Source organism: Tyto alba, unplaced genomic scaffold (genome assembly GCF_018691265.1).
Source record: "Tyto alba isolate M040663 unplaced genomic scaffold, T.alba_DEE_v4.0 Super-Scaffold_21, whole genome shotgun sequence".
Lineage (NCBI taxonomy): Eukaryota > Metazoa > Chordata > Aves > Strigiformes > Tytonidae > Tyto > Tyto alba.
Window position 1 is genome coordinate 11,971,034 of NW_024881295.1, and position 144,179 is coordinate 12,115,212.

General features: G+C 39.3%; 5 protein-coding genes across 12 annotated transcripts in view; 2 read left to right on the forward strand and 3 right to left on the reverse strand.

Moving 5' to 3' along the window:
• Positions 1-3,483: 3,483 nt before the first annotated feature.
• On the reverse strand, positions 3,484-16,820 carry GOLT1B (golgi transport 1B). 2 transcript variants are annotated; one of them, XM_042795181.1, is made up of 6 exons: positions 16,687-16,820; positions 12,990-13,081; positions 10,962-11,140; positions 7,440-7,521; positions 6,434-6,467; positions 3,484-6,076 (listed from the first exon to the last, which is right to left on the reverse strand). In XM_042795181.1, the coding sequence occupies exons 1-5, from the start codon at positions 16,709-16,711 to the stop codon at positions 6,459-6,461; spliced, it is 387 nt and encodes a 128-aa protein (XP_042651115.1). In that variant the 5' UTR covers positions 16,712-16,820; the 3' UTR covers positions 3,484-6,076; positions 6,434-6,458. The 2 variants fall into 2 exon arrangements, with proteins under 2 accessions (XP_042651115.1, XP_042651114.1); XM_042795180.1 differs by lacking the exon at positions 6,434-6,467.
• Positions 16,821-16,936: 116 nt separating this feature from the next.
• On the forward strand, positions 16,937-38,022 carry RECQL (RecQ like helicase). Of its 6 annotated transcripts, none has more exons than XM_032986166.2 (16): positions 17,051-17,630; positions 18,222-18,362; positions 19,108-19,180; positions 20,534-20,731; positions 22,641-22,820; positions 23,605-23,711; positions 24,675-24,873; positions 26,022-26,188; positions 26,730-26,811; positions 27,947-28,095; positions 28,181-28,298; positions 29,902-30,040; positions 30,871-30,962; positions 33,133-33,352; positions 34,212-34,341; positions 34,544-38,022. In XM_032986166.2, exons 3-16 carry the CDS (start codon positions 19,165-19,167, stop codon positions 34,730-34,732), a joined length of 1,986 nt encoding a protein of 661 aa, XP_032842057.2. In that variant the 5' UTR covers positions 17,051-17,630; positions 18,222-18,362; positions 19,108-19,164; the 3' UTR covers positions 34,733-38,022. The 6 variants fall into 6 exon arrangements, with proteins under 6 accessions (XP_042651109.1, XP_042651111.1, XP_032842057.2 ...); XM_042795176.1 differs by having other exon boundaries at positions 17,051-17,155; positions 17,424-18,362; XM_042795175.1 differs by lacking the exon at positions 18,222-18,362 and having other exon boundaries at positions 16,937-17,057.
• Positions 38,023-39,331: 1,309 nt separating this feature from the next.
• PYROXD1 (pyridine nucleotide-disulphide oxidoreductase domain 1) lies at positions 39,332-58,133 on the reverse strand. Of its 2 annotated transcripts, XM_042795179.1 has the most exons (13): positions 57,822-57,894; positions 55,733-55,827; positions 53,565-53,645; positions 51,258-51,377; positions 49,652-49,780; positions 47,721-47,794; positions 46,617-46,777; positions 45,537-45,637; positions 44,118-44,247; positions 43,130-43,242; positions 40,827-40,949; positions 40,411-40,548; positions 39,332-39,903 (listed from the first exon to the last, which is right to left on the reverse strand). In XM_042795179.1, exons 3-13 carry the CDS (start codon positions 53,637-53,639, stop codon positions 39,655-39,657), a joined length of 1,413 nt encoding a protein of 470 aa, XP_042651113.1. In that variant the 5' UTR covers positions 53,640-53,645; positions 55,733-55,827; positions 57,822-57,894; the 3' UTR covers positions 39,332-39,654. The 2 variants fall into 2 exon arrangements, with proteins under 2 accessions (XP_042651113.1, XP_042651112.1); XM_042795178.1 differs by lacking the exon at positions 55,733-55,827 and having other exon boundaries at positions 57,822-58,133.
• A 39,262-nt stretch (positions 58,134-97,395) lies between these two features.
• The window catches only part of SLCO1A2 (solute carrier organic anion transporter family member 1A2), a 49,675-nt gene continuing 2,891 nt past the window's right edge, over positions 97,396-144,179 (forward strand). Inside the window, exons 1-13 of the mRNA XM_009963881.3 lie at positions 97,396-97,438; positions 110,889-110,937; positions 130,053-130,151; positions 131,268-131,409; positions 133,208-133,340; positions 134,272-134,378; positions 137,659-137,805; positions 138,107-138,205; positions 138,681-138,914; positions 140,059-140,223; positions 141,981-142,176; positions 142,804-142,969; positions 144,027-144,179. The exon at positions 144,027-144,179 is cut by the window's right edge and continues 32 nt beyond it. Of these exons, the coding sequence (XP_009962183.2) occupies positions 130,092-130,151; positions 131,268-131,409; positions 133,208-133,340; positions 134,272-134,378; positions 137,659-137,805; positions 138,107-138,205; positions 138,681-138,914; positions 140,059-140,223; positions 141,981-142,176; positions 142,804-142,969; positions 144,027-144,179 (1,602 nt within the window). The 5' untranslated portion in view covers positions 97,396-97,438; positions 110,889-110,937; positions 130,053-130,091. The remainder of the gene's footprint in view (positions 97,439-110,888; positions 110,938-130,052; positions 130,152-131,267; positions 131,410-133,207; positions 133,341-134,271; positions 134,379-137,658; positions 137,806-138,106; positions 138,206-138,680; positions 138,915-140,058; positions 140,224-141,980; positions 142,177-142,803; positions 142,970-144,026) is intronic.
• On the reverse strand, positions 108,511-112,108 carry LOC104358303 (islet amyloid polypeptide). Its single transcript, XM_009963880.2, has 4 exons — positions 111,996-112,108; positions 111,492-111,588; positions 111,211-111,345; positions 108,511-108,982 (listed from the first exon to the last, which is right to left on the reverse strand). Exons 2-4 carry the CDS (start codon positions 111,569-111,571, stop codon positions 108,790-108,792), a joined length of 408 nt encoding a protein of 135 aa, XP_009962182.1. The 5' UTR covers positions 111,572-111,588; positions 111,996-112,108; the 3' UTR covers positions 108,511-108,789.

Below are 144,179 nucleotides of genomic sequence, written 5' to 3' on the forward strand. Positions count from 1 at the left end.
CCTGGGCTGGCTCCTTCTGAGGCTTTAGCACCCGGGCGGTGTGAACCCCGAGTTCTTGTCAGAATCAACTCACTCCTTTACCTTTCAAGGAAAGCTCCAAGATTCCTCACCAGCCCATTTTCCTCATCAAAGGGAACAACCAAGGTTTCATAACCAAGAAGTCACCTATTTTCTCCCCCACTCAGGCCTGCTTAAAAACTGCCAGAAAAGTAAGGGAGGGGAAAAACTAGTTATTTTGTGCTCTTGTGGTTTTCTCAGTGGGTGGGGAGGGGAAGAGGGTAATCAAGTTGAGGATAATTCTCCATATAAGTTCACAAAATCATAGAATCATTTATTTTGGAAAAGACTTTTAAGATCATTGAGTCCAACTGTTAACCTAACACTGTCAAGTCCACCACTAAACCATGTCCCTAAGCACCACATCTACACATCTTTTAAATATCTCCATGGATGGTGGACTCAACCACTTCCCCTGGGCAGCCTGTTCCAATGCTTGACAACACTTTCAGTGAAGAAATTGTTCCTAATATCCAATCTAAACCTCCCTTGATGCAACTTGAGGCTGTTTCCTCTTCTCATATCACTTGTTACTTGGGAGAAGAGATCGACACTCAGCTCACTACAGCCTTCTTTCAGGCAGTTGCAGACAACAATAAGGTCTTCCCCGAGCCTCCTCCAGGCTAAACAGCCCCAGTTCCCTCAGCCGCTCCTCATAAGACTTGTGCTCTAGAGCCTTCATCAGCTTCATTGTCCTTCTTTGGACACACAAAGTTACAGTTAATAATAAAAGCCACTCAGCCAGGTCATCTTGAAGGCTTGCTGCTGAACTGCTTGGCTTCAATACAAAAACTAAATCAGTATTTAAAGACTGACCTAATGTGATTTTTTTCAGGTGACGTAAAGTATTTTGGGCCAAAAATGCCTTTTATTTCAAAGCAGTAGAATTAAATTGTAGAAATCAGTGTGAAATCTTGATTTCTCTGATGCTACTGGAAGAGCTTTTCAGTGCCTGAAGAAAAGGAGGCAGTGAGGCAGCTGGGCTGCAGCAAGTGGAAAGCCCGCTTTCCCAACCTCCAAATTACAACCTGACCTCTTCAAACCCTGCCAGCCGAAAGAGGGGCTGACGTGCAGCAGCGTTTCGGCACGAACGGCTCTCTATAAAAAAGCTCAACATCCGCTTTGTGTTTTAAAGCCACGTTGTGATTCCCCAGTCTAAATTAAATCCAGCTTTTTAAAAGACTCCAGAAGTACACCGAAGAGCAGCCAGAAATTTTCAAGAGGTTTCTCGGGTCCCACTTCCTGGCGGTCGGACTCCGAACTGTGGGCTTGTTGTGTGGCTGATTTGAGAAGACGATGACAACCCCGTGAGGTGTCACCGCTCGATGCCCGGCCCTGCAGCTATAAGCGCGCTGGCTGCCTCGGGGTGCCCGGCCCCCCCCCCCGGGCCCTTCCCGCCGCCGCCTCAGTGGCCCCGGGGCCTTTCGCTTCCTCGTGGTTCCCCCTGGTGGCCACGGGGAACCGAGGCACCGGGGAAAAAAAAAAAAACAAAAAAAACAGAAGAAAAAGTAAAGGTCACCTCAGTTTTGCCCGTGGTCAGGCACACGGTCACGTCGATGGTGCAGAAGGCCAGTCCTCGGTTACGAACACCTTGGCTCCTGGATCTTAACACGCGGTACACCCCTGTGCCAAACAGTAGGTTAAACGCTGTTGCCTTCAGCAGATGCATTCCTGCATATGGTATGTCAGCTAGGAACCCAATCCTGTTATGAGCTTTTGGCATCACATGCAAGAAGATACTTCAAACCTATATATTTTTATAGGAGATCCATCACATTCCTCGGCAAAGTGGTACTACTGCTTCAATGAAAAACTAGATCTGCTAGAAAGTGTACTGGAACACACATGCTTTTTAGGAAGTATAGCAAGTCATGTGCTACTTCAAGCTGGTAAACTAGACACATTAACTTGGAAAAAAACACATAAATGCATTTCTATAAATAGATCTTGAGCAATAGCCCAAATTGTCAAGTCAGAACACTTAGTTTGAGATAATGAATTCCACACCAAATTACTCCACATCAATCCTGTAATTTTTTCTGTAAATTGTTACATATTTGAGGAAGATGCTTCAGCATACAATAATTGTGCTGAAATTAGGTTTGGCAAGGGATTACAGCAGCTGCAGGATCTCTTTGTTGGACTGAGCACGAGATCCAAGTCTTCTGAAAGATACTTTAATATAAGACCATTACTAAAGAGGCAAAGCTTAGAACAAATGGGCCACAAAGGCCAAATTCTGCCGGTTAAGTTAGTCTGGTATCAGCACATTAGTGCTGTCATAGCTGGTAATAGCAATCGGAAGGGTAGAAGTAACAGCCAAAGCAAGCCAGGACGTGGCAGCCAGAGAGACAGGAATCCAAGGGTTGGCAGTGACAGCTGAAGACACAGCTGGGAGACATACACAGTACACTTGGTTTAGGGACATGGCCTCTACTTTCCAGCCTGATAATGAAGTGAACCAGAAAGGCAACCACCAGATGAATCTGTACCTTGAAATCTGGTGAGTAAACAATTTTAAAGCAATCCAATAAAATTGATCCTTTGACATCTACCAAAGACAAAATACCTTTCTTTACATAGTTTTTGACACAGACTCTACAGTGGTACCATATTGTGAGCAACAACAAAGTATTCATGGTTAATAAATGGCAGCTGTTCACTGACAGTAACTGGTCATGAGCTGCATACAGATTAACATTATACCTCTCACAGTTTAACAAATGTAACTAGATACAGCTGGGATTTTTTTTTTTTTTTTTCCTTTTAAATTAGGAAGTACCCATCCTTTGGAATTCTTTGGATAGAACCAACTTCAGTAAAAGTTAGTTGAGAGGCTAGAACTTTAGCAAAAATAAGTTTTTAGAGCATCAACTAGGACACAGCACCAACACAACACCTCAACAACTAATTAAAACCCTTGCTGTGCTGTTCTACTCCCTATGAAAATCCTCAATAGTGGACTACAAGCTTGCAGAGCACCACAGACTAGTAAACCTGCTTATCAAGCCACTCTAGGATAGAGAGCTCACGCTCACATCCTTGAACAAAACTGAAAGCACAGGGGTTAGAACCTGCTCAGAGTTCTGGGCACATGCCCTCTTTCTCCTGAAGTTTCAGTTACTTCCTCAGAAAGGAAAGGAGGTAGTTTAACAAAGAAACTATTTCCCATGTAACTAATGTCCACAATTTGTTGTGATGTGTTTGAAACTGAACCTGAATAACTAGGGGGATGATTATATAAAAGGTTTATTGTAAGAAGAAAACCCCTTTCCATTTCAGATTAATCAAAGACATTATTTACTATGAAAGTCACAACAGTGTAAGATAGCCAAGCAGTAACAGCATGCACTCTCTAACCTTTGGAAAGGAAAACCTGTCAAAACACTTTCTCAAAAGGTGCACGTAAAGAGACACAAAGGCAAATTATAGAAAAAGGTACCCATTTATTCAAGGTATGACAAGGATATTTACAGTATTCATTTGCTCAGAATAAGATCCAACCTTACAATTTTTAAAGCAGCAATTATAAATTACATTTAAAAGGGGAAATGTTCCAAGCATGTTTCTGTTAAAGATATTTCTACAACAACAGAAACACTTTAAGGCTAAGTCATCTTGACCTTTGCTGCCATCCACATTTATCCTGGCAAAACTGTCTCAAAGACAATGTTACCTTGAGGGATAAACACTACGCTAAATTCAACATACAATTTTGTTCCCTCAGACGCTTTTTCACAACAATTCACATCTGACAAAAACTGACTTTTGAGTTAAACAATGAATTAAATAGAAGTGAGATGAACTGCCTAAAACTTGGCATTTCAGAGGGCTAAAAGATCATCTACAGCAACACATTCATCACCTCTGAAACATATCATCAGCTTTCTCGTTGATAAAGGTACTTCAGCTTACCAAACAATTTGCTTTCCGTCAGAGCTCCGTAGTCAGGCAGTGCAATCCACCTTTCCCATCACATTACTTATCAAAAGACAGGAACAAAAGTCTTCAGATAACTGACTTCTAATGTAAATGATGAACACTCTCTGCTTTAAACAGTACTTGATTCCCACAGTACAGACTAGTGTTCTACCAAAGCAAACAAGATGAGTTTGCTAAACTGCTGTAGTGTTATTCTCTAGCCTTTTTAACACACAACAGATCTATGGACGCAGTTAAAATTGGTTTCTCTCTTGAGGTAGAAGCCACGAGTCCTATTTAGTCCTGTTTGTAAACTATAACACTCATGCCATCAGGCAAATATAGCCACTTTTTGTCATTTATAAAATAAACATACTGATTATTCAGATGCTACTCATTGCAAATATAATGGCATTTTTTCCACTGAATCATTTTGTGCTTGTTTGAGAAGGAAGCAAATTAAATATTGGGAATAGTAGATTGTGGCTATTTATACAGTTGTAATGCAAATAGAACATATCTCATACAAATGAACTTCATAGCAACCTCCAAAAGGGTAGGTATATGAGGATTCTTCTTAAAAGTTATTTTGGAAAATACCAATTTTAACTGCATAATAAAGAGAAAAAAAAATATCAAAGAAAACAGTCATTAGACCTGTAAGACTACATAGCTACTTGAAATACTACCATTGTATTTTGGTAATTTTTTTATGATTACATTTAAAGGGAAGAGAAAGTTAAACACACCAGCAACCCCCCCAAGCCTGCACAAATACAATTTACTTAATTATGACATTTTTTTAGGTGAGGACACTATGTAACTAAACCTATTGAAAGTGCACAATGTTCAACATTCCAATAGAAGCAGAAACATGATCCTTGCATTAGTAGGAGACATTTATTCCAGGTTAGATAAGAATCTATGTAACAACAAAGTTGTTGCTGTGACTGATAGAAGTTTTAAGTTATTTGAAGAGAACCCAAAAAACAAGTTACAAAACATACAGAGATTGGCACTTGTCTTTAGACCCATTAGTTCGATCTTCTCCCCAGAGACTCACATACACAGAACTTTTAAGTTTTCTTTTTATTACTGTAAAAATAAATTTGTAGTTCCAGAGTAAACAAAGAAACCTTACCTTCAAACTATTTAAGAACAAAGGTTCAAATTTTCATAAGATACATTTCACAGGGTTCACGTCAGCACCTTAACCAAATGCGTTTTTTGTGAACTAAGCATATTTCACAAAATTTTCATGTTAGTGATAAGGGGCTACATTCTCATCTGGATGCACATGTAACATGACTCAAGGAGAACAAACTGGAAGGAGCATGAGCCAGTTTCCAGAGTTTTCTGTTGAGCTCCACATGCTCAGAACCAACATTTAAGACTGAAGTTAAAGATTGACCTTTTGCATATTCCAAAACAGAAGGTAAATACCATCAACTTACATTTGGCTTTGAAACATTAAGATAACAATGTTTTATTTCAGCCACATATTTACAAAAATGTTTACAACAGAACCATGTAGGGTTTCCTTTTTTTTTTTTTTTGTCGTAATACACAAAGATGAATAGTCATCTTAACCTTCATGCAAAGACGCATCTCTTGTTACACAAGAAGTTTTCTGTTTCTTTTTTTGCACTCTGATTGCAAGCAGAGGGTTGAACAAGTTTGGGTCACCCTTAAAAGCGTAGGCCTGTTTGCTCTACTGCACCTTCAAAATAAGGAGGTTAAGTACAGGCACTGTTAATTGCCTCTAGCATGTTTTCCAAAACCAACAGAAATAGTCTTGAACAGTTGTCACATGGGTTATTCCATGACTTTCACCTCTTCAATTTACTTCCCAAACTCTGGAGTTACTTTCCTAGCAGCATACTTGCTGAGCTTCTTTTCTAATGTATCTTGTTGACTATACATTTTAAATTAAACTGTTATGTAAAGAATGTAACAAGCTTTTCCTTTGTACACAACTTAATCTTTGTGCTGAGTATTCTTCAAAAGGATTTTATAAATAATACAGTAAGTTTAGAATCAGTCTTCTGCCCTCTTGTCATTATACCATGTTGTTGCTTTCTCCAACTTTATCTACAAGCTGTAGAAAAGGAGACAAAAAGATTTTAAGCTGCATGACAAATGTACAGTGAAATTAAGTTACTCTCAAATGTTACTTGCTACTTGCACAGTTAGTATGTGACTGAAAATGAGAGTCAAATAGTACTCACCAAGGTCTCATGAATTAAGTTTGTGAAAATTAAAAATCTTACGTTGCAATTGTGCTTCTGCATGACATGTTTTTCTCATAGACACTAACAGTGCAACATGAAGATGCAACAGAATGAAAAAGGAAATAGAAGAATGCAGATAACACTGCTAGCTTAATGATTAAAACAAAACAATACAGTATCAGCCACACATGCATTAGTAGACCAAGTAAGATATTTCAACTGACCATTACTGTGGATTCTCTTCTGAGCCTACGTAGGCTTTGAATAAAACATTAACAATTATCTTTCTAAAACAAGATTTAACCCCATTATGATCAAATTAAATATGATTAAGTAAGATCAATTGACAAATGAAATATTCAATTGATCATGAATTATGAGCCAGAACTTGGCCTAACTATATGACTGGAACAGATGATCTTGAACACTAATTTTAAAAAAACAGCCTGTATGCATCTAAGTTACACCCCCTATTAATTTTTTAGTAGTAGATATTAAAACTTTTGCTTTCAAAACTAGGGTTAAAAATGCTTGTGTTAAAATACATACAGAAATTAGCACAGTAAAAGTAGTTGACTGAAACACCCTAGATTACCATCTTTCTGGCAACTGTTAAGTGTCTTCAAATACCTGGCTATTTGGTTAAGAAAATGGAAAACTGCATTTGAAAAACTACAAATCTTAGTAAATAGCAAGACACAGTCTAGTGCAGTGGACCTTAATAAATATATCTGATGAACAAGTATGCATCATGACAGTTTCTGGATTCACCATACAAGCTGCAACTTAACATTGAACTAAACTGTTTGCTTTTACAGGCCGCTTTTCATAAATATATCCAGGTACTACACAAAGAACAACAGCATCCTCCTCATCGTACAGACAGGAGACGAGGCACAGGACAGGGGCACAATTGGCCTGTTTGGTCACCTAGGGCCAACAGCGACACAGGAAGCAGAACCCCAGTGTCCCAATCCAGGGCTCTTCCCAACTCACAACACATACTGGGGGGCTGCTTATGCAAAGGTTTCCTTTTGCTCCTTTTACGTCTAGAGGTCTCACTGGGAATGAAGGCAATCTGTATGGTGCAAGAACTATACAGGAATACACTGAGAGTCACTGCTCTGAAATTATATTTGCTTTATTTCTGATGCATTTCGACTCTTGCTGTAACAATGGAATAAAAAACTGTACAAGCTTTAAATTTTGCATGAAGCGCCAAACACTTACCGAGCTTATACCAGGTAAATTCAAGAGATATCCAAGAACTGGAACTCTTCTAATAAAGCCAACCACCACAGGAAAGAACCCCCTTTAGGTAAGATATCAGGAGATTGTATTAGTTTCTGTAATTAAACTATTCTCACATTGGTATAAAATGAAGAAATAGGAGGGATTGTTTAAACCAAGATTACATCAAATATTTTAGCTTGTTAGCAGCACATCAGTTTTACCAAATATATCAACATACATTCAGCAGAGAAATGAGAAAACCAGGAAATAAACATCATATTTTTAAATGGACTTATTTTCCTTCATAACTGGCAACCCTCAGTCAGTTCTTCAAAAAAATAATTGAAGAAATAATACCCAACTTGGTCAACAGAACTGATTTCTCAAAATTACCATACATATTTTGAGATAATTATTTTTACGTTATAGGAAATACATTCTTACAATACCCAATGTAAAACCAACTGAAGTTAATTCTGAGTAATCCCCTTTGAAACCATATATGGTATTCCTTATATTAACTAAAGAAAATTAAACATGGCAGAGTTGTATATTTACATAAATTTGTGAAATAAGTTAAGTCAGAGATTTGAATCATGAGCTGGGGGATGTTGCCTAGCATAGCTGCTATTGTGCAGCCTCCTGCACTGTCCACTTTGTCTCTGCAGGAGGAAAACAAATTCTCTATGCCTGTACTTCAGCTGTTTGCAGCCAACTGCAGCAATTCAGCTGGTGGTGGCATTCTAAGTTATGTCTTGTTGAGCTATACATTCCAGGTGTCAAATAAGCATTAGCACATAAGTAGACCTCTGCCACAGTGAAACAGTGAAGTTTTGCAGGCAGTCATCCTCTTCACTACACTGGTAAGAACTATTTGCTGGGTAATACAAATACCAGCAAGTTTTTCTTAGAGATTTTCTTTTTTTAAAGACTGGATTATTTCAGTGGTCCAGTAAATTTTGATGCAGGGCACACAAACCACTTGTAACAGAATAACTGGTGTAGCCAAGAATAAGGAAGAGTTGGTATAAGAAGGCTAATAATGTTAGCCATAACTTTGGATGCCTGTAATCTGAACAAGGCTCCAAAAGCAACTTAGAGTACAAGAAGAAATACTGTCCTATAATAGCCTTGTCCAATGAATGCAATCTGAGCATGTGAAAGTATGGCAAAATACTAAACCTCTGATGGGAAACTTGTGACAGCATGTTAAATAATGACAAGAAAGGAAAGACATTTTCGATTTAAACCAGAGTAAAACAGCAACTGTGTGTGTCTCTCACTGCAGTCAGATGACTCAAAAAAAAAAAAACCAGTCTTTGCAATCCTGTCATTTAAGTGTTCTTGGTTACCACTACCTAATTGTTGCTTTGTAGATAATAGGGGCTCTGCAATTACTGCTACAGGGCATACAAAATATGACTGCGTAGAAGTCGTCTAGATAGGCAAGACAACCTACAAGTAAAGATTCTAGAGGGATCTGAACACCCAGTGGAACTGGTTTAGTGATGTAATTAAAAAAAAAAAAAAAAATCAAAAAACTGAAAAAAGTACAATATACTGTTTTACATTTGTAAACACTGTATTCATTAGTTCAGTTGTATTCAACTCCTAGTCTGATTTGAAGTAAAGTTACTGGCATTGCTAAAGCACTCTTGATAAATACAGAGGCTTTCCATATAAAAGTCCTGGTAACCCACATGAGTAAAACCATTAGGACAAACAGAAATGCCCACCCTCACAACATGATGCCCTAGTCCAAAGGAGCGTAAATTGATCTGATGTTCCTTGGTCTTAAAAAATTTACATACTTCAGAGACCAATGATAACCAGGAAAGTTTTCTATTATGTAACCAAACAGTGGGATCCTGAGGAATCATATAAAATGATGCTTGAGGAAAGGCTCAATTTTTAACTACAGAAAGGAGCAAAGTTGCTGAAAACACAATAATGGTTGAAATGAACAAGATTGAAGCAAAACAAAAAGCTTGCTTTGAAGTAGTAACTAACATTGTAACAAGGGATTTAGATGCCAACAAGTATTAATCACTAGAAGAGATGGCCTAGAGATGTTTTAAACTAAAACAGATCAGATAAACATTCACACCTGGAACTATCTATCCCTTGCTGATACTATTCTGCCTAAGGGATAGTCTTGCTGACCTACAGATAATTACTGACCTTCTATAATCCCTTCAACATTATTTTACCCTGATAGCCCCTGGCTTCACACCAATAGATAATCCATAACCATACCTGCTTAGACAGAGCAATTTATGATTCTTTCAAGATCTTTTAAAAGGAGGGGTGTTTGGTTGGAAACACACTCACTTTGTACTGGCTGATTAAACGCAAGAGCTACATGCAACGAGAGACAATGGATTCAATGAAATACCGAGATTTTCAAAACCCTTGCAGCGATAGAGTTCAGAATAACACAGATTAGAACAATAAAAAGCATATATTAAAACTGCAAAATTAATTTTCAGAAGTCTCACTGTCTTCAGTAGGAGCCAAGTTACATTTTTTTCAAAAAATATTTAAACATTTTTATCTAAACTAAATACAATATATAATTTTACTGAGTGGAAAAAAAGATTGCCATGAGAACAGTGGTTTGAGTGTTATTAACAGGAGCTGTACTCTTTAGTCAATAGCTTACCACTTTGAAAATATTTTAGGTGTCTTATTACATTAATAACCATTAATGAAATGGTCTTCATCTGAGAAGAAGTCCAAGAACAATTAAAAGCCTCCCTTCTTACTTGTTAGCATATTTTGTACTTTGGTCTATAGTGAAGCATGGAACTTCAAGCATAGAAATAAAGTTAAAATATACATGTATGCAGGTTGTAACACATCAAATTCTTTTACCATTACAACTGCATTTATGAAGAAGTTAAATGACACATTGTGAAAGCTACAACATTTATCAAGATTGCTGCTCAAAAAAATTTGACAATTTTCTTCTTTCCTTAACTCAGTTGAGATACTAGTAACCAAAGCCAGCAGTTCTGACTATACTAGGGTACAAGTGTAATGAAACATGACAGAAAACATCTTTTCACTGGACTACCATAGTAATGACATTGTAAGGTTACAAACCTGGGACGTTTGTAACCAAGTATTTTGTCCCATGTCAAAGAATAGAACAAACTCCCCACCAAAAAAAAAAAAAAACCCAAACCAAAACAAGTTGTCTTTTTTATTGAGGAAATAAACTTTGCACTGCTAACAATTTGGGCTTCCAGATATTCTTGAAGCTTTACAATTCCTTGGTTAGACATAAACATTACCAAAGTCAGTTTAGTATATGCCTCACAAACTTTAGCACACTTGAGTCTTGGAAAAATACTTACCAACTTTCCACTGCAAATGTAAGTCAACAATTTTATGTAAAAATCTATCAAAAGCAAACATTTAAAGGATGCCACTTTGTCAGATTCAATGTAGCAACACTAAATAAATATTTATACCTAGATATACCAATACAGAAAGGCATTTTGAAACAAGTCTTACCTGAATAATAGGAAGAAGCCATAAATTTCAAGGATCATTCCTATTAAAGGCCAGCCAATGAGAACTATGAGCACACCACCCAGGAAAAAGCCCGTTGCTTTCATTTTGTGTTTTTGAAAGAAGAATCTAAATGTTCTTTCTAAACCGATAACAAAAGACAAGCCAGCCACAAATAAAACCTAGAAAAGACAAAAACCAACCAAAGAAATAAAATAGCTAATTATATTCCTGAGTTTAGGATGTAAACATATATATTTATTCTACAAAATTATATTGTATTTCTTGCACAACTTTTTCAATACCGAAATATAGATTGTGAGAAGCAATTTACTAGTGATTTTCTTTTAAAAAAATCCATCTTAAAGCATTTGTAGCTAGCATTCAAAAACTCTTCTCTCAGCTGCTTAAAAAGCAAGAAGTCTACCTTTGAGGTCTCTGACAAACACAATCATGTCAAAAGACCTGGTGACAACAGTTATATCTGTCCTGTAACACAAGTACAACCATTATCCAAGTGTTGAAGCTTAGTACCACTGACAGCAAAGGTTCCTAAAAACTGAGAAGAGACATGTTACAAAAGCAGTTCTGTGCTGTGCCATGGACATCCTCAATAGCTTGCACTGGTCTACAAACAGTGCAAAGCCAAAAAAGGAAAACAGCTGAAGAACATTATCAGGTTTTTTGTTGGTGGAGGGTGGGTTTTTTTTGTTTGTTTGGTTGGTTGGTTGGTTTTGGTATTTTTTTTTTTACTGTGTACAGTCTTCCTACTGTTTACTAGTTCCAGTATAGACTAAACACTGTCACACTAGTCCCAACTAGTCAGAACTACTTTTAGTGTCCTTTAGCAACAGGACTTGTAATTATTTCAGCTTGTAAGCATACACCTGGGCAACATGTTTGCTGAGAAAGGGATAGTATCTCAGATTTTACTCAAGACTATAGATGAAATTTAAATTGTGTATGTTATTTAATAAAGCACTTTAACACCTCTTCCCCTTTCTGATATGTTTTTAAAAAACTTTATCCAAGGATACAATACCTTTTCTTGCATTATCTTTGGTTACATATCGTGTCATTGTTTCTTCCTACCTATGTTTTCATCATTTTCCCTAAACAGGATCTCCTTACATTAGGAAAAGAAAAAATAAGCATTATTTTAACTCTTCCACTATAGACTTTATTGATGGCTCAGAACAATGCTTCAACTAACACACCCAAATTGAAATATACATTCTTATATTTTCCTCCAGTGAATCTCAGTATTTGACCCTGCTGCTACAGAATGAAACTCATCAGTTTTGACCACAGACTTTTAGGCATCAGCAAGAGGATGTGAACCTCTACCAAGCTATGCTCCTGCTGGGCTGGCAAAGTTGGGAACAGCAGACACACAGAGATCATCACATTCAGAAAACATTTTATATTTCCTTTGGACTGAGAATTTTGCATACCAGAACTAGGATTTATTTTTCTATGCTGCTTTAACTGAAAACTTTAATCTGGTAAAAACTGAAGATATTAAATATCTCTACTATGAAGGGTGATTGTCCCTTTTAAACCCAGACTATCAGCAATTCATACTTCTTTCTTTTGTCATAAAGCACAGCAAAGCTTATTTGCTAGCATGTACAGAGCACTTCACTATTCTGATCCAAATATACACTTAAATTTGACAATTATCTTACAAAATCACAAAAAAGAAAGCATTAGTAGTAACAGCCAATCTAAATATTATATTTGCAGCAGCATAACAACTGTGGAACAAGCTGCTTCTTGTCTGACCAACATACCACAGGCCTGACCTGGAGATATGATTTTTAGATTCATGTGAACTGTTCTAACTTTTATCAGGAAAAATAATTCACTCTTATCACTAAGCATAACTCTTCTTTTATACCAAATTGCCACAGTGATTATTGTGATCCAGTTTCAAATTGATAACATTGTTCTATTTTTAGTTTATTTTTAATATATCATATACTTTGTTCTAAGCAGTGCAGAATCTGAGACTGAACAGAAGGCACTTACATTTCCAATAGCCAAAAGAGCTTTGTCAAAGAAGAGTATCATTCCAAAGAAAAGGAAAAACACTCCAAAGCCTGTTAGTCCCATTCCAATCTCTGAAAAAAAAGAAACAAATTTAGGCATGTAACAAAGCATAGTACCAGGGAAAACTCATGCATAAGGATTGTGAAAAACTTGTAACATCTAATCTACAGATGTTTTAGATTTATATAAAAACTCAGCCTACTTTATGATCACCTGAAAATTTTCCTGAGTGTACAAACAGTCAGTCTTGTAGACACCAATCACTTCAATAACAGAGAGATATTTGGAAGCTACTTATCAAAAAAAGTACATATTTGGAACTATATATTGAAATTGAACACAACAAAAAAAAAAGCATGCATGTAAATAAACATGGAGCAAAGACATCCCTTTTGAGGAGAAGAAGACTTTTGTGTGAACAGATAATGAAACTTTGTTTTCCATTTGCAACTCTTATCCCACTATGTTTACCACAGTAACATAAGTACCCTGGTCCTTTCCATCCTCCTGAGGCCTCACATTCCACCTCCCATAACCCTGCACAGCAGTTCCACTCCCCCCAATTTCGGGATTGAACACAACTCAAATTAATGCTGTAGGTTCCTTCCAAGTTACACACACACTGAGGGCTATTAAACACTGGCTTGGGCCTCCAGACAGTTGCCAGTTTTCACAAAACTAGTAGATACTAAAAATCTGAGTTCTGCCTGTCTGTAAAGGTTGCTGAAGAAATACTGGGAAGGCGAGTGGGATAGAAGATTTGTCTGAGAAACCAGGCTAGAAATGTCTAACTATGATTAAAGCTATCACTTGATAAACAGCCTCTAAGGTATCTTGAAGACCATACCTAGAAATACATCCCACTTTCAAAGTGAAACCTCCAAGGCCTGCCTTTGACTCTCACACAGACTTCATGGGAAAGAAATAATAGGAACAGGAGCAACACTGCTGCACAAAGCTTCACATTTATCCACGCACTTACCCTTACATTATTGCTATTCCTGTGACCAGAGAAGTTAGAAACCTACAGGATACACAAAAAGAGCTAGCAAACCCAGCCCTAATACTATTGACAGGCTGGCAGCCCAGTTTCTATCTGTGTGTGCATATATATATTATTTTTAAGATCCCAGTAGTTTTGTACAGTCTAGCCCCCCCCCAAAACAAAAAACCCCACCCACACTATCACAGCCTTTATCACTACTGTTAGTCAGATCTGCCTAAACGTATTTTAGTTTGACTTCTGACTGCAATGCAGAGCTAATTGGTTGTTTACTGTTGCTTCAAGAGCTCCGGAGTAAAGGAGTATCATTCCATCTATTTCAGAACTTCCACTTAGTTATTGCAAAAAAATTTCAAAACAGCTCAAAGATTTGTTACAGCAACATTCAACTTCCCTAACTTCTGTAATGGCTCATCTGTCAGCAAGGTTGCAAACCACATGGTGTTAAATCTGTAGTATCGCCTGCCCCTTTAAACTTTTGCTATGAGCATTTTAACCACCCAGAATTAAAACTACTAAGTAACCTGCTACAATGGATTTAGTGCAGACCTTTTCAATACTTGTTTAAAATGAAAAATGGAATTGCAAATTGTATTTTCAATTAATCTGCTGACTGAAGGCAGTATAACATCTGCCCTTCTGTCTAGTAGTCTTTACTTTAGAAGAGCAGAAACAATCTGCATTCTGGAAGGAAAACACTTGGAGGCAGGACTCCAAAGGAATTACCAGCTCCAATAAGATAAATATGCAATCATGAGAAGCAAGTATTCATTCCTCCCACAGACACAGCACCAAGCAGGTATCTAGCAAGAAGGCAGAGGCCAACTCCCAACAGCTGTTGCAATTACTACTCTGACACTTCTTCTGTATTCACTTGAAACTTGTCTGTAATTACCTACTCCTACAACAGATTCAGATTCACTTTAGAAGACAGGCACATTCTCTGGTTAGCGGAGGGGAAAAAAAACATAAATACCATTCTCACTGTCCCAAAATGATTGCTCAAAGAAGATGATTAGTCCAGGACTATTATTGCCTATTGCCAATATCTCAACAAAAGGTAGTACTGATTTGATTCATATCAGAATCTGGAAATATATTTGACTAGCATTCTTTGAGAAACAACAACAAAAAAAAGCACTGACATTTGGTACATAATCTTTGCAACAATAAACTAGGAATTTTTATAGAGGGTGTGAACTATTTTTAAATGCTTTCTCCTGCACGAGATGACTCTTCCCATATTACTCAAATACAATATTTCAATGCCTAGAAATGCAGAAACAGATACTAGCCACATGACATTTAAACAGGATTTTTAAAAAATTATTTTGATGTACCATGAGGATGGAGCAATGCTTTCTCAATGTTTCTGTAGAACTCCTGTAAGCTATGCAAGCGTACTGCAGTACTGTCTCAAAACAGCTTAGTAAATATTAAGACACATCGCTTGTTAAAGTTAAGGGAAGGCAATGTACATCCTGTAGCTTTTGTGTACAAAGTAAGAATGGAATCACGCACTACAGACTCTTGGAAGACAAAAATTAATAGAGTTATATGTTATTTTTTATTATTATTATTTTGTTAGCAGTGTTTTTTAGTATTGAAAAATCAGTTTTTCCCCAAAGAAATTAAGGGCAATCTTTCTCAGTTGCTGGTGATTTGTAACTCCATTCAATGAATCATTTCAAAAATGCTCTAGACTACAGGTGCAAATTTAAGTTTCCAAACATCAAAGAACGCAGTGGTCCTCTCCAGGTATTTATCATGCTACTGCATCAGTGACTCTACTGTGAGCTCTGTATTTTTGCCAGACAGCAATGAGTTTAAAAACACTTGATGAAACATCTTCAGAATTCCAGAAAAGCTGGGAAAACCCACTAAAACCCCCTGAACGCCACAGTATTTTATTTACTATTCTTGGATCTGAACGTTAAAAGCAACAAAGTGAGCACTGAAGTTAGCTGACAGTCCCAAATGAGGCAGTAAGAAAAGGAAAACCAGCTAATAGATCTCCTGTTTCTGAAGAGATTTCAATTTAAATGAAAGACCTAACGTTCTGCTTTACCTTGCAGTTTAAACTTTTATGAGCTCCTTTAAATTGATTCCTTTGTACTTCCCCTTCCAGCACCTCTATTCCCAAATATTCCCATCCAGTGAAAAGAAACCCGCAGTCACACACAAGCGCTCCTTTCTCCACTTCGGACGGAGCGCCTGGTCCTCACTCTGAGCCCCCTCAGTGCCACCCGCAGACGCTCCGTGCCGCCGCGGCAAGCGAGGAGCAGCGCAGCCAAGCCCCTCGCGCGATTAAGCGACTCCACGCCGCCAGCGCCCGCGTGGAGGCAGACGAGAAGACTCCGGCTAATCGCTACCGCCGTTTACCGCTCAGCTCCCACTCACCCTCGCCGCCACCCCCCAACCGGCCGCGGGAGGAGGAAGGCTCCCGGCAGGGGCGCTCCGCCGCAGCGCCCCGCGAGTGTCGGACGCGCCGCGGGACCGCGGACAAAGGGCGAGGGCCCAGCACCGGGGGGCCCGGCCCGCACCGCGCCGCGCCGCTCGGCCGCCGCCACCGGGGCCCCTCCCCACCCCCCGCCTCCAGCCCCGCGGCGGGCGACGCGCCCCGCCCCGCCCCCTCCCGCCGCGGCCGGCCAGCGGCGAGGGAGCGGCGCTTACTCTGGGTGTCCGAGAGGGAGATCATGGTGGCGGCGGAGCGGCGGCGGCGGCGGCGGCAGCCACGTCTTCCGGAAACACGCAGCCCCCTTCGCCTGGCCGCCGGGTGGAAGGGGGCCGCCGATTGGAGGGAGCGGCGCCAATCAGCGGCCACGTTGTTCGCGCGGCCGCGCCCCCTCCCCCCGAGTCTTACGGTGCCCGCCTCGCGGCTTTCGTCAAAGCGGAGGGGACGCCCCGGCGGGGCGGTGGCTGATTGGGGGGAGTGCACGTGGTCACACCCCCCCCTCCCCCCCACCTCGCCTCCTTCTTAGCGATTGGCTGAGCGAAGCCGGCAGCGGAAGGGGCGGAGCCGGCAGGAGAGCCGGGAGCTGCAGGTGGGAGCGGCTGTGTCCGTGGCCGTTAACGGCTGGTGCGGTGTCCTCGCGCCGAGGCGGGGGAGGGGGCGCGCAGTGAGGCTCGGCAGCGGCCACGGGTCTGCAGGCCTCCTCCTTCTCTTCCTCCTCCTCTGCCGTCGCCGCCCCGGCCCCGGCCCCGGCCGCCTCCGTCCCGCCCCTCCTCTCCTCCCTTCTCCGCGGCGGCGCCGGGGCGAGGCGGGCAGCTCCTCGCCCTTCGTGCCCGCGGCCGGCGTTGGGTTTGTGGGGGACGGATGGCTGAGGCGGCCGGTGCACAGATAACGCCCTGCTGTCGGCTTGGCTGGTTCCCACCCTCCTTCTCTTGATGATTTTTTTTTTTTTTTTAAGGTGGCTTCTCAGGGTTGGATGGATGGATGGGGAACTTCTTTAACCCGGTTAAGCTACCGCTGAGATGACACACCATGCTTGTGCAATTGTTGTTGGGTTTATTCCTTAATTTTAACGGTTCTTTATTTGATAACGCTCTGCTAACGTCACACACTTCTTAAAGTTGGGACCGAGGAGCTGTTATTTGGAGACTGGGTAGAAGGTGGGGTAAGAAAACTTCCAGTGCTAGGACACTGATTTAAGTCTGTGCGGGGTGGGCAGTGACGCTGGTTACTAAGCTGTCTGCTTTAGGCATCGCCAGGTCAGGGGCCTCTTTTTCCCTGGCAGTGAGCTATTTAGAAAAGGCTGTAATAGGATGAACTAACAGGATTTTGGCTGTTTTCAGGGTGAGGTAAAACTGTCTAATAGACAGAATGCTTCCACTTGCCTTTTGTCCACGGTGGTTTATAAAAGTCTATCGTTATTCAGTTTCTCAAGAGCTGCGTTTCTGAGGAATCAAATGGTAATTGGGATCTTTGTTGGCTGTAATGGTATAGAATCAGTTACAAGGTATGCTGAGCTACTGCTTTTAGAGACAGGAGCTAAATTAAAAACTTGTGGAACTGTAGCAGCATATAGGGAAACTTTCATAGGTAATTTTAATTTTATTCCCACTCCTTGGATAATAAAATGGTTTACATTTCCTGAGCTATCAGCCTAGTGATATTTATGAGGTCTGTGTTTACTGTGGGGAACAGAAGTGTATTGCACTTACAGTGTGTCTGTTCCACACCTACTGCTTTTTTTGGATGTTCCTAGTTGCTCTGTACTTTGGGGAGACTAATATTTCCAGATACTTCTGGGCAAGTGGCAGGTGGTATAAAGACAGAACTGTGTAACTCAAATTGCGTGGGTGACCTGGACGCTCCTGAGTTATTTTATACCATTATCAACTTCTTTGTGAGTCTTGTGAGTCTTTACCTTATTTTTATTTATAACCTCTTCTGGCAAAGTCAGTGTTTTATTCACACATTCTTTTATATATATTTATATATATATATATTTTTTTTTTTCCCCTCTCAGATTTAGCTCCCATGTATACAACAAATCGTTCAGAATGCAACGAGAGTGAGAGAATACCAAGTTTCTTGAGTTTTGTATTATTAGTATATAATATCACAAAGAATGTTGTTCAGAGAATTAACCAATAAATAGAATTCTAAGTTCACATCACTGATGATCTAATCAAATCCAGTCATCCTTCCCTGAACCAAACTACCTTTCTACTTCCTCCTAAGAGATCCTCTAGGTGTTATTGTGGGTGCTTTTCTAAGGGGTACAACATAATCTGCAACTTTTCTGTAAAATAATTTTTGAAAAGATTAAAAAAAAAATAGGTCGAAGCTAAGTGAAAGACTGGTCTATGTTAAACCATGCCTCTCATAGAAAAATTATGAGTTGGTCAAAATTCACTTGGTTTCATTTAGAAGGCTGTCAAGCTGTAGCCTTAGGAATTGGTTGTGAGTTGGTATCTGTCCCTTTTGCAGAAGGGAAAAAGTGCATTGTCATCTAGTTGGGCATCTTTATATAGGCAGATTAAACAAAACAGTACTTAAGCTGTTATATTAAAACCTCCTATATTAATGAAGAATCTCTTTATTCATTAAATAATTTTTCTTTTGTATTAATTTTATTTTATTCTTAGTGACGGTTGCTTGGTCAAATAAGATCTCCTAAGGATAACATTCTCTAATCTCCAAAGATGTCAGCTGTTTCAGGTAATCCAAAATTAGTATTCAGTATGTTCATTTTTCTAACAGGCACACTCACCCAATGTTATTGATTATTACTTAGATGAATTTAATTTATGCAGAAAAGTTTGTGGGGTCTATGTTATACTTCGGATTGGAAGAAAAGGTCCTTTTAGTGGATAAAGTTATGTTTCTTAGATAAAAGCTAAACCAAAAACAGGTTAGTCAAGGAAATTACTTAGTTTTCATTATTTTGAAAATACGATTTGTATTTCAACTCTTTTCTGCTGAGTAACAGTGGACATTTAGGAAGACAAATGTTCCCATTTTATGCCGTTTGTAAGGAGGATTATCTTTTTCCGTATCATACATTTTTGTTCCATAAGCAGATTACTGTATCTGCTATGCTTGGACAAAAATCTGTTACTTTGTGGGGCAGAGGAAAACATTTCCTCTTATGCTTTTCTGACCTGGCTCTAAAATACTGGTACACGCTTGGCATGCTGAAGTACGTATTAATTATTCTCTTAAACTCTGGGAATTGGGTTCCAGAACATAGTCTGTAGTTCACACAGATGAATATTAGGATGTAAAGAGGCAAATTCCCGCCAAAGGTTCACTTATGTAACCCAGGCTTCTGGGGAATAATTGCTTCAGATTTTTTTGGAATTGAAGAATGTCTTATGTTCCCAAAAGCTTTTGTGTTCTGTGTTCAAACCTGGATATTCAGATCATCTGGTTCTGCGTAGGAGGGAGATCTGGGTGCATGGAATGTAGTGTTTTGCTAATGTCCTTCTTTCCATCTTCAGAAGAGCTTTACTTGCTGAAGTTAATGTTGACTCTCACACGTAAATGCTTTCTATTAAAGATGTTCTAATGTTGTGCTCACCTTGGAATTGGCTGGAGTGCTCATTGTCTTCATTGTAACACTTGGAGATTTAATGTCAGGGCAGATAAAATATGCTTTTCACTGCTTAACACGCATCTGTAGAAAAGAAAATAATTTCAAGTGTTTCTGTGGAAAGGCACTGCTTTCGAGAAACTGGGTTGTGATACATTATTTTCTCTATTAATGCAGGCAATGATAGTGTTGCATATTTCTCATACGCCGTATTGGAGATGGCAATTTACAGTATACCTGTGTGTATATGACCTACTAACATAAGAAATATGTTAAGAATTGCGAGGTATTTTCATATGGCATATACAATATTAGGTGCTGTTATCTTACCAGTGGGCCTGTTTGTTTCTCTAGATCCTTTTGGCTTGTGTTTAATTTTTATTGTTCTCAATCAACAGATGAAATAAAGTATCCTTTAAAACTGGGATTAGCAATTTACTGTAGTTTCTATTCTGCCTTCACCCTGCTTTTCCCTTCAGTGCTAGAGGAGGTACTGGTTTCTATTGAAAATGAGCTGCAGGCAGTGGAGATGCAGATTCAAGAGCTTGTGGATAAACAGCAGGAACTCATTCAAAAGAAGATGAGGGTAAAAAGTCTGATAAAGCAGTCCTCGGGAGACTCGGAGGCAGGTGGAAGTAAAGACACCGAAACCTCAGCTGAAGCATGGAACAAAAAAGGTTTGCAGACAAATTCAAATATTCTAACATAGAAGTAAACTAATTCAGTAATGGGAGAATGTGATCATATAGAGTTTTAATTGGATAATGATATTTTCCTATTTAATTTTGTTCAGCTGGTGACCTGCCATCCTAATTACACAGGGTAATGTTTGTACTTTGCTCCCTGGGCACTCCTAAATACTAATTGGAGCTCTTCAGGGCAGAGTTATCACAAGAATGGCCTGTTACAACTACTTCTATTCTTTTCTTGTTGAAAAGTTACAAATTTATTTGATTTGATATAAAAATCCCAGAGTAAATCTGGATAGATTGCAATATTCACGTTTCCTGTTCGTTTATGTTCTAGAAATAATTACACTGTGTATTTTCAGGATTTGATAATAGTAGTCTTGCACTCTCAAAGTTACTTCACACTGTCTTTGTGTTTCTTCTTGCTTGAGTGGGTAGGACATTGGCTATGTCTGCTGTGGATTATGTAGCCCCACCATTTTAACATATTATGCAAATTAGATGGATGCTGACTGCCAAAAGTAACATGGAATACATTAGTACAGTAGAGTTAGTCCAAGTGGCAAGTGCCCCGTGGTGGAGTGAGGGCTGCTGTTCTTTTGGAAATGCTGTCTTTCAAGTTAAACACTAAGAGAAGTCCTGGATAGTTGGTGGGTCTTGATCATGTTATGACTAGCCAAATTAAATTCAGATATTTTTATTATTTTTTTTTCCCCCTCCTCCTTTACTTCACTTGCAATTTGGAGATGCATTGTTAGTTTCTGCCTGTATGTCTTGTCTTTTTTGGCTTTTTGAAAAATGAAATTAATTTTGTAGTCTAATCTATATTTGTCTGTGTTTCAGAAAAGTATTATAAAATATCAGTACTCTTACTATGCATAATCGCAAATTCATGCTATTGAACAAATCAATTTGTTTTTGGGTGACTTTGTGCCTAATTCTCTCTTCCTGTGCTTTGAAAAGTAACATCTTTGCAATCAGATGCTGTATACTTGTTGAATAAGAGCAGTAGCTAAATTTGGTCCCAGTATAAAACTCATTGAAGCTAGTGGGTGGCTTTTTTTGGTTTCAGACAGCTTTGGATCTTGGCTGTGATCTCTGTAAATTAGAAAGCAATGTCACCTTAAGTCCCAAAGTTAATTCTTGCATTGTATGAGGTGTAGCCTGGAGTTCCCACAGTTTTTCTGCGTTCTCATTTTAATAATACGAAAATGGTTAATATACTTCCTGATGCATCTGAAATTTGAGTTTTTACAGTATTATCTCTTTAAATGATGCAGTCTTTAGCTCTTTATTGAATAAAAGAAAAAGCTATTATAAGCATGTTGCGGTGATTATTTTAAGGAAGATTAAACTTCCCCTTCCTCCTCCCCTTCCTTTTTATTTTAATAAAAGCTTATTATCTCTGGAATATATGGAAAAAATAGTAGCCTTGCCTTCATTATAGTATTTGTAAACAATGTATTTGTGTGAGGGAAGCATTTGGGCAACTTAGTAATGAGACTATTATAGGGCTCAGTGACTGGTTGGGATTCTCCTTTTCATTTCATTTTGGACCATTCAGTTAACTTGATCATTAGCACTTTGAAGCTCTTCATCTGCCTGTGAGTTTTTAGCATTAGTTCACATTTATGTGCAATGAGAGCCTTTAGTCTGGAGGTAGACTGTGTTTACATTTCCTAGTGTTTTCAAAGGTCCACTTTGGAAATTAGTTTATAAAGACTCGGGTTGTTTGTAGCTTTTTGTGTGCCCTTATTGAATCTTTGAACACTTTCCCAGCTCTAAAATTGTGTTGCTTCCAGATTTAGTTATTGTATGTGTAAATTGCCCTTCCTTCTTTTTTTCTTTTTTAACTTGGTTATGAAACATGTTTGCTTTTTTTTTTTCCCCTTAACAGATTTTCCATGGTATGAGAAGATAAAAACTGCACTGCAGGGCAAGTTTAAACTCCAGAAGTTTAGGGCCTTGCAACTTGAAACAGTAAATGCTGCGATGGCGGGAGAGGATATATTTCTTGTCATGCCTACAGGTGGTGGAAAGAGCCTTTGCTATCAGTTACCAGCTGTCTGTTCTGATGGTAAGGGAAGAAAAGGTCTCCTATAAACAACTGGATTTATTTTCTCCCTTTTATGGTTATTTGGAGAATGAACATTATATTAGTGTCTAATATCACAGTATGGGGAAAAAAGAGCAAAGATAGGAGAGAAAGATTTACTAGAAACATGTGATCTAGATTTAAATAATTTATGTAGGCTCCTTTCAATATGTTATTAAACACTGAAAGAACTTTTAAAAAGTTTGTCACTATTTTTTTTCTTTCTTTTTTTTCTCTTTTAATTCAATACATAGACTGTAAGTTATTAAAGTATGGATATGTGTTATTTGTCTGTTCCATTCTGAAGTTTTAGCTTCAGGTTATTTGGAAGAGACTTCGTGTATAAATTTTTCCAAATAAGTATCCAGTTTTAGTCCTTAAGCTTTTTTTGGAAAAATAGCCCATCAAATTGCATGGAGGTTTACTTAGTTGCAAAGACCAAATTTACCAATACCTAGCATTGCTTAGTTGTGTGGTAAATTAGCACCTCATGACACAGATGTGAATCCAACTTTATTTGTTCTGTATATTAGTTCTTATACTATTTGTTGCAGCTCAGTTGTTTGTGGTCTAGATTGTAAGAGAAGGTATGTGTCACAGGCCATTGACGAGAAGTATCCCTATGTGACCTAGCACTCACTTATCAGCTATCTAGGAAGGGAATCTGCTACTGTGTATAAAGCTTAAGCTCACATTTGACAGTTCCTTCAGAACAAGGCTGATGACATCTGAACTGTTGAGTTTGCACAAAGATTGGTTGTTACAGGTTTCACGCTCGTGATATGTCCTTTGATATCACTTATGGAAGATCAGCTCATGGTTTTGGAACAGCTTGGTATTTCTGCAACTTTATTAAATGCCTCAAGCAGTAAGGTATGTTTAACTGCCAAATCTTCGTGGGGTTTGTGGTGTATGTGCTGGCATCTTGCCTCTGTATGTTATTCATAAATATTGAATGAATGGTGTAGTTTTATCAGCTAACACCATTCTATTAACAGTATCTTGCCAGCTACATGCTGTGATATTGATAATGTGAATAAGTATCTTGCATTCTTGTTTTAATGACAAGAACACATGTAAACCAATACCTTTTATGGGGCTGTTTAGAGGAAGTGAAGTACCTTTGGCTGGTGTGTGTGTGTGTTGTAGATTTTTACTTGGTGTCTAGACTTAAAAGATTGGAGAAGGTAATTTTTGTCCACTAGTAACATGTTGAACAGTGCAGGATTTTACATATATTATTTATCTTATTTTAGGATGGTAAGCTGTTTGGTCCAGAGGCCAAGAAGCAAATTATTTCCCAGTCTGTTTTTAGTCAGTTGCTTTTTACAGTGAAATATATTTTCCTGCTTACCAGGAGGCCGTGGTCATTAACTTGCAGGTGACACTGGATTTGATGTTAGTATCTTGAGGCAATGTGCTGAACTTGGAGCCTCCTTTGAGGTAGAGAACTTTGAAAACTTAGTAATAAAGACTACAGTTGTGTGTAAAAAAAATAAAAAAAAAAAAATATATATTTTACACTTATAGTACCACAGGCATGTTTGATACATTGCAGTTTACTGGGAAAATACTGATAGCACATGATGAAGCAAAGGCAAATACTCGATATTTTGCTTTTTCACAGTTCTGTGACAGTTTTTCCAAGTACTAAAATTAACATTTTATATATAATCTTCTGCAAAGTCTTGTAGTAGTCGTAAATACTGTGTAACAGTTTATCAGTTTCTGTTAATTACCATTTATGAACTGTTAATAACTTCCTAAGAACCTTAGCACTAAGCAATGTGTTGTCTTAGTTTGTTGGCCCCTGATTTCTCCTTTTGTTTTGAACAGGAACATGTGAAATGGGTTCATACTGAAATGCTAAACAGAAATTCGCAACTGAAGCTCATTTATGTGACCCCGGAGAAGATTGCAAAAAGCAAAATGTTCATGTCAAAGCTAGAGAAAGCTTATCAAGCAGGGTGTCTTGCTCGCATTGCTGTAGATGAGGTCCATTGCTGTAGCCAGTGGGGCCATGACTTCAGGCCTGGTATGCTCATTAGAAATCCATTTTTCAGTGTTATTCAGGCGTCAATAAATACTGAGTTAGGCCTGAAATAAAGCCCTGTGCTTTCTTCATATGTTAAGTAAATACTTAGTGTATGGCAAGTACCAGTGATAGCTCAAAGACTTTAAATTTAATTCACAAATAACTACATCCTTGTCCAGGAGCAAAGTTCATGCAAATGGGGGGTGATTTCAATGGTGATTTTACTGTCAGTATTCTGAAAAACTCCTAAATCAGTTTACTTTAACTGGAGCTTAATAAAACGAGTATTTTTGACTGCCATTTTCAATATGAACGATACAGTCATCTCTTAATCTACCGCTACATGAAAAAGTGTCATTCTGCACACCACTCCCTAACACTGGGTGACAGGGGTAGAGCGTTTTGTAAATTGATGAGATATGTTTGCATCACTTCTAAAGCAAGTTGAAACAATTGCCCTTGACTTGCAGGGAAATTGTGCTTCAGTTTGTTTCCAATCTTGTTAGTTGTGGAGGACTGTTACTTACTGGTTACTGTTTCTTTGCCTTTGAAAGAAAACCCGATTTGAAGCAATAGTAACTGTAAAGTCAACCTTTGCAGTTTTGTTTAAAAAGTGGTGTCTGAGCAAAGAGCCACAGCAGTTAAACAGGCAATGTGGTATTTGGGTATGTGCCTGTGGCTGCATTTCTGTTCTAAGGCAGCAAGTGATTGTCAGCACTGAGCCTTTAAAATCTTTCCTTAGTACAGTCTGGTCTACGTAGCCAAGTTCTAAAATGCTTATTAGCAAAGCTATGCTTTCTGAAAAGCTGTTTATTAAAGCAGACCTGTAAAATAAACCTGAATGTTGGTTAATACAGTGCCACTCATATTTTTCTAACTTTTTAAGAACTTCTGTTTCAATATGTTTTGCCTTCTGATTCATGGCTGCTTTTCTAAAATTCAATTAGAAGAGAAATAACCTCTTTTGACAAGTGCAACCTTTTTATTACTTCATTTGGATGGATAAATTAGTTCTGTGGCAAATTGGTCAGTAATAGCATTTATTGCAGTATTACCCCATTGAATGCTATCTACATTAATATCCTATTTAACTTTGCATCTGTGGTATGAGAAATCTTTCTTTTTCCCCTTTTTGTATTCTTGCTTAGACTACAAGTCTCTTGGTATCTTGAAAAGACAGTTTCCCAATGTTTCCTTGATTGGATTGACAGCAACTGCTACAAATCATGTTCTAAAGGATGCTCAGAAAATTTTACATGTTCAAAAGTGTATTACCTTTACTGCATCTTTCAACCGGCCCAATCTTTACTATGAGGTATGTCCTGTTACCTGTTTGACTGCATCGCAGTCATATTCTCATTTGTAAGTTACACTTGATGAATGTTAGAATAGATTTGCAATTATACATTTTAATAATAAACAGCTTTTTGACTGAATGATGGTATACTTTCATGACTTTGTCTTGCTGAATTTACTGTCATCTGCAAAGGCTGCTCTGTCTTTGTGAACAAGGCTTAGCAGATAGGAGTGTGTACAGGGGACAGGTAGGTAACAGGCTCACTGCTTCAAATTATTGGATTTGTCATAGGGTTGCAAAAAGTTGTGAATTATTGTGTTGTAATGTATTTTCAGTTTGACCACAACTTCTTTTATTGTTCTTCATGGAAAAACTTGTGTGCTTTTTTTTTCTATGGACTTTTGAGATGTAAACAGACTACACAAAGAGAATCTAGTAATTTTGGCTAAATGGCAGAATAGTTGTGTTTATTATATTGGAAGAAATAGGATAATAGGATTGATTGACATTGCCTGCCCATTTGAAGAACTTCCTGGCATGTGTTTATTATATTTTTGAGGTTCGACATAAGCCTTCAAATAATGATGATTTCATTGAGGACATAGTTAAGACCATTAATGGAAGATACAAAGGTCTCTCAGGTAAAAAGTTGGGGGGGGAGGATGGGAGAGGGGAGGTGAAAGAGCATGTTATTTTTTTATAATCTTCAACATTACAGGGATGTTTTCAAGTGATTCTGATATGTGTAGAGAAATTCTACCTTCACCATACAGTAAACATACATAAACATCCAGCATTAGAAAAAATTAAGTTCAACAAGATCTGTACTTTGAATAATTACTCTTTTCATTCACTAGTGTTTAAATGTCTGTACAGTTTACGTATCTTCTGAAGTTTTGAAATACAATGTATATAGAACAATGAAATACAGAAGTGTATATTGAAATACAAATACTGAAATACATATGTATATAGAACAATGTTTACTTAGATAAGAATAATAGCAGTTTTTAAGGTTGTAAAAACAAAGCTCAAAAATGGTTATCTATATGTTCTTAAATCACCTTTGTGTCATTTAGTATCTATGTGTCAGGGTACTTACTGTCTTGAACACTTCTTTTTCATACTTGATCATAAGATTCCTGTATTATTCAGTGCCCAGAATGGGTGTGTGATGGGCTAAATTGCACTTTTGTGATGAAAGCAGAACTGTAAAAGTAGGATTTTGTGTAATCAGTAAATTATGTAGTGCAAATAAAGAGGAGAGCTGTATTACAAAGGCAACAGAACCTAATTTTCCAGAGCAGCAGCCTGTCCCTGTCCCTGCTGTGGAACTCTGTGGCTGTGATGAGCAGCTCCCCGAGTACAAAGTGCTAAGATGATGAGAAAATGCATGACTTTGTGTGTGATCCTTGATTTAGCCCAGACTGACTAATGACAAAAAGCAGATTTGTCTGAAACCTCAGGTGAGATGTCATAAGGAACAGCACCCCTTTACATGAGCATTAATAACCACTGTCATCCTTGAACATTAATAGAATACTTCCATGTTTATGTGGATTGGCACCATATTTCTTCTTTAGCCTACAAGTCAAAGCTGATAATTGAAGTTCCCTTCATGGCTACCAATACTACAGACTGAATAGGCACAAAGGTTGTTTACTGTTTTTTATTTACTTATTTTAAAGTTAATAAAACTTTGAAAGTTGTTTTTAAATATTGGAGATTGTTTGGGGTTTAAGACATTACAGTAAGGCATCTTTCACTTTTGTGCAGGAATTATTTACTGTTTTTCTCAGAAGGATTCTGAGCAAGTTACTGTGAGTTTGCAGAAACTGGGAATCAAGGCAGGTACTTACCATGCGAATATGGATGCTAAATATAAGACCAAAGTTCATAAAGGATGGGCAGCAAATCAAATCCAGGTTAAGTGAATACTTTTCATAGGCTTATGTCTCATTTAAACAAATTGTGTTTTAGTACCTTGATGGTTTCTTAATGTTTTTTCAGGTTGTAGTGGCAACTGTTGCTTTTGGCATGGGAATTGATAAATCTGATGTGAGGTTTGTAATTCACCATTCTATGAGCAAATCCATGGAGAACTACTACCAAGAAAGTGGACGTGCAGGTATTGTAGGAAATGGCTTTTGCAAAGTTTACTATATATATCTGTTATCTGATTTCAGCCATTTGTGTTGTGTCTTGTCTTTGAGACAGGTTCCAGAGTGTATAATGCCACTCTGCCTCTGTAAAGAGGCTTTAAAGCGAATATAAACTATATTAATAATCTCAGTCTTCTGTACTGCAGTGTAGCAAAGAACAACTGGTTGCCTAGCCTTTTACTTAGCATTTTTTTAATTACTTGATTTTTGAGATATCTGTGGCTTACCAGAATAATTTCATAATATGACATTGACTGATCAGATGTATGTTACAGAATTTTTTTTTTTTCCTTTGCATAGCAACTGAGGTGTGTGATTTGCTCAGATTGTCTCTGGGTGATGACTAGTTGCTGTATGAATTTCAGTGGCCACAGAAATACAAGTAGATTGGAGTGTCTGGAGCAGGAGACTATTAAGGATTGATGAATGTATAGTAGCACCAAATAGCTGTTGTGGCTAAAAAAAAAGTTTTTGTGGTGTTTTGGTTTGGTTTTTGACCTTATATATTACTTTTTCAAAGACAGATTTGAATCTGTGTGGAGGAGAGCTTTTTAAGGACCTTGAGTGGCAGCTGTTTGAAATTTTAACTATGCCTGTGTGATAAAAATTGGACTTAATGCTGCCTTAAGAAACACAGCAGTCATCGAAGTTTGTGAGAGCTTCTGTCTGCTTACACTAGAACGAGGTTACTTCTAGATAGTGCTGGAGGTAACAGGAAATATAAATATTGAAGTTGTGAGACAAGGGCCATATAGGTGCTGAAATAGTTGTTTCATAATGCTTATCAACTCGGGATCATTAAAGCAAGCTTTTGTGTTTCTTTTTCATATCTCTATTTAAATGAGATTCTTCTGGGGAGGAATTAAGTACTGCTACTCATTTTTCTGAACATACTACTTAGGTTATGAAACATTCCTCTTTCCTCCACTTGCCCATCCAAGTGAAGTAGTTCCTTTCTCTTATGTTAAAACTTAAACATTTTAAGAAGTTTTTAGGCCATTTCTGCTTTCTGGATCTTGTGTACAGCAGCACATAATTGGGAAAGGTGGGCAATGGGAAGAGAGAGATGAAGAAAGCTCAGCTATAGAAGTCACAGTTGGTTTTAAATGAAATATTTTGTTAAATCATACCTAATTCTCTCCTTATTTATTACCATTAATACCTGATAAGGTATTTGAAGTTCACAGTATTTTTTAATCTAGTAAGAATTATGCTTTGAGCTGTATTTGGCTAGGATTTTCCAAGAGGTGTTAGGGTGAGAAAATAGTGATTTCACTGACTTTCTATATGATACCAATCTTTTATTTTTGTTGGTAAAGAGTCAAAATAAGTTTTGTAGTGTTCTCAGTTTGCTTGATGCTGTACTAGAAGACTGTTCTAAATTATTTTATTTCTATTTGTATCATGCTGTGTTCTATCAGCTAATATGGTTATGCTTGATACTATATCAGTCATACACTCTCTACATAGATGCTGCAGAAGCCCATGCAGATAAGAGTGGAATTTGTACCAGAAAATGCTATGCTTAAAATCTCTTCAAAATTTTTTGTTAATTTTAATGCATTGCAGGTAGAGATGACCAAAAAGCTGACTGCATTTTGTATTATGGTTTTGGAGATATATTCAGAATCAGCTCAATGGTAGTGATGGAAAATGTAGGGCAAGAGAAGCTGTATGATATGGTGTCTTACTGCCAGAATACAAACAAGTAAGTTACTGTGGTGGCTTGGTTGCTTAGCTTTTAAATAGGCTAATTTTGTTGGGTTTTTTTAGAGGGTATTTAAAAAAAAAAATAACCTACCATAATACCAACCCACCCACAAAAACAACAAAACAAAAAAACCCACCACACTGTAGAAGCACTACTATTGTAACAGTCTTGAGTTTGGAGTTTGTGGTTTGACTGCTCAGTACGTGTACTCTTGCACATAACTGAATGTTGGTGTGTTACTTGCCAGCTTCGGGATAAAGTTATGGAAGCAGTTATGTTGAGGTGAAGTATCTCAACAAACGCTGTTTGGATTTCAAATCCCATTCAGAGCAAAAACTGGAATGCTTTGGTTTTTACTGTAAAGTACCAGTGTTTAATGGTCATACAGAAATCTACATGTGTTTAATGCTTCATCTGCTGCATGGAGCTATTTGGAATACTTCATGGGAAACACTTGTATCTGTTGTGGACAACTCATGCATTCAGTATAGCCTCTCTTGGCCTTGATCTAAGAATTAATTCATATCCTGTTTGATTTTTTTCATTCTATTGAAATTGCAGGTTATACTTACTTTTTTGCTTTAGCCAAACCGTTCCTACAGTGCTGGTTAGTATTACTAAAAGCTACTAGTTATTTCTGTTAGCATAACTGACAGGGAATACTGTATTGTAGTACTTGCTTTCTGATTTTTTCCTGAGATAATTCTTCATGCTTGTTTCGAGGTACAAGCTGACCCAAGGGACCTTATTTTTGCCACTGTCATGATTTATTACACAGGCGTATGCACTTAGGTTCTATAGTCCCTCTTTGCTCTCTGTTCTTTCAGGTGTCGCCGGGTCCTCATAGCCCATCATTTTGATGAAGTATGGGATTCTGCAAACTGCAACAGAATGTGTGATAACTGCTGTAGAGAGAACTGTGAGTAAATTGTTTTTTTAACCAAGGACCGAGAACGTGGAGAAGATTGGCTTAAAGAAATACCTAGTTTAGACAAACTGTGAGCAACTTCTGTAAAGTGTTCTTGTAATGCTGCCTGTTTCCAAGGCACAAATTTTGTAATGAACAGCAGTTTTCAGTGGCTTAACATTGCCAAGCTCAGGGTGTTCAGCAGGATACTTCCTAGTTTGGCTTTTTGCCTGAGACCAAACACTTTGGTATCGTTCAGGCTCAGCTGCTCATCTGTTTCCAAAAGTGAAGCTGGGACAAGGGTGAGATTGGCTTACCTGTTTTAAAGATTCTGGTATGTGTCAGGATTTGTTTGGGTGTGAAAACCTTATTTTGAAAAGGAGCCTCTTGCTCTCTGCATGCCAAGCTGTTCACACTTAGGCACTAAGAAGGCACAGTTTGCATATGTCCTCTTACAAGTTGCTTGGTAAAATCTCTGAGGATTTCAGTGGTGTGTGTTCAGGAGATATACCTGTGTCAGGACTGTTCATGACAGTTGTGTCCAGCAACTGAGCACACTAATTCAGGTTTTTGCTGTGTTAGCCCTAACAGCACAATGTCTAGTGTGTGCTTTTCCTTTGGAAGAAAGTTGGGATCGTAAGAGGGAAGGTATATGGGCCAGAAGTAGAGGGAACTTGGGAGACAAGCTGAACCAAGGCCTGCTGCATGGTAAAGGAGGATGGTTTCAGTAGAATGTGGTTCTGGGACATAAGTTCTTTTGCTGCTTTGCCCAGAAACATCCTGGGTGCTGTTGGGTAGCTGGCTTTTACTACACTTTCATGGGCGATCGTTGCGTGCTTTGACTGTCATTTTTGGTGCTCATCCAGAAAGCTGGAAGTCTGCAGATGCCCAAAGTATCTGTTGCTGCACTTATTAAGCGAGAGCTGTAGTTTAGACACAGGAAACCCCATGTAAAGCTAGAAAGCTCTGAACAGTGCTGAGAAAAAGTTGGTCCTGAGCATCTCTCACTGGCCACACAAAACCACCTAAAATTTCTTTGAGGACCAGGCAAATTCTTGTAATAGGTGGAAAATACTATCTCCTCATACCACATATCTGCTGCAAAACATTTGGATAATGTAATGGTCAGCACTTGAAAAACTTAGGAAAAACTCTGTATTCAAAACTGTTCTCATAACTAGACTTTGTCCCCCCCAAAATGCAGGGAAATAACATAGACAAAACAAAGGTATTAAATATATTTTTTTTCTTCATACAGTTAATTATATCTACATAATAAAACTGTTTGGCAAAAGCATGCAAGTAACAATGTCTTGTTAACTTCTAGTTGGAAATGGGGCTTAATTGAATTTTATATTGGGATCTGAGGTTGAGAGAGAGTGTAGAGCTGGCTTATACCCAAGACTTCGAGGAGCTATGTGATGAAATATAGTTGTAATATATCCTGTTTACTGCCGGTATACCCTCAGGGCCTTTTGATATATAATCAAGGTCTGAGGAAAGCTAGCAGTACTACTAGTTTTTCAGTACTTAATTCTCAGTATTGGAGGAGGCAGTTGAGGTAATTCTGTGCCGTGATTGATCATGCATCAGAAGCATGATCATTATATACTACATGGATGCGTTAGTGCTCAGAATAATTATTCATGATGAGGCTAATTTGTATAATGAAATTAATACTTTTTTTTCTGCCTCATTTTGTCTGTAAGTGTCTTGAGAGAAGAATTGTCAGATTTATATTCTTCAATTTGTCTCTGCTCTTTAATCTTTCCATAATAAATAATATGGGTGAGGAGAAGGAAACCAGCTGCAGAGTAACACAGTAGCTACCTTACAAATTTTATGCTTTATAAATGCTTCTTTGAAATAATTTATGTGGTTTGTAATGTTAAATATATGTTAAAATGTTTGCAGGATTGGAGTTTTAATAATGAAGTAGAAAGATAAGTGTAAACCTGAGTATGAATACATCCTAATTTGACAAAGGGAAATTTACAGCTTTATTTCTTAAGTTATACTTTAAAAACAGAACACAAAAAGCATTGCTGTTATATGGCATATAGATATATGTTTATAAATATATATCTCTGTAAATATATAAAAGTACATATGTATGTTTATAAGGATACTATGTAAATAACTGTAAATAATACGTTGTTTAAATATTACTTCACTTTTGTAGCATGTGAGAAAATGGATATAACAGGATACTGCAGGGATCTAATCAAGATACTTGAGCAAGCTGAAAATATGAGTGAGAAACTCACCCCACTGAAATTAATTGATGCCTGGTCTGGGAAAGGTATATCAAAATTCAGAGTGACTGAAGTTACTCCACCAAAGCACCCACGAGAGGAACTGGAGAGAATTATTGCCCATTTACTGCTGCAGCAGTATCTGAAGTATGTAAGATGACTACTTATTTATTTTTTTTTATATCCAGTAGTCACTTTTCTTTAGTCATGTGTTATTTCTGTGTAGTATTAATGTGGATACATTCTGTAGTCTCATTTTGAGCCTTTATTTCAGATGCATTTAATGTATTTAAAAAAAAAAACTCAAAAGATACCATATTTCTACTTCAAAATGGTAAAACAGAAGTTGGAGGAACATTTGGAATGCTGTATCTCTTTCAAATTTAAAAAGCTGGGGTCTTCTGTATTCAGGTTGAACCTTTAAATCTGCAGCAGGCTTCATTTTGGAGAAATAGTCTCATTTACATTCCATGGATAAGCAAAGCAAATAGGATTGCCCAGATGAAGTCTAGGTCAGGACAGGCCAGCTAATGTGGAAAGTGGTAGTCGGAAATTTTAAGAAAGTATAGTGAAAATAACAGCAGTGCTTCTTTTGTAAGCTGGCTATCTGTGAGGTATGTGTTTTGTCTTTTCATATTATTTTGGAAGATCCAAGAATATGTACAAATCAAATATTTAATCCCTTTATTTTTGTTTTAAAATTTTTTGGCATCTGTTTCTACAGCTGACTTCTTATACTCTTAAGAGGGTGAACGCATGACTTACTACATCTTTTTTTTTTCCTCATTTTCTCCATGTATTCCAACAGATTGATGTGCGTGTGTGGGTGTGTGCAAAGGTCCACAAACTGAATTATGTTCAGTTGAAGTGTTGACCAGGATAAAGCAGAATCAAGCTACTGTTTGAAACATCATCAGAAGGATTAATGTGTCCGATTTTCCCCCTGCATGGTCTAGCCTGCCTTTGTTTCCAACCTTCCTTTATAACACTGATTTAATTTATGCAGGGAAGACTTCAGCTTCACAGCATTCGCTACAATATCCTACCTGAAGATAGGACCAAGAGCAGGTCTACTGAAAAATGAGGCACACGTCATAACTGTAGAAGGGATAACAAACAAGAAAAGTGTTCACAAGGTATTTATATCTGTACTGACTTGCTATACAGATACCTTTTCCGTGATCGTTTATTTTAATAGTTTGGTACATGCTCGATATCTTTTTCATAGTAATGCAATCAAGAGGATTTAAAATAGACCTACTATCTTCACTCTTGTGTGGGAACATAAAAAAAGGAAAACAATATTAGAATTTTAATAGACTTGTTTATAACTTACAGGACAAAACATCTCAACCTTCAAATTCGAAAGGAAGCAGAGAAAATGCTCAGACTATTTCAAAGACTGTCCAAGATTCAGTGATGAAAAAGTCACATGAAAATAAACGGCGTAACTGTGGTTCTGACGTAAAAGCAAAGAAGTTTAAGCTTCAGGCAGGCGGAGATGACCAACCAGTAGTTCTTGATTGAGTTTCACAGACTACATTTAGGATCTAATCATGTTTGCTTCTCCATGGACAATACAGTGTGTAAGTTCAGTTTGTGTGTTAGTAATGGGGGTTTTGTGCATTTTTTTAATAAAAACCAAACAGGGAATCAAATGTCTTTAAAACCCTTGAATCTAGAAAGAGTCTAGTAGTCAAGGGAAAGATGCTTCATATCAAAATAACTGGTCTTTAATATCTTGCAATACAGCAATGACTACAAAATGTAAACAATTACCATGTTGCCTTTTTAACTCTCTTGGAAGTATACTATGTAGTAACACTTTTGCAGAATCACGCAGGCTGGAAGGGACTTCCAGAGATCATCTAGTTCAACATCCTGTGCAAAGCAGGTCCAGTGGGAACAGGGTGCTCAGGGCTGTGTCCAGTTACATTTTGGCAGTCCCCAAGGATGGAGATTCCCCAACCCCACTCGGCACCTGTTCCAGTGCTTGACCACTTTCATGACCAAAACAAAAGAAAAAAGGACATTAGAGCTAACTTATTTGCTGTGTTGCGACTTGTCTATTGCCTCTTGTCCTACTGCTGTGCTCTTCTGAGAAGTCTGGCCCCATGGCTGCTATGCCCTTCTTTTAGGTAGCTGAAGACAACAGCAAGATCACAACAGTCACTCTCTTCCACTCCACCTGCCATCCTCACTTCTTTTTTTAATCTGGAAGAAATCCAGTTCTCTGCTTCTCCTCTCTGAGCACCTAGGCAGCTTGGTAGCTGTCTGCTAGACTCAGTTAGGTATATCAGTAGGTTTCTTTTACGGGGACTTAAAAGAAACTTAACCCAGCACTCTAGCTGTAACCTCACAAGTGCTGAATACCCAGAAAGAGTCTTTCCCCCAAATTGCTGTACTTTAGAGAAGATTTTCAACAGGGTGCTACTTCAGACTTGTAGAGGTTTTTGTGAAATATATGTATCTATCCCTTTAAAATAAGTCTGTTGCTCTTAGAACTGTATTTCTCTAGCTTGTTATTCAAATAGAAAATTACCACTTCTGTGCTTTTCAGAAGTACCTAGGTTTATGTTTAAAAACAAGGTAAGTTCTCTTGATCTCAGCTCTTCCCTTTGTAGAAGTTATACTTTGTTGGGGAAATACAGAAAAAGTTTCACTCAAGAAATATTTCTCTGCCTTCTTTTTTCCCCTCTTTCCCCTGATGAATTGGCTTATATTCCAGCTACAGATCTGTATTCTAGTTGGAAGAGAATCTGGTTGCCCTAGGAAATATTCTTCTGCTCTATAATCATTAGACCATGACTGCAGTGAAAGTTGCATACTTTAAGCTCTAAATGTGGGCTGCATTAAGTTTAATTTTTGGGAGGTTTCTGAATTCTAGTCCCTTAACTTTGCTACTCCACCTCTCCATTTCCGCACATTCCTGTTGTTTGTGGAAATGGAACAGAGAAGCAACTGTAGGAGAGTATTGCTGCTTGTCTGTGTCTTAAAGTAGAGTGTCTCTACCATTTTAAAGAGCAACCTCTTTTGACTCACCTACAATTCCATTCACATCATGCCTTGGTTCTGTCAGGGTAAGAAAGCCAGTGCTTACTGCTGCGGATGTTCTTGTATTCCCTTGTCCCACACAGCTGAGTGGCTGATGGCAATTAAATACCTGTCCGGGTGAATGCTGAGTGTGTTTCTCTGTAATATACAGGTTCAGTGCAAGCTTCGTCAAAACTATAATAGTTGAGAGAACAAAGATGATCAAGATCACTCAGGATTACAAAGTAAGAGTAGAACAGAAAACAGAAGTTTTTAAGATGTTTCACAAGTAGTGGGAAGTTAATTGATAAATTACAGTAGAATTTTAATTGAGGTTTGAAATGAGATTGAAACTGACATAATTTTTTTGCTAGAAAGGCAGAAAAATTGTATTTTGAACAGTCAGGACCTGAGGCTGAACCTGGGAAGACCTTAGTGTACTAGGTACTTAAGGGGTAGTTGATAAAAAGAATGCTTGAGCTGTTACCTTGATGAGTCAGAAAAACATGAGCTGCCACTGAAATCCTTTGTTTTGTAACCAACCAGGCCTTTTGCTGCTGCTGAGAACTCTGTGCTTTCAGTTCCACTTGTGCTGCTGGGAGCAAGAATAGCTGGGTTGAGGGAAGAGGCCTGGAGGGCAGCTCTGCCCACACTGTCAGTTCCTGAGCAGCACCAACTGCTGGGCTTTGGTTTTGTTTATGCTCAACCACCTTTAAGCAGTGCTTAATCTCAAAAATGCAGAGGTCATGGTTATACTATGTATTAAAAAGAATCTTTGAACCACATGGAAGTTACAAATAGAGTGGTCCTGTCCTTGACCCTCAGGGTTCTGGATTTCCCCTCTAATTTCTTCTGAACGAGAAGATAATGTATGTTGAGCCCCAAATCCCAGGACTGTAAAATGCTGCTGGGATAAATTCAGTAACCAGGAAAGTGCCTTTATTAACTCCTTGGAGACTGATCTCAACCTAGACCCATGTGACCTCCCTCCTCTCACATGCACTTCAAGAAGTTGCTAGAACACTATTGACATCTTAATATTTACATTTGACTACTTGTCTGAAAGGAATAATGGAAGGCTCATTTACACGCAGTAACTCGACTTGAGGAAAGTGATACTCTTTTCCAAAGACAAGATCATCAGCATCCTGTCTTAAAAACCTCCTGTGCTGAGGACTCTACTGCTATCAATATTCTCTGAAATTGGTTAATTAAAAGGCATCAACAGTGTTTATTCATGCAGTCCTACCTTCTGCATTGTGTAATTAAGTGGCATGGTGTCTTTTTCTTCATGACAGACCCAAGGTGTTCTATGGACTGAAGAAAATCTTTAGCTATATAATTTTTCTGTCTCCTATTTACCTGTATGTGAATTAGTAGTATGTACCTGTTGACTTCCTTTGAACATCAGTGTTTCCAGAAACAAGTAAAGACCCAACAGCTCCTGCTGACTTCAAGCATTGCTTAGGCACAGAGGAGGTTGAATGCTAGATTGGATTCATTTATTTATTTAAGACCTTAGCAGCCAGTGATCAGTAAGGAAAATTCAAACTCATTATAAAACATGAGTTCTGGTAGGTTTTACTTTGGATCCATTCCCCAGATAGTCAGATGTATACCAACTGAAATATAAACCAAGCATAACTAAGAACATGCTCTTCATCTTTATTTTTCCGGTAGAATCTTGTCAGTGACTAAAGCTTAGTATTTTACCCATTGTTAACTGAAACCTTTGCCAAAAAGGGAATGAATTCATTTAATTAAACAGGTTTTTTCTTAAAAAATAATTTAAGAGTGATTTTCTGGGAGAAGTCTCAATATGTACTGCCAACTTTGCATTTAGTGGAGTACAGCAAACTGGTCCCTGTTTGACCCTAAATAAACAACAGCTTGTGAGTAGCAATTGTAGAACAAAAACAAAAGCCAGTATGAAACAACCTCTCTCCATGGATGGGCCAGTATGAAACAACCTCTCTCCATGGATGGCACTGTGGAATACAGAGAGGATGTTATGAAATAGCTTACAGTGTTGGGCTTTATCACCTAGGCACTAAACTATGCCTAGGAACTAAAAAAGGAGCAGCTTGATTGAAGCAAACCTGTACATATGCATCACTATTATTAAAGTGCATCTTGGGTAACTAAACATACAGCCAGGGGCGTAGTTGCAAGTGAAAACAGCTAGCTTAAACCCCCCTTTGCAACTTAACAGTAGGTATTTCATCACTAGTTACCACAAATCAAATTGGGAGTTTAGTACCTGCAAAAATTCCTTCCTGGAACCAATATGCATGATGGGGAGCGAGGAGAGGGCAGAAAGTGGCCAAGAGACATTGTCCCCAGGAACGTTCTCATTAAGTGACTGTAACCGCTGCCTAGGGAGATTCCCACCGGGATCTGGGTCTCATGTTCCGAAGGGCAGCCCGGAGCACCCACCCCCTGAGCTGGAGGCAGCAGCCTGCTCCCCAGGCCCCTGCCAGGCCAGACGGCTGCAGGCACCATCCACCCCACCCGTGCTGGAGTTAAGCCTTTCCAGGGAGCAACCTGCACCTGGGCCCTGCTGGAGAGCAGCCAGGCTGCACCAGGGCAGGGCTCTCACCCTACAGCAGCAGCTCAGGTGACACCGCATCCTGGCTGTCTTTGTTCAGAGTTTTTGTGTGAGTACAAAATACGTTTCTTTCAGAAATAAACTTATGGGGTAGGGGGGAAGAGAAAATAAGGCCTCCATCTTGCTATCTGTATTTCTGGGTAGTGAGAGCTACGAGCACAGATCTCCCCTGTTAATCTGAGCCAGCCTGCCAGAGCGGCCGCCCTTTGCTGGAACAGGAGTCTGGAAACCCATGGCACACACTCAGAGGTCTGAGCTATCGGGATGGTAACACACTGCGTGGCTGCCATGTAAACATTCACCCGAGCAAAAGCAAGTGGCAAAAGCACTCATAAGAACACGCCTGGGAGGAGGCAGCTGCAGGCAGGTAAGGCAGCACCATTCCATCAAAGCACCCTGGCTTAGCGGGGGGGGAAACCAGCTCTGGTAACCCCGGCAGATGAATTATGCATGGTTTGGGGAAGAAGAGAGCTCTGAGGCAGGCATGGCATTTAACGTGTTTTATTTACTTTTAAAACATGAAGCCTACCTTGCATTCAAGTGAACGCAGTGCTTTCTTAACAGCAGAGCAAAGCCCACAGTTCAAGACTGTTAAAGCCCTGTTCTCATATGCTTATCTAATCTAGATGGAAACTCTGCCAACGCTAATCCACTTGCTTTTGTTGCTGCATTTCTACACAGATTAATTTAATTTGCTGGTCAGTATTTTGACAAAATCAACACAAAATCTTAGTATGGCATTCCATTTATCCCTCATTTCTGGTAATCCAGTGTCAAAACTTCATACAAAATTGAAATGAGGTTTTGTTCAATCAAAATAATCTTCTATATCAATATCTGGATTCAGGAGATCTTCACCATAAACTGAAAGATCCATTTGATTTAAAATTAAATTTTCAAAGGTTTCTTCCAAGTCCGTTTCACCAATCAGCACAGCTCCCATCATTCGGCCACTCTGCATCACTACTTTAACATACTCTTGTCCCTTGGTACATCTCAGCATCAGTTCATGGTCTAAACCCAAGCCTTGAGCATTGTATTTTCCCAAAACCACCACCTAGCAGAAGGAAAAAGAAAAAGCACTCTTAAGAACATGCAGTGATTTTTAGTATCTCTGCTGGTAACAGTTCTGAGCTTCAAACGACTGATGTAAACAGGGAAATATTTGTCCCTAGGGAACCTCCCCTCTTCACTGGCTTGCAAACCCACAACAGAATTAAAAACCTTCACCTTGAAATATCATACATAAAACCCAGTAACAAACCAGTTGCCACACTGAGCTGTGTTGAATTTATCCATGAATGGAAACTTCATGAAATTGAATACATACAGAGATGCAAAGTAGATCAGCTGTCATTAGTTCAATTTTGTAATCTGTCTGTAAAGATCTCTGCCCTCTTCAGTTTTAGCAAAGTTAGTTATGAATGGAGAAAATCTAAACAAAGACAAATTACACATTGGAAACTGTTTTGTCAATATTAAAGCATCTGCTCAGTGTTGGCAAGCAAATATAAGCAAACAGTATGTGTTACTCAGTGGTTTAAGACTATTAGACTGTATTTACCTTGTAATTGAAAAATTTTGTAACATGAGCAAATAGTTCAAAGCTGAAATCCATATCAATAGATTCTCCTAAAGTATCTGCTGCCATGCATTTTGCTGCATACCATCCCATCTGCCTAGCTTGAGTCCACAGTCTCATCTAAAAAATACAAAAAAGATTTAAAACCACTGTGCAATGACCAACTCTCTGTTCTCATCAATGCGTACTACGTATTTCCATTGTACTCAGAAAGGCTGAACGGCTTGGCTATCGGCCACGTGGATAAAATTATCTGTCATCAACACACCCAGGATTATCTGCTTGTTCACTGGTTTCCGCTTCAATTAAACTTTCCTTTCTCCCATCTGTGTAACAGTGTGTGGTTTACTTTGTAGATCAGGCTGCTGCTGAGCACATGATCGTGTGATTTGATTTACCTGATGCCACACTGGACTAGGTTCCCACGACGCCGTGCAGATATCGCCAGCTGCGTATATATCTGGCAGGGATGTGCGCATGTGCTTATCTACTTTAAGACCTCCATCTTCACCTACAGCAAACTGAAGTATTTGCACAGATCAGCAATAAGAAAGATAGTAATTTAAACTAAGTAATTCAACTTCATCCATGTTAAGCAGTCATCTTATTTGTTACTTTTTAACGGCAAGTTCCTAAAAAAAAGTCAGTAAATTCACTATTCTGCTTAATTAAAACATCTGAAGTTATAAGATTATATGAATAAATACTATGGGAACCCAGCAAGATGCTCTTCTGGATGCCATGTAGCAACAGAGAAAAAGGTAATTCAGTGAAAACAATTTATGGCTCTTTACTCCCCCACCTAATCAATTAGAAAAGACTGGTAACTACAAGAGAAACACGTTGTTCAAACCTCACAATCTCAAGACTCCTTCAGTTTCAAGGGAAGAACACGGATCTCCTGAAGAGTGCCCTAACGAAGTACTTTTCACAACTGTCTACCTATCAAGTATTACTTCTCCATATTATAATGCAACCCTGCCCCCTTCAGAATTTTTCCGAATCTTATCAAACCTAGAACCCTTCAAATAAGCAAAGACAAAATTAGCCTACAAAAGCAGAGTTTCCTAGCAATCTCTGCATTTTTTTCCTCACCAAGTTTAAGAACAGATTAGTGTTGCATTTTACAATTGACCTTCACATACCCTTTAAAACATCTCTAAGTATTAAACAAAATATTAGAACAGCATTATATACTGAATGAAATTATTTAATGTGAGACTACCCAGAGCAGCAAAACCTCCATGGTAAGATACAAAGCATTAAGCAGCATTTCTAAAACATAGCATAGATTTTACAAATATTATTACTGATACCTAGGCAGGGAAATACCTGACCTTGCCAAATTTCAAATCACACTACAAATGTTATAATGACACTTAGTCTTAAGAGTTTATTTTGTATTTTTGCCAAGGCCAGGTATTTGCAATGGTATTTTCTAATTCCTAATCTAACTTTATAACATAGGCCCTGAAATATTTCATGGCTCAACATCAGATGTATGTTTTCATAATTTTCTTCTGCTTTATTCAGAGGATAGCATTTTACTTTCTAATCAGAAGGAACCACAAAATAACCAAATACCTTAACATACTGGTTTTGCCTGGGGTAGAGTTAATTTTCTTCATAGTAGCTTGTATGGGCCTGTGTTTTGGACCTGTGACGAGAACAGTGCTGGTAGCACAGGGATGTTTTATTTGCTTCTGAGCAGCGCCTACAGAGGCAAGGCCCCTTCTGCTTCCCCCACCGCCCTGCCAGCAGTAAGGCTGGGGGTGCACCAGAAGCGGGGAGGGGACCCAGCTGGGGCAGCTGACCCCCACTGACCCGAGGGATATTCCACATCACGCCATGTGCTCAGCCAGAACTGTGGGGGCGGGAGAAGGAGGAAAGGGGGACGTCCATAATTATGGCACTTGTCTTCCTAAGCGACCGTTCGCCTGAGGGCCCCGATTTCCTGGAAATGGCTGAACGTCTCCCTGCCGATGGGAAGCACTGAATGAGTGCCTCATATTGCTTTGCCCAGATTGTTTTTGTCTTAAATCACGAGTTCTCTCACTTTTAACGCTTCCCACTCTCTTCCTGCATCCCACTGCGGGGAGTAAGGGAGCTGCTCTGTGGGGCTGAGCTGCCGGCCCGGGGTTAAACCAGGCACCTAACATGGAGACAGAAAGATCTCAGGGCCTGAGAATTCACACGGCAGCTATGAACTCTGTAACCATCATCCACATTCAGATGCTGATTCAAAGTGTAACTTCCCTTCATGAATATGAGCACCTTTATAGCTCAGGTTCCCAGATGATGAACACTGGAAGTAAAAGTTTCTCCCGGGAAGGAAGTGCTTAAGATTTATAAGATAAGAATATGGTGCAGAATCAACACAAAAGTTATTCTAAATTGTTGCCACATTAACCAATTATACAAATGTTTTTCTCTCTTTGTATGGGCTTAAACTTAACAATTTATATTTTATATAGACTGTGTATTGGTACATATGAGGAGCAACATAGTAAGCCAGGAACATAAAAGAAATTAATTTTTAATATGTTCGGTATTTCCAATACCAACATACCTGCCTTATTTTGAAATGCTCTACAACATTCAAAACCTTTAGCAATCAGTGTTCCATGTCACAGTAGAAGCATAAACCAGCTGAAAAAACCTTACTTAAAAAAACAACTTCAAAAGAAATCAGTATACTTACATTATTGCCATCAAGAAATGGTTTAACATTTGGTACAACTCCGGTTGCACTGACAATGAAATCACATCCATAAATTTTTCCATTAGTTAACTCCACGTATACAGGCCATAGCACTGAAAAAAGGGAAAATTTTGCCCTGAGAATGTAACCAATGTAAGTTATTTTATTAATTATGTTTTATAATAAGATATGAAATGAAAAAAATCCTTTTGAGATATCTAGCTGACTAGGTAGGGAAAAACAAAAATTTAAAAAAAGAAGAAAAAAAAAATAATCAGAGGTTACCTATAACATTTCTTACCTTCACTCAGAACTAGAAAAAACGAGATTGGGGCTTAGCTCCAAGTCCTAGTATTAACTTTCTCTAGAATTTTCCTAAATCAAAGCCGTCATTTGTATGGGGAAAATACTGTGTCCTGTCACTGCTTCAGACCCATGGGATATTCTCTGAAGTACATAACTGCCAAATATTCTTTTATATATAAATATACAAATGCACAGGAAATGCCCCAAAAGCAGAAAGAACATCAGAAATAAGGCCTTCTAGAATCTTATGCTGGAAGTAACTGATTATTAAAATAGTATTTCAAATATTAATTTTCATTCACTGGAATTTATAGATAGAATTATTCATGAAACAAGTGATACTTTCTTTGAAGAATTACTTCAGTTTTGATACTAAATGTTTGGGGTTTTTTTTTGCTTCTGTTTTAATTCCACTATTAATTGGACTGTAGGAGGTAATATTCTGCATATAGGATTTAGGTAACTTTGTAAAAAAAGAGTCTGACCCATAACTTTTAGTAATTTAACTGTAGCCCCTAAATCAAATTCAACTACTATAAATTGCTAGAGCTCAATTTAATTTATAGAAATAAAGGATTTATCTTCCAAATCTGTATTTGCTCTGGAACAGCAAACAAGATCAAACGTACTCCAGCACTACTTTATTTTCAACACGTTATTTCTAATCAGCTCTGACACTTACCCTCATCTGGTTCTACATTTTTCTCTTCCTTAGGAAAAGTCAAAGAAGTCCGTTGCAGTTGTATAAATTCTTGCTGTAAATGTATTTTCTTTACTTCACATAGTATTTCAATATGTACTTTATGAGAAAACTAAATAAAGATTAACAAAATTGTAAACATAATTAGCAATAAGAATATTTTTAATAGCAAGTATACCTTCACCTAACTCAACGTTACTAAACTGGAAAAAAACCCAAACATATATCCTGTCCTAAAGCATGACACATTAGCTGAGTTCCCACACTTTTTCCTTTTTTTGTCACAGCTCTAACCATAGCAAATGGCAATTTACTTGCTTTTTCAGCAGATATCTGATATTCCTTGAAATTTCATGACAATTTAGCTTTTTCTGGCATGACAGAAATTCAAGTTCCCCTGAATTTACAGGAAGAGAATTCAGAACTTGTGAGAACAGAAGGAAGTACACTTATCTTTTCTATCTTTCAGGATTTCAAATCCTTCATTTTTCTATCATGAATTAAATTGTAATAACATGTTTATGTTCTAAGTGAGGTAAAAAGAAAGAGAAAATATGTCCTGTTCCATCTGCCCACATTTCGACTACTCACTCCTACTCAGAGCTCTAGACAGAAGTTGGAAAGTTACCTGTTTTTCTAAACTATTTTGTGGGTTTAGACCTTGAATGATTTTATTCTCCACTAAACAAGCAAATTTCCCCAGCCTTCAACAGTCAAAATACCACTGGTTAATTTGCTAAATATGCTAAACATCCTTTAGTTGGTAAAGCCATTTCTGTAGAATCTGTGACTGATCATCTTTGAAAAGTCTTTTTTTTTTTGAATGCATGTAACAGATGCAAACACCTAACAGCTAAGAAATTAATAAATAAAAAAACTAATTAAAAAACTATGAAATGTGACAATTTTTACTTTATTTCAAACATTAAACTCTTCACAATGCTCATATCCACTACTGATTTTGCATTTCATTATCTGCTGTGACAGGAGACTGATGTTTCCCTGTACCTCTGTACAAATCCTAATGTCCTATTTTTCACATAAGAAAAATACATATGGCAGCTAAAATCAGGCCAATAGAGGTACCACTGCTTCTGGTTAAAGCTAGGATTGACACCAGTTCCACAGAAATATGCAAATCAACGATTATGCTTCAATCTGAAGAGCAAATTGCTAAAGCCAGCCAGGCCGGTGGATCCAATTAGCCGCCTTCTTCCTAAAGCAGAAAATTACTTTATTTTTGTTAACATACTTTCCTGTTTAATTCTGATAGGAGAATCAGTGCAGGTGCATTTTATTTTTATTTTTCTAATAATCCTGCACACGACATTTCACATTCTGTCATCCTTACCCACTTAAAGCAACATTTAAACAAATGTGTAAGGAAGATTATGACCATACCTCTTTAGTCCCTTTAAGATGCAAGCCCTCATGCCAGTCAGGGCCTAAGGCACTGCCCAGTTTGTCAGATGCTGCTATAGGTCTTTCTTTTTCCTCACTTCCTGAAGGAAAGAGATGAAGAACATCAGATTTAGCATGCATATGTCATTGCCCACAGAATTCAGAACAAGGATTCTCAATTAAGAGAAATATGACCTGGTTGCCAAAAGGGAAGACAAAAGCACATAATGTCCCAAAAACATTAATTTGCAGACAAATCAGACTCCAAGCCAGTATTTTTAACACTTTCAACTTTATGCCTTTCATTACTTCACTCATCTCTGAAACAACCATACCACCGTTAAGTGCCTGCATGGACCCTGAACAGCCAGACAGACCCCAACAGCACCAGGGTTCTAAGACCCACTGTAAACTTAGTTGCTTAATATCACTTCTACTATTTAAATTAATGTCCATCTGCTAGCAAATGTGCACTGTCCCCTCCACTGCACGAACATATCATGATACATATGAAGAATGCTGGGTGCCATTTTGTGATGTTTAGGCCGGCTCTTTTACGATTTATTCTTCCAACCTGAAGTCTAAACCCATGCTCTTCTTTTTGTTATTATTTTGGTCATATATATGTTTATGTAATGTTCATTCATGCATTTCTAGTTAACTGTTGTTATTAAGACTGCAGTTTCACTGCATCTGTAATAACGTTCTGTGAGGTTTCAACTGGTCCTCTAATAGCTTACTACAGGAGAGCTCATCCTACAAAATGCTGACATAATTCAGAAAAACATTAAAATATTTCAGAAAATAGAACAAGTTCTTCAGCAGGTGGAATACAGAAAATTCAGTGTAAAGTTGGCACAGATATAAAGATAAGCACACCTTTTACAGTTCGTAAGTAACTTTCACATGCTCTTGTGTGTCCACACAAATTCTGGATGAAGTTTTATATCTCCTTTTTTTTTAAGAGGGAAATGCCATTGATGGTAGATCTTATTTACAGCCTCCTAAATTAACTGATCTTAGTGCTATCTTTAATATTAAATGCTGCTGCTGCAGTGTTCAGAGACTAAACCACCATACCTTCCATTGCATATTTGGTTCTTTTACATTCAATTGGAGTCTCTCGTTTTTCAGCAGTTAGCTTTGGAATGAGAAATTCAGCTGCTCCTGCATCAAAAAAAGTGTTCCCAATGGCTTTGTCTTTGATAGCCCATATTACTTCACAGCCTTCAATTTCATACCTGTGGACATTTAAACAATGGTTAAAGTGACAGACTACCTGAAAAGGATCTGACTCTTAGCAGCACAACTGGAAGCGTGCTAGGTTTCATTACAGAAACTAGAAATAAGGGATCCAAGACTTTTAAGCCTATAAAATCCACTACTGCTTCTAAATAATTACATAAGGAAGCTATTAAAAAAAAAAAAAAGTCTCTTCTAAGTTGACAGGTCATACTTTCTCACCAGCACAGTCTTGACTGAACTGGGGCAGGGGGTGAGGGGAGGCAGATCAAATTTATAATAATAATATGACATAGTATTTCCTGCTCCCCACAATGAAAAAAATAGTGTATTTCTGCCAGACAGCCCACTGCTATGAACAGGCATTTGGATCTTGTTTGTACTACCTGGAACATGAACAGGTAGAGACATGCAGAGGACAGTTTACTGAAAGTGAAAAAGTGATGCTCAACACAAAACAAAACGATATAATTGCATAATACAGGTGGTTCTGTAATCTAGCAGACTGCAGGATCACATGGTTCAGTATGCTACCTGTGACAAAAGCCACACTTCAAAAGCTCTATCAACTTAAATTAGGCTGGATGCAAGATAAGCTGCCTCTTTATTACTGTAACATCTGTCTCAGAAGTCAGACAAGTTTTAGAACTTAAATATTGCATTTAATATTCTTAACAGAAATCTCTGTAGGTGCCAAATCACAAAGATGCTGTATATTCTCGATGTCTATGTGTCAAAGCTTCTTCTGAAGTTTATTGCGTTTTATGTGACAGTAAGCACCGCTATACTGCAAAAAAAAATATTTTAATCAATTTTTCTAAGTGCTTTAAGAACTACAATTTTATAAGTCAACTTTTTCCCAAACTCATGCACACTAGATTTAATATTGCATTGTTAAAGATTTTATTTGCATATGTATCTTTAAAACTGTCATTTACTTACACTAATTCAAGTGCAATCCCACCATTTCCTACCACTACTATTCTCTCAGCTTGAGCCAAATTCTTCTGAAAAGCCTGCATTAAGAAAGGAAACAAGTCAGTTACAACTTAGATCATATGTTGCCTCACACTGATCATCATATCCTTTGCAATATTTTCTCATTCTTTTAGTCTTATTTTGATTTTCCCAGACTAATGATACACACTTATTTATGCTAAAATCTGTTACAAAAGCTAATGAAACATGTGAAGTTCTACCCCATTAAGGGATGAAGTTACTGATACAGCCTTGCAAGTCTCAAATTAAGACAGGAGCAGTTAAGTAACTATGTTTAAACCAATTCAACAGAGCCCTTAACAGAATCCAGGAGACTTTTCTCTATCCTAGAGACCACTAGCATTCTGATAGTGATTAATCCGGTTTTATCACAACTTGCATAACTTTCACAGTAACTTGCATAACATTACAAAGGCAAAGATACAGAAATTTAGGTGTTTAAAAATTCCTGATCAGAAATCAGGAATTTAAAAAATAATTTTTAGCAAATCTGAGAACTGATTTTATTTGTGCAAAAAATTTTCAGAAAGAAAGAAGTCTCCAAATCACATCTTAGTGGTGAGAGTAATAATAATATAAAAAAATACAGCCCAGACAGTATTTTTTAGATCATAGTATAACCACTTCAAGTGTTTTCTTTCAAACCAATCAAGAACCATGACTATCAGACCAACTATTGTAATTACATGAAAATCTGTTCATCCATGCTGCCAGTTTACCTGACTAATTGTATCAGAAAACAAACTGTAAGAGGCCAAGAAAACTGCAGTCTTTTAATCCCTTCAAAGAAGGATACTGAAATTGTATCAGAGGGGACTAGTGAATGCAACCAATCACCATTAGAATACATAAAACAATAAAAAAATAAACCCCCAAACAACAACAACAAAAACCAGAAACAAGTATTTTCAGTATCATTCAAAGTTCAACATCAGTCTTGACAAATGACAGCCCATTCTACTGTTTCCCACAGTGGCCAACAGTGGATGTACAGAGAAGATCATCAGAAGATGATAAGCACATGACGATACTTCCCTGAAACACCCCCACAGGTTCCAGACACCACTGATGCCACTCAGGTGGTGTCTTGCTCTTCATTTTAGACAAGTTTATTGAGGGCTGTCTTTGTGTGGTTTTTCTTCCCTTCTTCTATTTCTCTTTTTTTTTTCTTTTTTTAAACTCAAGTTATGTTTTAATATCCAAAATAAACAACAATTTCATAGTTTGACTCCAGTTTGCTTGAAAAAGTAACTCCTTTTTTACTCTCAACATCGAACTCCATTTGATGAACTACAGTTCTTACTACAGAGAAGCAGCGTTCACTTTCATTTTGCCTCCTTTAATCCTACAGGACTGCTGCAGTGAAACCTCACTGAAGTTTTAGTCTATTAAGTCATTCATCATGTGAAAACTTTTACAAATCCTTGACTATAACTGTAACTCTTTTCTGTACAATGAGGAGAAGCTACAGTAGACGTAGAAAAGTGTCCTTCAGTAGCTTTTCACTGTAAGAAATAGCCCTTCGTACTGTGTGCCAGATACACCTTCTCAGGGAAGCTGCTACTGGTGCCTACTTCCTGCTTGCATTTTCAGATTGGATTCTGCCTGGAGGGTAAAAGAATACCATTTATCCTAGATTATCATGTTAGAAATACTGTCTATGAGCTATCTATAAACCTAATAAATGTAGTGACTAATAAATTTATTTAATGGTATTTTAAGGCTATTTCTCTGCTACTGACAGTGTTCCTATTTAAGGATATGTAGTAACAAACATCATCTTATGTTTCTCCATCTCACTCCACAATCATTTTTTGTGTTTTGCAGAAGAAGTGGGAATATGTTATACAACAGTAAATCCAAAACACACTTACCTGTGCACTGTCAGTATCCCGGATTCCTAATACATACGGGTTTCCTTCAAAAATTAATTTTGGCTTTGCTCCAGCACACAGACAAAGTTTTTCATATATATATTCTTTCCCATCTTCAGTGAAAATTTTCTGTTCAAAATTTAGAGAAAAGAAAAAACAATTGGAGACATCTAAAAGAACATCAGCATTTTTTTCCTTATTGTCACAGTATTTTGCAGATACTGAAAACTGTTAACTGGCTTCTTAAAGAGGAACCCTTCATACTGTGATTGATTTTGTGTCATTTATTTGCATTACACTCACCACAGACTTAGAAGCATAAGTATATGACATTATATGACTGATCAAAGTGTACACAGTGAGTGCAAAGATCAAATACAAAGATTACCACTTGGTGGCACTCTGTACTCACCGTGCTAAGTGTATGTTTTCTATGTGACAAATGTCCCATCTCATCGTGTGTCCCCCCCCACCTCTCCCCCCTCAGCAATAGATGCAGACCTGTGCACTCCTATATATTCAACAATTCAACAATTTCATTCAACAATTTCAACAACGGTAGTCCTGTGTTAACTTAACTAGGCACAGGCTAAAATAGTTTGGAAAGACCCCAAATTCTGTTCTTTGCTAAAGAAAAGGGGTAGGCACTAAACAAGCTACATCATTCTGCAACAAACAATACTTAAACTTTAACATTTTATGACTTTATTATTTGTTTTCCAAACTAGAAAGTAAAGAGTTTACAGGGGTTTTGCACAATGAGGGTTTTTAAAGGTTTTTGGCAAAAGATCCTCCAAATCCATATACGTGGAATATTTGTGTCCACAGAGACATACATGAACTAAAACACCATTATAGTAATGATACAAAAATATAATCAGATTCAGAATATTAGCAGAATCTAACTGGAATCATATCTCTGTGACTTTAAATGGGCAAAAAGTTTGGGATCTGAATGTGTTTCTGATAAATGCTGAAGTGAAAAATAACATGTTGAGTTGACGTAGACAGTAACAAAGATCTGTACATGCTGTACATTGCTCATACTTTTCACATATTTCCTGCTACAAAGAAATAAAAGGTGGAAATATTGGTTCTTTCAAGAGGTTTGTTGGGTTTGGTTTTTTGTTTTTTGTTTGTTTTTTTTGTTGTTGTTTTTTTTTGTTTTGTTTTGTTTTACAAAGTTATTAATATTTTGGTCTCTGTAGCAACAAGCAGTAATTCAGGAATCAGAGATCCAGGGTTATAGAAATTTTCAGACATTGATATATGGTATTGGTTTCATTGGTTTCCCTGCTATTTCAGATACTCAATGGAGTATCGCTAAGGTGTCAAAGATTTTTATCTAGAAGATACAGTTTCTTAATGAACAAGTTATTTTTGATCTATAATTTTGTCCCCTGTATATATTTTTACTTGAATAACAGTGTAAGTGATAAGTGAAACTAAATTTACAAAATGTTTTCTTGTAATTTTGGTAATTTAACACTTTAATAACCAAGATGTTCTTGAACAGAATTTCACACCTAAAACATTCACCTGTTTCTTAGATTTATTCTTTTTATAAATAACTTGAAAACCCATATAAAGGAGAAAACATGCTTACATGTTCATCATTTTTCAATTGTTTTACTCCAGACTGTATAACTTTAATATTGGGATATCGTTTTTCTAGTAGAGAACTAGGTTGCTCTTCTACATCAAATTCCTCAAGTGTTTTGGAGACCTGTAGGAAGAAGAGAAGTATTTAAAAATATAAATCATTTATCCATCTCTATTTCTAAATCTTACAACAAAATGCGCTATGTTCGTTTATAGTAAAGATCCTACAACATAAAGCCCCTATTGTCTCAAAACACATTACCATGTCACCACTAGAAGTTCCTTTTTATATACACAATCTTTTCACACCTATTCCTAGTAAAGAGTCAAAGTAGTACTGAGAATTTTCATTCTAAAGCTAGAGATTAAACAAAATTGAGAACCCTGATGGCTGCTCTAATGTTTTATTCCATAAATTTCAGTTGTTAACACTTCAACTTAACTCATGCAGTGTTAAGACCCTGTTTTTCTGTTTGTTGTAACTTTGATAAAATAACTCAATGATGTTCTCTCATGCAAGTATCTTCATTTCCTTGGCATTTTTGGAAAAAAAAAAAATGCACAAAATAGCTTAAAGAATTATGGAAACACTTTTGTCCAGAATAAATATTTTTATTCTATTTTTTAAAAATATGGTGACATTTTCTCCAAAATCCTAATGATTCAAAACCCCCTCATTGTAGGAAGTTGGCCCTTATGTCAGGAAAAGTGCTTACTGTTGTTCAGCTTGTAAGCAGGACGTAAAAGACAAGTGTTTAGGCAAAACAGATTCAAGATCACCTCTAACGATTTACTCAGCATTTCATCCATAGTCACTATCTGGTATTTCAGAGACTGGGGCAAGGGGAGCAGGGAAGAGGCAACCCAGAACTTCAAAAACATTCACGTATGTTGATTTGGGTTTTTTTTCTGGAAGGGAGCAGCTGCATGGGAACCTCCAGGCCTTCTACTTTATAGAATATTCAGTCTCTGGAACACAGTTAGGAAGCAGATGCCACACCATGCTTGCAATTCAGACAGAAATTAAGACGCTCATGTCCAAAACTTAGATGCTGCTGCCTTTAAGTAGTGTTCAGCTACTCCCTTATTCTTCACATACTGAAACTTCCGCCAGTGTGAATTACAGACTTTACATCGCTACAACATGTAAATAACTGTCTTTCCTGGATACTCATGACCCTACTATCAGCACTCTCAAGCTCAGAAGATATTCTTTAGCTGGGTGTTACTCTAACAGTCTCACACAGAGCTCTCAGTCTCTCAGCTACATTCTAAGCATCCCATCAGCCCCCAACAAAAGCCACAGTGCAAAAACGAAGAGATACTGATAGCCAATTACAGCCACTAAATGCAAAGAACTGCTGTTCAAATCTCTCTGTGCTTTATTTTCCTCCTGTAGTGATTTGAATTAGGCATTTATGTACCAGGAAGAATTATGTTAAAACCAGGCTGTCAGATAAACTGCAGAGTGGTCTCTACTTGTCATGAGATATGTCCCACCTGTTAGATACCATGTTTCAGAGTCACAGATATAAATGTCAGGTGGAAGCCCAGCTCTCAGTATCTTAACTTTCCCAGAGAAGTAAAACCTAACTTCTTACTGGCTGGCAGCTCTGCATCCTGAGTTCTGTGCGATCCAGTCTCCAACTCTTTCCATGCCCTACAGCAGAGTTTAAAGTTCCCTCAGAGTGGGAAAAAGAACAGTGCTTTCCCAGATCTGAGTACCTCTGAGAAACTAGCTTAATGAATCTACGAGCCAGAAATCTGTACTCATGTACGGATTTTATTTTCTTTTTCAAATAAGCAGGAAAGAGGTCATTGAATCACGAGCTGCTGGAGATGCAGAAAAAGCCAAAGGCAATTTCAGAGCAGGCTATCCATTTTTTTCTAACTTGTCAGAATCCTGTTTCTGCCCCAAATTCAAACACACTACTGTATATGAGAGCCACTAGAAGACTAAGTTTCGTAAGTAATTTATTCCAAAGATACTTCAGTGCTTAAAATGGAGCACCCATTAACAAAGCAGTGAAATAAAGCTTCATATAAAATATGAAATAAAACTTGCAAAACACTTCAACCGTGTAAATACTCAGTTTAACCTTTGCTTGAATGTTGTGAATATATTCACCAGCTACTAATGATTATGAATCGCTCTAAAATATCTCATCAGTCCTAGTAATACTTACTACTGCAGCCACACTAATGTGAAAAAAAGTTCAAAATCATAAGCATTTTCAGGATTAGGTTCTAATCTGTACATGTACAAATTTACGAAGAGGTTTTCCCATAAGAAAAATTAAGTCCATCTTACCTGTTTGAAATTCGTTATAGCTTTTATTACTGGAGAAGCTGTCATTAAAAAAATGTCTTCTGATGGGAATTCCATGGCCAGCTTGTAAAGAAACAGAAACCATGATGAGTGAATACCATCATCACTAGATTCTGACTTTAAAACAATAAAATTATTGGTGGAAAGTTGTATGTTACTACATTACTTTAGTCTTGTAAAATCCTGTTGGATAAACACTACTTAAAGGTTATGGAAGGATAATGACTGAAATGAACAGAATCTGGAGACGCAAGATTTTAATTCATTCACACACAAATACATCTTCAGGAACTGGAGCCATGACATACATGCCTACTCAAAAGACTATTCTCACAGCATTCTGAAGGCCAACTGTGAGAACAGACTGTGATCACGTGATTTCCGGACACACCCAGTTGCTGGATGTACATTTTTTTATTGCATAGCAGTGACTAACTGTTCACAGATTTTGTTTTGACAGAGGAAATGCCAATTCCTATTGGCTATTTTAAATGTTATTTAGTAAACTGATAAACAGATTGTCATCTTCAGAGTGCTGCTAAGCTATACAAGACTTCTACAGGCCCCAAGACGAAGTGAAGAGTTCCAATTTTAAATGCGCACTGCTCTGCCACAGAAAATAAATCAGCTCTGTCAAGTACAAACCACTCATCTCTGAGGTACAGACAAAACCCAGGGTTCCACATCACCAGCATTCTACAGGTGAACAGAACGGTTGTATAAGCCACCGAGAAGTATATTTCACATTGTACACGAGCAACTGAGCTGTAACGGGACTAACACATACTCCTGTGCCTCAGATAGGAGTGCTCTAACAGCATAATCTGAAGGTGAAAGTGGTGAAACCTTGTTGCTGGTTTAAGGGAGATTCACATGGTCATACATTGGCAAATACAAAGGAATTTAATGAGGCAATGTAAAACTTAATGTAATCCAGGCTTTACAGCCTCAATCCCTAACGTGTTTCACACTTACTGTAGCTATATGCTTTGCACTGACAGAAAACAGGAAAAAAGGTTGACATGTAACATGCTGTGCTGCAGTAACTGTTCCCAGCTGTATCTAATAAGCCTCAGAAAAACTACAGAACACTATGGAAAGCACATTATCACGTTCAGTATCTTTATTAAGGACAGATAGTAGGCCTGAACGCACCCTCAGCAAGTTTACAAATAACACCAAGCTGGCTGGGGCAGTCAGTTAGTAAGAGGGAAGGGATGCCATCCAGAGGGGCCCTGACAGGCCCATGAGGAGTGAGCCCATGTGAACCTAACGAAATTCAACAAGGCCAAGTGCAAAGTCCTGCCCCTGGGTTGGGGCAGTCAACAGGATCAGCAGAGACTGCAGAAAGCAGCCCTGCAGAGAAGGACTTGGAGATACCGGTTTATGAAGAATTAGATAAGGGTGTCAACATTCACTTGCAGCCCAGAAAGCCAATTGTAACCTGGGCTACATAAACAGAAGTATGGCCAGCAGGTCGAGACACCCCACCTGGATTACTGCATCCACCTCTGCGGTCCCCAGCACAAGCCAGACACGGATCTGTTCGAGCAGGTGCAGAGCGGGGCCCCAGTCAATGGTTGGGGGGCTGGAGCACCTCCCCTGTGAGGACAGGCTGAGAGAGGTGGGGTTGCTCAGCCTGGAGAAGGCTCTGGGGAGACCTTATTGTGCCCTTTCATTATATAAAGTGTCCTTAGAAGACAGAGTCCTTTTACCTAGGCCTGTAGTGACAGGACAAAAGGTAACAGTTTTAAACTGAGAGTAGATTTAGATTAGAGAGAAGAAATAAATTCTTTCCTGTGAGGGTGGTGAGGCACTGGCACAGGGTGCCCAGAGTGCCCAGAGCAGCTGTGGCTGCCCCCTCCCTGGAAGGGTTCAAGGCCAGGTTGGACGGGGCTTGGAGCAACCTGCTCTAGTGGGAGGTGTCCCTGCCCGTGGCAGGGGGGTTGGAACTGGATGGTCTTTAAGGTCCCTTCCAACACCAACCATTCTGTGATTCCATGTAAGAATCATCAGATACACACTGTAACCCAAAACGTTAAGACTGACATCATGTACTTTGCATCACTTACACTCAAATGCTCACCCCTGCCCTCGAGATTTAAAGGTTGGTTGAGACTTTCAGTATCAAGGTTATTGCATTTCTTTACCTTTTAAAATACTAAAATTAGAAATCTGCCAGATAGATTTATTCATGCATATGGAAACACAGAAGTCATCACAATCCAGAATGAAATGTTGCAATCTAAGCATGAAAGGCAGAAATTATGCAAGACATTAAACATTTTGTGACAGAGAAAATAAATCTAACTCAAGCTTTTAAGGAAACATCAGCTTTTAAGACATTTTGTCAGAATATTTCAAAATGTGCTTAAAAAGTAACTAACTCTATTTGAATTTTTTTGAGACAGACTTGATCCAGTGACTGTTCTCACACAGCTGCCTGAGAAGTCTGACCCACAAGACATCATATAATGCATACCCAAAATGCAATATGATGGACAAGTTGTTTATTGCCACCATGTTCCACAGAATTGTACTTGCTCAAAACCAGCACTGAGAGAAATTGTGTTCAACTGTCTTCTTTTATTTAAAGCATGCCCCCAGCTATGGATTTGTAACACAGAAATCCTTCTAGAACACACTGTGCCACTTTTAGCGGACTTGGTGAATTAAAAGATGCTAGAAGACCATTCATACTCACTGCTGTTTCCTGCAGTTCTAAGGGATGAGAAAAAGAAGCAAGTCTGTGTCATCACATTAACAATCTCAGCTGAGTTTTCCAAGAAAAAAATAATGGTGAGAGAAAGTAAAGACTATAAGAAAAGAGGTGTGAGTTACAGCAGTAAGTGGCACTCTATGCACTTTGGAAGAAAACAAAGCTGGAACTCTGTGGCACTAACACAGGAAAGAGCATTTCCAAGAAAACACTGAATTTTAGTCCCTTTTATAGCAAACTTAAAGACTACTGAAATCCAATTATATTAGAAATAACTGTGCTGTGAAACAGGATCATAGCAATTAGATACAATTCCAAATTACTTCAAGGAAAACAGGAAGTCTCTGGGAATATTAAATATTGACCCAAATCTTATTCTTACAAGCACAAAGGGCTATACAAGAGGCTTAACTATGGGAATAGTTTAATTGACTTTTAAGAAATTACTCATATTAACATAGCATTTAAGTGTCTGCAGTACCGGAGCCCACATATTACATTAAACATGAATAATAAAAGGAAAAAATCCTCAAACTAATAAATAGTAGAAACAAACTAGTTCCATAAAGGTGAACAGTATCAATATTTTTTGTAATTTAGTCTGCATGTAGTTTATACAATGTCAGAAATACTATTACTTCATCAACAGAGAATAGATGCATCTGAGTCTTTATACTGCTTTATAAATACAAAAAATATTCTTCACTTAACTAATATCCACGCCATTTTATTCCACATTATAGGTACAAAATTACCTCCAGTTACTGTTACTTTAAAAATTATAAAAACCTTGAAACCAGGAAACAAATTTATTTTTAGAGCTTGAGCTCATGGAAAGCTGAAGAGATTGGCCAATCTTCACAGGTGTACAGCCTCAAACATGGATCCAATAGAGAGTATTTTTACAAAAAGGGGCATATCACAGCAGCCTTCACCGTAGTTGCGGTACAATCTCTTACAGTTATGAGGAGCAATGCACGCAGTGCTCCTTCAAGTTTCTGACCTCCAGACCAATATAGAGCAATGCCAGCTTCCTCAATTTACAAAGTTTTAATCCCCTTTATGAAGCTGTCGCGTGCCCTTATCAGGTTACGTAGGTAATTAACGTAGAAATGAAAATATTTATGCAATTACTAGATATATCTAATTAACTGTTTCTACTGAAGTTCTTAAGTTGACCCTGAAAGCACCGACGTTTCTGAGCAGACACAAAGACCCGAGCGGTCCCCGCAGCCTCGCTGGCCGGTTTCACACGCGGTTACACGGGGCCGGGAGGCCCCACCGCCTGCGCGCGGGCCCGGACACGCTCAAACTACAGTTCACGCCGCGGGGCCGCAGAGCCTGCCGCGGGGGCCCAAGGGCCGGGCCTGCCGTGCCGGGGCCAACATGGCGCCCTCGGAGCCTGGCCGCGCCACGCGCCGCCGCGCGGGAAACCCCCCGGCGAGGCGTGTGGGGGGACGGGAGTTGAGGGGGGGTGGGATGCGCATGCGCGGGGCGGGCAGAGCGGCCCCAGCCGTTACCTTCTCCGCACAGGTAACTCCCGCGATCCCTCCGCCCACCACCGCGAACCGGCTCCGCGCGACGCCGGGGGCGGCAGCCGCCATTTCCCCCGCCCGCTCCCGAGCAGCACGGCGGCGACGGAGAAGGAAAAGAAAAATATTAAAAAAAAAAAAAAAAAAAAAAAGCCGCCGCTCTGTACGAGGGCGACTTCCCTACGGCGCGCGGCAGCGCCCAAACTGCCTCTGCTGGCGGCGCGAGGGGCGTGTGAGTCACCCCTCGCTGCCCCGCCCCCAAACAGGTTTTTACGCTTAATTATTTATTTAATCAATTAATTAGGAGTTTACTCTCTCCCCTTGTCGGGTCTGAACGCTGAAGGGTTTTGATGGACTTTGTCAAGGGACCGAAGAGAGCAGATAGCAAATAGTTACGATAAAAATCAAAGGGAAAAAAAAAAAAAAAAAAAAAAAAAAAACAAACAACCCAAACTTCAGGCCTTTCTTCATTCCTTAACCGGAAATCAGGAAAAAGAAGCACGGAAATGTGAGAGTCTGCGTTTTCGCCGCCCCCCCCCCGCCCAGTTTTGGACACAACACTAAAGATACCACCGTGACCACGGCGTGAGGGTGGCCGCGGAGCTGCAGTTCGCGGGATGCTCCTCTCCCTCCCCGCGACTTTCCCTTCCCGAGGTGTCGCCCTCGGGGGGGCCCGGCGCTGGGCTGCACGGCCCTGCCAGGGCCGGGTGGGTGCGGGTGGATCCCCGGGTTTCTCTTCAGCCAGCGGAGCGAATGGCTTCGCTGTTTTCTTTCTTTGAGACTTGGGTACGAAGTGTGGCACTAACTTGAGAAGCGTGTCAAAGTAAGGAAAGGTGATAAACTGCCCAGCAGTGCCTATAGTTTGAGATGAGCTGCTTTGAAATGAGTTCAAGTTTTGCAGTCTGGTTTACCTTAGCGTTTTCAGCATATTAGTATGTGTGATTTTCATTTCAACACTGACCTTCAATGCTTTTTTTTCCTCTTGGAGGAAGGGATAAGCTACAAAAGATAAAACTACTAATTGCATGCACCAGAGAAAATTGCGCTATTTTATGGCTGATGCCTGTTCAGACATTCCTGTAGCTATCAGGACATCAATCACAGTCTTCAAAACAGTCACTTCCTGATGGTAGTTAGTTATAAATAATTTCATTTTGTCTTTTTTTTTTTTTTTTTTTTTCAAGAACTAACTTTTTTCCCTAGCATTGAAGGTAATTTCACAGTCCAGGCAATTGCTGGCCATTTTGGTCATAAACTAAATTCTGTTCTCTGAACACATCCCATTCCACTGTAAATTGCCTGAGTAAATGACCTGACCTAAACGGTGCAAGAAATTGGATAGACTTGCGTCATCAAGTATAAGAATACATTCCAAGGATTTTATTCTGCAATATATGATGACAGGAGAAATTCTCATCATACTTAGAGTGTTTCCTTGTGCAAACTAAGAAAAGTTGTTACTGTCTCAATTCACAAAAAAATGTAAAAAGCCATGTTGAACATGGTAGGGCAAATCAAGGCTGTGAAAATAATTGATCACAATTACCAGATACGTTTTTAGTAAGGAGATAAGTGCAGATCTGTAAAATCTTTTCCAGATTAATAACATTTATTTGTGTAAGGGATGTAATGAACTTAGCTTTAGTATCAGTAACCCATTGTAAATTCATTCCTGACACTTCTTACCAAGCTTAGTGCATGTGCATTGGAAAGGAGTAGCAGAGGATGTGAGACCATGAATGCTGATGACAGTCATTAAGTAGGTTTTATTCTTTATTAAATGAAAACTAATGTTCTCTGAGGAGCTCTGAAAATCACTGTGCACCCATCAAGGTGCCTATGTCACTTGTATCACTGTGTGTATAACCTTTCATGCATGTCTTTGCTTATCTGATACTCACAGTCTAAATATAAATGTGACTGTCGTAATCACCCCAAACTCCAGTAGCCAAATCCTTGCTGAAATCCATAAATGGAATGGGTATTAACCTGGGGGAGTCCTCACAGAAATTCTGGAAGAAGTCCACTTGTGTGTAAAGCACAAACATTTTTCTATGAAGGAAAATAAATTACATTTATAGTTACAGGTTGACTCTGCTGCCCTGCATCCTCTGCTAAATGGCCACTGTGCTTCAGTGCAGAGCAAGACCTGCTAGATCTTGGCTCTGTTGTGAAAAGCCGACTGCATTGCCTGCTAGTGGTGATGCACTTGGTATTTCCATCACCCTTCCTTTCCTGCAAGTGTGTTTGGGCTCCTCAGGTGTCTGTAGGCCTTTTTTGATCTGGGTAGAGATGGTCAGCTTTGTCTGGGAATATAAATAATGTATCACTCATGAATAATGAATTAATGTACAGAATATGACAGTAACATCTTTATAGAGATACATGCTATAAGAAATTATTTTTCTTTCACTGTCTTCCATTCTTCAAGCAGACAGAATGATTGGTCAGATAGTGAGAGGAGAGGGAGGCAAGTGCCTGATCCACTGATTGAATGATGAAGATGATCTGAAAATTACATCCTATTTGATGGCCTTTAGAAGGGGATCAGAGAAGTGATAAAGCCTTAAAAGAGCACAAAACATTTTACAGGCTGAGTGACATTAAAGGTTCCAAGAAGATTTTTTGTCAGTTGGTACTTGGTTCACATAAAGGCAGAAGATGTAATATTATCATTGTAGTTAATCTGAATGACTTAAAACTACAGACTTGCTTCTGGAAAAACACCTGAATGTTTTAGCACCAGGAGGTGCTGGTTCATTATGATTCCAGTAAGAAAAGCACTAAGACTCTGTAAAGTATCACTTAAAATTACATTTATTGGAGCTAACACTGTAACAAAAAAGAGGATAGTATAGATAATCTCACATCCCTCCAGAGGCTGGGAGCACTGAGTTGTTCAGCATTGGATGGGTCTCCAACGGGGCACACCATACAGATCCTGTCAGTAGAAAGGTTACTCAGTACTGTGATCTTTTGAGCTTTTATAGGATTTTCTTACAAGAGAACATTTGCATTCATCATTTCTACTGCCAAACAAAATGGATGTTCACATAACTCAGTGCTGCACTTTTAGATAAAGGCAGGGCCATGCAGGTGGTGTAATCACCAGTACTGAGTGGGAGCTGATGACAGACTCTGTTACAATTAGCTGGCTGAGTTCATCCTGTAGCCAGGGGCTGTGTGCGGCACAGCACGGCCTGAAGGCCAGGCTGTATGTGCAACACTGTACAGCACAGCAGAGGCTTGGGCCAACCCAGGTCAGCTGTTTTGTGGATCCCTAACTCCTCGATGTACAATGATCTTCTGGTCAGGATGACTAGCTTCCACCCCTTGATCCACATGCAGTTGACCTTTCCTCCAGATACCATAAATTGCAGATTACACCAGTAAATTTTTTTGTCTACCAGAAAGATTATTTTACAAAAAACAATTACTAAAATTAATCATAGAAGAGTAATAAAACAAATATAGATTGTAAGAATAAGTTTAGGATAGCAGTCACCTTGGAGCTAGGACCATCAGAGGTATCCAGCTATCAGGTTCCACCCCTAGTCCCATGTACCCTTAGATACAGTAGTACAGATTTCACCAAACAGTCCAGTTTTGTGATGTAGTAGATGAGGAGGAGCTTTGGTGCTGCTGGAGGGCGGAGGTGTCTGGTACTTCATGTTCACTGATACACAGTGTGCAGAAATCAAAAGCAATAATGTGAGGTTCCACATAATGGTTCAGCATAAGATAAAGCAGACTTCTTTTTACATACAGTGTAAATTCAGACATGTAATGAAGGACATCTGCTTGCTCCTTTAGGATTAAGTATGTGGCTCCTGGTCCGTGTGTCCCATCTGCAGAGATGAGTTTCCCTTGAAGAGTTTGGTGTCTCCACTTGCCTCTGACTCTCAAGGGATCACTGGGCTCTGTCAATGTCCTGGATGTACTGCACGGTGCTGATGTCCCAGTAGAAGTTGCTAGGATAGGAGGCATGCTTTACTCTTCAAATTCTTTACAACCTGTAATGGCACTGTTGACCAGTTACGGAGAGTGTGGGAGGGAAGCCGTGCATGCATCTGCTCTTTTAATAAGTCATTGGTCCATTCCATTAGATCAGCTCCTCTGGCATGATTGGTGTATGATACACCCTGTGTCCTTCGTGCTTTCTGCCCACTGTCAGACCATTTGGCCTCTAAAATGAGACCCGTTGTCCAACTGAATGCAGGCAGGTGGGCCTATCCACTGACTAAGTAACCACAGGCCTTTCAGTGTTCCTCTGTGGTCAGCATGTGCAGCTGGGGACACAGCAACATAGCTGGTATATGTATCTGCCATCACCAGTATGTTCTGTAATCCCTGTGCTTTTTAGTGAAAGTCCTATATAATGTTCGTCTGGCATGACCGATAATAGGGCTTCACTGAATCTGCTTGTAAGGCTACTGAGGTAACTTTTTAGTTTTCAGTGTTGCACAAACTGAACACTGCCACATTTATATGTGCATCAACACCAAGGTATCTGGACTTCTCATGTGCCTGCTAAGCAAGGGTTTCCTCATCAGGAAATGAGTACTGAGAGACAGAGCATCAGGAGATAAAGTAACTCTCCTAATTTGAGCAGACAGATCTGCTGCAGCATTGTGCTCCTCCTCTTCCCCGACACCTTGGGTGATGTGAGCATCAACTTGTCAAACCCAGAAGTTTGTATTTTTTTTTTTTTTTTTTTGCCTTCTACTTCCGACAGTCCCGACTCCACAATGGTTTCACATGCACTGTCCGGTTGTCCACTTGTCACTTACTAACCCCTGTGACTCGTCCCTTACACACTGCCCATCACTCTGTACTTTTATTGCCTCCCCATCCCTCTTTACCACAAACTCCAAGGTGCTATATCATCACCTGATACTAGGACTTACAAAGGTTTGTGGGGTTGACTGGGACCTAACACAACAACATGGGAGACAGTGTGTTTAGCTTGTTCAGAAGTGGTGTTTTTGTCATCTCCCCATACGAACTGGTTCTTCTGTTTTTTTTTAAATTATTCAGGGTGTTTTGCCCCAGGAGAATGCTGATTCTTTCTGGATCCCAACAGGAAAGGCACTGACACTCTCAGGAAGAATTAATAACCCAGAAAAGGTAATAGCAAGTTATAAAATCTTATGTTCTGTCTGATGCTGGGGACCCTGAGATGATATAGCATCAAATGGACCTCTGACCAGGGCACTACATATATATATATTGATACATAATTACAGAGAGAGAGAGAGCAAAATATATATATAGGAGTGTAAAAATATGTCTGTACTTGTTATTTATACCTAGATACACTTTATATGTGTAGACTCATATAAATATGTACATATACATATATAAGGATATATAACATATGTTAAATACATATCTCTGTAAAAGTATTGGTATAAAGCATGTTTTAGTAAGAGATAACGAAATTAATAGTTGGCATTTAAATGTCAATAGCAAGGAATTCAATAAGAGTAAAAATCGGGCTTGGGGAGTCCCCACTTCACAAAGCTGCTGAACAGGCTTTAGCATGGCTGGGGAGGGGGGAAGATCAAGTGGGTAGGGGGTGTCACAAGGGTGGGGGACACAAACAAGTTAGAACATGCCTGAAGGCTACAGATCATTCCTGAGTGGCCCTGTGCTGAGAGACCAGTGCTGGGAGCTGGACTGAGAGGCCCCCTGAGCTGGTCCCAGCCCAGCAGCATGGCCATGCAGTGTAACTGGGGCAAACCTTGGGTTTTGCACGGTGCTGCAAGACACAGGCAACACCGTCAGTGAAAATGGAAAATGAGAGCAGAATACCAACTTCAGAAGAACATGTGCCAGGGGACAATAAGGAAAAGCCCTGCAGTAAGACCGCATGAAGCAGAAGAACCAGGCAAAGGGCCTGTGAGTCAGAAACAGGTGAGTTTCACGCAGAGAGGGTGCGGTGGGGCCTTCCTTTTGCTGATGCTTGTTGGGGGATCTGACAGCTCTCTGCAAGATCGTTCCTGGGTACAGGCTTGTCCTTAGAGCAATGCTACAAATAAGAGGCAGAAGGCAGAGCATGCAGCCAGGACAGCCCTTTTAGATCCTGATTACTGCAGAAGCAGCAAGACCCAGGCTTTGGGACACATCCTGCAGACCAATGCTCTTAAGAGACCACAGCTACCGCAAGAAGAGCCAGGAGAGCAGTGAGGGCAATAGGAATGTTGCAGAGCGGAGAGACCATGATTGTTTTCAGACACAGAGCAACAGCAGGCAGGAGGGAGTTAATAAAATGGCTGGCAGTGCTATTAGTTCTGGGGCCTGGAACAGATACTCTTGGAAGACGTGTCGAAACATGGAAGACAGGCGATTAGAGACAGCTAACATGGCTACACCAAGAGCAAATCATGCCTGACTAATGTAGTGACCTTCTATGATGGAGTGGACAAGGGAAGAAAACAGATGTCACCTACCTAGACTTCTGTAAGGCTTTTGATACAGCCCCCCCCAACATTTTTGACACTAAATCTGAGTTATAGGTTTGACAGATGGACTGTTAGATGGATAAGGAATTGGCTGAATGGCCACATCCAAAGAGTTATAGTCAATGGCTCAATTCCAAGGGGAAACAAGTAATGATTGGGGAGTGGTGGTTGATGAGGATATATTGGATAGTGTAGGACCTGGGCATGGTGTAGAGAAATATTAATAGAGGTGAGCTGGCTTCCAAAGTGGCTGTTGTTTGGAGACTGTCTGGACATTGATCTGCTTGTAGGATGTTGTAAGTGATCTCCTTTAATGTTTCTTGGGGTTATTTTTTCCCTCTTTCTTCCAACTATTTGTGGGAACAAAGAATTGGTGGTTAGCAAAATTGTAAACTGACCTTCAGATTAGAAGGGTGGTTGTGGGTGAATGAAGCAACAGTGTAGAACAGCCTGTTGTGAGCATGAGAATATGCAGGTTGGAACACCACCTGTGAAGTGCATGTTGAGGGAGTGGTCAGTAAACAGACTAGATCTGAAGGTCTGTAGGATGGGAAAAACAGAAATGAAAGATGTAATAAATCGGGGGCTTGCATACAGGATGGCAGCATTTGCTCTTAGCAATGCTTCCTCTTCACAAACTGAAGTGAGTTTGTCATTATTCAGTGCGTCATCCCGATCCCAGCTGGACTGAGACCAGCACCTACTAACCCGTATATATCTTTGCTGATGAGTTTTCTTACTTTTGCTTTACCCATTTTCTCCCCAACCCACTTGGGGGGGTGAGGAGTGAGGGAGCAGCTGTGTGGGTCCTTGGTTGCTCTTCAGGGTCAACCCACAATGAGGACAAATGCCATTTGTCTGTAACATATCAGCCCCTGATGAAAAGATACATTGCTATGGTTTTGCTGGCCTCTGTCCTTTCATGAACAAAACAAAACAATATCCTCTAGGACACCCTGAAGTTATTTTTGAGAATTTTGACATCCTGACAGGCTACTTCAAGATGATCAAAGTAAAAAGGTACTTTGTGTGCTCTTTTTCCCTGTGGGTAAATAGCAAGCTATTGCTTCCTTTGTGCTACACTCGTGCTGAAACCTGCCACTCTGCACCCACAGTGATGAAGAAAGAGTCCCTGTGGGCACCTGGTGTGCCTTGGAGCTGAACAGGGCTCTGAAGAAGGGCTACAGTGTCTATGAAATGTATGAGTTTTGGCATTTTGAACAGAGGCGTAACAGCCTTTTCTCACATTATATAAAAATAAACCTCTGCCAAAAGCAGAAAGCTTCAGGCGACCCAACCTGATGCACAGATGATGACAAAAAAGCTAAACACATTGAAGATTATAGTTAGAAGATGTTATTTTGCAAGCTGAACATATTAGGAAACTCTTTGCCAAATGCCACGAAAACATGCAGCCATCCAGGTGTCAGGCTGCAGGGCACACCAGAGTTTTTCACTAGTACCTGATGGCAGTCCTGAGAGAACACCTGTGTGAGGTGTGACCAAGTAGAGGATCTGCCCAGCTTGGTGGCAGAGCTTCGAGAGGAAGTGGTCAGGTTAAGGAACATCAAGGAGTCTGAGAATGAGGTAGACTGGTGGAACCATGGTCTGCCCTTCCTGAGACAGAAACAGGAACAGAAAAAGCACAAGATCAAGGGGATCCTGTATCCTCCCCCTACCAGGCAAAAGGCAGTAACTTAAGGGAAAGGAGTGAATGGAGGCAAGTCTGCCCAGAGCAGCAGGCAAACCCCCTCCCAACCTACTTTGCCTTCTCAGGTTTTACAATGTACAATTACCTTTATCATTTCACCCAAAGACTATGCAATTCTGTGCAGTCTTTGGGCCTGCACACTGGGAATCAATCTCAAAAGTTTGATAAGACCTAAACCTTCATCCTAGGTGCTGGAATACAGGATGGCATCACAAATACTTGCTGGTAGATGTATCCATTCCTTGATGGTTGCTCTTATTGCGAAGTCAAATGTTTCCAGGTATGTAGCTCTTATATCAGCCTGGTCTGCCAGATAGATCAAATGTGGAATAGTATATCCCTTCAAGATGTCAACTTTCTGAAATGAGTTCACAGAGGATCTCCCAATATGATGTAACCATCCTTTCACATTGTCCACTAATTCTGGTTTTGATATAAGTTGATCCATTCAACCAATACAACCTTTTATCTAAAACAAAGTCAACCCTCTGGTCCCCATTTTGTTGAGCTATGGTCAGCAGTTTTTACAACAGCTATTGTCATTCCCTCTATCCTTCCTTGAACTTCATGAGCCTGTGCCCGTCTTCCCCAGGCTTTCTTCCACTGTAGGGGTTTGCTGATCAGTCACACCCCCACATATAGAATAGTTTGGATTGAAAGGGACATTTAAAGGTCACCTAGTCCAACCCCTCTTCAATGAGCAGGGACATCTTCAAGTAGACCAGGTTCCTCAGAGCCCCATACACCTTGGCCTTGAATGTTTCCAGGGATGGAGCATCTACCACCTGTCCTGGTTGGGGCTGGCCTAGAGCTCCCGTTGGTTCAGCAGCTGGGGGAGTGCTGGAGCACCCTGAGACCCCAGGGGCTCCCCAGGTCCCAGTGCCCTCACCTGTGTGCGGGGGCGGGGGGAGCACAGCTGGAGGGCTGGGCCCCGATTGGCCGATAGTCCATGTCATGTGACATTGTGCTCACCATATAAAGGCAGGAGTGGGCCGGGAGGGGCTCTCACTTCTGGGAGTGTGGCTGTGGGGCCTTGGTGTTTGGGATTGCTGGCCTGGAGCAGGTGGGTGTCGGTCAGTCGGTGGGGAGCAGCTGTATTGTATGTTACCGGTTGATACTGGTGTCACCATATTATTCTGTTACTGTTATTAAACTGTTTTTATCTCAACCCAGGAGTCTCCCTTTGCCCCTCTGATTCCCTCTCCATTCCCAAGTAGGGGGAGGGTGGGTGAGCGGCTGCGTGGCATTTAACTGCTGAGTAGGCTCAAACCACAACACACCCCTCTGGGCAACCTGTTCCAGTGTTTCACCACACACATAATAAAAAATTTCCTCCTTATATCTAGTCTAAATGTACCCTCTTTTAGTTTAAAACCATTACCCCTTGTCCTATCGCTACAGACCCTATTAAAAAGTCTGTCCCCATCTTTCATAGAAACGTAGAGTCATAGAATACAAGATTGAAAGGGACCTCAAGGATCACTTGGTCCAACCTTTCTGGTAGAAGCACCAGCTAGACAAGATGGCCCAGCATCCTGTCCAGCTGAATCTAAAAGTGTCCAGTGCTGGGGAATCCACCAGTTTTCCCTCAGGAGATTATTCCAGTGGCTGATTGATCTCATTGTGATAAATTTTTCTTGTGTCCAAACGGAATCTCCCCAGGAGTAACTTTTACCCAATACCCCTCGTCTATTCATTGTGACTCCTTACACTTGTCCTTGTTGAAATTCATAAGGTTCTTGTTAGCCCACTCTTCCAGCCTATCCAGGTCATCCTGAAGGGTAGATCCCCCTTCCGAAGTGCCAGCTTCCCCACTTAGTTTGGTATCATCAGCAAACTTTATCAAGGTACACTTGACCCCATCATCCAGATCACTTATGAAGATCATAAACAGCATTGGGCCCAATACCAATCCCTGTGAGATCCTACTTGTGACAGGTTGCCGGTTTGAAAAAGCACCCTCTGGGTGCAGCCTGTCAGCCCACTGACAGGCTTGTCTAGACTATAACACATCAGTTGCTCTAGGAGGAGGCTGTGGGGAACCATATCAAAAGCCTTGGAGAAAACCAGGGAGACAATGTCCACCGCTGGTCCCACATCAACCAAGCATGTTGCTTTGTCATAGAAGGCAATCAGGCTTGTCAAGCACAATTTGCCCTTCGTGAATCCATGCTGCCTTTTCCCAATCATATGCTTCAATTGACTTGTGATAGCCCCCCAGGGGGATTAATTCCATAACTTTCCCAGGGACTGAAGTAAAACTGATGGATCTATAATTTCCTGGATCCTCCTTTAAACTCTTCTTCTAGATGGGGGTGACATTAGCCTACTCCCAGTCTTCTGAGATGTCCCCCAACGTCCACAACTTCTCAAAGATTATGGAGAGCAGCCTCACAACATCATCCAGCTCTCTTGTCATGCCAAGAGCATGACACTTAATTAGCCTGATGAGTCCTAGTATCCCCCAGAGGAGGGGCAAGGGATTATAAAAGGACATGAATTGAAGCCCTAAGCAATGGTGCCCCTCTGGAACTGGACCTCTAGGCTGGCTGGATCAATGCTGGAACCAGGACTGTTGAAATCTTTCCTTTCTGTCCCTCTCCCTTCCTCTCTCGCCCTCTTTTCCTCTTTCTCTCTCCTTCTCTCTCCCATTCTTTATCCCTATATCCCTGCATATACAGCAAGGCCTGTTGGGACATGTTTTATGGCTTGTCGGAGCATGTTTACTTAGCAGCTTTTCGGTGTACATTGTAAGAGTTGCAGTTTGTCTGATACAGGGCCTAGATAGGAACAGGGGATGTAAGGGTTAATATGGGAATAGCAAGAAGGGGATGATGAGGGAAATAGTCAAGATGAGAGTTTGCCTAGCTTGTACGAGGTGTTTGTGTTGCTCGACCACTATCTCCTGTTTAAGTAAAAAACCTCCTCCACCCCTGAGTAAGTGAAGATTACCCCACAACCGGCACAAACCTGCTCTGCGGGTCCAGGGGGTGACAGAGACTGCGCAGGAATTCAGGGGGAAAAGTTCAGCACTGAGGAAGAGGAGATACTTCCTCCCACGACCACCGCCCAGTCTTTCACAACCCCTGCCCAGGACCAAAGGAACTCACTGCGCAGACTCAACTGGGAGGAGATCATGGAAATGCTAATTTTAATACGAAGCGGGGATAGGTGATGCATATGTATAGGCGTATTGCGAAATATTATGAATATGTAATCATTTGCTCTATAAATCTAAGGCAACGGTACCACATGGTAGCACACATTAGGAGGAGTGATCCCCTGTGTGCCCAGCGCTGAATAAACATACCTACTTTACAATCTATCAGATTGTGGAGTCTGTTTTCCGCACGTCATTGTCCATGTAAATTGTGGGATTTACTGCTTGTTGCAGAGGTTGCAAGGCTTACTGACAAAGTTTCATGCCAATGTCTGTTATGAACAAATAAAAGTTGAGGGTTTTTAATTGAATCCCTGGTGTTGTTCCACCTTAATCATGACCTGGGAATCAGCAGATTTGAGTTGCTGTTCTGAGAAATTGTGACATGACAGAGATAAAGACAGGATTCTGACTATTTGGGATCCAAAATCAGTTATGGTGATATTGGAAGAATTAGGCAGAGGGGAACAAGTCTCGGAATGGGAAGTGCCCACTCCAGAAGTGATATTTCTGAGACCCTGTAACTGGCAAAACCAGGAATTTGTGAGCTGGACTAAGTTGCTGTCCTGGTGAGAGAAGGCCAGAACTATTTCCTTTGCGTAGAGTAAAAGAACTTGTTTACAGTGGAATCTTAGTAGGTCAGCATGTTCTACTTGTATTCTTTTCTCAGTTTCACTCTCATAGTTTAGTCAACTGCTGGGCAGAATTAATAACAAGATGTTTCCAAACAGGCAGCTTCTTGCCTGTTAAAATTTAGGTGGACCTTGAATGGTTCATTAAGTTTCCTGAGTACCCCTGATAACAGGAGCCCAAGACACCATTGTCAGGATAAGCACCTAGGAATTAGTTTAAGCTGACCTTCTTGGAGCATCCCAGGGCCAAAGAATGAATGAGCTAACTTCATGACCAGATATGGGCAAAGGAAACCCAAAATTCCATCAGCGGACACTGTGAGAAAGAATATGAGCGACCACCAGAGGGGGAAAAGACCCTAACCCTAATTTTATCACACATGCTCGGATTATTTAAATTCCAGGAAATTTTATGTATATGTAGATTAGTTCTCGGAAATCCACTGAATATGTATAACATCACAGAATATATTCTCTGTGAGTTTACCTGTTTGTTGGAGCACTTGTGGTGGAGCGATCCCCAGTGCTGCCCAGCGCTGCTAATAAAGAATACCTGCTTAACAGTTATATTGGATTCTAACTGTTGAGTGAATTTCAGTGTTTCACCAGAGCTGTGAAATTTCCAACTTTGAGAAGGATAAAATCAGTAACAGCTGTATTGAATATTAGAGGCACTCCCCAAAGAAAGCTCGTCACTGTGTTACACCTAAGAGCTAACATCTACCCCACAAGAGAATTCCTGGCAAGGGGTAGACAGGAGACACAAATTAAATCATGTAGACATTGTCAAGTGGAGAGTGAGACCTTCTCACCCATCATTGGTTAACTTCCCCGTTAATCAAAAAGGTGTGAATGTCTTTCTGAGCTAACCAAACCAGCACAGGGGTGTAAGGAACTGAAAGAATCAAGGCCTCAAATATTCCTCGACACAAAAGCATCAAGGACAAGTTGTGGCCTTTGTGATTAGTCTAAGAAATGCTGCCCAGGGAAGGGTGGAGTGTATGGAAGGATGCACAGCTCCACTTCATTGCTGATGTAGTGCTAAATCCCTTAGATAAGCCTACTGATAAGTGTCCTGGTTCAGGCTGGAATAGAGTTAATGTTTCTTTTTGGTAGCTAGAATAATACTGTGTTTTGGATTCAGTATTGAGTTTGGCACGAGAAGAATGCTAATTGCACGCTGAGATTTCAAGGACTCTTAAACTTTCCATGTCCTGCCTGTGCGCAGGCACACAAGAAGCAGGGAGGGAACACAGCTGGAGCACCGGGCCCAGGTTGGCTAATGGGATATTCTGTGTCCTGTGACATCATGCTCACTATCTAGAGGAGGGGTGGGTGGGAGGGGGCGCTCTCTCACTTCTGGGATTGCGACTGCGGGGTCTTGGTATTTCGGGATCGCTAGTCGGGAACGGGCTGGGTGTTGGTCAGCAGGTGGTGAGCAATTGCATTGTGCATTACCCATTTATACTTTCTATTACTGTCACCATTTGTTTTTATTACCATTAGTAAACTGTTTCTATCTCAACCTGCAACTCTCCCTTTGCCTCTCCAATTCCCGGGTGGGCGGCTGTGTGGTATTTGCCTGCCAACCGGGCTCAAACCACGACAGTCCTTTTTGGCACCCAACGTGGGGCTTGAAGGGTTGAGATAACAACAGATTTGATCTGTGTGTTCTACCGAATTTGTTATAAGCATTCACTATCATTTATCTGTTGCTTGTTATAATGCCGACTGTTCATCCTGCTATAATGTCAATCACTTGGCTCCTAGAATTGTGGTTTTCATTTCTACAGTTGTGTTATGCATCCCCTTACTTGCCATATGTTGTCCCCACCCTGCTTCTTATCACCCATGGGAGTTGGATTAAGATTTTTGCTTTGCTGTACTATGTAATACTTATTTATGGCATGATAAAATTGTCAGTCCTGAGATTAGTCTGGTATTTGTACTCAGCATGGTCATCATCTGTGTACGTTGGGGGTCATCTAGAGAAATGGGTTAACAATTACACCCTTTACCTTTTCTCTTCAGAGAGCAGAAGGGGGAGATACCTTCTTCCATCTTCCAGTTCTCCAGGCTACTTGCGATTGTGTTTGAGAATGTTGGGAATTTTGAATATCTGTGGAATGCTCACACTAACTTTGTCTCACTGCTAGCAGCTGTCATGTTCCTGAATGTGGTTCAGGTTTTGTTTAGGGTTAAGCGACTATTTCTTAATACTACTTAGAGATCTACCCCAAGGTTGGAGAGTTATGAGTGGCTGGGAGTGTGGGATAGCATGGTCAAGTACCTAGGACAGTGGGGACCTCTGATGCTTTGGAACTTCACCCCTGAACAAGTGCAGGATCCCAAGAAGCTAGTAAAATATTTAGAAAACGTATGCTGTCATCCTGGTAACTCGAGAGACACAGGTTACTGCAACAGGTTACTGCTGGGGCCTGGCCCATGTGTACCGAGCCCTGCTTACCACTATGCAGTACCCTCAAAAAGAAGAGGTCTCTGGACCTGAGAACAAAACAACAGGCACTGCAGCCATTCTAACTCCGGCAGCAGGCACTGCAGCTAATCCAACCCCTACAATAGGTACTGCGGGTGAACCAGAGAACCGATCCATGACGGTGTCAGTTGCTCCCATACAGAAGAAGAAATATACAGAAAAATTACCTCACATTGTAAAAGATGATGATGAACCAGGGCCATCATGAGAATGGGAGGACGAGGCAGAACCAGTGGTAATCACCCGATGCCTATCCCTGAGGGAGCCACGAGACATGCGAAAGGATTTCAGCCACCATCCAGGTAAGCACCTTATTACTTGGCTGCTCCAGCTCTGGGATAGCAGGGCCAAGAGTGTGGAATGAGAGGGTAGGGAGGCCAGGCAGCTGAGATCCCTGTCTAGGGAAGCGGGCATTGACAAAGCCATTCAAAGAAGGACACAAACCTTCAGCCTTTGGAGGTGACTTCTGTCAGGACTCGAGGGACAGATATCCCTTCAAGGAAGATCTTGTATGTCATCCAAGTAAATGGACCACCATCAAGAGAGGCATCCAATACTTGAGGGAACTAGCTGTGCGGGAGATGGTTTATTATGACCCAGACAATGTGCAGCTACCCATAGACCCAGATGAAATCCAATGTACCAGGCCCATGTGGCGGAGGTTTGTACGGAGTGCACCATCATCACATGCCAATGTATTAGCAGCAATGGACTTGAGAGACAAAGAAGGGCCAACTGTGGATAAATTGACTCACTGACTGGCAATATGAAGAAAGTCTCTCTTCCTCCATTGTCGCAACTATGGAGGTGATATAGGGAACTAACGATATGCTATATCCTTGAACATTTTTTTGAAACTCCTCTACTAAAGACTGGTGCTTGTTGAGGATAAAGCTTATCAGAGCTGGAAATCTTCAGGGATAAATGTGTCAAACACAGGAAGAGATAACAGGGATAGCTGTGATGGGCTGGCCACAAAACTGGTTAAACTCCTCAAAAAGCTGCTGAGATCACGGAGGGAGCAGGAAGAGAGCATATGCATGTAGGACTGTGTTATGTAATCCCACAAATATGTATACCTGCACTGTATAAATTCCTGGTAAAATATACTGTTGGTGTGCAAGCTAGGAGGAGTGATCCCCCTTCCACCCAGCGCTGCAATAAACATACCTGATTTATAACTCTTTGTGTGTTGTAAAGTTTGTTTCTGCACATCAGAGGAACTATCATGAGAAGTCTGACAACTCAAAGAGGCCATGTCCTATTCTCCACCTGCATGGACCAAGGTCTCAGCTATCAGGAGCAAATGGTTCCCTACTCAAGAGAGACACTATACACCACAGGGGAACCTATGGTATTACCTGCGTGACCATGGAAAAGACATGAGAAAATGGGATGGGAAACCTACCTACCTTCTAAGAGAGGGGGTTCAAAAGTTAAAAGAAAGAACAGCTACTGATTTGTTCTTCCAGGAGAAATGCCACTCCAGTCTCCAGTAATCAGTTACCCAAACTGAGCAGAAGAGTTGACTTTGCTCCCGATCCTATGTGTCGGGGGAGACGAAATGGAAACATATGCTAGGCCTTAGAGAAGACCCTTTAGCCTGAACACAAGTAATGAGAGGGTCCTGCCAAGCTGACCCTGGGAAAAGTAGAGTTAATGTTTCTTTTTGGTAGTTAGAAGAGTGCTGTATTTTGGCTTCAGCATGGAGTTTGTTATGAGAAAAATGCTGATAAGCACACTGAGATTTTCAGCTGCTGCTGGGAAAGAAGGAAGCAAGAAGACTGCCAGGACTGCATGATTAGCACATAAACACCTGGTGGTGTTAAGCTGGTAGGAAAGTGCTGTAACTTGAGGAAAAGTGCTGTAACTTTCAAAAGGTATATAAGCAGCCTGCATGATGAAATAAAGTGGCTCAGTCTCAGTATCACCCATGATCTGAGTCCATGCCTCAGTCGTCACACCATGAGAACTTCTGATTCATACTCATGAGAAGTGAGTAACCGAGATGAGACTGAAACCCACACAGACCACACTAACCTCTTCATTGAAAATGCATACTATGACCAGCATTAGAGGTGCCCTGACTCCAGCCAGGTAAAGGACAGGGACAACCGTGTTTACTGGACTGTGTGGATTAAATGGCCTGGCACATCTGATCCCGGGGAGTATAAGGCTCTGGTGGACACTGGTGCCCAATGCACCCTAATGCCATGAAATTTTAAAGGAACAGAGCCTGTTTGTATTTCAGGAGTGACAGCGGGGTCTCAACAGCTGTCTGTTGGAGGCTGAGGTGAGCCTAACTAGGAACGAGTGGCAAAAGCACACCATTGTGACTGGCCCAGAAGCTCCAGGTATTCTTGGTATAGATTATCTAAGGAGAGGGTATTTTAAGGACCCAAAAGGGTACTGGTGGGCTTTTGGTATAGCTGCCTTGGAGACGGAAGAAATCAAACAGCTGTCCTCTCTGCCCAGTCTTTCAGAGGATCTTTCTGTTGTGGGATTGCTGAGGGTTGAAGAACAACAGGTGCCGATTGCTACTACAACTGTGCACCGATGGCAATATTGCACCAGCCAAGACTCTAATTCCCACCTTCCAACTGACTCGTCAACTAGAGAGCCAAGGAGTGATCAGCAAGACTCACTCACCCTTTAACAGCCCTATATGGCCAGTGCAGAAGTCTAATGGAGAGTGGAGACTGACAATAGACTACTGGGGCCTGAACGAAGTCACACCACCACTGAGTGCTGCCGTGCCAGACATGCTACAGCTTCAATATGAACTGGAGTTAAAGGCAGCCAAGTGGTATGCCGCAATTGATATTGCCAATGCCTTCTTCTCAATCCCTTTGGCAGCAGACTGTAGGCCACGGTTGGCTTTCACCTGAAGGGGTGTCCAATACACCTGGAATCGACTACCCCAGGGGTGGAAACACAGCCCCACCATTTGCCACGGACTGATCCACACTGCGCTGGAATGGGAAGAAGCTCCGGAACACCTACAATACATCGATGACATCATTGTATGGGGAATACAGTGGAAGAAGTTTTCAAGAAGGGAGAAAAAATAGTTCAAATTCTTTTGAGAGCCAGCTTCACCATAAAACAGAGTAAAGTCAAGGGCCCTATGCAGGTGATTCAGTTTTTAGGAATAAAATGGCAAGATGGACACAGTCAGATTCTGATGGATGTGATTAATAAAATAACAGCTATGTCCCCACCAACTAGCAGAAAGTAAGCGCAGGCTTTCTTAGGTGTTGTGGGTTTCTGGAGAATGCATACTCCAAACTATAGTCAGATTGTAAGCCTTCTCTATCAAGTGACACAGTAAAAAAATGATTTTTTTATGGGGCCCTGAGCAACAACAAGCCTTTGAACAAATTAAACAGGAAGTAGTTCATGCTGTAGCCCTTGGGCCAGTTCAGGCAGGACAAGATTTTAAAAATGTGCCCTACACTACAGCTGAGGAGAACGGCCCTACCTGGGGTCTTCGGCAGAGACCACCAGGGGAGACCCAGGGTCGACCCCTGGGATTTTGGAGTTGAGGGTATAGAGTATCCGGAGCCCATTATACTCCAACAGAAAAAGAGATATTGGCAGCATACGAAGGAGTTCAAGCTGCTTCAGAAGTGACTGGTACAGAAGCACAGCTCCTCCTGGCACCCCGACTGCCAGTGATGGGCTGGATGTTCAAAGGGAGGGTCCCGTTGACACACGACACAACTGATGCTACATAGAGTAAGTGGGTTGCATTCATCACACATCAGGCTGTAATAGGGAGCCCCAGCTACCCAGGAATATTGGAAGTAATCACAAATTGGCCAGAAAACAAAGATTTTGAAATATCACCAGAGGAAGAGGTGACCTGTGCTGAAGAGGCACCACCATAATGAACTACCAGATAATGAGAAGCAATATGCCCTGTTTACTGACAGGTCCTGTTGCATTGTAGGGAAACACCGAAAGTGGAAGGCTGCGGTGTAGAGCCCCACACCACAGGTCGCAGAAGCCACTGAAGGAGAAGGCGAATTCAGTCAGTTTGCAGAGGTGAAAGCCATCTAGCTGGCCTTAGATATCGCTGAGCAAGAAAAGTGGCCAGTGCTCTACCTCTCCACTGACTCATGGATGGTGGCAAATGCCCTGTGGGGGTGGTTGCAGCAATGGAAACAAAATGGCTGGCAGCATAGAGGCAAACCCATCTGGGCTGCCAACTTATGGCAAGATATTGCTGTTGGGGTGGAGAACTTGGCTGTGAAAGTATGGCATGTAGATGCTCATGTACCCCAGAATCGAGCGACTGAAGAACATCAAAACAACCATCAGGTGGACCAAGCTGCTAAAATTAAGGTGGCTTAAGTGGATCTGGACTGGCAACATAAGGGTGAAAAATTTATGGCTTCCTGGGCCCGTGACTCCTCAGGCCATCAAGGAAGGGATGCAACATATAGATGGGCTTGTGACCAAGGGGTGGACTTAACCATGGACACTATTGCACAGGTTATCCATGAATGTGAAACATGTGCTGCAATCAGGCAAGCCAAGCAGTTTAAAACCTCTTTGGTATGGAGGGCAAAGGTTAAAGTATAGATATAGGGAGGCCTGGCAGATTGATTACATCACGCTCCCACAAACTTGGCATGGCAAACGTTATATGCTCACAATGGTGGAAACAACTACCGGATGGCTGGAAACATATGCCATGCTCCATGCCACTGCCCGAAACACTATTCTGGGTCTTGAAAAATGATCCCATGGCAGCATGGCACCCCAGAAAGAATTGAGTCAGATAATGGCACTCATTTTCAAAATAATCTCATAAACACCTGGGTCAAAGAACATGGCATTGAGTGAGTATATCACATCCCCTATCATGCAACAGCCTCTGGGAAAATTGAGCGGTACAATGGGCTACTAAAGACCATGCTGAGAGCAATGAGAGTCAGAACTTTTAGACGCTGTGACACGCGTTTAGCAGAGGCCACCTGGTTAGTTGATACTAGAGGATCTACCAACCAGGCTGGCCCTGCCCAGTCAAACCTTCTACATACTGTAGATGGAGATAAAGTCCCCATAGTGCACCTTAAAAACATGCTGGGGAAGACTGTCTGGGTTATTCCTACTTCAGGTAAAGGTAAGCCCATACGTGGAATTACCTTTGCCCAAGGAGCTGGGTGCACTTGGTGGGTAATGCAGAAGGACGGGGAAGTCTGATGTATGCCTCAAGGGGACTTAATGTTAGGTGAAAACAGCCAATAAATTGAACTGTATTAGGTTAATCATCAAACAACCCTATCAATGCATTGCTGTGGTTGACACATATTATACTAATGGCATCACATTCATGAAGGAAAACGTGAACTTTGATAAAATCAGGATTGTCTTCAGCAACTGATGCCCAGTGACTTCCACAGACTGTGAATACAGATGGTGCCAGATACATCAGCCACCAGCTCCAACTGTAGCAGGGACTGCATGGCATCCTCCTGCCAGGTCCAAGGTCACCTGCTCCCTACTGACTGAGCATCACTCCTCCTGCCTAAAGAGACTATTATGACAGATGGAACCCGAAGTTATGGATCAAATGAACTCATGATACATTCTGTAGTGATGGCCCATGGACTGAGGGAATGATATCTGTGTGCACATGCCTATGACCAGGGAAAAGGATAGTAATTAATTAGAATACATTAGGAAATATGGAACCTGAGCATAACATAAATGATATGGAATAAGGGGTGGATACTGTCCTTGTTCAGGCTGCAATAGTTTGAGCTGACCAGGCTCAAACCACGACAATAAGCTAAAGGCTGGACGATTACCCAAGAAGAAAAAAAAATGAGGAAGAAGTAAAGGTGGTAGGAGGGAACAAGACCACCTTGTCTCATGGAAATGAGTTCCCAGAATACCTGCATCTCTTTGTCTAGTATGCTAATCAGCTGTTAAGATGAACTTAAAAGGCAACAGAAAACTGCTGCCGGTGCAGCCACCACCCAACATTTACAGACTCTCCTTTTCTTTTTGTGCACCCCCACCCAGCTGTATGTCCAGCTCACAGGGCTGCTCTCTCCTTTGCACAGGGCGGGGGCTGCACAAGTGACCCCTTGATGGGCCTCCTAGAACAGACGGAAGCTGTTCAATATGTTTTAACTTGTTTGCCTCCCCCACTTTCATGACACCTTCTGTCCTCTTCACCTTCCTGCTGCCCCAAACATGTCAAGGATTCACAGTGAGTCTATTTGGGGTGGAGTCAACTTTCCCTCATAGTAGCACATATAGTACTGTGCTCTGTAGCTAGCTAAAAGGGTGTTGGTAACACACCAATGTTTCAGTTGTTACTGAGCAGTGCTCACACAGCATCAGGGCCGTCTCTCCTACCCCTTCTCCCCAAAGGCCAGTAGGCTGGGGATGACCAAGAGGTTGGGAGGAGACATAGCCAGGACAGCTGGCCCAAACTGACCAAAGGAATATTCACAGAATCACAGAATGGTTGAGGTTGGAAGGGACCTCCAGAGGTCATCTGTTCTAACCCACTTCCTCAAGCAGGGCCACCTAGAGCTGGTTACCCAGGACCGTGTTCAAATAGCTTTTAAATATCTCCAAAGATGGAGACTCCACAACCTCTCTGGGCAGCCTGTGTCAGTGCTTGGTCACCCTGACAGCTAAAAAGTATTTCCTGATGTTCACACAGAAGCTTCTGCGTTTCAGTTTGTGCCCATTGCCTCTTGTCCTGTCAGTGGGCACCACTGAAAAGAGGCTGGCTCCATCCTCTTTGCAACCCCTCCCTTCAGGTATTTATATGCATTAATAAGGCTAAACAGTCCCAGCTCTCTCAGCCTTTGCTTATAGAAGAAATACTCCAGACCCTTAGTCGTCTTTGTGGTCCTTTGTTGGACTCTCTCCAGTATGTCCATGTCTCTAATATGCTGAGGAGCTGTGACTGTTCACTCAGCTTCAGGAGTTCAGGCAAGTAATCTGATATTAAGCATTGCACTGTTCACGCACAAAATTTCTAAAAGAACCTTGTCAGAGAGTATTGGATTCTGACAGCCTCGATCCTGCTTTTTACTTTTGTTTAATTCCTTTCTATTGACACTTAAATGTCTACTGTTCATTTCATTAGCTCTTACTAAAGGATGCTTTATATACTTCATACCTACACTTTATTAGATATATATAATGAATTTATATATCTTTGCATGCACTCTATGAACACACATAAATATCTATAAAGTGTATCTAGGTATAAATACAAATTGTACACTCCTATATATATATTTCCTCTGCATATATAAAATGGATCAATATATGTCTATAACTATATAATGCTTTATCCATATACATAAAAGTTTAATTTTTGTCTAGGGACCAAATGAAAAGAGCAGCCAATCTAGCTAAGGGCACTCTGAGATCACATGGCATGACAGTGTCAAAAAATGGCAACGAGCAATTCACAAAACAGGAAACACACAGAAAATTATGTTGTCAAAGAAGGCGGCCTCTGTGTACGTAGGGAGAGGGGGCTGCCTTTTCTGACTAACTCCTAAGTAAGCTCTTTGGGGCGGCTGATCCTGCCAGACAATTACAGGGCAGTATGAAAACACAGGGGCAATGACATCATCAAAAGCACACATGGATTAATTAGGCATTAATTGCACATTGGTTAATCATACATTGATGAACAGGACACCTGTTGGGGTTAAGCAGCAGTCACAGGCAATTCACAACCGAGAGGCATATGCCTGCATCAGCCATCAGATGGAGTGGGGCACTGGCCTCTGCACCCGGAGGTGCAGCCTGAGCCCAGCCCGGTGGGGTGCTTGCTGGAGGAGGCCTAAAAGCTTTGCTTCAGCTGCCATCCCTCATACTGTCTGCAGGTTCACTCCCAAACTTTGCTCTCTCATGCACCACCATCCCCCCAGTTTCTCAGGGGCCCAGTGGGGCCGTGCCAAGGGGAAGGTGCCCACCAGCAGCCCTGCTTCATATCCTGTGTAACGGTCCAGGAGGGGCCCAGTGCCCTGGCAGCCGTGCACCCCAGCAGCCGTGCACCCCAAGTGGGCTTAGCAGACTGTGGCACTCCCAGGCCTCCAACTACCAGCACCTGGGCTCAAGTGGGCCAGGCCCTGAAGGAGTATTCCCCCCATTAGGCATTAAATTAGGCATTTCTTGCCAGTGGTATCAAACACCTTTCCTGCTAGATTGTTACCCACAATAGATTGGGGTGCTCCTGTACCTCACATCGTATCGTGCAACCCTCTGGCTGCAAGAAAATTCTCGATCCAGTTTGGCTGCCTCCCCCCCACCCCTGCCGCTATGTTACCATTCATCATCTTATTCTTGGTGCAATAGGATGCATTTAAATCAATTAGAGTCTAGATACGCTAACAGATGAGCCACCGAAGAATTACAATCCATTGTTTATATGCCGCCCGCTGCCAGCCCTGTAGCAGCCGTGCCGGGGAGGGGCTGCCCGTCCCCTCATCCTCCTCCCAGAGCGGCCCGGTGCTGGGGGGCTGCTAAAGGGACCCCCCGGTAAAGGGGAGCCGCCGCTGCACCCCGCCGTGCCTGACCCCCGCCGGCGGCGGTAACAGCCCCCCCCACCGCCCCTCCGCGGGCAGCCCCCAGCCTGCCCGCCCCACAGCGGCGGCTCCCGGGGGATCCTGCCCCCGGTGCTTCGTTAGGGTCCCGATGAGAGAGGCGCTCGGGCTAGGGGAAGGGCCGCGTAAAACGCCATCTCTCAGAGCTAAGGCAGGAGAGGATAAACGCGGGTAATCTTACGTCCCTCCAGCGGGTGGGACCCCCGGGCTGAGCGGCGACTGATGGGCCCCCTGTCAGGGTGCAGCATGCTGGGCAGATCCCCGCGGTGGAAAGGTCACACTGCACTGTGGTCTTTTGAGCTTTTATAGGGTGCTTCTACAAGAAAACATTTCTATTCATCGTTTCTACTGCCAAACAAAAAGGATGTTCACATGAGAACTGGGTGTTGTGCTCTTAGATAAAGGCAAGGCCACACAGGTGGTGGAATTGCCAGTACTGAGTGGGAGCTGACAAGGGGCTCCTTGATTGCAATTAGCTGGCTGAGTTCCTCCTGTGGCCAAGGGCTGTGTGCAGGGCATCATGGCCTGAAGGAAGGCTCCCCTGTGCCAGGATCATGGCTCTGTGGACAGCTAACCCCCCCCCGTACAGTGGTCTTCAGGTCAGCATCACCAGACTGCTTGGAAAAGCCTTTAAAATACGCTTATGCATTCTATCGTCATTCAGTGCATTCAAACACGGTATGTGTTCTAGCTGATTTTGATATGTTCTGTAGTGAGATACCCAGAGATTAGTATGTTTTATTTCTGAAATGATTGCTACCAGGATTTTCTCTCAAGAAATCTCTGTGTGCTGAGCATTATCATTTTGACACATTGGACTTGAAAACAAAGTAACGGATAATTAAATACCAGCTAAATTAATGTTTTGTGTTGTCATAATATTTTTATTAGTTGAAAGCACAGCAATTAGCAAAAACATTCAGGAACTTGCCAGTGAAAACATGTTGACTGGGTTCTGCTTTCATTCCTGTGAGTATAAGTAAACATTATTACCAGGGATCTCTGAGAGGTGTATTTTGGTATCGCTGTTCCTGGAACATTAATCTTTATGTTTTCTTTTGTTAGGTGAAAGCAGGAAAGATGTGGGCCTCTAAAGAGCACTTCATTCCTGAATATTAGCCATACAAGCTAATATGCCCTTCCTGAGCAGGCCCAGTGTCACTGGCAGTGTTACAGTGTGGAGGGGAAATGTGCATGGTGTGTGTGTGGTTAGTTTGCTGTGATCTGCACAGCATTTGCAGGGTTAAAGGCAAACCCAGTGGGTGGGATTCTTCTGTCAGGCTGCAGGCTGGGGACAGAAGCCAGTCAAGGAGTGAATGTATAGCTGCTCTTTAACTCACATGGCAGAGGCACTCCTCTGCCCTAAATTATGTGTTATGGAAGGGAGCTACAGCACTATTTCAGTGACTCTGCCTGGCCCAGAGCTTAATTAGATCTAGCTGGTGAGTTGGAGGTGTGTTGACCAGCTGTGCTACTCTCACAAGTGCCCCTGGGACAAAGAAAACAGTGGAAATTACAGTGACTACAAAGTGTCAACACTGCAGTGAGGGGCATGAGAGGGGAGAGCAGGAGCCAGGGTCTCTCACTATTCATGAGTCTTGATGTGGCTGAGAGGACCTGTGATTCCGATGGTCTGTTTAGTTAATTCACAGTCAGAAAATGCTTCAATGAGTCACAATATCCTGTGGTTCAGGGAGAAGGTAAATTAGTAATGCCCGGTATACACCTATGCATGCTGTATGAAGTAATTTTAATTAATTGTTTATTTGTAAGACACTTATATGTGAATAGCTAATTTGGAGAAACACCATGCAGGTTATTGTACCATTTTGCAACACTTTTTCTTGCAAGGGGACAATGTGCTTATTTTTAACCTCCTGGTGTGAAGGAACTACTAATCTGCATGGGGAATATTTTATCTTATTAATAGTATGATTTTTCTGGGATTGATGTATTTGCCAAATAAAATATTAACGTAACAGCCTATGCATGACAGGGTTGTTATTTCATTGGCTTGTGTTAAGTGCTAGCTTTTAAAAATAAAATCTTGGCAGCTCCCCATTCAATGACTGGACAACAACAAATACCTAAGCAAACTCACAATTTATAAACATGTGAGAAAACACATGCGAACAGTATAATTTGACCTACTGACTGCTAAAGAAAGCCAATATATTTTCTAGTAGTCTATCAAACATTCTGGAAATTTGTAACCTGTATAATGAAAATACACTAGGTTTGCTGCTGTATCAGTTGTCATCATTCCCCTTCATTGCCTTTTCTTGTAGTTGTGGTATGACACAATGGTTAAATGTTTGTCCCCCCCGGTTTCTGGGTTGTCAGATTTGAGGGAATTAATGAGCTCTTTGACAGTGTGTGAATTCTGACAATGGAAGCTGCAATTCCCAAATTTCTGTCATTGTTTAATGTGGATCAAGAGTTGCAAGAGGTGTGTGAACCTGTGTCTGCCCATATGTAGGCGCTCTCATCAGGGCTTGGTATAGTTTGTACTGTCTTGGACCCTCTTCCCAGGGAGCCATTGTAACATCTTATCAGGACACAAGCCCTACGAGACCTGTAATTTACCTTTCAATTGTGGGGCATAACACATACCTTTTAGTTGCCACCAGTAATTCATGCATTTGGCCACCCAGCCAGCTGCACAACAGAAACTTTCTTGGCTTGGCAGAGGGGGGATGCGCTGGAGGTCTAGAGGCTTTGCTGGTAGTCTGGACTGATCTGTTAAGCTGTGAAATGGATATATAAATTGCCATCCTTGCCTGGGGACTAGAAAGCAGACAAGAAAGTGTGTGCTAGAGACTTGAAAAACCCAGAAACAGATCATCCCATGATTAACATTTAAAGACTGCTTGAGTTTCATAGCTCCTAGCCACTCTGTAACCCACCCATTGTGAATAAGCCACATGGAGAGCAAAATAATAGTTGGGATGGACGTGTACCTAGATACTGAGCAAGTCCTGGGGGCTCAGCCAGGACCCACCCAGGGAAAAGAGCACAGAGATTTTCAGTATGCATGATGAGGTGGTATATAGCAGTAATGCAAGCCCAAACATATGCAATATAACAGTAACCTAATATTTTTTTGTTGGTTTTGGGTATAATACTTTTTCATTCTCCTTCTGTAATTTCTGTGGTTAAAGCTTGCTGTCCACTTGAAACATCCTGAAATAGAGATGACATAATTTTTCATTGCCCTGGCAAGCACTCTGACAGTTCTATTCTGTTACCTCATTATCAGATCACAGTTGTGTCACTTCCCATTAATTGTGCCTGCTTGTGCCAGCTTGGATTAGTTCTGCCAGGAAAATTTACAGTATCAGGGGCCGTGACACTGCTGCCTTGCCAGCCACCCGCTTCTCTTTGTCACCTGCACTGCCCCTGAACAGAGCACCATTGATGAGGAGAAGCCTGGCTTTGTCTAGGTCAAGCACAGAGCCACCTCAGCAAATTGTCTGGCTTGCAATTCAGCTTTGGGAAGTGATTTGCTTTCAGGATAGAAAATTTATTTTTCCCCATAGCTTTATTTTTATATATGTGTTTGTCCCTCCCTCCCCTGCTCTCTAGCATCATCTAGATGGCAAGCGTCAGTTTGTGTGGTTGTTTCCTGGTGTCCTGAACGCTTAGAAATGATGTTCCTAGAACAAGACTTTCTCTGAACTATTAAAACAAAAATCTAGTCCTTTCTGAGCTGATAGAAATACTTTGTTGGCAGAGCAGGAGTGAAGCAATGAACAAGACCTTGTGAGGAAAGCAGTCTGGCTTATGGGGCAGTGGGCACACGATGCTTGGCAGGAGTCAGACCTGTGGCAGTCCGTGCTGTGGAGATACTTGAGCTAAATTACCAACAGAGGGATTTTTTTATCCCCCAAACATTGCAAAGTTTATAGATACTGTTTAAGAGGTGTTTTACTGGACTTTGTGGAAATCAGAGTTGCTTTCCTTGAAAATGACAGCAGAAACAGCTACAGCTCATCTTTTCCTATGTAAACATTCCCTTGTGTCTGACCCTGGGTCTGGGCTAAGCTCACATTTCAAAAGCCTTTAAGGGGGACATATGAGTCAAAACCAGTTTGTCATGCAAGAAGCTTTACTATTTCAACCCACATTTCCTCCTAATTAGGCTCCTGAGCCATAGGCCTAAGCAGGATGCCTTACCCCCGCAGCCATAGCCGTCGGGCAGGGAGAGCCTGGCTGGGGCACGGTGGGCAGAGAGCAGAGGATGGGCCCAGCTAGGGAGGCTGCTGGGGATCAACAGGAGGCAGAATGATGCCATAGATCTGCAATGTGTCCAGGAGGCAGGACAGAGATTAGGCTGGGCACAGGCACACCTACAGCACAGCACGGGCAAGGCTGGAGGCCCCAGCCTGAGGTGAAATGGCTCCCTGGTGCCTGCCACAGCCTCCCCAGCCCTTGGGGTATGCTGGGTCAGAGCCATGGAGCCAGGCCAGGGTCCCTGAAGCCAGGCACAGGGAGGGACCTGAGCCTCCCCTTAGAAGCCCCAGAGGGGCGTGTGGGACAGGAAAGCTGACCGAGGAACCCAAGGTCCCTGGGAGCCAGGCCCACGTCCCTTGGGCTCTGAGGCAGGTCCTGCACAGCCTGAGGGCCAGGCACTCAGCTCCAGAAGCTGGAACAACCCATGAGGGAGCTGTGGGATCAAGGCTGCCCCTGGAGTGGGGACAAGCCTGGAGCCAGTGTGACCCACACACAGGTTGCACCCCTCACCCACCGGCACAGCCCCACGGGGCTAAGCATGGAGGGCAGGTCCTGGCTAGGGGGTTATCAGCAGCCCCAGGTATGGCATGTCATGAGCCAGGTCCATCCAGGGAATCCCACCAGGAGCCACAACTACAGGGGAGGCCCCAGAGACAGGTATATGTACACCAAAGCCCAGCCAGAGCTTCAGTGGGGCTCCCAGGTGGAGGGCGTGGGGGTCTCAGGTGAGGTCAATCAGGGGAACAAAGGCCTGTTGATGCCTGACAGGAATGTTTTTATCGGCACATTTTTGTTTATTTCCAGTTCTTCCCACCTCTTATCTATCTACTGGTCCTCTAGTCATCCTCACTGTATAGAAATTAGTTTGCTTCTGGACTGCCTCCTGGAGTTAGGCAACAAGTTCCTGCTGTGATCAAGCCTTGGTGCAGTGCTGGGGATAGTTTGCTCCATATGGTTTTGGTGCCTTCTACCTGCAAAATCTACTAACATCAACCCAGGAGGCATCTGGTTGCTTAGATGCAGCCAGAGATGCCCCTCGTCCCTCTGCCTGTGGGCCAATATTTTTATCCTTTGTGGTCTGGAAGAAATTATAAATAACATGTAAGTTAATTTTGTGACTAATACTAAACCAGGTGTTTTAAATGTCTTATGTCTGCAGATCAGATTTAGCTATCCATCCTAGCAATATCTCCCCAGATGGTCCTAGAAATGGCCCTATGTTGATGTTGTCAGGCAGCTCAGCATATCCACAGCTATATATAAGATATTCACTGATGATTTAATGAAGTAGATACAATTCTCCCCAGGGTGATTTTCATCCCCGATAAAGATTTAACCTTTAAGTTTTTTGAGGTTTTGTTTTATTTTCTGACTTGTCATGGTAGCACAAGGTAAGGGAAAATCTTCTATCCATGCTGTGTTTTTAAAAGAATAGTTTAAAACAAGCAGCTTTTGAGTCTCTCTTTCCAAGCCTGTGATGTTGGTAGAGGTTCTGAGAGTAATAAGTTTTGATAGGTAAAACAAATAACATTTGGTCACATTTAGCTTAATAGTTCCCTTAATGTAGTCTTGTCATGGAGCTAAACTTGTTTGTTGATAAATGAAACCATCAGAACTGAGACAGAAACTTTTTTTTTTTTTTGAACAGCTTTATATTTCTGTAGTTTCTCTAGGGGCTTATGATGAACAACTGTAGTTCATATTATACATCAGATTTATTTCCTGCTTTACTGTCATATATGCCTTGCCATTAAAAATTTTATTTGGTGCATGATTTCTATGTAGTATTTTAAAACTCTAAAATCTTAAGTTTGTTACGTTATATGGCTTCATACTACAACATAGAACACAATCCTCTGTGATGGTAACTGAAATGTATGGTAAAGTGGGATATATACAGGAAATGATATATATGTGGATACTTAAAAAGCTCTGGCCGTAGTTTTTCCGTAAGTTTAAAAAAAATATAGTGCAACAGAAATTAAATCCAGTATACTTCTTCCATGTGTGCATAACAACAGTAATACAGGGTTGGATCAAAGGATCTTCCAGACTTTCACTTAGTCTCCAATGATTACATCAACTTAGAAAAAGGGCATGGAGTGACCTTCCTCTGGAATATTCTTTCAGGCTCTCACAGTCTTTGATTAAGAAACATCCAAAGTAAGAGGTTGCAGTCTAAGCCAGGGTATTTAATAGCATCATGACTATAAAATAGATTTACCATAAATGCATTTACTTAACCCAATTATTCATCTGGTTTTTACAGTGTTCTGTGTCAGTTATTTTTATGGTGTGTTGAGACCAATTTCATCTCAGGATCTCAGAATGCTTTACATGTTTCATGGGTAGACAAGTGATGGCAAGAAGTCATACTGTGATTTGTAGTTCTGGAAATGGAGCTTGATTATCCTTGATTATTCAGACTAAGGAACGGAACAAAGACAATATCCTGTTATTTTTGTGTGTGAATTTCTTTTCATCTGTACAGAAGTGGTAAGCCTATCTCAACTTACAGTAACTAAGTACTTAATGAAATTGGCACCACCTTCTTCTGGCTATTTTGCAGAGACGATAGAAATGTTCTGTAGTGACTGTAGTTTCCTCACAGGATTGTTATAGGCCACTTTCTTCTTTATGGGGTTACCTCTTGAACTCCACAAAACAAAATTATTACTGGAATATTGTCAAGTTTGGCATGCTCTGATAGCTCTGCATGTCTTTATCAAACATACCTGTTTGCCAACATGTATCTCTGGGTAAGTACAAAGTTTGCACCTGAAAAAGAAATACTGGCTGATGTGGAATTCAAACCAGACTGAATGACTGTTGCTTGGCAGACAAAAGTACTGCTTTACTCCTAAGTAGATACATAGGACTGTATTTTAATATCCAAAACTTCAATGACATTTGTTATTCCCACCTGAAAGTTGATCTTTCTCCTCTGACCATTATTTCCTACAGCAATGACAGTGTAAATACTGAACAATGAAGAAATATTTTAACATAGGATATAAGACTTATGCAAGACTTCATGTGCAGCTCAAATCTCATTCTTGCAGGAGGATAGAATAACCCCAGAAGTAACCCATTGTGAAAATAAATTGAACAAGTTCTATAATTACTGGAGGTTTTCTTTACACTTGCAGACCCAGAGATTACTCAGTAGACATATTGATCAAGAGAGCTTTGCAGCTAGAGATAAATTCTGCTACAGCCATTATTTCTTCAGAACAGTGGGCTTAGAAAATCTAGTGGCTTAACTATCAGTTATAGGAAATACCCAGTGGCTTTACTTACATGGTTTTGGATGGGCTGTAAATTACTTGTGGCATCTTTGTCTTTAGCATAGAGATCCCAACAAACTGCATCCACTCATGCATAAAACCAAACAAACAACAAAACCCCACAACATTTTAAGGCTAATATTTAAAAAAATGTTTTAGTAAGTCCGACAAATCATAATTCCAATAGCACAAGACTGAGGAAAATTACATTTAGCAACTTCATAAAAATCTTTAGAAATAACATGTTTAATTTGTTTACTAGAATGAGGCAGTTTTAGAATTTTGTACCTTAGAGTTGTCTCTAGGCTACAAAATTGACATTAGTGGGTATTTCATTCAGCAAGTCAAATATGTCCTCTTTCTAGTAGTCTGCAATTTCTGCTTTAAACTCTGAGATTCATTGAAAGTTAGACCTTAACGACCAGATTCTGCTTCCCTTGCTCTTGCTAGTTATTGTGTTATTGTAGGAGTGCCTTATTAAGTCTGATATGAATAATGGCAGAGCAATGGTGATCTTAATTCTGACATGATGAGGACTGAATATTGCCTGTCTTAAGTCTTTGGCCAGCCTGTTATAAAGGAAAATGGTCTGTGTTTCTTTGATGTTTGTTTGTAGGAAGACTGTTTTAGAGGTCTGGCATCTTAGATGAGTTCTGCTTAGACTGATCTGTGAATCGTATCGATATGGAGGAAAAATTGGTGCGTGTTAAATGAATTTATGAATTTATCATAAAGTTCTGCAATAATCACCATAAAAGGCAATATTTCACTTTCTGAGCAGGTATAGCCAGTATACAACTACCCAGCAAAAATTAACAGTGGTACTCAAAGAAAAGCGTGCTTGTCTTCTGGCCTCTTGCTTTCCAGCTGTACAAATTTCTACTTCTATTCTTTTTTTTTTTTTTTTATTATTTTCTTTCTTTCTTCCCTAAGGTTAGATTTATGAATCATTTGCAGAGGGAGAAACTCTTCTGCAATGTTTTTTTCATTAGTCCCTTTTGATGATTCATTTTAACACAGATGCTGTCATTTAACTCTGCTAGTGCATCAGAGGCTCAACTTGATTGCAAGTTTTTTGAACATGAATTTTTTTCTAATAGCAGGAAGCTATCAGAGTTGGTTTCTCATTTGTCATATAACTTACTTGAAAAGGTCAACACGGCTTTATCTTCTGGGAAGAATTCATGAAATTATAAATATGTTGGTCCAGGTTTAAAATCAAAACCTTGACAGAATAACCATGACCTTAAAAATCACCTTATTGGGATCAGAAAATGGAGGCATGCATAAATATGAAAAATAGGGACATTACCTTTGAAAATCCACATTTGGGAAACATCTTTCAAGGTTTTTTGCATTTGTTTTTAACAGCTTTGGAAAATAGTCTTAAGTAACAACAGAATCCCTGTGAATTTACTGGTGACAAAAATAAGGACTGAGCCAGGAATGTAAATAAGCACAGGTTTTTTAGCTGCAAGCCATCTTAGTTTACAAAGTCAAGGAGCAGTTTTCTTATTTAAAATAGTCTGTGATTTTCCTTTTTTATAATGTATGATTTAAAAAAAAATGCAAGGACACAAAATAACACATATTTTGAAGCCTGATTCTGACAGTATTTAACTTGTTAAGATACAGTACCCTTTAAAGTTACCACAAATAAAGCTGTGAGAAACTGGAAACTGTCCCTTGGTATTTTCTCACCCATAAACAAACCTTTCTCCTTAAAGGTATTTTTACAAGTAAATATGCTATTTCATATGCTCCAGTGTATCCTGTTGGACGTTTGCTAAGTGATGTCATTTTAAATGTAGAGAATGATAAGAGAATTGTGTGCTTTAAATCAAGAGAAAGACTCTTGTTGACTAGGCCCTAAGGCCCTTGCTAGTAAACACATTTTTCTGAGGAGGAATTAATCACATTTTGTAAAAGATGCATAGACTTATACAAATATGTTAAATCTAGGTCAGTTTAGAAATGTGATTTACCACAGCATACATTAATAGAAATATTTTTAAAAACAGTTTGTCTTAGAAGACATATAGCCAGATAATACTACTGATAAATGAATAAATGAAAAATATTGATACTAGTTCTCAATATCTGAAGAATATCAGAAAAATCATATAAATCCAATAATTGTTTACTGCTGCCTGTATGGATTTGAGGGTTACAATTCCAGGTGTATCTCTGGTGAAGAAAGACTACTGAAAGATAACTGATGATCGAACAAACGGTATAATAAATTCAGTGATGAACATTTGTTTCTTACTGTCCTGCTGCCTGTTTGGCCACAGGAATCCTGCTCAAAATCTCAGGCAGGAAAAAGTATTTCTAGTTATAAGTGACACTAGAATGTCAGAACAACATCTTGCAGGAGTGCTGATGCATCATGTGGCTTTTTCAGTTTTTTTTCAGGAGAAAAAGAGAACACCTACTAAATCAGAATTTACAGTGACTGGCAGGAAGGGTTGAAGTAAAATGTCCTTAATTTTTTGTTGCTTTTAACTTTCCTTCATGTTCTGTTCTCGTGGACCAAAAAAAGCCCTCAGCTCTAGTTTTTAAAGAAGCCCTGTAAAGTTTGTACTGATAACAATTACGTAGAGAGGAATCCATAGCAGGGGCAAAATTCAGCTGGATCTGCTGGTGTTTAAGTGTGGTTAATAAGAGGGCAGGTATGTATTTATGTGAATGTTATATGTGTTGGTTACTCAAAATTGGAGGAAACTGGAAAAATGTGAGTATAAACCTGACTGTTGAAAAGGTTCTTCAGGAATGATAGAGTCATAGAATTGTTTAGGCTGGGAAAGACCTTAAAGATTATCAAGTCCAACTGTTAACCTAACAGTGCCAAGTCCACAACTAACCCATGCCCCTAAGCACCACATCTATACATCTTTTAAATACCTTCAGGGATGGTGACTCCACCACTTTCATGGGCAGCCTTTTCCAGTGCTTGACAACCCTTCTGGTGAATAATTTTTTCCTAATATTCAATCTAAACCTCCCTTGGTACAACTTGAGGCTGTTTCCTCTTGTCCTATCACTTGTTACTTGGGAGAAGAGACCGATGCCCACACAGATGGAAAGAAAGCTCAGAGATTCAGCTTACCTCCTGAGCTACTCTAAGTATAGACAGAAAAAAATGAGTCTTTCCCTTCAGTGAATTGGGAATCAGTTTTTGGTAGCTGATCTGGTTTTAGGGCTAGCTAATGCTGATGGTATTCTTGCTAATTGTGTTTGGAGGTTGTATTAACATTCACTGCATGGCTGTTCAGTTCCAGAATTTTCTTCTAATATTTTATTGTCTTTTTCAGCAAATTCAGGCAGTTAATGAACTAAAGAAATAACTTTAGAAGTGTTGTGAATCTTTGAGTGTCTATATGTGTCTGTATGCACATGTGAGTATGCAGAAAGTGTATTCATATTCAGATGAGTCAGCAAAAGGTATCAAATATATGTTGTTTGAATGAAAGGTATTTTTTGCTTAAAAAAAAGAAATGTCATTATCATATAATCAGAATTACACTGCCAGCTACCATGGATCTCACCTGACATACAAGTATTTCAAGTGTTTGGTGGCAATTTTTGGTCTCAATAGCACTTCATGAGATTCTTGATGGGATGAGTAGTTCTTTTGCCTTCTCATTTCCACCAGGTGACACAAAAGTTTATTCAAAGTTGGAGCCAACCTGTGAGCCCGAGGGAAATTCCTGCCCACTAATAAATTCTAGGCTGCTCTAAAGGGAACCCTTCAGTATTTGTAAACTTCCCCACTCTCTTCTCTCCTGGAGTAGAGAAGAGCCTAGAGGATTTCAACATGATGGTGAAGTATTGTTCCATTATTCCTATCACCACCCTCCCCCCACCCTCCCCCCCGCCCAAAAAAAAAAAAAAAGGCTTCAGTCTAGAAATGGTGTGGAAGGTAAAAATTAACAGTTGTTCTGTACACCTTATCTCTTACCTGGCTAAAAAGGAAAAGACAGATTCATGTGCAGAATTCAGCAAGTGTGGGAAAAGCACGTGTAACATGGAACAACATTAGGGTTGAGGAAGGACAAGGAGCATCAGTGAGAGTAGGATTGTAGCTGAGGCAGAACTGAATGCAGAATTAATAGTGGAGAAATACAGACTGCTCATCAGCAAAGTATATAAGCACATGTTGATTTGGTTATGTGGGTAATTGCATTCTGTTCGGCGGAACTCTATGATTGCTTTGAATTCAATGATTTTTAAATATTTTTTTGGGGAGAGGGGTCTTTAAATATAAACTAGTTCTTGTGTCCTGTTTTAATGGGGGTGGATTCATTATCTTTAATGTGATATGCAAGGTTTAACAAATGACCCATTTCTGAGAGGCACTAAACATCCACATCTGTGAATTTCAGTTCTGACTTCAGTGGTATCTAGGATTTTTCAGCTCAGTTTGTCCTTCTAGCAGGAAGCAAAGCCAATTAGGCTTTGACATTGCTCACTTTTTCATTGAGTGCCCCAATAAAGCTGTTGCAAGCACTGACACTTCAAATGTAGGTAGTTAATATTACTGCAAAGTAATTAAAAGTACAGTCTCAGTGTCTATATTTTAGCGCAGGGGAAATTTCATTTTAAATTATCGGTCACGGTGACCATGGTCTGTTATTGTGTTTTATGGCAAGATTAAGAACATTTTCCATTTAGACAGATTAGAACAGAAGTTCAACATGTACTATGAATGTGTGAAGTTCATATGCAACTGGACAGCCTAAGATGCATTAAGCATTGAAATAATCAACTTCAAAGAAGTTTATTGCTCGGCCATGTGTTGTAGTTTAACCCCAGGCAGCAGCTAAATGTCACGCAGAAGCTCACTCACTCCACCCCACCCCCCGCCTACTGGGATGGGGAGGAGAATCCGAAGAAAAAGTAAAACTCATGGGTTGAGATAAAAACAGTTAAATAATAAAATATACTACTACTGATAATAGTAATGAAAAGGAAGATAACAAAAAGAGAGAGAAATAAAGCCCAAGACAGACAAATGACACACAGTGCAATTGCTCAGCACCTGCTGACCAATGCCCAGCCAGTCCCCAAGCAGCAGTCTGACTCCCCCCAGTTTATGTACCGAACATAACACTCTATGGTATGGAATAAGCCTTTGGCTAGTTGGGGTCAGCTGTCCCTGTCCTGGCCAGGCTCCCTCCCAGCTCCTTGTGCATCTGCTCGCTGGCAGAGCAGGGGAAACTGAAAAGTCTTTGACTTAGGATAAGTACTGCTTAGCAACATCTAAAACTTCAGTGTGTTATCAACATTATTCTCATACTAAATCCAAAATGCAACACTGTACCAGCTACTAGGAAGAAAATTAACTCAATCCCAGGTGAAACCAGGACACCACAGTTTAAATTATCTCAAAAGTTAATTCACAAATTCTGCATCCAGTGCAGTTAATTCTATTTTTCAAAGAGGTCTTTGCTTTTTGAAAGAGGTAGTTGTAGTAATATCAATAAATACCAATTGTTCAGAATGAAGTAAAAGAGAATGGTATTACAATGTCTTAATGTCATTAATGATTAATGATTAACTTTTACAATTTACTTTTATTTGTGATGAAAACGGCTGCTTGTTTTTGCTTCCATCTGCATCTTAAAAGCACATAATTGTTGTGGAAGTGTCATTTCCATGCTACAAAGATGTAATGACAGCAGCTTAATCGTCTATATTCTTGAATTTTACTGTTCAGATTCTATTTTTAAGTAAACTCATCCCCAAGTAAATGGTAACCATAGCCTTTTAATGAAAATTCATGGCATTAATTACAGGTATACAAACAGAGATACAATAGACAGAATTTTTCCTAAAGGACTTGCTGAGCTAACTTCAGTCCTGCAAAAGACTTGAGTACAACAGATGCTATTTTTTGATCTGAGCTGAAGCACTAGGGGTCAGGAGGAAACCCTGAAGACTTTATCACTTTGTAGATGTCTCAATTTGAAAAAGAGAATTAATCTTTTAATGAATTTAACAGGTACCATCATGAACTAGGAAAGAGACTGCACAGTTTTAATTTTGTATTTCCTCTGAAAGTTAATGTTGCTCATTAAATTTCCATAGTGAATCAAATAAGTCCCTGACACAAACAAACAAAAAAAAAAGTATGAAGCTATATCTATCAAGAATAATTGACTAAATTTTCATTCAAATGGTCTGAGCCATAAGATAAAACTCAGCTGGCATTCTTGTAATGTAAGTCCCTATATGTAGAAGTATTTACCTTAACATGTGGGACGTGAGCATTTTAAATTTAAGGAATAGGTATGTTCCCTTCCAATTGCCTTGGATACTTTTGTAGAGGAACTTTTTGTCTTTACTTATGCTGTTGGCTGTTTTCTTTTGTTATTCTCCCCAATACAAGAGCCATCATATTCATAACTATATTCCTGATAGCACAGAGCTCTTTAGCTCCTATCATTACCATTTATGTTTGCAGAGGAATATGTACTCTGTAGCATGGTGGAAATTATTTCACAACCCTGTCTGGCTGGAGTGCTACTTGTCCCACTTTTTTTTTCTGGTTTCCAGAGCTTAGCATGGTCTAGATGAGTGCATTTCTTTGCTTAGTTAATTGTTTGTGAGATTCCTGATTAGCTCTTTCTATATCCTCTGACTGTCTCTTTCAGTCTTTCTTACTTTTCCCCTGGGAATTCAGGGTATAAACAGCCTCTGGAGTATCTTTCTGTTCTCCAGACTGTGTGCTGAAGAATTATATTACAATTCTCAATTTCAGCTTTTTAAAATTTTGTATTTATTTTTTCCTACATGAAGTTCTCCTTTGTCTAGCTCACCTAGTTTTCATATTATTGTTTTCTTTTTATTAAAGAGCTATATAGAACTTCTATTAATGTTTCATTGCGCTTTTTTTCTCATTTGCCTTTTTTTCCTATGTCTAATGTGAGCTATGAATGTAAATAATATTAACAGTTATTTTTATTCCTCACATCCCCCATAAATGATGCACACTATGGTATCGAGTTACAGGACTTTGCAGCCCTTTCCACGATTCTCCATTGACTGAGGCTTTTGTTTTTGTAGTGTTTTGCTACTTTTAAAATGTATTTTACAAAACAAAGGAATGCCACTGCAGTGATGAGATTACTCGGTGGCTAAAGGCATTTTACAGCAGTAGCAAAATTATTTTCTAACCTCTCTCCCCCAGCTCAGCCTTTCCACTACTTGTGCTGGTTCATGTTGTTCTGAAACCTGTAGCCATCAGATACAAACATCTGTAGAGTTATTTTTTTGCCCTGTATTTAATACAGCATGACTCTTATTAATCAGTTATGATGATTCTTGTTGCTGATATTTCATCTAGGGAGCCAGCTGATTTATCTGTTAGCAAATCTGTTATTAGCTATATTCTTAGTTCAGTGAGAAAACCTTACTCAATGATTCAGTTCAATTGAATAAAATGGAAGACTTGGAAGAGTATCTCTCTGAAGAACAGAGGCACAGTAGTAATAAAGAAGAACATCTCTCCACTGACAGCCATCTAGCAACTCTAAGTTACCCCTACTGGGTAACATAGCTTTCTTGACTGTCTGAGCAGCGTTGGTTGTTTGTTGAGATAGTGGATAATGGAGAAGAAATAAGTCCAGTGCAAGATCAGGGACTAATATAGAAAAGGAATAGGCTCATGAGTTCACTAAATGCCTTCCATATGCCTGTATTTGTTTAATCTTGTCAGCCTTGATTGTAGTAGTAGTGAAGATACAGACTTCAGGATGTGCTGGCAGCCAGAGCATTGGTCCAGGATCCTTGAGAGTCCTTCTTCATTACAAAGGTGCTGAGCATGACAAGTGGCAACCATGTACTGAAACTAGTGACCCTGTGTGGAGTGATTCATCACTCAGAGCAAGAGGGTGAACCTCAGTGCTGTTGCTGACACCCATGGCCTTTGTCTGCAGAAGAGTGAGGACAGTTCCAGACTGTTCTGACAGAAGGAAGGAGGCAAAGGAGAGTGGGAATCCTCGTACTGCATGCATGCTGTGAATTAAAGTGTGCTTTACTCTCTGCTTTGTCATCTACATGGAAGTTTTTTCTGGCCAGAGGGTTCACAATGTGAAGGTGTCCCTGTCTTTCACTCCCTTTATAGCCTACAATAATGTTATCAGCTGAAATTTTCAATTGAAAGTGGTGGGTAACCAGGCTTCTCTGACTCCATTTTCCCCACTCTAGGGGTGACCTCAGGGAGAAAACAGTTTTCCTATCCTCAGAGTATTTTGCCCTTGTCTTCTCCATTTTCCAAAGGTTTCATTCTGTGGAAATTCCCTTCTGGCTGACTTGCAAGAGTCACCTGTGGGTGTTACTGCAATTGGACCAAATGTATACATGTATGTATGTACGAACTCATTCATGATCTCAGTATCTGTCTCTGATACTTATTTTAAGCACAGATGTTTGCCTTTTTTGCTGGCCCAGTTCCTTAAAGAAGTTGCCACTATATTAATTCTGAGGGCATTTCTGGCAGTAAGTAAAGGAACTACTTGACTCTTTTACACGTTACGTTAGTGAGAGGGAACCTCATCAATAAGGTGTTTTCTCGGCAATATGTATGCCCTTATGTTAGGGTTTCCTTTATTTGTCTTGAAAAAGCACAAAAATTTTACCTTGGGATTGTAAAAGTGGTATTTTACTGCCCAGCTTGTGGAGTTTTTGACTAATGCATAAAGATACTAGGGTGAATATATTTCCTTAGTAGTTCTCTGCTTATTTTGTCTTTCACTGTGTGTGACCAACCTCCTTTCAAGGGCAAACAAACTTGGCTGTCTTCCTGGCTCACAGCTGCTTTTATCTCTTAAGTTTTCTTTGAAAGAGAGAAGAGCAGCTCGAACACTCAACTTGGAGGTTGCTGCTCTGCTGGAGAGAGTGGAATTGGGTGTGGGAGGAGTGAAGTACTCGCTGGGCAGTGCCGGGGCTGTCAGTAATCAGCGCAGCCTGCAGCTCTTAGAGGGGCAGCTCTAGCTCATCTATCAGGTGCAGCCTGGAGCAAGGGTGAGTGTGGATGGTAATCAATACCCCACGGCTTGCCTGTGATGGAGCTGGCTGTGTGCTGGTGATGTGGAGGTAGAAGGGAGGAAGGGATCAGTTTTGGTAATGGGGATGTGATGAGGGCACTGGGTCCCTTCTGCCTTGCCATCAGAAGTGACTTCCATGTTCTTGTCACAGCACGGACTCAGAGCAGTCATTCCCTGTGTGATTATGACTAAGTCTCATTTGTGAAAATTGATGCTATTCTGTGTTTCACTAGAAAACTGTTGTTTTTTTTTTTTTAATCTTTGGGGTATAATGGTTTTATTTGTGTATGAATTCAGCTGTGTGATTGTATTCAAGTGTCCAGTCAGTTTGGCCACTTCTGTTTTCCTCTGATTCCTTTAGCACTAGCAACTGATTGCAGCAGAATTCTATTCCAGGTGGCACCGATTTATATTTTTCAAGTAACATATTTGTGCTGAGATACAGCATAGCAGGATAGCTGCTATCAGTCTCTAGAATGGCATGGAGGCCAAGAGACTGGAGGGACAGGAGAACAGGGGCCATACCAGTACTGGGGGAACTGAAGATTTGGATACCATTTAGATCTGGGCAGGCTGACCAATGGCCATGATAAGAGGCAGGAGGTGAGAGGGGCTGAGGCCATGGGGAAGGGGTCTTCATAATAGAGCTGAAGGAGGAATCTTATAGCTGAAGAAGAGGTCTTGTGATCAGGCTGGATTTCATTTGCCACTGCCTCTTCTCCCTCAGTGAGTTCTGCTTCCATTCGGTGAGTCATCACACTGACACCATTGGCTGCTGTCCTCTTGACAGCAGGCCCCCACTGCACTAGGATTTGTGCTGCCCTTTTGGCTTCTGCCCCCTTCATTGCCTTACAATTTACAGACATGTCCTTTTTGGTTGCACTCAGATCTGGAGACAATATGTGCGGTGGAGCCTGAGTGGCCCTGCTGTTGATTGAGAACTACCTTCCTCTGCTCTGTAACACTTGGGGGAATGAAGGGGAGCTCAGAGGGAGTAGAACTGCTGCTGTCACCTACCTGAGTGTTTCATCTCAAGTGTGCCAGCATCCTACCCACAAGGTGTACTCCCCTGCTCTCAACTTTCTCCTGTATGTTTCTGTTCAGAATGAATCTGCTCAAAAAAAGAATATTAATTGGGGGAGAACTTGCTGTTATTCTTTCTACCCTCATAGAATTCCTCTTTCTATTCCTTTTAGTACATTTGGTACTCGGATGTGTCAGGTTATATAGTATAAGATGTCCTGTCTATGTGCAGGGATGTTGCTGAGACTAACCTCTTCCTAGGCTGTCTTTTCTAAGAAGAGAAAGGAGTCAGAGTACTGGTTTAAAGCGACTGAGCTGGGGAAGACAGATTGCAGCAAACTCAGAATGTGGAGATCACATCTCCTGGAAAGCAATGTTTAGGGGAAGAGTTGTGTGCAGATGGGCAGAAGAAGGCTGTCTTAATACTATTTGTTGCATATTGTGTTGTATGGCTGCAACAATACCCTTTAATGTATTGAAAAGTAAAAACATTACATAAGAAAAATAAAAGCATTATGTAGAAAGAGTGGAAAAAGTACACAGGCTTAAAGAGTGTATAAGTGACTGACACAAGTAGATACAATACACGGTTAAACAGAAAATGGTACTGCTTGGTAATGAGTGATACATCCTTAGAAAAAATATTTATGCTTTATCTTATGCTTGTGCGCTGGGGCTTTATTGGGACTTGCTTTGCATTTAAACTTCACCTGGTATGTGATGTACGTGACTTTGTTAATCAGTTCTGCTTTGAAAAGTTGATCTGGTCAAATGGCATCTCTGAAGACTCACATGGATTTGAGTATCAAACTTACAGTTTTGCAAAGGAGAATTCCACAGTACTCTGGCAACTGAAGCTGCTTGTGATAGCAAAACATGTTGCCCAAAGGATATGGCTTTATCGACAGATTGGCATATCACAGTTGTAATTTTTATGTCTATGTCCTTGCCTGCTTACAGCCACAGTGAAATACTTAACAGTGTTTATTTGTGAGCTGTGTTAAGTAGGTCTGAGAGTGAAACACAATGGAAAGCAATGAGGCAGGTACACAATTTCTGTAGGTCTTGTCTCCCGCTTTATCTTTGCCAGGTTGAAACATCAAGCATTTTTTGAAGAGATATTTCAGAGAGATTCTGAGGCATAAAGTGGTACCCAGCATGTAAAATAACAAGTTCACAGTCTGTGCGAGCTCATTTGATGGGTATTTTGCTTTCAGTTATATTATGCAAACTTCGAGGGGACAAAAAAGATTCTATGGCATATGGAAAACACAAGAAAAAACACTGTCACAGTGGTTTGTGCTAGTTCTCTAGTTCTTTAATTCTCTAGTAATACAACCTATGAAACTCAAGAATCTTATTTTTGTTGGTGAATATGCATTGGATGTAGAAATCTGGTTTTAAAAAAAAGTTCACTTTTCATTAGAACTGCACTTCATATTATTAGAATGTGATGGATGTGTTTGGATGAGGAGGAAGTTCACAGTTATGTTTAGATATCTTCTCTGTGCAATTTATAACCTTAGCATTAGTCACATACCTAATCTCCAGTCCCTTTCAGGATATATAAATAAATAAAGTGTAGTACATGAGCAGTAAAATTTATGACCATTGATTGATCTCACTGGAGTTTCCTTCTTGCATTTCTGAATAGAGGGTACAGAAAAGAATTTCTTAAAACATGCACGATCTTGATTCTTTCCACAGACACATAGTAGCAGTAGGCTAAATCCTGCAGGCTTTCTCAGTCAAACTTGTTACTGAATATGATGATTAAATGGAGAAACTGAGATTTTCACCTCTAGGATGAAACTAGCTCCTGTGTAGAAGGTCTATCCAAAGCTTACGATCTTCTCTGAGCCCTGAGAGTCAGACGAAGTGCACAGTTTTTGTGCTACTGTGAATCCCTGGGATGCATTTCAGTCTCAAAAGATGCAAAAGTTAGCTTTACCACCTATAGTGTCCCCTTTACCTTAGCTGTTCTCTATTTTCACTTAGGTGTCTCAGATTTTTTTTTTTCCAGGCTGCTGATTAGGTACCTCCTGAGTTTTATCATGTTATCCTTAATTTTTTCCTACCTACCTGCAAGACCAACAAACACAATATTAACAAATTATGCTTCTTAACACATTTTTCCCCATTTCCCAGACCACGTAATAACATGTGTGCTGATTTCAAACTCTTTTGATACTTATCTTTTTGGTATTCATCAAAAAGAATTTTGACAAAAAGAATTTGTCAAGAAGATAAAAATTAATATTGATGTTGGTTCTGGCAATACTACTACAAATAATGAACCGTTGGATTAACCCTTTGAAGCTCAGCAGAAACTGGGAACTTCAGTGTGTTATCCCACAAATAAAAACCAAAGAGGAGGTTCCTATTTACCTAACACTGCATAATTTTGCCCTGTTCTGTGTTTGCACATGTACATGCATACACACATGTACAGAGTGTCAATGAAATGGTCTGTATGCCAAGGCTTGTTGCTGCTGCCTTGCTGCCGAACTTTCACAAAGTATCAGTTTTGCTCTTATTAGTAATGTAAACGATCTGAAAGCCTACTTTTGGGGTTTTGAAGTTGACTCAGAAGTAATTTCCTAGTTTACTAGTGTTTCTTATTCTAGCTGGGTTTCGTACTGCCTGACTTGATAGTGATCTTAACATAAATGTTACTTTTCTGAAAAATTGCATCAGAAATGAGATGTGTCCTCTAGTTTGTTAAATGTATTATGAAATAGCTACTTGAATATGTGGAAAAATGTTTTTGAAGGAGAGTACAGATATGTTAAGGTTAAAGACTTTGATACAGGTCTCTGAATGTCTCTCTGACTTCTGGGCAAAAATTTGTTTTTTAAGAAAAATTTATCCACAATTTTTTCAAAGTTTTGTTTTTTACCTTTGTGTTGGAAAATTCTCCTCCTCTCATGTTGCCTTGTGTAGTCATTAGATGAATCTGTGTTGTTTCTGGATAGCTGCTTGGGTTCAAGTCAGCCTCTCCTTGTGACTGAGAGTCTGTTGTTTGTTTGAAGCTGTGTCTACAGCCTCAGAAAACACTGAGGTATGTTTTCCTGTCTGGTTATGCTGACTGTGCTTTACTGTTTTCAAAGTAATGGTTAGTTATTCACTGATTGTTTTTTTTTTTCCTTCCTCCCCTCCTTCAAACTTTCCCAAGACAAGAAGGAGGGGGGAAAAAAAAAAAAAAAAAAAAAGGAACAAAAGCTAGGCTGGGAAGTTGCAGTGCCTACAAAAGGAGAAGGTTTGCCTGTGATAGGACCACCAATCCAAGCAGCAATTCACAGAGTTTCAGTCTGTAACCTCCAACGGGACGTTTGCAGTCCAGGTTCTGAGTTGTGCTCTGGAGAGAGAGAGGAAACATCCCTTCTGGTGGGAGTGATCTTGCTGGAAAAACTGTTGGGAATTTCTGTAGCACAAACCATAGTTATGATTATCGGTGAGGCAGTATCTTTACTGAGGATTGTGGTGTGCAAAAAGGTGGTGAAATTAGGGAAGCACAAGAAGATGACAACTGGGCCCCTGCATTTAGTTCAGCATCCCATAAGGGACAGGAAAAATGTAGTAAAATTATTGTGTCTGCTGGAATGAAACTTGAACATGTGTATACCCTTCTAGGGACAGAGTGATTTCTTTCTTGATTTTATGGAATCAGTTTTGCAGCATACTGTTCTGGAAAAAACAGTCTTAACTATCTTCCAGATTACTGTTGAACTGGGGAATGGTTAGTTGCATGAGTAGCTTCCTTTCAGACATTAAGGCTGATCCAGCTCAAAATGAGGGTGAGGGTGATGGTGATGGAAATAATTCTGCAGGGTCATTAATCTCCAGTGCCAATTATTTAATGTCAAAAACATGGAAAGAGTTGGGGTTTTAATTACTTCTGTTCACAGCTGTGAGTAGTGATTCACAAAAGTTATATTGCTAAGGTGTGGAAAGAAGAGGAAGAATATATGAAACATACTTCTCCCACAATCATTCAATTCCAGGTATCATGGTCTAGTAGCTTTATGCTACATTAGGTTCACTCAGTGTTTTCGTGCTTACAGAACTGATGTTGATGCCATCAGTGCTGTGCTTCATTTGCCTGGATTTGAGCTGGGAAAATGCCGAATGAGTAATGAGGAAAACACAACATTTTTCTCATCCAGAAATAAATTGTAGCACTGTGCTAGGTTTCTTTACTGTTTATGTTCTCTGGCTTCATCTAACAACACTTTTATTAGGTCTCTTCCGAACATGCTGATACCTGGTCTGGCTTTGTCTTCAGTGTGTAAGCTGCATGTAAGTGGGTGGAGTGCCTGCAGAGGTTCTCAGGAAAGTCTTACAGTAATGCTAGGGAAAAAAATGGTGGGAAAAATTAGTGACATTTGCTTTTTGATTTGGAAAAGGTTTCCTAAAAAAAAAAAAAAAAAAAAAGTTAACAGCAAGTAACTATGGACTCAAGAATAATGTTTTTAGAAAATCCTTGCTCAGTATGTCTTCCTCAAGAAGGAAGGATATGCAAGGATAACCTCAGAAAAGCAAAGGAGAAGCGGGAAAAGGAGGGCTGACTTGTGCTGCTCCCGGCGTGCGCCTCTGTGCCCCCGCTGCGGCAGCGAGCAGCATCACTGCTGCCTCCTCGAGATCTGCAGCGTGGCAGTTTAGCAAAACCAGAGGGAAGTGCTGCAGGCAGATGCTTGAAGCACCAATTGCTGGGGAGCCAGCCTGATTTTTGAGACTGGTTAAGAAGTCAGCAACTCCCAAGAAAGACAGAAGACGGCCACTTGCTTCAGCAGCACTGTGTCCAGAGCAGGAGCAGAAAGTGCTGATCCTGCTGACTTGCTCTGGGTGTGAAAATCTTTGCTACAATGGAGGTAGCAACTTCATATCTCTGTAATACCACCATGTGGTCATCCTGAAATCTGAAGCGGTGCTTGATGCAGTGAGGCAATCTTTCCTCTGAAGATCCACTCAACCATCTCCCACTCTCACAGGCTGCTTCAAATCGGGATTTTCTTGTGTATTATTCTTTCATGGGAAAGAATGTACTGTCCCACGATTTCAGTTTTTCCTCTCTCCTTCCCGTACTGTAACACAGCAGATGATTTAGAAATTAAAAAATGGCTACCAGTTGCTTACTGACCCTGGGAAAAGGATCGAAGTATTTTGCAACCTTGACATAATTTGTCTCTTCCTCCAGTTTTTATGACCCCTTTTTTTCCTTCCCTCTGAAAAAACAAACAAGCAAAAAACTAAAAAGAAAAAATTAATCTGTTATGTGGCTAGTTCCATATGCAACACAAGTAATGAGCTCATCTAAGAATGATGTTTAAAAATGACCCATATTCTGAGAGTTAAGTAGCTCAGCTTCCTCAGTGTTGGACTGACAATCATAGGCTGATTAAATTTTTACACAATTCTCTTGGTGGAGCCAAGTCGCACTTTTGACCTCTTCCAAAGGGACTGCTTAATGAACAAAGACTGATTCTGTTTGAATGAAGTGATCTGCCTCTGTTGACAGTGTAAATAATAACCAGGTTCTGGCTTTAATAATATTTTAATCGTAATGAGTAGCATTTAATTCCAAAATGGTTCCAACTATTTCAATTCATACATGTATTGATCCATTTAATGCAGGTCCAATTATTTTAATACATCCCAGTCTTTTAATTCCTTTTGAAAAACAAAACAAAAAATCCAACCCACTGCATAGATGATGTACTAATCAAAACTTGGGACTGAAGAAATTCAATTCAATCAGTTTCTATCACCCTTGGTGTCACCAGTTATTCCACAGCATATCGCAGGCTACCTGTACAGTAATCATTTATATTAAGGATGTTGTAAAATAGCCTATAAGAAACAGTTTCACCATCTCTAATGCAGGATTGAAAAGAGTCTTTTAAAGTAGAAAAAAACTGTTGTTAAAATAGGGACAGGTCTAAGATTCTTAATTTGAACAATTAAACTTATTTTGTATTTATAAAAGCATTTACAGGAAATAGTGACTTTATGGCATAATTGTTACTTGAATCAGCCCTATTGTTAGGATTAAAATGCATATAAATGTGTTCTTTTTGTTCAGATGTTTTAACATTCAAGGAGAAAAATTATTGTATAATGAACAACAGTTTTAACTATTGTCTTATCACCATTGTCTCATTCTTTAGTGAGCTTCTGATGTCATGACTTTCAAATTTTGATGGCATATATGATTCCTAGCTTGAGGATTTTTTAACGTTTTACTATGAAGATAGGTTTTAGTTAGAGAAACACTTCTTAACTGGATCTAACTAAGGATATATAGTTTTCATAGCAATTGAAGTTGGAAACCAATTTCTCTAAAGTTTTCATAAGAACTGATCAGTAGAGAGTCCAGATTCTGGGGGAAGTTGTTCCTAAATTGAAGCTTAGTTTAAATGGTGTGTTTCAGGTCTGAGTTTGAGTCTGGTTATTGAACTTCACACAGCTCCACAAAAATATTTTGTTTTTCAGTATAGGACTTTCTCTGAGTGTGGAAAAATAGAGATAACAGTAAGAGCATTGAAACAGAAGTTTTCATATCCCACAGAAAGATTTTATTTCATGTTACTTCAGCCATTATTTTTATATTCTGTATACAACAAGATGATGTGTCATACCTAACCACAGCTTTTTGCTAGTTGCATTGGAAAAGCAACATAGAGCAGTCACTTTTCTATATGATAATGAAGCTAGACAACAAAATTACTTAACTTTGTAACTCTGAACAAAGAGAGTCTACCATACCTGTCAAACTCTATTTGTAAGTGAGCTTAATGACTCAAACCCAGCATAATTCTGGAAAGCAAAGATGACAGCTACTGAAGATATTCAATAGTGTATTACAGGAAATGGATTTTTTTCATAGTATCAATATATTAACTTTCAAATAGGTTTAGAAAGCCATTCAGTAAAATCCAGACTTGATAATAACATCCTGTTGAAAGTGAATGGAAGCTTTGCCAACCTAATGTTTAAAGCTCTCACCAAGAATCTTATTTATTTGAAAAATATTTGTATTATCTTAATAGAAATTGAAACTATTAATTCAAAATTTACTGTTCAATAAAAGAACATTTTATGTTCCATGAATATTATGTGTTTTCTTAGTTTTAGCCCAAGCTTTTAAAAGTGAAATCAATTTCAACTCTATTCATCATGAAAAAATACAAATTCTGTCTTCTATGAAGCTGTCATAGTTCCTGAGAAATATTAGACCCTAGGGCCCACTACTCCGTTTAAAACATTCTTCATGTTAATATCATCTTTTTTTCTAACATTCCTCTTGCTTGTTTGATGACTTATTCTTCCCCCTCTCATTTAGTGAAATTCAATATTATGTCCCTATTATGTTTCTTTTAAAGACAAGTTAAGAGAAGACACTAAAAAGCAGAGATTTAGTATTTTTATTTTTAAAGATAATGTTGCCATGTTTATCACATTGTCTACATTCTTGATTTTCCTCCTTTGTACTTTTTGTTTTCTTGAATATTCTGTGAAAGATGTAGAGCATACAGATGAATTGGAAGAGAACCAAAGCCATGTAAGATTTGATTCTCCAAAAATATTTATGTCCCTAAAGATGTGGATACATACTGGGATTTTAAAAAATGCATAGAGGCACTTAGTTTTTGCTATTTAACTAGGCTTCACCCATCAGTCTTCATATTCTGAAATGTCTGAAGTTATGATGTTTGGGGTTCTGATGAATTAATTTGTAAATTCTTCTTTTTCTTATTTTTTTTCTTTTTCTTCTTTTTTTCGATTTCTTGTTAAATCCACTCTTTTCCTGACTTATTCTCTCAGGACTGTGCTTGTATCCAGGCTTACCATGAGTAAATCTTTCTTCTCTAAGAGGTCTAAGTGCAGCCAGTTGTAAGTGCACAGGAGGAGGAAGGGTAGCAGAGTTGTCTTCTCAAGGGTATGCACAGGGAAACAAGTGTCTGTGTAGGCAGTTTCTCGACGTACTCTGACTGATGAATTAACTAATATAGTTCAGAATATGAGTTGATCACTGATGATTTAGAGCCTGAGGGTATTTTTCTTTCTTGCACCAATTTTTTTTTTTTTTTTTTTTTTTTTTTTTTAGGTTGAACAGTTCATATCAACTGTAGGTGGGATTCTTGTCACCTAACTCTAGTTATCCTAAAGTTAAGTGCCCATTTTCAGCTAATTGTCTAGACACTATCGTCAATGGAGAAATAGAGACACTTCAAGTGTGTGATTCATCCCATCCTAAAATAGATGTCTAAGCTGGGATGAATTGGAAGTAGCTGTCTTTCTCCACCAAATAGCAGGAGAGCACTGACAACTGGTTAGACAAAAAGCAGCTAAAGAGAGGTGAGATGGTCCCCATCTGAGTTACTGATATATCCCTCTCTGTTGTTTCACTGATCTGGGAGATGAGTAGAATCTTTCAGTGTTTGCCAAATAGGGCAAGCATGTTAAATAGATGTATCAAATAGTATCAGGTCCACCAGGTTCACGAGTACCTAAGGCAGAAAATAATGCATACGGTTCCACTGAACCTATGCATAGACAGTCTGTACTTTGTTTTGATTTGGCAAATGGTAGCTTGAAGAGCAAAAGCTGATGTGTAAAGCATTGTACATATTTCAGGTTGGGATCAAGCCTAAAAATCATCATCTACCCACAGTGAAGACTCCACTTGGTTACTCCTCTGTACAAACAACGTCACAGTGACACTTCAGAGCTATCCTATCACTTTCTCATTTCTTTTCTGAAAAGTAAATATTCTAGCTGTAAAACAAATTAAGCGCACAATGAGTGTATAATATAACTCAAAAGTAACTTGAATGGAAAGCATTTCAAACTGGCAGAAATATTAGACAAGTTTAATACGATATGAATGGTTTTCTCAATAAAACTCAGAATAAATATCCATTAGAACATGAATGAAGGTTGAAACTTTTCTCAGCAAAGAGAGTAATCAGTAACATTTTTACAGCAGAAACTCTGTGCAGTAACTTTGATTTCCATGTATTATTTGTGAAATTAAGGGAACATGGAGTTTAATATTAAACTTAGCAAAAATGTTTATATTTTGATGCATATTTTATAACAGAAACAAATAAACCAAAGATAATTATTAAGTTTTCATTTGATTCTCTAGAACTAAGCTTCTGCTGAATGTTTTTCATAATTGGACAATAATGTTTTTCTGTTGATAATGAACTCTTCACTGAGCAAGTGATGGACAAAACAACCATTGCTGTGATACAGGGTGTCATCTCTATGAAAGTTTGCTTAACAATTCAAGGGAACAAACATGTTTATTAAGCCTGCACTGATACTGGGCTGAGGTAGGAGAAAATAACACTGTCAAGTTTCCTTTAGTGTCCACCCATCTCTAAAATAGTTTTCTCGGATTTTGCTAGCAATGTAAATATGCCAGCAGGCAAATTTACCCTGTTTCTATCATACATTTTGATGCCTGAACTGCTCATTGTTTTTTTTTCTTCTTCCCTTTATTACTCTAGTTCAAGGAAAGGAATACCCAAGGACAGGTGTTTCTGCTAGCTTGTTAACTGAATTTTCTTTTATTCATATTTAAAAGCACTTATGCTCATTATGCTTACATTTTACTGACACCATCTTAAAGTAAGAACTGTAAATTTTAAAATCCCATGCTCAGTACGTACAGAAATCTGTGCTGCAAGACCAGTTCTACTTGCTTAATACACATCAAGGTGTAAAGAGACCAGTCAGTTAACTGATATAATCATATACACAATGCAGCCATCTTGTCTCATCTAGTTGGTCCTTCAGTTATGCAAAACATCACGCTGTAGATGTTTCAAACCCAGAAGATTCTTCTGTTTTACTTTCATTAGGACATAACTTCTGTTAGCATTCTGATTTTTGTCTTAATTTTTGTGTTAATTAAGATAATTTATTTCTCTTACCAAACTGTGACTATAAAGACATACACATCATGATTATCTTTTTCATCCTTTTAATAATAATAATAATAATAAAACCCATTGCAATTAATTTTCCATTTATTACTGTGATATATATATATTTATTTTTTTACAAAGGAATTTGACAAGCAGATTTCTGGAGTTCGTAATGGAGTTGAAACAATAGCCTATGCATGTCACTATACATGCATAGCAAAATGATGAACATAAATCGCGTACCCACACACACACACAGAAAACAAGGCACTGTTAAGACTGTACAAGTAATAAATGACCAAGAGGTTATTGATACATTAAAAACTGAGCTCCTAATGAAAACTGTATTGGTAGTCATTTTAACACCCTAAAGCTGTGCATTATTTTGGGGTTCTCTGCTTAAAAGCCCAACTGTGTCCCTTTTTCCATATGTATTAGACCCCACATTTGTCGGTGAATAAATTGCTCCGATGTTGTTGCTGGAACGAACTAAAAAGTCAGCCAAGCGTTGTGTCACACATGTAGCGGTATTGCATTTCCGTTTCTCCAGATGGTGACTACTAAGGTGAAACAAAAAGAGCCAAGATTAAGTCAAATGATGAGCAATCAAGTGTGCTACTTCTAAAAGGCATTTGAGCTGTGCTAATGTGGGAGTTCTTTTAATGTGTGCACAATAGAAGAACATTACAATCTTCCTACCACCTACTTTGTGCCTGGAAAAAAGTCTTGTGGTGTATGCTATTATCAGTTTTAATGATGTGGGTTATTTGAATGCGAGAACCTTAACAGTCATATGTCATTTTTATTGATATTCTGCATAGCAGTATATGACATCTAGAAAACCTGTAATGATAGTATAGTTAAGCCAGTAAGTGAAAACAATGACTAAATGTTTACCTTTAAGCTAAACTTCTAAATCTATTTAGAGCTCTCGCTGATATCATGAGGATTACTAACATAATGACAATCACTAACATTTTTATTTAGTTCTCTTGTTCCCACGGAATTATATCCTACTCTCACTGAAGTGAACAGTAATCTTCCAGTCCACATTAAGTGGATTGAGCCCAAAGACTCTTTCTCCCAACTACGTCACATATCATGAGAGGTGGCAGGCATTGCCAACTTCTGCCAACTTCAGTACCACTTAAGATTTACCTCTGTCTAAACAGAGATTTCTTGTCTACTGAAAAGCTGCTAAATTTTTATTGAAACACCAGCAACTTGAAAGTGCTGTTGTGGTAGGAGATAGTAGTTTGCTGAATGAGACTTTAAAGAGTGTCCATGGAAGAATCTGTAACTAAAAATAACATTTTATGGTCTGAACCAACAGACCACTTACAAAACTCCATGTAGAGCTTCTGTAGCATGAGATATATATGTATTTTTAATCACAAACTGTTAGTGTGAGAGACCTTGGGTTTTCAAATTTCTTTCTTAGACCACTGTGTTGTTCCTTCAGACAGAAATACTTGTTTTCTGAGATTTTTTTATTGAGTTATTGTTAATTTTCTTGAGCTTCTTCATGCTGATGTGGCATAAGATAGACAACAGTTTGCAGCAAAAATTTGCTGTGAAGAGTGACAATTTCCCAGTTTCAAACTCTAAGCAATTATCAGTGGGTTTCTTTTCCCATTGACTCATTAAATCTGTTACCTAAAATGTCATCTATTCCTTTAGAGTTATTTATATTGCTCTAAGAATCCAAATGGAATAGCAGTTGTGAGAGAAATATCTGTGTTATACTTGTTCTTCATTGGCAAATAGGCAGCAAATTCAAAGCAACTATTATTTTAAATATGTAATTGTATTTAAAGGAAATGGTTGTATAGAACTTGATATAGTGTCTCTTAGTTTTCCTTTAAAAGAATATGTGCTTCAGTTAGTTCACCAAGGCCCCAGAGAAGCAGGTAAGGCATACCACACACATAAAGGTGATGCCTTGTGTTTGAGTATTATTTTTTCTTTTTTTTTTAAGTAATAGTTGTAAAAATGTGGAACTTAGTCTCTGTTATCAAAATATTTTGAAATATAACCAAATTGTCATATAATAATGATTTTTTTTTTAACATAAAGGAACAGGCAACTATAGAGACACATGTATTTACTGAATCTATTCATAGCAGAATTGTCAGTGAAATAAATTAACTCAAAAACCTGATGAGCATAGAATAGTTTGGTGCTGTTTACCTTCAGTACAAATTCAAAATATTTTTTGAAATGCTTTTGTATTAATAAAAATAATAATTGAAAATGGATTTATGGATCTCTAAACATGAATGCATTTCAGACAAGTTAAATTATATCAGAGCCAATTGCTTCTTTTCCTTCTTCCCATAATTAAATTGATATTTAACTCTGTAATGAAATATTACTGACAGGAAACAGTCATATTATAAAATAATTCCATTCTAGCAGAGCATTAGTGTTATTAAGAAGGGTATATTTTCTTTTTTTCCCCTTCAGGCTTGACAGATTTAAAAAAGAAGGCCCTCTCAAAATACACCTTCTCAAGGTAACGTAGTATTTGTAGCTTTTTTAATTTGTGAAAGTGTTATAATTGTAAAGTGATCAGAAACTTTTGTCTCTGGATTTCACTTTCTGCCCTGAATGTTTTGATCTTTATACTTACAGAATGGTTCTATTTACAATAAGAAGGATATTTTAAGCTCTTTTTGAGAATAATCAACAGACACAGAGTCTCAAGTAACAGATACCACTGGCACAAAGTTTACTTCATAATTTAAACCTAGCTGAGATGGCTAGAATAAACACGGAAAATCAATACCTTTTTGTCTTTGCTGCTGTTTGTTTTGGCATTTCCTCACTAAGTCCTGAGAGTGTATTCCGTGACATTTCTGGCAATATCCATCCTTGTCTCTTGGAAGTACCATCAGATAGATCATCAGCCACAGATAGTAATCTTTAAACAACAATAAAATACCCTGTGACATTGAATAGCTCTGTTTTCACTCATGTTATTTGAGACATGAAAGCAAAAGAAATTAATGCAATAATCTGAACACATTTTCCCCTAAAAAGAGATAAATACGATTATTTATTACTCACTTCTCAATAGGTGTAGCTTCCAAACAGCTCAGAGTGACAGAAAGTGCAATGAAGAAAACTGACAGCTTTAGGTTGCACATCTTTGCTTCCAAACTTTCTGAAAAGAATAATGATTCAACACTGAAAGCAAACCCAGATACCCTTCAGCATATCCTATTACTGATGCCCATTCTGTCCTAAATCAACAGCAGCTAGTCTTTTTTACAGGCTAGAATGAAAAAATGATCCTCCTAAGTTTAGTGACACAATGCAGTTTCAGACATATAGCTCTCAACAGTAAATGTTCATTTTCCATCTAGTATCTTCAATCCTTTCCCTTATCTCTGGTTTGTATTTCCCAACAAGTCCCAGTCTCAAATCCCGGTTCCAGCTGCAATTTACCTTGAAGTTATCTTAGCCTTTTCCTGAGACATGCTATTGATGAATAATGAGAAACATTGTGCTTTTCTGAAAGCACATCTGTTGCTCTGCATCTTAAGTAAGAAAATAAGGGAAATTGTTTACCTTTTAGTGGTCAGGGAGCTAACTGAAGAAGCACGCCTGTGTTAGCAAGAAGGGTGCATGCAACAATTCCACGCTTGCATCTGGCTCTGGAGTATCCCTTTTCCCTGTTCCTTGCTGACAAGTAATACGGCTCTTATATACCCTTCACACCTTTCTCAGCTCTGACATCAGGCAGCACAGAGAGACTGTCATTAATTCCCATCCCTATAGAAGGAAAGTACCCCAGAGAGGAGCAGAAGCAGATAGGTCATTATTACATTAGCACATCAGTAAATATTAACTCTCGTGAAGATACTGTAATAGCATATTGCACATCAGAACTGTAGCCTCAATTTTACAGTTCTGATAAGATGCTGAGGTAATATTCCCTGTGGGTGTTTGCAAGGGCTAAATAAGGTAACAAAAGTTATAAAGAAAGCCAAAGTAAATGAAACACCAGATCACCTGTAATTGAAATACAAGAAAACAGATATCTTAGAAAAGATAGGATAGTTAAAATTGTGGAGGTTTGTTGTAGAATTATATAGTGATCAAAACAGAAAAAATGTTTGAAGGGATAAAAGCTGTATGAGGAATAAGAAGAGTGAAAATTATTTAAATTGACAGATAGGGTGATCATTCAGATCAGGTAACAAGACAGAAATTATGTACATTTTTCAGTAAAGTATAAATATGAATTAAAATTCTGTCATTATTAATGTAAAATCTTATCTTTTAGTAAAACTAGTAGATTCTTTATGTCATGCACAAAAATTCTGTCAATTAACATTTTCAAGAAGGCAAAGACCTAAGATTAAAAATCTAGGAAATGCCAGAATAAAGGCAGCCAAATTTATTTCTCTGGTGTGCACAGATTATGGTTCAGGGAAAAATATACAGCTTTTAATAGAATAAATCCAGTGTTAATGAATTACCTGATTGCAGATTTCCAAGGATACAGATTAGAATAATTTTTTCCTGATTTCAGTGGGAATTAGGCAAATTACTTTTTAATTTATGCCCCCGCCCCCATCTCATTAGTTGCCTTTAGGTGTCCAAATGCATTTGGAAAGCAAGTCTTTCAATTATTTACAGAGGTCAAGATGCTGGCACAGAAACTGAAGCAAAGTTTTCTGTAATAAAAAGTTATCATACGCATCTTCTTCCATATCCCAGGTGAACATGAATTAATTAATAACTGCTTCAATGCCAAGTACGTTGCCTTAACTGGAAGTCCCCTTCTTTGTTGGTTTAGTTTGTAACACCAGATTTTCACTGAAATGGCTAAAGTTCTGGTGTTGACTTTCTTCAGACATCTGTGCTACTTGAGTTGAATACAGAAGGAATATTTATCTGGGATGGTAGCCTCTTAACCTGGTACAACAGCTAGTCTGCAAATAAGATTCTAGCAAGTGACAAAATATTTTTGTTGTTGTTGTTGGTTTAGGGTTTTTTGTTTGTTTGTTGTTTTTTGTTTGTTTGTTTGATTGATTTTTTTTTTGAAAAAGGATGCTGCTTCTGGATATTTTGCTCTGTTTTTAACGTTCCTGTCATCCTCCGCTGGATGGACAGTCCCAGTGTAAGAGAAGTAAGTGTAGTGTTATTTTATCTTAACCATCACAATATGTTCTGTGCAACATCTGAAACAAGTTTATCTCTTCACAGAGTTTTCTGTTGTTATTTTCACTGTAGCATTTGACTACAATGAAATAACATTCTGGTGTTATTTTCACTGTAGCAGTTTCACTCCTCTGAAATGAAGGCAATACTAGATGCATTCTACAGAGACAGAATTGTGCTAAAAAAGCAGTTATGCAAATAATCTGGCTGGTAATTGACACTAGCCAATATTCACTGATTGAATATTGAACTTGAAAATGCCTTGGTGCACTTTTTCTGGGGTGAGAAGAGATCTGGGTCCCACTGACACTCATTAGTGGTGAGTGTGCTCAGGTCTTGTGAAAAGTCAAGCTAATGTTGTTTCAACTCCTGAAAAGCAATGGATAGATCAGATGCAATTTGCATCTAAGATCTTAAAAGATTGGACTGACTATTCAGAATCTGTTATGTTTTAAGGCACTTAAGTGAATGGTTGTTGTGTTAAGCTTGAAGAAAAGTGAAACAGCATTTTCAAAGTCTATACTGGTCTAAATGGAATACTGGTCCCAAATCCTAATGCCAGCTGCCCTGCAAGTGGCCTTGAGGAGCTTCTTGTGCTTTGGGGGAAGAAGAGAAAGGCTGATTCTTGAGTGCATTGTAGAAATGAAACTGATCTCATGATGTCCCAGCATAATTACCTGCCTCCTGGGACACGTAGCATTTTGGCAGAGTCGGCAAGAAGTCTATCCAGCTATCAGTCAGTTATAATGTTAACAAAATTAAGATATTACAGCTTCTGTTACAAGTGCTCTTAAGCAGGAGTAGTGTTTTCCCGCATAAACAGGAGTGGAATATGAAATTGTGGAATCTCTTTGACAGTAGAACTATTCATAACTCAAATTTCAAGAACCTGGCATTAAGTACTGTGCAGTTAGTACCGTTCAATGAAGTGGTTAGAAAACTATTTTTATCACTGACAAAAGTTCCTTAACCTTCATCTTAGGAAAAAAAAAGAAAAAAAAAAGAAAATTACTCTGCATAGTACTTGTTATCAGCCTAAGGAAAAAATCAAGTATTCTCAGTAAAGAAACCTATGATCAATTCTATCCTGAGTAGTTACATGGTAATTTTACACATTTATGCTGATGTTTAAGTATGTATGAAAAGATTTGTCTAGTGTGTCTATATGAGGGTTAGGGGACAACAGAGCTGAGGTTTACACATAATCCAGAAGATATGGTGTGCCAATGCCCTAGTTCCTTCTGGAAACTACCTACATAAACATCTTGAGTTGCAAGATGCTGAACATGTTCTGCACTGTAATGTACTGGCAGAGGAACAGGGAACCAGCCTCATCTCAAGTGTCTGCTGCTTTTATATACTGGAGAGTGGGATTTATCTGACTAAATGTGAAATAAATAGAGAGATAATTCTAGTGCCTGTTTCTAATGCAGAAGTCTTAAAATAGCTTAGATGATTTGTGCTTGTTTCTCCCTTTTGACTATGGAAACAGACTTGAGTGACTTGCTCAGATATAAATGTTTACACTGCAAGTGTTTGAATGCATGTGAAATGAATTCCATCAGGGGTGCTTTAATTCTCTTATGTGCTCCATTCCTAATATTTAAGGTTGTCTTCCTCTCTCATATTTACTTTTTTCTTAGGCTATTCTTGACACCTGCTGGACAGCTGTTTCCCGCTTTTAATGGCTGCTTTTCAAATTCTGAGTTCCACATTTGCTTAATAACATTAATAACACACATTAAGACCTTGGTAATGGATGTCTCTTTCCCATTTGTGAGAGTGACAAAAAGCTGTATTACCTGTTGCATGCTCTTTACCAGATGCTGTTCTGCTGTGTAAGGTAAATGTCTCCAGTAAATTACATTGTTGCCCAGTTACCAGGAACTATCAGTGTGTGAATAACTCATGGTTTAGTTTTCCTGTTTTATCCAAACAGAAAAGGAAAATCTTTAGGCATTAACCTGAAATGAGCATATTTCATTTTTTTTGAATAAACCAGAAATCATAACAACAGCAGCATTAATATGCATCAGTGTAAATATTACCAGTAATGAAACAGAATGGTGCATGTGTCACTGCTTGTAGATGTTATATGAGTTAGGCAGAATGTTTCATGTGAGCTGACAAAATTGTTTCATTTTCACAACAATTTTATTAGTCTTTGATTCCTGTTAAATAAGTCTGAATCAAGCTTTGAAACAAAAGTGAGGTATAAAAAAAGGTTTCATTCGTAGTGTCAGTACCTCTGAAAAAGTCAAAGTACCTTCTGTTCAAATGGCCAAATCCAAAATTAGAGGAGTAAATCAAGTGTCTAAACATAGTTTTCTGCTAACATTTTAAATATCCTAGGATATCCAGGACTGACATGCATCACGCTGGCTAGCAAGACACTGTTGTAGTAACTGCAGTCTAGGTGGAACATCAGAGGGAATCTAAAATTACACTAGACACCTGTGATTATGAACCTGGATTGTTCTCTAAATTTTTGCATTTAGAAACCAAAATTTGAAAATTTTGGCTATAATATTATCTTCCCAGTATTTCTTGCTTGGTACTACGTTGAGGAATACTACAGCATTTGTATTTTCTGGTGTGTTGCGTAATAATTTGCTACTGTTAGTACTTAAGCTATGTGTACGCTTTGTTCCAATATTGTTTTATCAAATATGCCTTTGCTAGCACAAATTTCTTTGTTACTCCTATTTGGTGTGGGCCATATCAGCACTGATAAAAACTCAAAGAGCTCTTCTTGTTGATCCCCAAACTGATGTTAAACTTGTGAAAGAAATGTGGAAGAAGCAGCAGAAGAGGTAATAGGAGCAAAGTTAGTTTCTCCCTCATTGGAAAAAACAGGCGATTCAGAAATGAAGGGTGGTTGTCCATAGAATTGACTAGCAAATGGAAAGAAGTCATTTGGATAGTTAACAATATCTTAAATCTGACTTTTATGATGTATTATGCTACTCAGCTCACAACACTGACAGAACAATGATGTAGCCTCAAAGGGCTATTGCTAATGGCAGCTCTGAGAATGAGCAGAGTTTATGCGAAATTAGTTTCTATAGATGGACATCTCCAAGGCAAGAGGAATAAACCCCATGTTTATATCAGAAAAGTTGGAAGTGACAGCACAGTGATTGATGAGTTATAGTTCCTAATGCCATTCCTTACAGAGTGTTAATTGCATGGCTTCTACTGGCTTTCATCCAACAATTTACCTTCAAATACAACAGAGGGTTTAAATTCTTGATTTTCTTTTGCCCTGTCTCTTCTGCAACCTGCTTCTGGAAGTACAAGCAAAAGCAGAACTCTCCTTTGGTTATCAATGTCACTTACAAGGGCTCTAGACAGTGCTAATAGTAAACAGGAAATAGTACTACTATTCTTCCTTTCTGGTAACCTAAGCCATCCATTGCTTCCTGCTATGATAATTCTCTGAAGTCACTGTCTATAATAATTAATCTGTGAAAAGATATTCAGCTTTCAAATATACTGCTATGATATATACATACCACTGCTACAATAGTACATGGAGTACTATAACATGTGGATTCATATGTATACTTCAGAGTGGAACAAATATTTTTGCTAAAAAGAAGGCTATGGCGCTTACGGGAGTATCTCCTTACAGAGTCAGTGCATTGTAAATTTGCATCCTGGCTCACTGCATAGGTCTCTCCCTGCAGAAGAGTCCAGAGTGACTATATTGCTATTCAGTGTGCAGAACGAGGTCTCCCTGAATGCTCCTGTAAGGGAAATTAAGAGATTAAGGAACTATGTATGTGTAGAAGCGCTGATTTTGATTTACTAAGTGTAACTGTGAGAACTCTCCACCCCCTCTTCTCCACCCCAGTATCTTATAAAGAGCACAGACATCTGTAGAAGACACAGTGAGACCAGGAACCACCCTCCATGCTTCCCAGATTTATTTCAGTTGTGGTGAATCGCTAGTAAGTACAGAGCAAATGGAACCATTCACCAGTAAGAAAAACTGCTGGTTTTCAAAATAAATCATGTCAGCCCTTCCTACCTGATCCAGTGCATAAGTTTTAACTAAGTTTTCTTTTGAACTATCTCACTTTCAATAATCAGACTTTTTTTTCCCCTCTGCAAACTGCAGCAAGAGAATGACAATCTGGCTTTGTCTTGAAGCACTCTGAGTCTTTTAGATGATGCTGTCTTGACAGCTCTGCTATTAATAGTGACATTTTCTCTGCTGTTTAAAAAGGAGAGTTATGCTGAGCTGAGAGTCAGTCATGTTAGTAACAATTTTTCACTAAGGGCAAATGCAGGGTACTAGTTTACGTAGGAGTATTTATGTTGACAATACCATGAAACATAAATTAACTTATTTATGGTATATCGGCACACATGGCTGCAAAATAAGATAGCCCTTCTTCAAAAAGAAGTGCAGTAGGGCTGCATTTACTGTATGCTTGGATTATTGTGAGTGTAAGACCTGACCTTTTCATTCTACTTGGAGATGAAAAAAGGTTTTGATAAGCACAGGGAATGTGAATCAGTACATGAAATTGTCTCTCTACTGTAAGAAGTCATTAAAAATTCATTAGGGCTTCAGCATATGTATCTGGAAAAATTTAGTGGATTTTTGCTCTGTTATGGTAGTGTCTTTTACGCTGAATATTGCTGTTTCTATCCATTTAGCAACCACTCCGCTTTTGGCTGAGATTGTCCTTGATAACAGAAAACGTGAACAGTATGGAAACATCAGTATTTAAATGTGAGCTCTCACAAATACTTTAGGAGTTACAAGTGACTTGACTGATTCAAAAGGTGGTGTTTTTTGCAATAAACTGTTGTTGAACCAAATACCCAGTGGAAAATTGAAGGCACTGTATTATTGCAAGGCAAAAAAACCTGAGGGTCTAGAAACTTTCAATCATTAACATATTGAAATAATTTCATATTAACACATATTGTGCCAATGATTGCTACAGTTTCAGTGGGACAAATCTGAAAAGTCATCTTATAATAATGTCTGATTAAGAAAAGAACCTTGTGCAGAGCAGCAAAGAAGCACATACTTCAGGACAAGTGTCTTTTAAAGCCATGGGTGTTGAGTATGTACTGTTTATTTAGAGTGGATATCTTAAGCTCTGTTTTGGGGTTCAGAGTCTTTTCTTTCTATTGCATAGACTATTGTTTAGGTTGAGGTAGACCTCTGGCTAGTGACTATGATTCCAGTGACTCTAAGCTTGATTTTGTTACTCTTCACAGAGGCCCTGTACCCCTTTCTGATGCATTCTCATAGGCTGTAAATGGATAGTTGCACTTTAGAGAACTATCACATTATCACACTCTTCATACTTATTTGTACTGTGTTAAAAAATGAAGAATGTTGGCAATGTCATATATAATTTCACATCGACATAACATTTCATATAATTTAATGTTAATGAAGGGTTAACACATTCTTAAATTATTTTATAAGCAAGTATAAACAGTCATAATCTTCTCCATGCTGTTATGGATCATTACAGCCCACTGATCTTGGTCATATATCACCCTGCTGCCTTTTATAATACTCAAAATAGTCTGTAGCAGTTGAATAATTAACTGATAAAAGAGCCATAAAAATTGTCACCATAGAGGTAAGTATTTTTTATTAGAAAGTCTTAAATATACACTGTTATTTGAAGTCAGTTTTTAATTTCCATTGTCAGAAGAAGAAGTATATTTTATGCAACTTAAACCTTTATGAGCAAGAATACCTGTTTCAGGGATCCTATGAAAATTTCCCATGTTTTAAAAATGAGATGTTTGTAGCTAGCAAGCCATGCTCACAAGTAAGTGCATAGCTACATGCCTGATTCCCGAAAGTTCACCCATGTTCCTGGAGCTTCACACCCTTTAGGATTGACCTGTCTTAGAAGAGGTCCCTACGTAAACTGTACCTAGAAAGGCCAGGAGTATTACCTTTAAACATTTTCTAGTAACCGGTATCTAGCCTGATGATATCTCTGCACACAAAGCATATTATCATACACCAAAAAAGCTGGGGACTTGATGGATAGTGAAAGTGAAATGCTATCAGGTTACATAAACCACTGATTGATGAATCACAGTTAATGTAATTTTTTTAGAGGAAAAGACTCCAGAGAGACTTTGAAGCCTTTGAACTGCCACTCAACCTACAGTACATTTGTTCCTTTAACTTTTTTTAAAGTATGTTCATGAGACAATATGCCTTGCTAGTGGAAAGTTGATGACCTGAGCACACAACAAATCTCTTTGTACTTAAAAAAGGAGGTACTGCTCAAAACTATATAATTAGATTTTCAATGTTTTGGGTTGTTTTTTTTTTTTTTTTTTTTTTTTTCTTTTTTACATAGGTAATTTATTCTGAAAAGCTGTTTTGACAGTTGTAACACTTATGTTTTCTAACATTATAAAATAGAAGTTTGTGTAACGGAATGTATTCCAGCCCTGTGGCAAAATTTATGAAGAACAAAGAATTTTACGTCTTCATAAAGTTTGCCGCAAGGCTGGAAGGCATGAACCCGGTTTGCTGAAATAAAAGCAAACTCCCCAAATCCAAGTGGAAATCAATGTGCTAAACTGCTTTCTTAAGAGAGAAACTGTTATGACAGTCTCACTAGTTTAAATAAATAAATAGTTATGAATATAGACAACAATTAATGTTTTGCACATAGACAGTATTATCTCCAGTGTATGGGTCTGAATGCTTGCTATAAGTGACTATTATTCTTCTGTTACAGGGGAAAAAATTGAGATGATGATGAGTTAAGGGGGATGCACGGAGTAGATGGCAGGGTCGAGGATGGAGGACAGATCTGAATCTTTATGTAATCTGTAGCAGACATACACTCTATTGAGGTGAGAGTAAAGGAAGTCTCACTGGATAGTCAAACTAAATCTGAATTCGGGCTCAAAATGGGCAGAAGGTCTTGTGCCTCTGTATTTCTGCATATAGAGGGATAAACACCACCTCACTTTGTTAAATACAGATGGGTTCTTCCCTACTTGGTCTGAGCAGATAAAACTCTTACCTATTAGTCTCTTCACTGGCCAGTACACTGACACCTTGTGACTGCACAATTTATCTCAGTCTATTATAACCACTTACATAAGAAGTACATTTTTGATGAAAGGAGGATTCTATCTTTCTTCATTTTGCATCCTTCCTCTCTGTCTTCTGAGACAGTAGGTTCCCAAAATATCTTGAGATGGGTTTTTTGCTTTGTACGTATGTTGTGACCTCTATGAGCAGCTGAAAGGAGAGAAAATGTAAAAGAGCCAGTCTTGTGAGGTTTCTAGACTCAGTTTTGCTGGTCTGTTCAGAGGTTTAACTTTGCAGAGAAGCTTTTGGAGCGTGTACCCAGACCAGGGCACAACCCTGAGAAGAAAATTCTGTGTTGTCCTTGTTAGAAATTCTCTGTTAGCTTCCATTTGACTGGGAGCTGCATGGCTATTCAACTATCAGCTCTGCACTGCCACTGTCCTGATCAGTACTAGTGAGGGGTGAAAAGTTAATCTCCCTTGTGTCTCCTGATAAACCTGTAGTAGAGAAGCAAATCTCAGGAGATACAACTGAGGAAAAAAATGGTTTTAAACATTGCTTGTATTGTGGTCCAGCTCCAAACTGATGGGGGAAATGACACTGAACCTAATCTGTGTCATGACATCCTTACCTGGGTTGCCATGCTTATGTTCTACAGGATGTGCAACCCATGATTGCTGTAGTGCTCAGTTCTGTGGAGACATAACATGTCTCCATATTGCTAGTTTCTCCTGAATTAGTTACACTCGTGATTGTTTACAACTGCAGTGCTGGTAAAGAGCTACCTAGTCCTCAGTGTTTCAAAATCACGTATTTTATTTAGAGTGAAGCCAGAAGTGACTTCTATATTTTTGGTAGGTAACTCATCATTGCATACATCATTTAGACTATGACAAGTAATTGTACATCAACTCTGCATTTTTAATTGAGAACTTCTACTGATTTCCATAGGAAAACCATTTACCCATTTGAATTTCCTGTGACCTTGCATAAGCAAGTGTAAGTGGGTCCTGACCTTAGGCTGGGAGCTGCTGGCTGACCCGCTTTTTTGTTCCTTGGCCAAGATGAGTAGATCTATAATGACATAGGGAGAGATAACCGGGGCAGGTGTCATCTGACCTGATTTTTGTCTGTCTAAAAGTTAATTATCTAGACTAAGCTAGCTCTCTAGACTTTCAAATCAAAGGGAAGAAAGAAGAACCTCCAGAGACCATTTCTTCCCACTTATTTTAGACAGTTGTCTTAAGATGGGATAAATTACTCTCTGGAAATATCTGATGCCTATTGCGAAACTCTAGATGAGGATCTTCAACAAAACTGTTTGCTAAGAATAGGGTATACCTGATTTTATACAAATACTTGACTCAAGGAATTTTCCTTATATTGAAGCATTAGAATGATTAGAGCGCCCCCTCAAACAAAATCTGTCCAGAAATAAAAAAATACTTGTAGTGTCAGTTTCTGAAGGGGTAGTCTGATAATGCAGGAAGCAGTGAACTTGGTGCAAATATGGCCTTTAGGAGAAATCCCATGAAGAAGATGGGAAGTCAATATGCTAAGACATCATAGACTCTTGATAAACCTGTATTGTCCGTGAATTAATCACAATAAAGAAAAATACCAAATTCCATATGCAATGAATATTAAACTGATAGTTTCATATCTCTACTCCTTTGTTTTTGGAGAGGTATTTAATTTGTACATTTTGCTGATCACCAGCAATTGTCTTGGAGTGGCTCCTTATCTTCATTCAGTACCCCAGTGCTACAGCTGAAGGCTGTGTGCTGCAACAAAAGCAGGTTATAAAGGTCAAGGTCTGCACAGCAGGTGTTTCCCAGTGTCACCTAAGCATATCCAAACACTGAAAATTCACAGAGGTCACTGAAGTGCCCAGGCATGGGCCTTATGGGTATGTTTCTTCAGGCACTTCTTTATGTACACAGGCCATGCAGGTAGGCTACAGTTATCTACGTTAAGAAAGAGAACACACATACTTAATAATTCCGATAGTAATTCCTTTCTCATAGTCCTGCCGAAAAGTAGAACACCAAGGAGAAGGTTTGAATTAGGCAGTCCGTGGGAAAAATTCTTGTTAGTGTGTGTGTGTTTATCTTTGTCTCTGTGTACATCTGTGTGTCCGAAGGAACATGCCCTTGAAACATCTATTTCTTCATTTTGCTTTTAAAGAGAAAATCAGTTCATACTTAAGCACATCAGTAAGTGAATTTTTTTTAATTTCTGTGAATGTTCAGCACAAAGGTTCCTACTTCAAGGCACTTTGCAAATATGCTAATGTGAATTGACCAAAATTGTCATGTGTAACAGTAAATCTTTTATAATGAGCAATGTGAATTTTGGACAAAGGCATTTAAACCTGAAAAGTCAGTTGAGATAAACTGAAGCAAGCAGTAATTAAAGCCATCACCTTGAAGAGGTACTTTAGCTTTTAAAAAATAATTTTTTATTTCTTCTTCTTGACCCCCCACTTTCTTTTCCTTTTATTTCAAGAGGAAAGAGGGCACTTAGTTGTCTTCAGTTTATAAAATGTACATTATTGATGATGAGTCTAGGGGAAATTTTAAAAGCAAAGTTCTCTAAATTGGAGCTAGAAAATCATATGATAGTAGGCACAAACTATAAATCACTTAAGCTGCCATCTGGGTTATTTTTTTCTGATATGGAGATAAGTATTTGAAACAAATTGTTATGTGCCTGCTATAAGGAGGTGTATATTTGACTGGAATGTTTGCTTTCCATTTTCTGTAATTCCTTTGCTGGATCTGAATCTTCAACCTTACCCATCCTGAGCAGAAATTATTGTCAAAATAATCCTACTGAGACTGTAGAATTACACAGTTCTGTATGTGATGTTACTGTGACTTTGTATCTCATAAAAATTTATTTAATGGTTATTCATTTAATAATTAATTAAAACCCCATAAAATGGCTTTTATTTTACTGGTTTGCTTATTTCCTGTAGATACTGAAAATACTTGCATGCATCTCAGAAGCTCACTTCTAAATAATTATGATGGATAAGGAGATTTGAAAATAGGGATCTCTGTAGACAAAATCATGGTGTTTCTTCCTCCCAAATAGGTATGGATTAAAATATAAAATATATTCTACAAATAGTTATGAGATGAAATATTAAAAAAATTGATGGGGTGAGAGAGAAAGAAGAAAGGACTGGTAAATCCTTGTAATAGCTAAACACAGGGTAAAAAAAAATTGCTAAACTGAGATCCACAACTCTAGTTTCTAATAAATTAATATAAATACCATGTATCAAATTCCCTGTGCATTCTCCTAGCCATATCTCTTGATTAGGTGCTTGCAGTCAGATTTCCATATCTACTGTAATTAGAATACTGAAGTTGGGAAATTTTTAACACAAAATCAAGGGTAATTCTCTAATGACACTGAGACTTCTCTCCTATATAGAACAAGCCTTAGTCATACACAGAGGGTTGTTGCTCCTGGTATAGGTACATGAGAGAAGTCACTTGACACCTGAATGAATGCTGCTTTGCTGTTGACATACACAGTTGAACAACTGCCGGTTTGATGGGCAGTATCCTCTTCCCTCATCACCTTTTAGCTGATTTTTAAAGGAAAAAAAGGATGGCCACATGGAGCTAAGGCAGCTTTATACTCAGTCATTTTCTGCCTCTGTTCACCATTGCTTTTTCATTGTACAGTCTTCTGTGAATGCAAAGCAGTATGTGGCAGAACTCAGACCACTGATTTTATATTTTCTTCTTATTTAGTCAGGGGTTTTTTTAATTTTCCAAAAGTGGCAATGGGTAAGTGGAGAAAACATAAAATGCAAGAAAACCTTCAAAATATCTCAGTGGGACATAAGACTTTACCTCAGATTTTAGTTAAAGGAAATCAAAGATGCAAACAGAATTTCTATTTCTGGTTAAACAGTATAAGCAAAATCCCAGTACAGACAGCCATCAGATGTGATTTGGACACCTTAATGAAGTGAGAACAGAAAACAGGACTATAGTTTTTATGAAATGCATATTTTCTGAGGGAGAATGAAGCTTTTCACATATTGGAAACATGTTAATAGATTTTTACTTGATAAATTTTCTAGTGTGTGAGGATTGAGAAGATATGATCTCATAAATCTACAATTGTGAATTTTTATTATAAGAAATAACAGCAGAAAAGACTACCTCATGCTCTGGTGCAGCACTGAGTAGGCCAGGATCCTCAGCCCCCAGTGGTCTGTAAGGTGTCAGCAGAGGATCTACAAAATGTTTTTCGGTATAACAGTAGAGTTGTAAATTTCCGAGACAAAAACATACTGTGTAACAAAAATGCCAAGTATCTTGCTGGTGTGTTATTTCCCCCTTGCAGCAGCATTACTATACAGGGTATTCGGTAATCCCGGGAGGTGTTTCAGGAAGGCTGGGTGCTCCCTCAGAAAGCTGAGAAATGCTGCCCTGGAGCCTGTGCTCAAAGCCAGGTTTTCATTAATCCCAATCCCACCCTCACCACACTTTCTAGACCTTGCATTTAGGCTTCACATGTGCATTAGTAGTTATTTTTGTGAGGGAGACAAACACAAGTGTCAACAAAAGATTTAAGGTCACAGATGAAACCTGCTTCAGCATTAGTACTTGAAGGTGGATCTAGAGATTCTTAGATGTGATTTCTACCCAATTTGATCAAAGTTACATGATCTCTTCTTGTCACATCAGCTAGAACTATTTATGCTTAGTCAAACTATTCTCTGATTTTGTAACATCTAGTAATTAGTAACTAGCAGCATCCAGCCTGTAGGACAACCACAGTAGCTATGTGAATATGGATGGCTTTTTTATCTTTCACTTTTTCATGGTGAACCATCATCATTCAGCAAGAGTCCCAAAGGAAAGTGTGCTCCTAGTGAATGTCGAAGTGCCTAATTATTAGGATCTTTGCCCCTTTCTAGAATTTACAACACTCCAGTTATATAGTAAGTAGTCAAACTTATATACTTTGAAAGTAGATCCAGAAAGGCTGTTACACTGAGAAGAAAACACTGAAGTCCATCAGCTGGGGATGCTGAGAAGAGTGATATTATGCCTCTCTGCTTCATGGGCTGAGGTAATTTTCTCCACTTTTGGTTCAGACCCAGTTCTGCCCCACAGTTGAGCCTCCAAGTGCTTTATACCAACTGGGAAGGGCTACACTTTCTTCCAATCATTCCAAGACAACCGTAAGAGGCCAATGACTATGGCTGTGCTGCTTTCTATCTACTGACTTGGGGCTTAAACACCCCCTCAAGATATGAGAAACACAAACTCACTCCCTTCTTCCATTCTGACCTTGTGCCACCCTTTACTAGGACACCATCTAGCCTGTAAATCTACAGTTATGTGCACTCTTAAAGCTCCTTTCTTGCTTGTGAATGCTTTTTGGATGTTTTCAGTGGACAGGAGTGTCAGGACTTCATGGTCAGGGATCTGACACAGCTGTAGCTCTTGGCCTTTTTTGGCAGAGAAGAGAAAGAGATGGGCTTAATTTTTTTCTAACTCAGCCCATGTCTTTCACATCTGAGTGAGTATTCTAAAATGCACAACTGAAACCACCTGGCAAAAACGCAAATTCTGCAGTAAGTATACTAGGGTTAATTTTTAACAATTTAGAATAAAAGTCAAAGTTTAAGTGTACAATATCAGTCATTTCTTCTGAAAACCTTTTCAAAACTGTAAGTACCTAACTGTTTTGCCCTGAGAATATTTTCCTTTGTCTCAGTCTAACATTAGTGTAATTGCATTTGAGCAACAGTTTGAACTGTGCCTAGTAAAGTTTCAAAATCCTTCTTGCAACTGGAAAAAAAAATTAGTTAAAAATTCTGATGCTGTAATTGCCCTCTGCTTGGTTACCTCATGTGATTTTTAATCCTGTTTGTAAACAAAACAAGGACTTATCATTTTATCCGTATGACTAAGCTCAGCCAAATGAAAATGCATTTTATATTGAAAATAGCATGTCCCATTGGGACTCAGGCAAGACAACTTGCAGAATGTTGTTTCGTAGACATTTAAATCTAGATATTTGTGTTCTTTTGTTCTCCCTTTTATTGGTTAGCTAAGGTGAGATGTGGTTTAAAACTATAGAATGTATTTATGGGTTTATGTAGGACAAATTGGTCCAAACTCATGTCTTTCAATGCTAGCCTGCCTGCTGTTGTCAGCTACACTGAATAAGCCTGCTTTGATCCATACAGGATGTATCTGCTTTTTTTTTAAGCCAGCCTTGTTCAGTCTAGGTTGTGTCAGATGCTGTATTTCATGCACCTTCTTTGTAGTTGTAGCCTGTACTAAAACTGTAGTTCTTTGTGCACTATGTAAAGTGGGTGTCTTCTGATTGCTTGTCTGTCTTTCTGGTTGCCTGTGGAAATTTAGTCCAGTAGTGGAAATGTCTGGAAAAAGCAGCTGCAGTGTTACCGCTAACTAAGTTCTTAGCCTGCCATAAATATGTTCCTAACTCAGTGCAGAAGTGGAAGGAGTGAGATACTGTCAGGAGGGATTTTACTGACCTCTTCCCTGAAATTTCAGTGGACATCGCAGGTTTAGGAGTAGGATTCAAGTGCAGGTGTTTACATGATAGCTGGTAGGTCAATCAGAACCTGAGGGCAAACTTTTGCATAAATATATAGTCTCACCTGACCTGTGCAAATTCCTCAAGTGGTTTGTTACAAAACTTAGTCACAATGTGACTATCCTAGTAGCATAAGCTGGCTCTCGCTGTTGACTGAAGAGATACTGATTGATGTTCACTGAAGGAGATATTTTCTTTACAAATGTGCTGATCCTAGAAGGTCAGCTGTGTTCAGGGCTGGCCTTCTCAGCTTAGGTTTGGGCTTGAGATCAGAGTTCCACAAATATTTGAGGTGACATAACATATCACTGGTGCTCAGATGGGCAGGTTTCACTCTCCATCCTTTCCTAATCTGCTTTCTCCTCTCTTCTCATGTTCTTGTCTCCACTTTCCTGTTCTTTTGCTTATGTGTGTCTGACACTTGTTAAACCATTCTGTGGGCCATTATCTGCTCACTGCTTGGAAGGCAATCTTTTTCCTGCATTAAATTTCTGCCTGTTTAATGAGTTAAAGAGGTTCGCAAGAGTCTGGAGAGCCCACAGTGGAAGTAAGGTAAGCAACAGGAATGTACAATGGAGAGCTGGGAGATGGGAGAAGGGAGTGGGAACACTATTCGCTCATCTTTAGGCACAGAAATGGTAGTCTGAGTTCTGACCTGAATTTAAATGTGGTGCAAATGCACCTGATCTGAGTTATGCACCTACATCTCTCTGATAATCTAGGCTGTTAGTCTGTGTTGGTTTCAGTTCCATTTGATCAAGTGTGACCACAAAAATATTTTAAAGCTAGGGAAAGCGTCCTCAGGAACATAGCTAGAAATAATAATTCTGTCTATTTTGTTATTCAGTTAATAATCTTAATAATCATCCCAGTAAAAAATGGATTGAAATGCATTTTTTTTCTACTATAATTTATGCTTTGAGGGAAGGTAGTAATAAATAAAGGCAAAAATTGCCATTTTGTCATCTGTAATTGTATGATGGGCAGTGTGCTGTTTCTGATGCCCCAAGATGATGCTGACTGTTTTCTTTTAGCACTGGAAGAGAAAACCTGTAATTAGCCAGATGATGTTCCCTGTATATGTTAGTGAAATGCAGGGATTGGTGTAGTAAGGGGCAGAATCCCATTGCCAGCTCCTAGGAGCAGAAGAGCACAGCCATAGGGGACCACAGTCTTTGTTCTGTTGCTCACTTTTTCACTTGTTGGCACTGATGGTGGGCTAGTCTGAATAGAGTGGTACTAAGATAAGGCATAAATTATTCCCTGAGATATGCCAAATTACGAAGAAAGTGAAAAGTTGTATAAGCAGAGTTTAGTACTGTGATTGAACACAGTTTGTGTAAGCATTTTTAAGCAAAGCAGAAACTCGAACTATTTCTATATCCTAGTTAATTGTGTGAGTTGCCGACCACCTACACTTAACTGTAAAGTAGCTATTCCCAGGAATGCTATAATAACGCATTACACTTTTAGAGACTGAAAATGAGAAGGTGGCTGTAGAAGGAATTAATATCCATGAATTTGTTAGGTATCAAGTTAGTTAAGAAACACATTTGAGAGGATTAACATTGTTGCAGAAATTAGCATTTGAAGACATTGACTGAGAGGGTGTTGGGTTGAAGAATGTGAAAGGCAATTCAGTCCTATTGGTGGGCTTGTCAAGGACAGCTTGCTTCCCAGCCAGGGCTCCATGAAGTGGGAAACATAGAGAAGAGCAGGTGCTGCAAGACCACACTTGGAAAGTGTATCCAAGACGAAAAAGAAGAAATTAACCTATATCCATTCCGACTGTAAGGTAGGGCTCTAACTTGCCCTGTATTTCTTCAGTTTACCCCATCAAGAAGAGGGAACTGTATTGAATAACTTGATTTAATGAAGACTTCGTCGCAGTCCTTAGAGATAAATCTTTAAACTGGTCTTTACCCAGTTTAACTCATTGTGCTAACTCTCAGATGTGTAGGGACTTTTACAGGTAAATATATTCCATGTCCCTGGAATATATTGTTCCTTCTTTGAACACATTTTTGGGAAATATGTAAGATGTGCAAGAAAGCAGGTGGCTTAACACTATCAGAAGTTCTAACCATCAAGTCGAGATGGAGATGACTAAAAGTGAGCAGTCAAATAAAGAGGGATGTTTTTGCAAATCTTGGGAGGGGAAGCAGAATGGAATCTGGTTTATTTCCTTTTAGAACTTATGTTGGGCTGGTGGTTTTGGTTTTATTTTTTCTCCTAATTTAATGCAGAGAGATTAGTCTCAAATACAGTTTCAATTAAAATTTTAAAATTTACATTTGTGCCAGTGGAAGAGGGAATGTCCCAACAGAACAGGCAGAGCAGAACTAAATGCCCTTCTTATGGCTAGCAAGGAAAGGCATAGTAAATAAAGACAATGGAGACAGGTATATGTCAGTCAAACATATAGGTCTTGATAGTCCTGTCTCCCACTGTGATCAGTACCAAATGCTTGTGAAGAGGATTGAAGAGTTGTATTACAGACAAACCAGCTTGCCCTGAAAATGTCTCTTTTCTCTGTTCTTTGCTTACTGCTTGTATGCTGCTGACAGCATTCAGTATCTGAAGAGAAATAGCTAGCTGTTACATTGTTGACATCCACATGTAAAATTTTCTTGATTAGAATGAAGTACATAGGCTTGTAGCTTTTGTTAGAATCCAGTTTGCAATTATTTAGTGAAGACGCTCAAATATCTTAGAAGGAATCTGTTTTTTTTTGCAAACATGGGACAAAAATGTTTCTTTTTTTTTTTTTCTTTTGTCTTTTTTGACACTATAATGGGATCATTGGACAGACTCAAAAACAGACGTCGGGATCAATTAAAAAGGGCATCATGAAAGAAGCTGAGAAGCCATGTGCAGGGGGCAAATTCTGCTGCATTTCCAAGCTGAAGGTACAGAAATATTTCAGCAATTTTGTGTGAACACACAACTGTAATTGCTTACACTTACAGTGGTTTGGTAGAAGCTACAGTCTAGACTAAATGAATGAATAAATTCAGTTTTTTTTCCTTATTCTTAATGCCTTAAAGAAGGTCAAACAAGTTTGTAAGCAATCATGTGTTGTTTTTTATGTCCCTGAACTTTACAGTCTGTGATGTGTTGGAGGTATGGCTGATTGCTCCTTTGAAGCTCTGCCTCTGAATTTGTGTAATCCCCTTGGTCTGACATGTTTACCATGCCTTCTTAAACCTCTTAAATGAGGTTTACTGACTGTGACGTAGCAGTAAAATTGGCTGTTGATGTACCTAGACTATTCAAGTTGTCAAGAAGTGCCATGAGAGGTTGTAAAATAGTTTGTTTTTAATAGTAATTCAAAGCCCAAATACATTATACTGTTTAGCATTTGAAGCAGATGTATTTAAAAATACTACTGATTTCGTTTTATGAATACTGTTTATTAAGAACCATGTAGTTCAAAGGATTTGAATATTACTGCATATTTCATACTTATTTTTTTACTGTCAATTGCTACTAGATTCATGTAAAAAGAACACACTATTTAGTCCTTCTGTTTCAACTGACTTGTTCTTGGCTCATGACCTCTACTGAGATGGGTGAGCAGATACTCGATCAAGTAACTCGATCAAAAGAAAAGATCTTAGTTCTGCAAGTAATTTGTCATTCAGCTGAGCAAAGGGTGCGAAGGTCTTTGCATCCTGGTCTGGCTGCAGACGTTACTCAGTCCTGCAGATGGCAATCTTGCAGCAGACACACGGTGGGAGAGGCTGCGCCTGTTTTGGCTGGGGAAATGGGGCTTAAGGTTTCTGAAGATAGACTTGGTCAGTGGCAGCAGGTGAAGAGCAAAATCTTTTTGTTTGTTTGTTTGGTTTGTTATTGTTACTGAAGCCATAACTCTGTGGACAATGAGGGATTTACACATATATCAGTGGAACAGAACTGTTCACTTGTTTTACCTGGAAGCACTTCTTTGGTGGGGAAAATAACCATGGAATATTCCTAAATATATAATTTTGAATTCCTTATGCATTCTTCTCTTTCATTCCTAGGTATTTCTGCTGGCACTATCACTTGCATTTGTTGGTAAAACAATGTCTGGTGCTTACATGAACAGCATGTACACACAGATAGAGAAACAATTTAATATTCCAGCTTCTTTAGTGGGGATCATTAATGGAAGCTTTGAAATTGGTAATCACTCATTTTAATATTTCTTATTATTTGAAAATATAATAAGTTGGCTTAGTATGTATTAGTGACTCTGATGTCCATAGCAATCTCTTGATTACTGTATGTGACAATAGTGACCAACTCTATCCTAATGTTTCAGCTGGTACTTACACATTTAGTATCTTGGAAACTAACAGGAAGACTTAAATGAGGAAGTTTAGAATTAAAAACTGGTTCAACTAATTTCTGTACTATCATAAGATACTACAGATCCACTAACAAAGTAGAACTAGTTTATGAGCTTTGTATTGAATCTTTCTGAACAAAACAGAAGGATTTTATAAACTTTGTTTGAATTTAAGGTCCTATTTAGCATTTTACAGTTCTTTTAACCAGTGACCTCAAAGTTGGCTGGAGTGGATTGTCTCTTTACTCAAATTCAATAGTATTTCAAGGTGTTCTACCTGTGCAACTGTAAAGAAAGTTTCCAGTTCTACTTCTAGTGATGTTTTCCTTGCCTATCAGTGAGTTTTGTTTCCCAGTGACAAGCTTATGTCTTGTCATTGCCAAAAAAGCCAAACAAAAGGCTTGAGAGCTTCAAACCCATTGAAGTAGTGATCCTCAGAGGGTGTGTTTTATACACCTAAAGTCACACCATGAATCTTTATTATCTCTGGCTCAGCTGAGGAAATGGTCTGCACAGGCTCATATACACTGATGGGGAGAGGAGACAAGGCTCCTTCTCCCCCTTTTCCTCATCTCCTATATCTGCATGTGCAAGAAGAAAGTGTTGGAACACTGTGCTGCTGCCTGCAAAGCAGTCTGATGGGGCAGCTGAGAGTTATGATAGAGAAGGAATACCCAGAATATATTCTTGCTTTGGATAAGGAGGAGACTTTAAGAAATATGAAATGGCCAAGATTAATGAAATGGTATGTAAAAGGCTTATTATTTTAAATAAATCATCCTTTTATATGTACTTTTCTATAGCAAGTTATGGTATTCTTATCTCCAAGGGTGTAAAATAACTGTGAATAATCATAGTAATATTTGAAATGACTAAGAGTCAGTGTATGTGGCAGACATAAGTAACTTATTACAATCATGTAAGTGTACATCTTTAAGCGTTATTCAAGCCACTGGTTCAACAGTCTGTCTAGAAAACATACATTTAAAAAGATGTTACCTTCTCTCAGAGCATGATGCTCATCATGCAGAGACATAGTTTTGTTCTTTTGACAAAAAGATCACAAAGTTAGTAGGTGTACGATTACTAAATTACTATTTTTATGGGGCCTGATTCATAACATGAATCTTGATCCTTCCATTAGTTGAATAGTGATAAATGAAGAGTAGAGAAAATTAACTGATTCTGAAGTGAAAGTGGAGAAGAGAATGAAGATTTTTAGCACAATTGTATTTTTAAATGGTACTAGGTACAAAAATCTGCATTTTTTAATTCCTCTCAAACTATTACTGAAATTAATATCAAGTTTTTATTCCCTTTTTCTATGTATCATCTTGTGTTTATTATTTTCGGTACAAAACCACTTGGATATATACTTCTGTATTTTCCCCCCACATTGCAAATATCCTAGGAGAGTAACTTCCTAAACCAGCTATTATTCTCTTCCAGAAAAAGATCACAGATAGGAGGGAATTACTGCATCGTGTCGGCAGTTCCCTGTCTAACTACAGTTTTTACAAGACAAGAGAAGTAATAAATGTTGAGCTAACAAAGTAGACTCAGATTTACATTGCACTTTAAAAGATGTAAGGATGCCATGGTTTGTAGATATGAAGCAGGTTCTTTTTGCAGGCAACTTGCTGCTGATAGCATTTGTGAGTTACTTTGGAGCAAAGCTTCACAGACCCAGAATAATTGCTTTGGGCTGCACAATTCTGTCATTTGGATGTCTTTTGATTTCACTTCCTCATTTCCTGTTTGGAAGGTAAGTATTTTGCTTAGCTCACGGCAGCTTCTGTGATGCTTAGTTGCCTTAATCCATAACTTCTCCCACTGAAATAGTATCGTTTATTGAGAGAGACATTGCTGAGCATGTGTATGATATGATAATTGTAGAACAACTTGTTTTGTTTTGCATCTGAGATGGCTTCAAAAGTCAGTCATCACTTTCCGAGGAGAGTCACCCCTCTGCTGGGCACCTTCACTTGCCCTTGCCTTCATCCTTATGCTACCTCTTGTGTGGAGACTGAAGGAACAGTGGCCTTTGACACTGTCACATTACACTACTAGCTCTTACCTGCTTGGATGGGCAATACAAGAGGACTTTTAAAAAAGTCTTTGGTCTGGGGCCTGGATGACAGATCATACCTGATTGCGGTGTTGGAAAGGCCTTTACAGACCGTAATGATTCTTTAACAACTTTTTCATTATTTTTGCTTGGCTTAACAAAATAATCATTTAGGCCTGTCTATATTTTAATCAGTGAAATATCTTCTCAGGAAAAAAGATCCTCTAATCTTGTTATGTCCAATGTGGTATGGCTCTGACAGCCTTGGTGGCACCCTCTGCTTAGGGTGTAAATTGGATTAGAATGTAAGAAGAGTAGGAAAGAAAATGATACAAGGGATTCCATTAGGGTGTTCCATCAAATCCTCTCCTCCCGAAGCATCTGTTAGAAGATTATGTTAGAGGCTTGATAATAGTCTGGGTAAAACACTGTGTTGATTCCCTTCTACTGTTCCTTTGTTCCTAGCCTGATTTGTTACTGAGGCTCAGTTAACTTTTAATGTGGGTTTCCTTCTTCCTAGAGCTACACATTCTTTTTATAGGTAGCTTCATTACTGAAGTACAGATTTATGAGGAGATTCTGATGTATTTCTTCTCAACCTATACATTCTATCCTTTGACTCAAACAGGTATCATATTGAAAGCAGTATATCACAATGGGAGAATTTTTCAGTCGTGCCCCTGTGCTTTGATAATCAAAGCCTGTTCTCTTTACCTACAGAGGAACCATCAACAGGTATGACTCTTCCTATGTCTACTAATACTTTTTCCTCAATTTTGATAGTGTTTAAGTAAATAGGAATTGATTTTTGTTAGCAATTATTTCAGGGTCCTGATTTTGAGCAGTACTTTCAGCAGGCATAAAAAGTAGAGGTCGGAAAATTTCCTAGCCTTTTTGTTTCTTTAGTCTGTGACTCCAGAGCTGTAGCTTTTTTTCATGCAGCTTTCATAGTACCCAAACAGCTAGGTTAATATCCCTGTCAATCAATTTTGGGGAAATATAACACCAGGTTGTTCTCACAAATGTTCCTCTTTTTGACTTGAAATACAATGATACTGTGAGGAGGTGGGAAATATATTTGGACAATGGGAAAAAGACAACAGGATGCTTTTTCATTGTACCATACAAGAAATAAAAGAATAAGAAATAGAGATAGAGGAAAAATCTAGATCTCATTTCCTTTTAGAGAAAAGAGAAAATAATTTAAACTAGACTAGAACTTCTCTGGGAGACTGAAACATGTATGTGCACTAGCAATATGTATAAAAATTAATTACTGTCAAGTCAAAAGGCTCAGAGGCAACTATTAAATGATTACACATAAAATCCTCACACTGAGGATGGGGTTAATCTCCTGAGTCTTTAGCTACCTCAGAAGGAAGCATTTAGTCTGAACCATCTCTTTGGGCTCCCTTGATAACTGGTCAAAGGAGACTACTGTGTGTCCCTTGCTGTAAGGACATTCACGCTCTTTACTTTAGGGTGGGTCAGATTACCTCCTGGATGTGCCCACTGACTGTTGGAAACTTAGATGATTGATGTATGGCAAAAGTTAGGTGAGATGAACCCCACAGCTAATTATTATATTTTGTGATGGTGTTCCACCAATGTGTGCTAAAGCTGAATCACACTGCTCTACTGTTGTATGGACACAGTGGCATCAAACCTTAGTGGTGTTGTGCTGTAGTTTTCTGTGTCTCTGTTTAGTAACAGATGTAGCTTCCCAGCTTTCCAGGACTGCGTGTCACTTAAGGCATTAATTTTTCTACCTTCACAAGGAAAATTTGAGAAAAGTATATACTTAATAGCATTTGCTATTAATCTTTCATTTGAAGATTTCAGATACTTTTTTTCTTCATTTTATAAATGCACAAATTAAGGTATAGATAGGTAAAGCATTTTCTTCTAAATTATGTAGCCATTCAGTATATACATTAGAACCCATAGGTCCTCAAACCTATGACTATACTTAGGCAAGGTGATTGTTTCCCTATTATTTTATGGACAAGTAAAACTGTGATGTTCATACATAAGAGTCTGCCTCCTGTGTGATGCAAAAACTGGTTTGCATTTGACCACATCTGCGTGTGGGTTTCTTCACCCGTGTTTGCTGTCAGCAATCTGACCTTGATACAGAATATCCAGGCTTGATCTCTGGACAGTAATGCTTTCATTTAGAAAGTCATTAGTTGCTGCTAACAAAGCTGGTTTTTATTTGTTAACGAATTGGCACTGAGAAGTCTCAGCATGACAAAGTGGATCATAGAGAACAGTGGAATCTGAAGCAGACTGTATGGGATGAAGAAATCAAAGTTCAGGGAGAGAAAAAGAGTACTAAAGGTCATATAGTTCCTGATACAACTGTCCTGATGTGGGACAAACTATTATTCTGCTAGGTTATGTAGGAGGACAAATGTGAATAAATGAGAGCTGGATGGTCAGATATATTGTTATGGATCTTGATTTTTGATCGAGAGTTGTATAAAGGCCACAGTGAGTCAGAGACTTCTTCAGAGCTGTGCCCAGACAGGCAGTTTGCAGGCTATGTTCCAGTGGGTGCTGGCCTGGGGAAACACTGACTTTGAGTTGCAAAGGAGTGATGGAGGTGGAAAACTTTTCTGTAACATTTGATGAGATGCACCAATTATGGTAGAAACTTATATATTATTTTCCAAATCAGAATTTGCATTGTCCTTAAGTTGACCCATATCTGAAATTGAATATCAAACCCGATAGTATCAAGATAGATGAAATTTCTGGATAGAGAGGTCATTGATATGCAAGGCAAAAATCTGTAGTGCTAGAACAGAGCTTTGTGGTAACGGTGTAAGCTGAGGTTTCCAGGCTGTGAGGTCTGTTGTACAGGGTGCCAGTTGAAGCTATCATCAAACAGCCAGTGATTTAGACACAGACAAATTTACTCTCCATGTGCTTTTCTGGGGTCTTATGAACATTAGTAAGCCAGAAGCTAGCAGTCTGAATCAAGACAAAGAAGCTGGAAAGCTCAGAAATCTCATTCCGTGCAAAGATAGAACACCACCACATCTGCACTGACACGGCCTTCTTGTAAGCAAATGATGGCACCTCACTGTGAAATCAGGAAGTCTGCTGGTTTATTTCAGAAAATGTTCTTATAATCAAATGACAATGTATGGGCTTTATGCAACAGTTAGCTGAAACATTGCAAAAGACTCCTGAATTTCAGAGAGTTGGTTATAGTGCTTTTGCTAGCCCACTCTTCCAGCCTGTCCAGGTCTCTGTAAGATGGCTCTCCCTCCTCATGTGTCCACCTCACCACCCAGTTTGGTGACATCAGCAAACTTGATGAGAGTGCTTTCAGTCCCATCATCCAGATCATTTACGAAGAAGTTGAATAGCACCGGGACCAGTATCAGTCCCTGGGGGACTCCCATTCTGTCAGGCTGCCAGCCTGAGTAAAAACTATTAATCACCACACTCTGAGTGTGGCCTGTGAGCCAAATTCCAACCCATCATGCAAACTGTCCATCCAGTCTGTATCTTGCCAGTTTGTCTAGAAGGAGGCTATGGGAAACAGTGCCAAACGCTTTGCTGAAGTGCAGGTAAAAAACACCCACTACCACCCCCATGTCGGCAGAAGGTATTTGGTGTAGAAGCTGATCAGGTTAGTCAGGCATGATTTCTCATCCCTTCATCACTGATTTTCAGGCATTGTCTTGTCTTCACTGACATGAAAATAGTAGTTTTGGTGAGGGAAATGACTAAAGGGAATGGCCTAAGTTATGCAGTGGTTGTACTTCCAGGTGATTGGACAAGGTATGGCATGGAGAGGGAAGGGATTTAAGCTCTACTCCAGCAAGTGCAACAGCTTCTTCCAGTTCTGGAGCCTTTCAAGTACTGTGACTATTTATTTCCCTGTTTTTCAGGACAGACCTATCCAGCAAAGTTTAAGTTGTTAGTCATTTCTTTGTCTTTGACTCTAGAATTTCATTGTTAAAACTAGAACACCAAGTCTGGCTTCTTATTTTATTCACAGAATGTGAAAAAGAACCTGGGTCCTTGCTGTGGATATTTGTGATGGCTGGAAACATAGTACGAGGAATGGGTGAAACTCCCATCATGCCTTTAGGCATTTCATATTTGGAGGATTTTGCCAAAGCAGAGAATTCACCTTTCTACCTGGGTAAATCTACCCTATTGTGATAACTGCCTTCCCCCAACAAAACACACATAAACGAAAGCAAAAGAGGGGATTATTATGACTCCCTTCAGTCTAATAAAGGAAAAGAGAAGACAGACATTACTGTCTTATCAAAATATTAATACTGTAGAATTTGAAATTTAACTAGAGATTAACTTGTTGAAATGAGGCCATTTTTGGGTGCAAATATCTATTCAGTAGAGCTGTCCTAAACATGTATGATTCCAAGAAAATATTATGTCCAGGTCCTAATTTGGTATGTTTTCTCCTTTTCATAATTTAGGATGTCTACATACAGCAACTGTAATCGGCCCCTTCCTTGGTTTCCTGTTGGCATCATTTTGTGCAGAACTGTTTGTTGATCTGGGATCAGTAGATGCAGGTAATGGATGAATATATAAAATCTTAAATATAAATTTGGTAGACATGATGGTGTATTTCTCAGCACTAAAATATGTTTCTTTATTATGAGGTTAATATGATATGTCTTAATTTTACCTGGGTTTGCTGGTGTTTCTTTTAGAATGGAAAATCTGTGTATAATATTAAATTCAATAAAAGGCTTGAGTTCACACATACACAAATGAATCTGCATATAAATTATTTGATGAACAATTGTGTCATCTGGTTTAACATAGGAAAGGATTAGAATTGATACAAAACAGTGAAATGTGCCAGAAAATTATCAACATTAGAAAAGAAGACTGGAGACTACTCTCTTTCATCAGCCTCATTTCAAGAATCTTTAAAATGCTTTTAATATATCACGTCAGAGATGACTAGGAAAACAGACAGTGACAGCAAAGAATGTTTCTGAACTAATATAAGATGTGTTGTTTTGGTGTTTTGTTTTATAGAGGACATAACTATAACAACTACTGATTCCCGCTGGGTTGGAGCATGGTGGCTGGGAATTTTGATTTGTGCATCTCTGAATCTTCTTGCGGGAATACCTTTTTGGTTTTTGCCTAAGTCACTTGTGAAGGAAGGAGAAATCAATAAACCTGAGGAGATGAGCCAAAAAGATGTAGTACCATTGCAAGAAAATGATAAAAATGAAGCCAAACAGACCATGTATGAAATTGCTAAAGGCAAGTTATAATGTATTTCATTTCCTTCTTAATTTAATCCTTAAGATGTGAACTATGTCTATGTATTTTTATAAGTAAAGATGGTTCCAAGGTGTGAAATGGATACTCTGTTCTTCATCTCTCTGTAGTACAAAGGATTTGCACAGGGATTTAAAATGGCTCCTTACAGAGGATGAAAGCTAGTTTCATACATCCAGTAACTGAATCCACTCCTTTACCCCTCCTGCACTTCAGGTGTATGTAGCTCTGGACCTTTTCTTCCTGGTAGAGGATTAATGCACTGAAATCTGGTTAAGAATATTACAACTCTGAGCTGTGGACAAGTTGCAGGTATTAGTTGCTTGTACCCCACATTCACTGTGCAGGAAAGCAGAAAACCAGCGCAGGTCTTGTGCATTACTTGAGTCCAACTGAAAGCTATAAAAGGGAATTGACAGGTGCTTAAGTGTCTCATAAACATTTAAAGGCTGTTGAACAATTGGCATTATGCAGAGAAAAGACCTGTGTAAATTAATTTCTCACATACTTACTTGGCTGAAGACTGGCAGATTCAGACTTTGAGAGTATGGTGGGAATAACTGCAGTCACATCCATCTTCAGGCCTCTTCTGCCCCATCACTGGCAGTAACAATAACTAAAATCAGTGATCAAGTCTCTGGGAACAGTTTGTCACAGCTATCTAGTGCGTTTGCACCCTTTCCTCCTTGTACTCCCTTTGTGTGCCAGGTTCAGGAGAAGCATTTTGGTGAATGCTCTGGGGGCATGGGATGAGAGAAAAAAGAGTAGGAAAGATGGAAGAGTAGCTGCTGCTGCAAATCTGTAGGTCCAAAGTTCAATCACTGTACAACTAAAAAGTTTCAGGAAACTTTTACAATAAGGTTATTACTGTGATGTTTTTTATAAGCAGCAGCATGCATTGGTGTGCATGTGTGTGTGTGAGGTTATCTTTGTGTAGAAGAGACATGTAGGGGGAGCCTGGGCTAAGCAAGTAGTCTTTGGCCTGTGGTATCTGGCAAAGCACAAGAATTAGCCTGATCCAGTTAAGGACCATTTCTGTTTCCCTCTTCCCGCCTCAGCCACACTGAGCAAGGGGTGATTCTTTTCATAAAGCATCATAATAACTCATTACATTATTTCATTCCAGATTTCATCCCCTTCCTCAAAGCTCTGTTTCGCAACCCAGTTTATATGTTGTTTATATGCATAACTGTATTACAGTTCAGTGCCTTCAATGGCATGATATCCTTCATGCCCAAGTATCTGGAACAGCAGTTTGGAAAATCTGCATCTGATGCCATCTTTTTAATTGGTACGTTTGCATTTTACTTTACTCTGTTCTACCAAGTAGCAATGTCTCTATGCAAATTGTATTTATATATATATTTTTCCAAGTGTACATGTACACATAGACATACTAAGGTCAAATGCTTTATAAATGAGAGATTCCACAGTACAAAGCATTTCTAAATAATCATGCATTTTCTGCTAAGAATGTCCTAATTTTCTTTGAAAAATTTTATTATCTACTTCCCACCTTTTGAATTGGCCCAGAAAGTTCAGCTGATATGAAACTTGCACCAGTGATCTCAAAGAGGTTATGTTAATTTACATCAAGACAGTGTGGGCACAATGTTTATATTATCTTGATTAAAAATTATAGTATAAAGTATATAGATATAAAGTATATGTATATATAAAGTGTATATATATAAATATATGTATATAAAATATATAGTTATATAGTATATAGTAAATATAGTATAAAGTTAGATTTCATGTTCATGAAAATGACATCACTAGCAATCTTAAGACACAGATGAGTTGAACCTGTGCATAGCTAAAATTGCCAGAGATCTTTCCATCATCTCTACTCCTCAGGTATTGGTCTTGGCCATTCCGAAAGCCTCAAATCATGTTTCATACGCAGAACTCCGTGGACAGAAATCACTGACCAAATAGCTGTCTTTTTTTGTGATTTTTTATTAGCTTGTCTTTTTTTATGAGTGAGGACAAGGTGTTAAAACATTGGGAAATGGTAATGACAAGTAATTGCAGCACAAACCAAATATCCTGAAACTGTAGGAGCCTTTCTATGCTTCCACTTTGTCATGTCTTAAATTCTCAGTGTTTCCTTGTGCAGTGAATTATTTAAGCTAGAATTTAATCATTATAGAAGAACTATCTTAAAATACATCTATCCATACTTCTGTTCCTTACCTCAGTGCTCATCCTTCACAGTAGCTGCACATTTTCTTTAAAACCTGACACACAGAATGTCCCAGATCTTATGAGAATTTCTATTGTCTGCTGTTACCAGTGTTTTGAAGCTGTGCATCCAAAAGCCATCATACAACTTATCTGTGTTGTGTTGACATTGCAGTGCTGGGTTGTTTTTCGGACAAACTGTTTTCTGTATTGAAATACATGGTATGTTGAGAGGATCCAAATTCAGGTTTAATAGTCTTCCCTTTTCCTCACACTCTCCATGCCCACCCACAGTCAAGTGTTGTTAGAGAACTGACATTGCCTTGAGCAAAGCCAACCAAGCCATATGAAGCTCGTGTAAAATTGCTTCCTAAATGTCTTTCAGTCAGTCTTTGCTTCATTAAAGTATCAAATAGAAAAGCAGAGTGAGTGCACATTCAGTAATCCCATATCAAAACTGGGAGTCTGGTTCTCCTTTGTGTGATGCTCAGTGTGCACCAAGATGTGATCCACTAGCTTATTTTCCTGTTGAGTTTCTCTCTCAGCTAGGGAGGCTGTATTGAAACCCTGCCTTTTTTTTTTTTTTTGTATGTTGGAACTATGTTGCAACTCTAATTTGCAATTTTTCAATGAATCATTTCAGTCCTACCCTCTAGCTCTCACTCCAAGCAGTTCCCAACTGCTGTTGACAGTGGCAGATGTTTTGGGTCTGCAGGGGAACTAGTAGAGACCCATTTCTGACTCCAGTTAAATTATTTAGTCACAGGCACTGTATGAGTCTTTGCCAAACACAATCTTCCATTATAAGTGACTTTGATAGTCTCTTTTATTTTAACATGGAAGTTTCACTTGTTTAAATAGGTGTTTACAACTTACCAGTTATATGCGTTGGGTATTTTTTTGGAGGCTTATTCATGAAGAAATTCAAGATAAATCTCTACCAGGCTGCGAACATAGCATTTTGGGTATCTTTACTGGAATACCTTCTCTACTTTGCTGCCTATTGGACTGTCTGTGATACTTCACCAGTTGCTGGCCTAACTGTTTCATATGAAGGGTACGTTCTTTAAGACACAAGAGGACTTAAGACACTGGAGTGATTTTTTTCTTGTCAAAAATCAGTCATGGACTCCATAGCTTTGGAACATTTTAGTTTCATGATCTAACTTCTCAAGGCTTTTTACTTGCATGAGACAGTAGATCTATCTTCTGTTATCCCTGTTTTAAACAATAAAGTGTATTAAAAAATATCCATATTAAGATTCATGCAATTGCATGTCCATATTAATTCTTTTACTAGTATAATTATACATTCAAGTCATGTAACTGCAGGTAAAAATAAAAAGTTGTTGATCAAATTAGGCACACATGAGTGCAATTTCAGAATTACAGAGGGGCAAAATCCTTTCTTTATCTTGTGCTGGTTTAGTGGAATTTGACTACTATTGAGTTATCAGAGGATATTTTATCTGCAGTTTCTTGATTTGAAGCCTGCCACTAATCATTGAGAAGGGTTGTGTGTCTGTAGAATGCACATGTAGATATATATGTAATGCTTAGAGACAATCAAGGTCATACATGCCACAGATGAGAAAAATGCTAGAATGGAATCTTAACCGTTGTAAAAGTTAACTGTAGATATTTCATTACTGAAATATTTATTCATCTTCTAAATGTATTTCAGATTAGAGCAAGTTTCATATGCAGAAAACACTCTACTTGCTGGCTGCAACAGGGATTGTGATTGCTCACTTAAAATATGGGACCCTGTTTGTGGGAACAATGGAATCACTTATGTGTCACCTTGTCTTGCTGGGTGTAAAGCCTCAAGAGGAGCTGGAAAAAGTATGGTAAAGCATACATTTTATTGTTCTGTAATGAAAACTATGATATACAGTAGGTGAGAAATATCCATATCAATATCGGGTGGGAAATGTGCATACATGTACATTTAATTGGATATATAAGGTGGTAAATAGAGTTGGACGAATTCATTGCATGGCAACAGAAATTCCAAGCTGAATATGAAAATCAGTTTAAATTAAAGAATATGAGGAGGAAGCATCTGTCTAATAATTGAAGGAATTTTAAATGCTCAAAATGGAGTGAGAAATTATTCTCAAGGTATTGCCAGTATAACCTGAGTGCCCAAGAACATTTCAGCCAAAATGAAATTCTATAGCATCAACTTAATAATACCTTCTACCCTGTAGGTCTAAACAAGTAACGAGGTATTACAGAACTTTCATTATCTTAATTAATAATACATTTTCCATTTTAAAAAATTATAAGTTCTAATTAGATGGAAAACAATTGAAAAAAATGAGTCCAGTAAAAACCCGAATTATACAGATTTTAGAAAGCCTATGTACTTTACAGATACTTTAGAGATGTATTAGATGAGAGTAAGGACCAGACGCAGATGCCCTTGCTCACCTTGGCTGACATTTGGGAGCCCTTATTCTGGCACTAGTCTCAATGATTTCGGTAGAAACAAGTGTTTGAGTGAGAATATTGCAACCCAGCCTCAATCAAACATTTCCGGTTTCTTCTCTTCTGTCATATGAAAGACCACACACGAGGTTATGAAAAAGAAGATCAGATCTATTGGCACTGGAAGGACTACATCACCAGAAATAGGAGGGCTCCCTTGATCATGGACTCTCTGAGGAAGCGCAGTCCCAGCTGCATAAGAGGACCATAGGTCCCCCCAGTCTCTGACCTCACACCCCACATGCAGATGATGGCTGGACCTGTGCCCGGCAGACTGGGAGAGGCCATGCTGCCATGCTGCACGTGTATAACATACTCAAGTGCAGGAGGGAGTGAGCTAGGTGCCAACTGCGTGAGTTTCACACGGTGTGTCAAGTTTGACAAGTCTGTGTGATCAAAATACTCTTTTGACAGGTATTTGAAAACTGCACCTGTGTTGCAGCCTCAGGGTTTTCATCTCAAAATGTCTCTGCAATTTTGGGCCAGTGTGATGGAGAAGAAAACTGCGACAAGATGCTTCATTATTTTTTAATATTGTCATTAGTCTGCAGCTTCATTTTTTCCTTA

What these genes read in the sequence shown, in the direction of transcription:
- GOLT1B (XM_042795180.1), bottom strand. Translation starts at nt 16,711, where the DNA reads ATGATCTCCCTCTCGGACACCCAGA. An exon ending in CTCTTTTGGCTATTGGAAAT is followed by an intron (nt 11,141 to 12,989) that starts GTAAGTGCCTTC and finishes TGTCTTTTCTAG; the next exon opens with GTTTTATTTGTGGCTGGCTT. An exon ending in GGCTTCTTCCTATTATTCAG is followed by an intron (nt 7,522 to 10,961) that starts GTAAGACTTGTT and finishes TCTTACCTAAAG; the next exon opens with GGGGTTCTTTCCTGTGGTGG.
- RECQL (XM_042795175.1), top strand. An exon ending in GGGCAGCAAATCAAATCCAG is followed by an intron (nt 28,096 to 28,180) that starts GTTAAGTGAATA and finishes ATGTTTTTTCAG; the next exon opens with GTTGTAGTGGCAACTGTTGC. An exon ending in TAACTGCTGTAGAGAGAACT is followed by an intron (nt 30,963 to 33,132) that starts GTGAGTAAATTG and finishes TCACTTTTGTAG; the next exon opens with CATGTGAGAAAATGGATATA.
- PYROXD1 (XM_042795178.1), bottom strand. Translation starts at nt 57,905, where the DNA reads ATGGCGGCTGCCGCCCCCGGCGTCGCGCGGAGCCGGTTCGCGGTGGTG. An exon ending in GGGATACTGACAGTGCACAG is followed by an intron (nt 47,795 to 49,651) that starts GTAAGTGTGTTT and finishes TTCTTAATGCAG; the next exon opens with GCTTTTCAGAAGAATTTGGC. An exon ending in AACCAAATATGCAATGGAAG is followed by an intron (nt 45,638 to 46,616) that starts GTATGGTGGTTT and finishes TCTTTCCTTCAG; the next exon opens with GAAGTGAGGAAAAAGAAAGA.
- LOC104358303 (XM_009963880.2), bottom strand. Translation starts at nt 111,571, where the DNA reads ATGTGCAACCTAAAGCTGTCAGTTTTCTTCATTGCACTTTCTGTCACT. An exon ending in GAAGCTACACCTATTGAGAA is followed by an intron (nt 111,346 to 111,491) that starts GTGAGTAATAAA and finishes TGTTGTTTAAAG; the next exon opens with ATTACTATCTGTGGCTGATG. An exon ending in ACAGCAGCAAAGACAAAAAG is followed by an intron (nt 108,983 to 111,210) that starts GTATTGATTTTC and finishes GTTTCACCTTAG; the next exon opens with TAGTCACCATCTGGAGAAAC.